Source organism: Pelobates fuscus, chromosome 3, assembly GCF_036172605.1.
Source record: "Pelobates fuscus isolate aPelFus1 chromosome 3, aPelFus1.pri, whole genome shotgun sequence".
Classification (NCBI taxonomy): Eukaryota; Metazoa; Chordata; class Amphibia; order Anura; family Pelobatidae; genus Pelobates; species Pelobates fuscus.
Genome location: NC_086319.1, coordinates 301,542,050 through 301,686,228, shown reverse-complemented (window position 1 = coordinate 301,686,228; position 144,179 = coordinate 301,542,050). Strand labels below are relative to the sequence as shown.

At 40.3% G+C, this 144,179-nt stretch overlaps 1 protein-coding gene across 2 annotated transcripts; it reads right to left on the bottom strand.

Moving 5' to 3' along the window:
- Positions 1-51,956: 51,956 nt before the first annotated feature.
- CHSY1 (chondroitin sulfate synthase 1) lies at positions 51,957-122,322 on the bottom strand. Of its 2 annotated transcripts, XM_063448829.1 has the most exons (4): positions 122,309-122,322; positions 121,787-122,274; positions 112,978-113,473; positions 51,957-55,688 (listed from the first exon to the last, which is right to left on the bottom strand). In XM_063448829.1, exons 2-4 carry the CDS (start codon positions 122,125-122,127, stop codon positions 54,096-54,098), a joined length of 2,430 nt encoding a protein of 809 aa, XP_063304899.1. In that variant the 5' UTR covers positions 122,128-122,274; positions 122,309-122,322; the 3' UTR covers positions 51,957-54,095. The 2 variants fall into 2 exon arrangements, with proteins under 2 accessions (XP_063304899.1, XP_063304900.1); XM_063448830.1 differs by lacking the exon at positions 122,309-122,322 and having other exon boundaries at positions 121,787-122,290.
- Positions 122,323-144,179: the final 21,857 nt, after the last annotated feature.

The following is a 144,179-nucleotide window of genomic DNA, read 5'->3' as shown; positions in this document are numbered from 1 at the left end:
ACTCATAGTTTTACAAGAACATAATGAACCAAAGTAATAATAATTACTGCAATTAATACAATTACATTTCATAACATTATTAAGGCAAAACATGTCAGTTGTAGGTATTGCCACATAAATATATATATAAAAAAAAATATATATGTGTGCCATTAACATTGCAATCACATTAAACATCTTTTAATAATGAAATTGTATTTACTTCTTTATTATGTGCACAATATAAACACATTCAAAAATGTATACAGAATATAAATATGTTACTGAAAAAAATGAAGGTAAAAATAAATTGTTTCTACAATGTTGTCTATTTATATATATATATATCTATTCAAGTACAGTGTGATATTCCTTTACGTGATTTCACTGGCTAGGTATTAGTCACCTCCTCTTTCTTTTTCATTAAATAGTGTGTCAGACAGCATTGTGTGAAGTTGTGATTTTTCTGTCTTGCCTTGAATTGTGATCTCACTGTCTAGTTAGTACAAACATTGAGATGTTTCTTGGTTTCAAGTGTTCTACATACACTGACTTTACTATATAGCTACAAGGTTGCACATTTAAAACATTGAAAATAAACAATAACCATGGTGACAGGCAGATATTTTCCCAGATTTAGACTGTTGGTATTGATATCGTATGTAAGGTCACTCCACAGTACTATGAGCAACTTACAGGCTATAACTTGCAATAAAGAGTAAAGTGCAAGAACTGGGCCTGATGCCACATGAGTCCATGCCAGGTTCATATACTTCACCTACAACAACTATCATTTTATCATGCCTTAATTCATATGCATGCATGATGCAGTGGTAATAAGGGGGAAGTGTGAGCTGGCAGCGAGATCAAAAGATTTCCCTACTCAGCTCTGTGTCCCCTCTGTGGTGAGCAATCCAGAATTATATCCTGGGAGCAAACGCGCTTTTTTAGAACTTTATGAATCATGGAATTTTGTTCTAGCCATCAGGAGATGACCTGGCAATGTTTTTTGACTGACAGCTTGGTCTTTGTCAAGGTGTTATATCCCACTAAACTGTAATGGTCATGTCCTGCAGAAGTATTTAAGAATACACAAACTGTTCTCATCCTCCGCAAACCAGGAGTCTTGTTATCAACCCTGGAATATCTAGTGAATCCAGTGATGAAAGGGGTCCATAGTAGACGTGTGCAATTTGTTTTGGTCCGAATTTAAATTCAGACGAATTTCAGCAATTCGGACATTCGGATGCTTCAGAATGTCCGAATTGTTACATTTCGGAAGTGCCGAACCGAAGTGCTGAAGTCCCAAATTGCCAAAGTGCTGAATTTCGGAATTGCCAAACCAAACCAAATTGCCAAAGTGCCAAATTTCGGAAGTGCCGAAGTGCTTTAGATTTCTGAAAAGTTGCATAACAGGAGAGGGAGGGAAAATTAAGGGAATGAAGACAGGAACCTAACCCTGACCCTAACCCTACCCCTAATCTAACCCCAACCCTAACCCTACCCCTTAACATAACCTGACCCCTAACTGTAGCCCTACGGGTAGGGTTAGGGTTAGGGAATTGCCAAAGTGTGAACTCCCGAAATCCTGAATTTCGGAAGTCCCGAACCGAACAAAAGTGCCGAATAACTGAAATCACGCATTTCAGATAATTTTTTGCCCATGCACATCCTTAGTCCATAGTTGAAGCAGTAGTGCCTGGCTGGGAGTAGTGGGAGTACTGAAAGACTGCACCATCCAGATATAACCTGCTCACAAGCTGGATATTGCAATTGGAAGTGAAAAATGAGCTTGTAGCAGGGGGAGGGAGGGGGTGATTAGGAAACACCTAGTTGCACTATGATTTTTTTTCCCCAGCACTATGTACTAAAATATGGAAATAATTATGCAGAGTTGAGTAGCCTTAAACTAGTGAACAAGAAGATTGACCATCTAATTTTAGTAAACTGAACATAGTGACGGCAATAAAAATAGTTACCTATTATTAACGTTATAAACATAGTTGCCTATTATGTTACCAGGTGAAAGGATATTCATAAAATGCAGGGCTGAGTGTATACGTGTACACCTGGTATGTTTGTTTTCCTTGTACACAAGGTACAGAATAGCATGAAAAACATGTCCTGATATCCAAAGTTTAAGCAGTACTCATGGGATCTGTCAGTGAGCAATCCTGATCGTCTGCAAAGCCTGATTCCACCAACTTTGCAAGCCCATTCCTTCAGTGAGCAAGCCTGATGCCCACCCTCCCCACACCATCCCTCCCCCCCCATGCTCATTATTAAATTTATAGATTGTCTGTCACACCTACATTTTAGTTAGGTTAAAAAAACAAAAACAAAAAAAAACCTGCCTCTTATTAGTACACTCCTGTACTTTTTCCTACCTTCACCTACATTCCAATTATCTCCAATTTTCATTTTTCACAGTTTAGCAATGATCTGTTTTCTCCTCCTCTTTATTTCCTCAGTCTCCCTCAGTATAAAAATCTCTCCTTACACCCACTTCACTCATCCCCCATCCACATTTACATATGCCCTTCTCTGCTACACTCCCCCCTTCTCTCATCTCATGCCTTACACTCATTTTTCTACTCTCTCACTCCAACCCACAATCGATCTCATCCTAGACCCCATGCATACAAAACCCATTCACACCTCCTGTCACTTTCTCTCCTCCTACTTCTAGCAGCTGGTGATGTCTCTCCCAATCCAGGGCCCTTCACCTTATCTACACACACTAAGACAACCTCCTTCTACAATTCCACCCTCTCCTCTCAACTAGACATCATGGCACCTTGTACATTTAAACGTCGTAGGCCCCCCAACAACAACCCTGGCACACCAAGCTCACTCGATACCTCCAAAAATGCTCCAGAACTGCTGAACGCTGTTGGAGAAAGTCTCACTGTGCATTTGACTTTCTCCACTATAAATTTATGCTGAGCTCATACAGCTTGGCTCTTTCCTCTGCAAAAGTTAATTACTTCAATACCCTCATAACCAGACTCTCCCGCGAACCCAAACGACTATTTCACACAGGTTTCTGCTCTGCTTCAGTCCTCCCGGCCCACCACCTGCTCCCTAGATCCAATTTCCTCGCATCTCATCCGTACTCTGTCTTCTTCTCTTTCTCCACCTCTCACTAGAATTCTCAATCTCTCTCTCTCCTCTGGTATATTTCCACCGCCCTTCAAACATGCCACTGTAACCCCAATTCTAAAGAAACCCAATCTTGACCCTAACTCCCCATCCAACTATCGTCTTATCTCGCTACTGCCTTTTGCATCCAAGATCCTTGAAAGAATTGTGTATGCGAGATTGACAGACTTCCTCGAGTCCAACTCTCTGCTAGACCCGCTTCAGTCTGGTTTCCGCGCTAAGCACTCTGTGGAAACGGCACTGACCAAAGTATCCAATGAACTACTAGCTGCAAAATCTCGTGGTCACTACTCTATCCTAATTCTCCTTGACCTGTCTGCGGCTTTTGACACTGTTGATCATCAACAGCTTCTTCTCATCCTCTGCAATATCGGTCTACAAGATATTGCTCTCTCCTGGTGCTCCTCCTACCTCTCCCAGCGCTCTTTCAGTGTTTCTATCTCTGGCTCTGCTTCTTCTCCCCAACTCCTCTCTGTTGGTGTCCCCCAAGGTTCAGTCCTTGGTCCCCTACTGTTCTCCATCTATACTGCCTCCCTTGGTAAACTCATTAGCTCCTTTGGCTTCCAATATCATTTCTATGCAGATGACACGCAAATCTACCTGTCCTCTCCTGATCTCTCCCCGTCCCTCTTGACTAGTGTCTCTGACTGCCTCTCTGCTGTTTCTAACTGGATGGCTGCCCACTTCCTTAAACTAAACGAAATTCTGGTCTTTCCTCCCTCAAGTGTTGTTACTCCTGTGTCTGTCTCCCTCCAAGTCACCATCCGCTCCACCACGCAGGCTCGCTGCCTAGGTGTTCTCTTTGACTCCGACCTCTCCTTCAAGCCTCATGTTCAATCTATCACCAAATCCTGTCACTTCCATCTCAAAAACATTGCGCACATCCGCCCCTACTTAACACCAGATGCGACTAAGGTGTTGGTCCATTCCACTGTCCTTTCTCGCCTTGACTACTGTAATCCGCTTCTCAGTGGTCTTACATGCTCCCAACTTGCGCAGTTACAGTCCATAATGAATGCGGCGGCGAGGCTCATCTTCCTGTCCGCCCGCACCTCCCATGCCTCACCCTTCTGTCAGTCCCTACATGGGCTTCCTATAAAATATAGAGCTCAATTTAAAATTCTGGTTCTTGCTTTCAAATCTCTACATAATGCTGCTCCCACCTATCTATCCTCCCTTATACACAAGTATGTCCCGTCTAGGCCCTTACGATCTGCTGAAGACTTACGTCTATCTTCTGTCCGTACTCCCACCTCTGATGCTCGCCTTCAAGATTTCTCGAGGGCTGCACCATTCCTGTGGAACTCGCTTCTCTCCTCCGTTAGATGCTCACCCAGTCTCCACTCCTTCAAAAAATCATTAAAAACCCACTTCTTCATAAAAGCGTATCGATTAAACTGTTAATAGCTCCCAACTGATTCCTCTTCTGCAACTGTCACTAGTCTAATACTATCCTTACCTTTTTGTGTCATTTTACCCCACTCGCTCTAGCATGTACGCTCATTAAGCAGGGCCCTCAACCCCTCTGTTCCTGTGTGTCCAACTTGTCTGGTTACAACTACATATACAAAGAAGTGGAAATCACCCAGAATACGTATAAATGTAATATGTAATAGAATGACCTGTATTTAAGTAGACTCTCCAGGCATATGCTCTGTGTAAATAAATCAAATAGCTAACATAGCGTAAAATAGTATATTGTAAGGATGTGAATAAATGTGATATGAATGCACTATTCTGGAACGGCTGCAAAGGCTATGAATGTGGTTTTCAGGAGCACATGGCGCTCATTGCCCTGATGAAATTATCCATACCAAATCACCTTCCCAGATAGTTTACTCAGTCACAACTCACATGTAAGAAGATCTGGCGCTGTTTATTCGTCGTATGATCTGTAGAATGTGAAGTTACAACAGGTAAAAGAACGATTCTTCCATACAGGTAGGAGATATATCACAAGTCACATATAGATGTACAGCATAGAATACACTGGAACAGGAAAGGGGGAGGGGAGAATCTGAAGCATCATGCAAACTATGGAGTGGCCCAAGAGACAAACTTAAGATGAACATTAAAGAAACAGTACATTATAATAAAACAATATCATGTAACATGACATGCACTCACAAACGGATGAGATAATCAGGCCTTTCACCCACTCAGGGGTACTGTGATGAATATGAGATGTAATATCTTCCAACCAGATATGTAAGATAAGAAAATCGAATATAGTGAAGTACGTTTAAAATAATATATAACAAATGTATTGGTCGCACTTACACTTAAGTAGTATAAAAACAGCGTGTCTACAAGTAATTATGGACTCCTGGATAGATGTTTCTTCCAAGGTGACCACAGTGGGAGTCTGGGAGCAGCGATTAAAGAACAGCAGAACATAAAATAAACACACATAAAAAAAGATTCACAAGGAATAAATCCAACGCGTTTCGTCCGGTGAGATGCTGGACTTCTTCAGGGATGTCTTGGAGTTCGTCCTTGTGAGTTTTTATAGCTGGTGTAATCTTTCAAATCATCCGGACAGCTGATAACTCCGCGTGCGTTCCATTCGTGGAACGCAAAAGAAGCGCCGAATGTCCGGTATTCTTAGTTAGTAGTTCCGGGTTTAACCCCTTAAGGACCAAACTTCTGGAATAAAAGGGAATCATGACATGTCACACATGTCATGTGTCCTTAAGGGGTTAAGGGCGCATGCGCGTATCACGCGCATGCGTAAACAAAGAGTACCGCAACCTGCGAGGGACACAAAACATATGGCGAAAGCGCCTGAATGTCTGTTCAATCGAAAAAATCAAATTGGTGTGATAACACTAGAACCACCAATGTATACTAAAGGATCGAGATGTAAATATATATAAAGAAAATGTGTATATATATATCCATTTTGAATGTTATAGTTGCAGAGCTACTAAATGGCTAAATGAAAAAATGAAAAGAATGTAAAAAATCTATTAAAATGTGATTAATTAAATAAAATAAAAATGTAATAAAGTAGACTCATTGATTTATTATACATATAGTGGTTTGATGTATCACACCAAAAAACTGTATATTATGTAGCTATATATATCCATTGATTTTATAGAATATGATTACCCAACCACACACTAAAAAAGTGATAACCATTAGAGCCCAACATATTCATATGAACATGATCTATTTGTTATACATACGTAAATATACATACATAACTCATTATGAGAAACACAAAGAAACCAGAGTTATTTAAATGAGACCTAATAAGTCAATTTCTTGATTTAATCCCAAATCCAAAGTTTTGAGATTGAAAATCCATGAGGCTTCCTTTCTAGCTAACTCCTGCATTTTGTCTCCTCCCCTCCATCTCAGTTGTACAGAGTCGATTCCAAAAGCCTGGAAAGTATTCCAACAAAACAAAGGGCATGAATTGCAGTGTTGTGGTACACTGTGATCAAGCCTATTTTTCTTTATATTGTTGAAATGTTCCAGGATTCTGGTATGCAGTTTTCTGGATGTTCGGCCCACATATTGGGCCCCACATCCACATTGCAACAAATAAATAACAAAGGAAGAAGAGCAATGAACATGTTTTTTGATAGTATAAGTTTTTTTAGTATAAGTACCCACAAAATCCTTAATTTTCCTTTTTTGGTGTCTGCAAGTTGAACAATGGCCACAGCTGTAGAAGCCCTGTATCGGGATTTTTAGAAAATGATTACAGGGAGGTGTAATAGGTAATAAACTGGGTGCCAGTTTGTTTTTTAGATTAGTAGATTTTTTATAGATGACCATTGGAAAATCAGGTAGCATGTGTTTTAAGATATCATCTCTTTTCAAGATGTACCAATGACTTTTTAGTGCTTTTTCTATTTGTTTTACTTGAGAGTTGAATTGGGTTATGAAGGCAAATTCAAATCTATTATTCATATCTTTATTTTTATTTTTATTTTTGTTATTATGCGTAAATCTATTTTTAATTTTTTGTTGTTGAACTGTTGTATGGTCGTCTTCCTTTTTATTTTTATCCTTCAGAAACACTGCTCTATCAGTGTTTAGTATCTCAATTTCTGTCTTATCCATATTTTTAATGTCATAGCCCTTATCTGCATATCTTTGTTTTATAATTGAGGATTGTTCCAGGAAAACCTGGTTGTCTGTGCAATTTCTTCTAAGCCTAGTTAACTGGCTTTTGGGAATGTTTGAGAGCCAAGGACGGTGGTGACTGCTTGAATATTCTATAGCTGTATTGCAGTCGGTGGGTTTAAAATAAGTTTTTTTGTTTTTAACTGATTTTGTTCTACGTATTTGGTTAAATCCAGAAAGTTTTTGGTGGAAATGTTATGACAACTACATGTCTGTTCGTCCACCCATTGTAAAGCGCTGCGGAATTTGACAGCGCTCTATAAATATCATAATAATAATAATAATAATAATAATATAGATAATGGCTTTTTCAACAAAAGACATAGCGTCAATAATTTATTGAGTTGGTTCCATACATACAATATAACTTGAGAAAAATAGAATGAAATATAACAAAAAAATTTCATGTACTGTACTTAATGCCATATTAAAAGGCCAAATTACGGGGCGGGGCCGGACCGCCGAGCTGGACGGTCGCAAGGATGAACAGCTCCTGCAATTTTCTAAGCTTTAAACCTTAAAACAACGAATTTCAACTTACAAGCCGACCGACAGAAATGAACAGCAGCCCAAAGGAGGCACTGGATCCGGGGAGAGGCTGGCTCCTGAGCTACAGTCCCCTGGAGGAGGAATCTTTGAAGCCCCAGATGGGGCCTACTCCGGCGGTGAGTGGGGCGGACGGCCGCTGCCCCACTATCCCGCCTAACAATGCCTGACCTGCAGGCCCAGAGCAGAGTGGTACCGACCCTGTTCCCCCCCTCCCCCCACTGGACCGGGGGGGTTATCCCGGTCCTTGCACTGGGACACCGACCGCTGCAACACAGTTGGGGCCCAGTAACGAGACCACCCTGATCGGCGACCTCTGCACCTCATCCAAAATGGTGGACGCCACGTGCGCTAATGGCAGAGGGAAGGGATATTCCTCACCCACACACAAGCTTGACAACATTGCAGCATCTCAGCAGGCCAGAAGCCGGCGAAGCGAAGAGGGCACAACGAGCCAGCAAAACCCTACCTATCAGCCGAGAATAGAACTGGTCTCCAACGCAAAGCGCCGCACACCCCTGCTGAAAAAGCCGTGATGCACACCTGACAGCCGGCATGCAGCAGCAGATCGAGAGGCACACAGAGGACACTGGCGGAGCAGAGCCTCACATGGCTGTTTTGCCTATATGCCCCGCTGAACTAAACCTGCACACTTTGGAGACTACACAGGCGAGATCCAGCACCACTGACAAACTGACCTCACCAACCGGACTAGAACTCGGCCGCAAGGGCCCCTGAGGTGACCATCTTATTTCCCACTGCAAAGCTGCAGTTCTGTCCTTGAAGCTTATACTCCTGCCAGCCACCTGTCAGCATAGAACTGTGGCCTGATGTCTTTACTATAATAGAATGATACAGATGTAAAATGTTAGACACCTACCAAATGTTGTGCCCTCAGTTTAACTCAGCTCTGCTAGGCTGCTAGGCCTCTGCCAGCCACATAATTTTACATAATTTTCAATTTAAATTGTTTCACCTCATTTTATTTAGCGAAAGTGCCCCAATCGTTTCTGCAGCAGGGCCTGGGCTCCCAGTGGCAACAACAGCTTGTACTTAACTATGCCTTAATTAACCAATTATTATAGCCTGTAATAACGCAAATCCTTAGCAAGCCATGTCTCAGACATTACCAGAGTGATGTACAACGCTTGGCCATCTCGACATGGTAAAATAGCATGTATGTAAATGCTGGAGCAGCAACTAATTCATGTTTTACATTTTCAACCAAAAAATATGTGCAGTTTCTTTTGACATACTGTGTTTATACCTGAAGCCTGTAATCACTTATACTGTAACTTACCTATATGTCATGATCAAGCAATGTTTGTTTCTGCTGCACTCCAAAAATAAAGAATATAAAAAAAAAAGGCCAAATTACAAGTTGTGTAAATTATTATTTTTTCCGCATTTAATGGTTGAACACATTCCTATGCATCTTTGTTTTGAGTCCTTGAGAACAAAAGAGCTATTCAAAAATGTGTTCAGAATTACACGACAAACACAAGCGTCTGATGATTATGAGACAGAAACTACTATCTTTATAAAAGAGAAGAAATCTATTAAAACTATGACATTGATTGAATTTTTTTGGATAAGTTTTTAAATGATAAACATTTTATATTTATAAAATAGTTTCCCAGAAAGCATACATTGAGATTTCTCTTGTTTTGAAGTACTGTATGTCCTTGGCCCACAAACCCTGCATAGTTACAAAAGGGTACAATGTATTATGTGATGGGTGGCCTGATTTGTTTGGCGCGGGCAACAAGCTTGCGGCGCCATTTTTGTGATGGTTTTCCATGTATCTTGATATCACTGTGTTGTATACCTGTATTCTGCATAGAGCAGTGTGTGTGCCTGTATTCTACATAGAGCCGAGTGTGTGTGTGTCTAAATTCTACATAGAGCAGTGTGTGTGCCTGTATTCTACATAGAGCAGTGTGTGTGTCTAAATTCTACATAGAGCAGTGTGTGTGCCTGTATTCTACATAGAGCCGTGTGTGTGCCTGTATTCTACATAGAGCAGTGTGTGCCTGTATTCTACATAGAGCCGTGTGTGTGCCTGTATTCTACATAGAGCAGTGTGTGTGTCTAAATTCTACATAGAGCAGTGTGTGTGCCTGTATTCTACATAGAGCAGTGTGTGTGCCTGTATTCTACATAGAGCAGTGTGTGTGCCTGTATTCTACATAGAGCAGTGTGTGTGTCTGTATTCTACATAGAGCAGTGTGTGTGTCTAAATTCTACATAGAGCAGTGTGTGTGCCTGTATTCTACATAGAGCAGTGTGTGTGTGTGCCTGTATTCTACATAGAGCCGTGTGTGCCTGTATTCTACATAGAGCAGTGTGTGTGTGCCTGTATTCTACATAGAGCCGTGTGTGTGCCTGTATTCTACATAGAGCCGTGTGTGTGCCTGTATTCTACATAGAGCAGTGTGTGTGCCTGTTTTCTACATAGAGCAGTGTGTGTGCCTGTATTCTACATAGAGCAGTGTGTGTGTGCCTGTATTCTACATAGAGCAGTGTGTGTGTGCCTGTATTCTACATAGAGCAGTGTGTGTGCCTGTATTCTACATAGAGCAGTGTGTGTGTGCCTGTATTCTACATAGAGCAGTGTGTGTGTGCCTGTATTCTACATAGAGCAGTGTGTGTGTGCCTGTATTCTACATAGAGCAGTGTGTGTGTCTGTATTCTACATAGAGCAGTGTGTGTGTGCCTGTATTCTACATAGAGCAGTGTGTGTGTCTAAATTCTACATAGAGCAGTGTGTGTGCCTGTATTCTACATAGAGCCGTGTGTGTGCCTGTATTCTACATAGAGCCGTGTGTGTGCCTGTATTCTACATAGAGCAGTGTGTGTGTCTAAATTCTACATAGAGCAGTGTGAGTGCCTGTATTCTACATAGAGCAGTGTGTGTGCCTATATTCTACATAGAGCAGTGTGTGTGTGTGCCTGTATTCTACATAGAGCCGTGTGTGCCTGTATTCTACATAGAGCAGTGTGTGTGTGCCTGTATTCTACATAGAGCAGTGTGTGTGTCTGTATTCTACATAGAGCAGTGTGTGTGCCTGTATTCTACATAGAACAGTGTGTGTGCCTGTATTCTACATAGAGCAGTGTGTGTGCCTGTATTCTACATAGAGCAGTGTGTGTGCCTGTATTCTACATAGAGCAGTGTGTGTGTGTGCCTGTATTCTACATAGAGCAGTGTGTGTGCCTGTATTCTACATAGAGCAGTGTGTGCCTGTATTCTACATAGAGCAGTGTGTGTGCCTGTATTCTACATAGAGCAGTGTGTGTGTGCCTGTATTCTACATAGAGCAGTGTGTGTGTGCCTGTATTCTACATAGAGCAGTGTGTGTGTGCCTGTATTCTACATAGAGCAGTGTGTGTGTCTGTATTCTACATAGAGCAGTGTGTGTGCCTGTATTTTACATAGAGCAGTGTGTGTGTCTAAATTCTACATAGAGCAGTGTGTGTGCCTGTATTCTACATAGAGCCGTGTGTGTGCATGTATTCTACATAGAGCCGTGTGTGTGCCTGTATTCTACATAGAGCAGTGTGTGTGCCTGTATTCTACATAGAGCAGTGTGTGTGTGCGCCTGTATTCTACATAGAGCAGTGTGTGTGTGCCTGTATTCTACATAGAGCAGTGTGTGTGTGCCTGTATTCTACATAGAGCAGTGTGTGTGTCTGTACTCTACATAGAGCAGTGTGTGTGCCTGTATTCTACATAGAGCCGTGTGTGTGCCTGTATTCTACATAGAGCAGTGTGTGTGTGTCTGTATTCTACATAGAGCAGTGTGTGTGTGTGCCTGTATTCTACATAGAGCAGTGTGTGTGTGCGCCTGTATTCTACATAGAGCAGTGTGTGTGTGTGCCTGTATTCTACATAGAGCAGTGTGTGTGCCTGTATTCTACATAGAGCAGTGTGTGTGTGCCTGTATTCTACATAGAGCAGTGTGTGTGTGTGTGCCTGTATTCTACATAGAGCAGTGTGTGTGCCTGTATTCTACATAGAGCAGTGTGTGTGTCTAAATTCTACATAGAGCAGTGTGTGTGCCTGTATTCTACATAGAGCAGTGTGTGTGTCTAAATTCTACATAGAGCAGTGTGTGTGCCTGTATTCTACATAGAGCAGTGTGTGTGCCTGTATTCTACATAGAGCAGTGTGTGTGTCTGTATTCTACATAGAGCAGTGTGTGTGTCTAAATTCTACATAGAGCAGTGTGTGTGCCTGTATTCTACATAGAGCAGTGTGTGTGTCTGTATTCTACATAGAGCAGTGTGTGTGTCTAAATTCTACATAGAGCAGTGTGTGTGCCTGTATTCTACATAGAGCAGTGTGTGTGTCTGTATTCTACATAGAGCAGTGTGTGTGCCTGTATTCTACATAGAGCAGTGTGTGTGCCTGTATTCTACATAGAGCAGTGTGTGTGTCTAAATTCTACATAGAGCAGTGTGTGTACCTGTATTCTACATAGAGCCGTGTGTGTGCATGTATTCTACATAGAGCCGTGTGTGTGCCTGTATTCTACATAGAGCAGTGTGTGTGCCTGTATTCTACATAGAGCAGTGTGTGTGTGCGCCTGTATTCTACATAGAGCAGTGTGTGTGTGCCTGTATTCTACATAGAGCAGTGTGTGTGTGCCTGTATTCTACATAGAGCAGTGTGTGTGTCTGTATTCTACATAGAGCAGTGTGTGTGCCTGTATTCTACATAGAGCCGTGTGTGTGCCTGTATTCTACATAGAGCAGTGTGTGTGTGTCTGTATTCTACATAGAGCAGTGTGTGTGTGTGCCTGTATTCTACATAGAGCAGTGTGTGTGTGCGCCTGTATTCTACATAGAGCAGTGTGTGTGTGTGCCTGTATTCTACATAGAGCAGTGTGTGTGTGCCTGTATTCTACATAGAGCAGTGTGTGTGTGCCTGTATTCTACATAGAGCAGTGTGTGTGTGCCTGTATTCTACATAGAGCAGTGTGTGTGCCTGTATTCTACATAGAGCAGTGTGTGTGTCTAAATTCTACATAGAGCAGTGTGTGTGCCTGTATTCTACATAGAGCAGTGTGTGTGTCTAAATTCTACATAGAGCAGTGTGTGTGCCTGTATTCTACATAGAGCAGTGTGTGTGCCTGTATTCTACATAGAGCAGTGTGTGTGCCTGTATTCTACATAGAGCAGTGTGTGTGTCTGTATTCTACATAGAGCAGTGTGTGTGCCTGTATTCTACATAGAGCAGTGTGTGTGCCTGTATTCTACATAGAGCAGTGTGTGTGTCTGTATTCTACATAGAGCCGTGTGTGTGCCTGTATTCTACATAGAGCAGTGTGTGTGTCTGTATTCTACATAGAGCAGTGTGTGTGTCTGTATTCTACATAGAGCCGTGTGTGTGCCTGTATTCCACATAGAGCAGTGTGTGTGTCTGTATTCTACATAGAGCAGTGTGTGTGCCTGTATTCTACATAGAGCAGTGTGTGTGTCTGTATTCTACATAGAGCCGTGTGTGTGCCTGTATTCTACATAGAGCAGTGTGTGTGTCTGTATTCTACATAGAGCAGTGTGTGTGTCTAAATTCTACATAGAGCAGTGTGTGTGCCTGTATTCTACATAGAGCAGTGTGTGTGTCTAAATTCTACATAGAGCAGTGTGTGTGTCTGTATTCTACATAGAGCAGTGTGTGTGTCTAAATTCTACATAGAACAGTGTGTGTGCCTGTATTCTACATAGAGCAGTGTGTGTGTCTGTATTCTACATAGAGCAGTGTGTGTGCCTGTATTCTACATAGAGCAGTGTGTGTGCCTGTATTCTACATAGAGCCGTGTGTGTGCCTGTATTCTACATAGAGCCGTGTGTGTGCCTGTATTCTACATAGAGCCGTGTGTGTGCCTGTATTCTACATAGAGCCGTGTGTGTGTGTGCCTGTATTCTACATAGAGCAGTGTGTGTGCCTGTATTCTACATAGAGCAGTGTGTGTGCCTGTATTCTACATAGAGCAGTGTGTGTGTCTGTATTCTACATAGAGCTGTGTGTGCCTATATTCTACATAGAGCCGTGTGTGTGCCTGTATTCTACATAGAGCAGTGTGTGTGCCTGTATTCTACATAGAGCCGTGTGTGTGCCTGTATTCTACATAGAGCAGTGTGTGTGTGTGTGTCTGTATATGCAGCTGTGGGTCAACAAAGGTGGGGGGCAGCAGCTCTATAAACAATAAATTATAGTTGGGTGTGAAATGTATTCTGTGTGTTTCATCAAGTTAAATGCTGCACTGTGCTGGGGGAGACAGCAAGTCTATCTACTACAGTAAAGGGCTGTGTTGATGTAACCAGTGATAACTCTGAAGGGACAGTGGGTCCAACCAAGATAACCTTTTGTTGTCATGGTGTGTTGGCACAGGGGGTGGTGGTAACCAGTGTAAGGAATCACTTTGTTGCTTTGTATTTCTTTTCCTGTGATCTGTTCTATATTCCCATTGGTGAAAGTTTTGTGTAATGTTTATTATACTGTATGCTGTGATCTTTGTAAGCTGGAACTGGACACAATAAACAGTCAGAGTCTGAGTTCTGGGAGTCGCCAAGAAAGAAGCTGGTGTTGTCTCTTCCTTGAGGTCTCACAAGATATGGCTATTCATTGTTCTCTATAGAGTAATTACTAATAAGAGTATTGCCAGAAGAAGGATGGATAGAATATCATATAGTAACCAGATATCAGCTCAGTATATCCAGCATACGCTACCAAAGAGGAGTCCTAGCATTTAGTGGAGCAGTTTAGTGCTGCAAGTTATGTAAAAAGAATACCCACGGATGATATGTAAGCAGTATCGTCACAGCATACGTTGAGATTTCTCTCCTTTTCAAGTATGTCCTTGGCCCACAAACACTGCATAGTTAGAATAGGGTACAATATAATATAACCAAAAAAGAATTCAATATACCAGAGATTCCCAAACTGTGGCCCGCTAGCCGTGTAATGCTGACAGCTGGCAGGGGAGGGAGAGAGGACCCAGGGGAGCTCTAGTGTTGCTGAGGAGCTGCAGGCTAGCGTTTACTCTCACCACTGTGACCACCAGAGTTTCGCCACAGGACCACCATGGATTAGTACTGTCCCCCTTCCCAGGCAAAGGTAAGAAGGGAGAGGGGATATGAAAATTGTTTTTTTTAAAATAAATTTTAAAAAAAACTTAAATATTTATTAATCTCCGCTCCTACTCCCACAGACCCACAATAACTCTCCCCATACACACACACAAACACTGCCCCCCACACACACACACTGTGCCCATGAACACACTGTACCCCTCACGCACAAACTGCACCCCTCACACACACACTGCACCCCTCACACACATTGCATCCCTCACACACACGCACAAACAAACACACACTACTGCACTTACCCCCTACTACAGCCCCTATCCTGGCAGACCCCAGGTAAGTTGTCAAACTGTTCTTAAACAGTTTGACTACTTACCCTGGGAGGGCACCACGGCACTCCTGGCACCATAATCACTACAGAGTGCTGTAGTGGTTATTGTGCCTGGATTGTTTCTTTAAATAATCTGCCAGTGCCCCTCCCAAGATTAGGTTCTGGATCTGCGCCGGAACGCCAAGTATTTCTGCCGAACAGGGCCCAGTATATTCTGCATCGCTGTACATCTATACAACCTAGAAAATTGTGGTGACTTGGGGTGCCATGGAAAAATAATGAAATATTAATAGCGCCTAAAAGTTTGGGAACTACTGCAATATACAATATATATATATACACACATACATACATTTAACTCATAATAAGTAATGAATATAGTTAACCATGACAGGTGCATTCTGTATTAAGGTTTGTTGCCATAGAGCTCTTAAAGGATTTTAGATTGAATGAAGGTTTGACTGGGTGTGTGAGATTATTCCATAATTGGGGCGCACTGTAAGAAAATGAGGATTGAATATGATTTTTAAAGAATATTAAAATATCAAAAGCTATACAATATTAAAAATATATTTAAAAATATCAAAATATTAATATTTTTCACAATATTAAATAATTTTTAAAAGTTTATCGGAAAATATTAAATCATTTGAAAAGCATATCCAAAACTATTAAATTGAGGCCTATATTGGCCGAAAACCAGTGTAGTCTTAAAGCGGCACTGTCATGCCGAATCCCGTTTTTTTTTTAACCCTCCTCCCGCCTCCACTACATCCAATTGACCCCTTAGTCACCCCCAAATGCCCGTAAGCCCCCCATATTACCTATTTATTAATCTTTATTTTCTGCCACGATCTTTATTCAGGGCGCCGCCATCTTTGTGTGGGTAGAGGAAGTCCCTGTGGGCATGTGAGATTCCCGCACATGCCCAGTGAAACACTTGGACATGCGAACGGGAATTTCGTCCATTCATTCAGCAGACAGACGAATGAATAGAAAAATCAGACGAACAAAGTAACACTGTGTATCACAGCGTGGGAAAGTTCTTTGGAATTTTCCCACGCAGTGTAAAATGACACAGAGCACTGTGATTGGATGGATTTCAAGCCATCCAATCACAGTGCTCTGTGTCATTTTACACAGCGTGGGAAAGTTCTTTGGAATTTTCCCACGCTGTGTAAAATGACAAAGAGCACTCTGATTGGCTTAAACCCACCAATCAGAGTGTTCTTAGCCGAATTGCAGGGCGGGGCAAGTCCTCAGTCTGCGCGGAGCCCTCCATGGGTGAAGATGGATTTTTTTTTTTGTGCTCGGGTTTTTTATTTTATTTTAAGTTCGATGGGTATAATGGATTTTTATTTGGCCTTTTTTCGCACCATTTAGCTCACATATCAGGTGTGAAAAAGTAACCAATAGATGGCAAAAGAGGAGAAGCAGTAAAACATCTGCATTTTAATATTATATATTTATTTAATGTATTAAAAAATAAATATAGATATTCTTTTCCTCTCTTGGTCATTTCTCTCTTGTTCTGTGAATAAAATCAAATAATTGAAATGGTGGAAATGTTGTAGTTGCATAATTTGGAAGAATCGCAATTAACTGAAATCCGAATGCACAAGTCCAATACTTATTGATGTATTTTTCTCTCCTTAGAGGTGGCCCATTTCCCATTACTTCCTCTCTCTCATACTTTTCTATTTTTTAACATTTTCTTAATTTGATATTATATTGCTAGCAATACAAATCTGTATTCCTAGAACTATACCTCCCCTGTAATGCCCCCTTTCCTCGCACCTCCCTTCCCACCCCAAAACTGTATGGATTATTAAAACCCTTACTGTACAAGGTTGGCTCTCTGTCTCCTCCTTCACCCAACGGGGGGGGGGAGGGGGGGAGGCGCACTAATGCGCATGCAAGAGAATTAGGCCCACCCCATAGGAAAGCATTGCTACAATGCTTTCATATGGGGTTTTAACTGATGCTGGTTTTCCTCATGCAGAGCGTGAGGACGTCCAGCGTCAGTCAGGCAACCTAACCACAGGGAAGTGTCTCTAGTGGCTGTCTGATTGACAGCCACTAGAGGCAGTCTTAGTCCTGCAAGGTAATCATTGCAGTTTCTCTAAAACTGCAATGACTGCAATGATTTCCATTTATTGTGACAGAGACACTGCACCCAGACCACTAATGAGCTGAAGTGGTCTGGGTCCCTTTAACTATGATTTAAAAAAACAGATACAAAAAGATGCTAATTTTGGAACATGAATACATGAACCTCCTAAATGCAGACTTATTTATTCACTAAATGTTGATATGTAATGAATTAAAAACCAAATTGTAAAATAAAGGCAAAAATACATGATTTGGAAACTTTTTTTTTTTTTACTATGTTTGCCCTTTTTCAAATAGTTTTATATATTTTTTTTAATTCTAAGCAATTTGCTTTTAGTAAATAAATCAGCTCGACACATATCAAGCACATGTTATAATAAGTATATAATCATGTAACTTGAATTGGCAGAATTTATTTTATATATAAAAGGGCTACTATCACCATCATGACTAACAGATAATGTAAACTGATTTACAAAGCTGATTCACTGTATATTGCACACTTTTCACATCTGCTTCTTTCGCCACAAAATTGGGACAAAATCCAGCTAAGATCTACTGCCTGGCTTTAATTTGTTAGAAAAACAGCAGAATTAGACGATCAGCTCCTTGCTTTGTATAATAATATAAATAGCACAATAGCAGCCAGAGTTTTTATGAAGAACAAATTTGTAACTGGGCTACAGGAGATCTCAAGGACCCCAAGCGAGGTTATTACTCTTGTAAAGAGATCACTATTAGTGTTTATGAAAATATCCGTCCATTTTTCAGCTTCAGTTCTCTATGCGAGAGGGCAGATTTCTATCAGTCAACTATTTGTACAATTCCTTAACCAAATCAAACAATCAGGATCTAGCTTGCCAGTAGCAGGATAGGCACATGCCTAGGGAGCTCGTACCTGTCTTTAATTTTTTTTATTTTTTTACTGAAATAATATTTGAAATATTTGAGTAGTTCAGCAAATATACAGTAAACAAATGCCAACATTTTGCAATACATGTATAACAGATCAGATTACATTCCTATATGTTCCATCATCTATTGCATAATCACTACAATACTCTAAGCTCCATTTTATATTCAAATATATTATCTTTGTTTCATGTCCTCCATATCTTGGCCTTCCCTATTAACAATATTGTGGTCTAGGGCAATGGTTCACAAAGGTTTTTGTTTTTTTTCCTGCAGGCTAATCTCTGTGAATGCATTGGTGGTTTTATGGTGTCAACTGGTCTAGAATGAAGCAAGTATTCTAAGATTCTAGAGGATGCTTAACTTGTATGTAGAACCAACAGTGGAATGTAAGGGCATTATTTCAGAGGTGCCACAGAAGGCAAGTGGTGGATACAGCGGTTAGTCATTATTTATATTCATAGCATGCACGAACTTTGCTTATTAAATACAAGTAAAATACCTATAGGAACCCAGGTGAAAATAAATCATATAGACTTTTTTCAGTTTGTGGTTAATCTGTGAAAGTGTATTTTGATGGAGTAAGATATAAAAATTAATAGATATATTTTATGTTTTAATAATTAAATTTTTTAACAGATGGCATATTTTTGCTGAAGGGAAATGAAAGGTTTTTTTTGGGGCACGTTATCAAACATAGCGGTCATCAGTGGTGGAACTACCGCGGTCGCAACTGCAACTGGGCCCGTCACTCCAGCAGACCCGCCCGCCCTGCGGACCCCTGCAACTGGGTGCCCGCCACCATGTGTTCCGGTCCTGGCCATGCGGTAGATACGCCTGGGTCGCACATTAAGGGCCCATCGGGTGGCCCATGCTGTTAGGGCCACCCGATGGCAATGAATATCCAGGGGGCCCCAGTCAGCATTGTGGCGCTTTAACAGCACGACCAGGCCCCCTGTGAGGATATCAGAGCACAGGGAGGAAGTGACTGCCCCGGTCACCTCCTCCCAGCAACCACCGGGAGCTATGTCACCACCAGGGGTCCAGTGTAGAGGGACTACACTGATGATTTTATATCTTGATGTAAGTTATTAAATACTTTTTTTGTACTTTACTCTGAATGTGCATCTCATTCTTTATATATATATATTTTTTTCTTGAGCACATATATGCTAATACATCTATGGAGAGTCTAACCCAGACAGAAGATTTGGAATTTCCATTTTAAAAAAGAAAAATATTCAAGGCTTGCAAACTTCAGTAAAAGTGTGAGTGGCCACTTGTGAATGCCACTTTTACAATGTGCTTTTATACACAGTTATACGCTATGTTGTTTTATTTGTGATTGGTTTAGCAGATCATCCCCCTTTTTTGCTTATACTGTGTTGAAGACAAGAGGAAGTCTTTTGGGATACTATTGGAAACCGTATCCTATACAAGAAAGTTTATTTCTGCTGATATAAATTAAGCACTTATTACACTGTGGTGGGTGTACACACACATTGTTTCTTTTTGTGCATGTGTCTGTGTGTGTATGTATGCATGTGTGTGTGTCTACATGTCTGTGTGTATGTATATGTGTCTGTATGTATGGGTCTCTGTGTGTATGTGTGCGTATGTGCGCCTGTATGTATTTGTATTTATGTATATGTATGTGTGTGTGTGTTTGTATGTATGTGTCTACATGACAGTGTGTGTATGTGTGTGTCTGCATGTGTGGGAGAGCGGGCACATGTGTGGGATCGGGGACATATGGGGTGGCGGGTAGACATATTGGGGGACCCCAGGGCAATTTCCGCACCGGGGCCCCGTGGTTTCTAGTTACGCCTCAGGCTGTTATGTTCACTGTTATAGTAATTCAGGAATTTTCTGGATTCCTATTTTTTCCATTATGTTGTGGAATTAATTAAACAAAATCAGCCATGCGAGCATACAAGCAAGCATTGTTCACAGTATGTGCAAAATTCAATGCGAAGGTTGCACATTTTAATGGGATCCTTGTCATGGGTAATTAATTTCTCATCCCAAGTATATGGGAAAAGAATGTGGTGATAACTAGAAGAATTCCAGTCATTTATAAGGCTAGGGCAACAGTAGTTTTCCGAATGCTTTTTTTTTTTCCTTTTGCACCTTCCTTCTACATCCTCGGCAATTGAGTGTTCACACTACTTCTGTTTGACAACTGCTGCAATAACAATGGATTATAGAAAGACACTATGCAGGGGTCAGGAAGCCTCATGCAAATTTCTGTTTAAGTCAACAGACTTGAATTTAAACATTTCCTTTAGTTTAAATTAAAACAAAGTTTTACGGTAAACTGTAGCTAGTGTTTAGTCAATACGATAGGAACATTGGTTTTCAGATTTTTTTTTTCTCCTCTAAAGCAGTTTTAGAACATTAGAACATGCTGTGCAACATTGCGGTGGTGTGACTGGTGGTCATGTGAAAGCTTTGTAGTCTTACTTAAACCATATAGACACATGGGGGTTATTTATTGAATATTTTGAAAAGCAAATTGTAAATCCTAGACTAAAATATAAGAAGCAAACAAAATTCCAATTCAGTTTCTGCAGTGTGGCTACTTACTAGTGGAGCTGATACGCAAATAACAGTAAAATGTGTGGAGACATCTGCTACCACATAACCCTTTGCTGTTTGCAGGCAGGGCAAAATTATTCAGGATAATCTCGTCTATTAAGGACTATTTGTAGATCTAAAACTTCTGGACTAATGGACATCTTTACCCAATACTCGAACTAGCCAAACATAACCACAATACAATGTGTTAGATTTCTTAATCTACCACCCATCCACTCGTAATGCTCCTCTCATTTATTTTGAGCAACTGTATTTGGACTCTACCGATAAACCAGATCTCCTTCTTGTACTGTAAACTTTAAAAATAGAATTCTACACCAAAATCTTCCTTTATGGTTAATTGGGAGGCTGATCTTATAATAATATTGAATAATAATTGCACCATTCATAATCATTACTAAGAAATTAACTACAAGTTACCACGGTGGTATTTTACTCTTGCTAAGTGACATGCTATATATCCAACCATACTTAAAGGACCACTCTAGGCACCCAGACCACTTCAGCTTAATGAGGTGGTCTGGGTGCCAGGTCCTTCTAGGGTTAACCCATTTTTTCATAAACATAGCAGTTTCAGAGAAACTGCTATGTTTATGAATGGGTTAAGCCTTCCCCCTATGTCCTCTAGTGGCTGTCTCACTGACAGCCGCTAGAGGCGCTTGCGTGATTCTCACTGTGAAAATCACAGTGAGAGCACGCAAGCGTCCATAGGAAAGCATTGTAAATGCTTTCCTATGTGACCGGCTGAATGCGCGCGCAGCTCTTGCCGCGCGTGCGCATTCAGCCGACGGGGAGGAGAAGAGGCGGATCGGAGGAGGAGAGCAGGAGGAGAGCTCTCCGCCCAGCGCTGGAAAAAGGTAAGATTTAACCCCTTTCCCCTTTCCAGAGCCGGGCGGGAGGGGGTCCCTGAGGGTGGGGGCACCCTCAGGGCACTCTAGTGCCAGGAAAACGAGTATGCTTTCCTGGCACTAGAGTGGTCCTTTAATGCTTATTGTAAGATGAACCAAAGTTCTCTATTACATAGCTGATGGTCCTGTCCACTCATCAAACTATATTGGGATATTGTTTTATGCAAAAATACAAGCCATTACACACTAGCCCCCTAATCAGCTCACTAGCAGAAGCAACATGATTATCATTTCTCCAGTTCTAAGAAACCTTTATTCCCTTTCTCATACTGGTTGGGAAGTACTTTATTCCTTCAGAAATTAAACTTTAGGAATTATCTTCTAAATTATACTGTATAAACAATCCACCCAATGGTTGCTCTATAATGCATTGACCATTGTTCTTAGGAAATATACCCCATGATTCAGAGGTAGAACCCCTTGACTTGACCCATTAATATTTTTCTAATAGACCTACTCAATGACTCCTATTTTACCAGCCTAGTAGTCGAATAAGCTATAAAGTTTGTTTTACAGTTTCCTTGATAGTTATTGTAATGATTTCATTTCTTTATCATGTACCGACCACACCAATGTACTTTATATAGTGTTTATTGCTATACAGCTTCTTAACGATCTGATTCACTGCTATTAACATTGTAATATCTAACACATGCAATGCACTGTACTGTTTTTATAATGAATTCTTGTGTATCTCCTCTATAAAAGTATGATTTGCTATTTGTGTGTATTGCTGTTCTATGCAGAAACAAATAAATGTGTAAAGACAGCGGATGAGCCACTCGGGAGCCATTTCTTCGGACATAGATCACTGTGTGTGAAGTAGGACAATTACAAGCTTATTCACTAAACAATGGCTTATCTCCAGCTGGACAAAGCATGGTAAAAACTACTGAATTCCGACGTATTGGTGCTTCTCATATTTACTAAAGATAAATATGGTTGGAATTCAGTCTCCCATAGCAAATCTGCAGCAGTCACCCGGATGCATTCGGTGTCCAAAATAAAATTGGTACATAATTTGAAGCGCTAGCAGCCAGTGGGCAAATTCTTACAGAACCTTTGGCAATGCAAAGGTTAATTATGTGTCGGCTAGCCAGTCGCCACATTGCAAAATTAAAAATAAATACATTGAAATACTATGGGGGTCAATAAGGCTTACAGTAATACGGGGGTCCTATTGATCCCTATAGGCTTTTAACCCCTTAAGGACCAAACTTCTGGAATAAAGTGGAATCATGACGTGTCACACACGTCATGTGTCCTTAAGGGGTTAAGCTACAGGGAGTGCAGAATTATTAGGCAAGTTGTATTTTTGAGGATTCATTTTATTATTGAACAACAACCATGTTCTCAATGAACCCAAAAAACTCATTAATATCAAAGCTGAATATTTTTGGAAGTAGTTTTTAGTTTGTTTTTAGTTTTAGCTATTTTAGGGGGATATCTGTGTGTGCAGGTGACTATTACTGTGCATAATTATTAGGCAACTTAACAAAAACAAATATATACCCATTTCAATTATTTATTTTTACCAGTGAAACCAATATAACATCTCAACATTCACAAATATACATTTCTGACATTCAAAAACAAAACAAAAACAAATCAGTGACCAATATAGCCACCTTTCTTTGCAAGGACACTCAAAAGCCTGCCATCCATGGATTCTGTCAGTGTTTTGATCTGTTCACATTGCGTGCAGAAGCAACCACAGCCTCCCAGACACTGTTCAGAGAGGTGTACTGTTCAGAGAGGTGTACAATGGGGTTCAGATCAGGTGAACAAGGAGGCCATGTCATTAGATTTTCTTCTTTTATACCCTTTCTTGCCAGCCACGCTGTGGAGTACTTGGACGCGTGTGATGGAGCATTGTCCTGCATGAAAATCATGTTTTTTCTTGAAGGATGCAGACTTCTTCCTGTACCACTGCTTGAAGAAGGTGTCTTCCAGAAACTGGCAGTAGGACTGGGAGTTGAGCTTGACTCCATCCTCAACCCGAAAAGGCCCCACAAGCTCATCTTTGATGATACCAGCCCAAACCAGTACTCCACCTCCACCTTGCTGGCGTCTGAGTCGGACTGGAGCTCTCTGCCCTTTACCAATCCAGCCACGGGCCCATCCATCTGGCCCATCAAGACTCACTCTCATTTCATCAGTCCATAAAACCTTAGAAAAATCAGTCTTGAGATATTTCTTGGCCCAGTCTTGACGTTTCAGCTTGTGTGTCTTGTTCAGTGGTGGTCGTCTTTCAGCCTTTCTTACCTTGGCCATGTCTCTGAGTATTGCACACCTTGTGCTTTTGGGCACTCCAGTGATGTTGCAGCTCTGAAATATGGCCAAACTGGTGGCAAGTGGCATCTTGGCAGCTGCACGCTTGACTTTTCTCAGTTCATGGGCAGTTATTTTGCGCCTTGGTTTCTCCACACGCTTCTTGCGACCCTGTTGACTATTTTGAATGAAACGCTTGATTGTTCGATGATCACGCTTCAGAAGCTTTGCAATTTTAAGAGTGCTGCATCCCTCTGCAAGATATCTCACTATTTTTGACTTTTCTGAGCCTGTCAAGTCCTTCTTTTGACCCATTTTGCCAAAGGAAAGGAAGTTGCCTAATAATTATGCACACCTGATATAGGGTGTTGATGTCATTAGACCACACCCCTTCTCATTACAGAGATGCACATCACCTAATATGCTTAATTGGTAGTAGGCTTTCGAGCCTATACAGCTTGGAGTAAGACAACATGCATAAAGAGGATGATGTGGTCAAAATACTCATTTGCCTAATAATTCTGCACTCCCTGTATTTATTTTGTTCATGTGGCGGCAGGCAGGGTCTGGCAGCTGTCACATAATTAACCATCCCATGGCCAAGGGTTTTTAACTATTAGCCTGCTGGCTGATAGTTCAGATTTTTTTCTTTAACCCATGCCTGGATTTGAAGCCTCCCGGATTTATATAATTCATACATTTTGTATTTCAGATGTCCAGCAGTGCTCTCTCCGGCTTAAATCCACAGCAAATTCAGGCCCGTTTGGGGTCTGAATTACAAAATCCAAACATCGTTAAAGTGCATGAACAATATCTGTAATGGCTCTGCACACAGCCAGGTAGTTTTGCCCCATTCAGTAGGGGGCTAGTCGGCCTTTAGTGAATTTCCCCATAAGTGGACTAACACAGCTAAGAGGGGTGGGGGCGGGGGGACTTTACTGCATAGATTAAAATGTAAACCTCTCGCATACTAATTATAGAAAGTATGGTCTGACTCTTACTATCTAAAATTCTTTAGACCTAAAAATCTTGTGTAGTTTTTCCCAAGTCTTATTGGAAATAAACTGGTCTTCCTCCTACTGGCCTTCTGTCAGAACTTTTTTCTTCAGAGAATTTTCTTTTCTTATCTTTTTTTTAACAAAAACAGGAATAAACTCCTATGAAGAGCCCTGTCCAGACTGGTTTTCTATTTGAGAAGATTTTTTTCCACTCTTGTTTTTGAGAGGGCCTTCTTGCCATCAAATTTCAGACTGTAACCTGTGCATGCTATCACGGGATGTTAATGCCATTGCAAGCAACCATGTGGAGTTGGCAGCATAAAGAGTGTGGAATGTAGACACACAGCATGCATTCTTAAAGAGGGCATATAAAACCATGAACCCATCGGCCAGGTTTTCTGAAGTGGCAAAAATTACTGTAGTGCCCTGCGAGGCAGCCTCTTCAACCAAATCAACTACAGATAAAGAAGAACTAGAACATTTGAGAGGTAACCTATTCTATCGTCAAGTTGGACTAGACATCCTAAATTTCAGCAAAACTACAGATCTCAATGAGAAGCTTTGGACTGAAGATTTGAGAAAGGCTTTTTTTTTTAGCTAAAACATGGCTTTTTACTGTTCAATAAATGTATCTTGGACTTTTTATGTGCTCATTCCTATACTTTGGTTTATTGGACTAGAGATTTGTCCTCATTGCTTTTGTGAGAAACATTTTATTGGCCAATGCCTAGCATGAACAATGATATAGGTGCAGGGCAAATGAAAGGTCCATTTTAGAATGGGAGGGGTGTGTGTGTGTGTGTGTATATATATGTATGTATATATATATGTATGTATATATATATATATATATATATATATATATATATATTTGAAACATTTAATTAAATGCATTAAATATTAGATAGATTTGATATAAACATATATGTATACATATACAATAGAAAACATTTTTAGACCGTTTCCCTTTTTGGGGTGAATGCCTGTGGTGGCCACTAGAGGACTGTTCTTGTGAACATTGTGGTTTCTCAAAAACAGCATAGCTTAACATTGTCCAAATAAAACACAAGATCTGTGTACCAAACCCAACAGACTAAGGTGGAGTGGTTTTGGAGCTTAGATTGTCCCTTTAATGTACATTTAAAAGAAAATGGAGCATATCACAGGAAAAACACAAGCTGTAGGCAATTGTCTCTGTGTTATGCTATTGTATAACTTTGAGAGACGTGACTGTAACAGTCATATGACATATAGATACCATGCTACTAAATATAATAGTAGGAACCCACATGGCAGCAATTCGGGGTGGAAGAATTGACTTGCTCCATTACGGTTTCTGTCAGATCCATACCATTCATGTTTTTTTAGTAAGGTGTAAATTGATGTGAGTTGATTGCAAAGATGCAAAACCTTGTCCACTCCAAACAAACTTCTATTTTTATAGATCAAGAAGTTTAGTAAAGCTTGTCAAAATCAACATTGCGTGAATAAACAGCCATGCTTCATGGAAACATCAGATAGTGGATTGATGACATTACAGTAGAACTCACAATTATGAGTGATTTTTAGATCCTGCTTTGTAATGTTGAAGTGAATTACGGAAAGTATCTGAAGATGAACTTGATGATACAAAAACAGGGAAATAGCTTGGGAGATACCAGAGTTATCAGATAATCTGGTTTACTGCAAACCCCTGCTTTATGCTTAATTGTACATGTTGCCCAAGTATCATTCTCACTTGTCTTAATCTTGCCTCCTTTCTCTAACGTCTGAAGAATCCAGGACTCGGCTTGAATGAATGATAGACAGTAATACATTAACGGGAAGGAACGATCATACTAATCAGGATGACATAGATACTCCAATTGAAAAAGAATTGAGAGGCATGACAACCCCACTTTAATCTTAGTAAATCCTAATCTTTAAGTAGCTGTCTAAGGTTAAACCAGTCTCTCCCAAATCGGTTCCCCTCGTTCCCCTCCTTATTCTCAAGTCTGACCTTAATACTTGTGATTCATTAGTAGAAAAATTGCTGAAATGTGCTTTCTTTTGCAATGTAAAAAAAATCACATTCTTCCAGAATGACTTCAAACAACTTGGACATCTGAAAGGCATTCTGTAATTAGACTAATCGCTACCTGTTAAGAAGGAAACTAGTTCTGCTGAGATTAGCTCCTGTGTTTCTTCAGAATGTTTTGTTGGCACATTGAGATTAATATGGATAGAATGCTTGTGTTCAATGTTTTATTCTTCGTGGAATTGTAGTAATGATAAATAATGTATGGGAAACTGGAAGCAATATATTTGTATTTGCTATAATCATAAGCAAAGCATGGATTTGTGACCCCCAGCTGTTCTTATTATTGGCATTTATATAGCGTCTATATATTCCACAGCGCTCTACAGTGTTATAAAGAGGACAATGAGGCAAAGTATTACAAATTTTGATAGGAAAAATAGGCTGATTGAGTACAATGCACGGAATTATCTGCTAGTTATAATAAAATAATAATAATAATTATTATTATTATTATTATTGCCATTTATATAGCGCCAACAGATTCCGTAGCGCTTTACAATATTATGAGAGGGGATTTAACTATAAATAGGACAATTACAAATAAACTTACAGGAACAATAGGTTGAAGAGGACCCTGCTCAATCGAGCTTACATTCTATAGGAGGTGGGGTGTAAAACACATTAGGACAGGAATTTGCAATCAAATAAGGTGGGCTGCCCTTTAGGAGAGGGCAAGAGACAGGTATGTGAGGTAGGGGTTAGTCTTGGAGGCCATAAGCTTTCCTAAAGAGATGGGTTTTAAGGCACTTCTTAAAAGATGCAAGACTAGGGGAGAGTCTGATGGCGGTAGGCAGGCTAATTATGGATAACATTGTACTCCAACATTCCTGGGGTCACAGATCAACAAATTTCAAAAGCAGGCATACTTATACGAAAAACAAATGTCTATCAGCAAAAAAAATAAATCTATAATATGTAGCCAATGTAAAAAAAAAAAATATTATATAAACAAGAAAACAACTCTGATCAGTTATATAATCAGTTAGCTGTATAAATGAGGCATGGTCGTCATCCACATAAGGGCAATTCTCTTCCCTGCCAAACATCAGTATTTTTCATGTGCTAAACATATGTCGATAAGAAAAACAAATGCACTTCTTTGGAGAATTGAATAGACTTTCGTCATCATGAACTCCATATTGCAGTGTTTTGTATATTTATTTGCTCAATTATGTGACCACTGAGCACGTACATAAGTAATTTCTATCTGACAGGCCTTTTTCTTGGGGAATAAATTGCCAGCACATCAAGTTTAGAATTAAATTATAAAAGCTTGCTTTAGCATTGCTACGTTATTAAATACGTACCGTATATGCCCGTGTATAAGTTGAGAAATTATAGTCTTAAACTTCATTTTAAAACGCAGGGTCTACTTATCCACGGGTCAGTGCTAGTTTTGATAGAATTTTGTAAGGCGTTCGGGGGTCGAATGCGGGGTAATGTAGACTCCCAAACGCCGTTCTAGCTGGTCGGGAAGTCGAACGGGCAGGAGTATAAGTTTCTTGCATCGTGGGCTTGCGTAGCTAACTCAGAGATCCATGCCGTCGACGACCATGTTCCGCTGCCTGTGTTTGGAAGACAACATGTGCGTTCGTATATCCGAACGCCGGCCACCCAAGGACTGCTTGTTTGTGGTTAACAGCTAGGGGTGGTCGGTGATTACAAGGTGTTAACAAGGGGGACCACACAGAGTCTGTAAAGCCAAACAATTCCATGGGAATAACGTACCCTCGACTTATCCACGAGTCATAGCATATTTCACAATTGTTGGTCAAAAAACTGCGCTCGACTTATACACGAGATTGACTTATACACGAGTATATACGGTAGCTGTAAAAAGGAAGCAAGTTACAATATTGGCACTTTGGAACATTTAGTGCTTTACAAAACTATGAGAACAGCAAGACCAGTTTCAATGTATTGATTCTGTAGTAGTACAGCACAACACCGGAGACTAGTCCACGTGGGTACTTGGGGTAGATGGTCAAATAATCTTTTGGCAGTAGACTACTTTTTCCCTGGAATGGAGGACGTTCATCAAAAAAGTTTATTTGAAAAAAAATAAGACTACACCTGTGTTTGCAATAAATGAGTTAAAAAAAAAAAATTAAAAAAAAAAAACCCACACCTGTTTCATCAGTCATGATCACAGATGGTTGATGGCTGTCCAGAAAAGCGATTGAGAGAGCAAACACTAAGCATGTCAAAATAATAGGGTGTTTGTAAAATCTGTCCTGTTTCACAAGAATTTAGACATGCTCAATTCCTTGAAGCAGGAATTTCAGAGGTCACCCATTCAGTTGCCATTTGACTATCTGAGTCAGACACTGGAGAATAGAGACATGTGTATTGCCTTCTATTAAGGATCCACCATTGGCTCAAAGTATGAGTTAGTGGCATAGCAGAAGACCAGACCAGCCAACAGCATCCTGTTAGCGAGGAGCTCCACAAGATAAAGTTCCTCTATTTAGTGACTTCCTTATGTCTTGTTATATTATGTGCAGTGTAAGCAAGCAATAACACTTAATTTCAAAAGATTTAATTCCCAGGCTGAGTAACTCTTGGATGAGCGAAACTGCCATGGATGTGTTCATTTCCATGTTCTAATGGATTTCAATGTTACTGTTCTATAATATACAAAACACCAGTGTTGGTGTATGGATTCTCAGAGAGATTTGCATACAGTATGATATCTGACCATGTATAAGATATTTAAACATCACTTATACACAATCAGATTATGTCCTTCATGCAAGTCTCCTCCCACCCACATCGGTCCACAGTAGTAGCAACAGTTTTTTCCAGTCACCTTGTCACAGAGCACAAAGTGTGAGGCACACTCTCTAATGGGGTAGAATGAGTAGCAGCATGGGCAGTGCTAGACTTCATAATTAAAGGTAGCCATTTATGTTTCTATGTTTATATCTATTTGTCTCTATGAAGCTGCTACTTACAGGGATACAGACACCTTCATTTTTTTCACTTTTTTTATGTTGCAACCTTTTTATATGTTTCTGTGATTTTTATTTTCTTCAATCTGATTTTTTAAAACGATGCAAATTTATTAAAAAGGAAAACTTGTCACATTGGCAAAAGTATTCATAACCTTCGCTAGGACACCTGACATTTAGCTAATTTGCATCCTATGTTTCTACACAGGGCCGGTGCAAGGATTCCCCCCCCCCCCCCCATGTGACATCACAATGCCCCACCCATATGATCTACCATATGAACTAACGCCAGTGCTGCACACAGTGTGTGTTTACATTAAAAAGCCTGCAGAGACAGGCTATATACACCAGAAATGTCCCTTTAATGTGAGGTAAATTAGAGATTAGTGTCATGAATAATATACTAGATTGCCTACTTACAACCAGATGAGGATGATGATGATGGGCTCTGGCTGCAGTTTGGCTCCACTGGTCTGGTGTAGAATAGGCTCTCAGAAGGCTGTTTGTAACACAGTATAAGGAGGGTGGAGACGGGGAAGGGGCAAGCTCAGAACAGAGAAGCTATGTAATGTTGATAATTCACAAAATATACAAGTAACGCATGATATTAAATGTATGCTTACTAATGCAAGGAGCCTAAATAACCAAATAGGGGAACTAGAGGCATTAGCATACACTAAACAATATGATATAATAGGCATAACTGAAACATGGTGGGATGAGACACATGACTGGGCAGTTAACTTAAATGGGTACATGTTATTTAGGAAGGATAGTGTAGCGAAAGCCACTTCGCCACTGTGTTTTGGAGGGGGCTGCTTGCCCGCCTCTTACCCTGTGACTATGGTCCCTGGGCGATTTGGCCCTTTATGCCCGGTATTTGGGCATACTGTGTGTTATTGGGCTGCCCCAGGATTATGGGCCCTCTCATCAGCCCATACGAAACTTAAACCCCACGGCGTTTGAACTGTGTTTGTGGCATCTGAGCGCTGTTTGGATATGTTGAGCTCTCAGATCCAAGCCATCTGGGGATGGGTTGAATGTGGGGGTTCTGTTTAGTATAACAGGCAGGGCCGTCTTTAACGCGGGGCAAACGGGGCAGCTGCCCCGGGCCCAGTTGCTCCTGGGGGTCCCAGAGCAGCTGCCCCGTGGGCCCCGCGATTTGCGCAGCCCCCCTTGGACCCGGCGGTGCGGCTGCACAGAGCCGCACCGGCCCGCACGCTGAGGAGGCTCCCCGGGTGACTCATGCACTAAGGGCCACCCGGGGAGCATGTGTGAGCAGGGGCCCGGTCTGGCGCTGTGACGCTTAAACAGCGCGACCAGGCCCCTTCCTGTACCGGCTGGGAGGAAGTGACGTCACTTCCTCCCGACGGAGAGCACAGCCGCGCGGGAGGAGAATAGCAGGGAGGGGAGTTCCAGAGGAGAACTCCCATCTGCCTCAGCCTGCCACTGTACCCCAGGGAAACCACCCTCCAGAAAAAGGTAAGAACCTGGAGGGTGGCTAAATGTATGCTTGTGTGTCAGTATGTCTGTCTGTGTATGTATGTATTTGTGTGTGTATGTCAGTAGGCCTGTGTGTGTCAGTATGTCTGTCTATTTGTATGTATGTAGACCTGTGTGTGTCAATACTTCTGTCAGTGTATGTGTCTGTGTGTCAGTATATCTGTCAGTGTATGTGTCTGTGTGTGTATGTATGTCTGTGTGTGTGTGTCAATACTTCTGTCAGTGTATGTGTCTGTGTGTCAGTATATCTGTCAGTGTATGTGTCTGTGTGTATGTATGTCTGTGTGTGTCAATACGTCTGTCAGCGTATGTCTGTGTGTCAGTATATCTGTCAGTGTATGTGTCTGTGTGTGTATGTCTGTGTGTGTGTGTCAATACGTCTGTCAGTGTATGTGTCTGTGTGTGTCAGTATATCTGTCAGTGTATGTGTCTGTGTGTGTATGTATGTCTGTGTGTGTGTGTGTGTCAATACGTCTGTTGGTGTATGTGTCTGTGTGTGTCAGTATATCTGTCAGTATATATTTGTGTGTCAGTGTATGTGTGTGTCAGTATGTATCTTGGAATGTTTTAATGTCTGTCTGTGTGTATGTGCCAGTACGTCTTTCTATGTGTATGTCAGTATGCCTGTGTGTGTGTCAATACGTCTGTCAGTGTATGTGCCTGTGTGTGTCAGTATATCTGTCAGTATGTCTGCCAGTGTATGTGTCTGTCTGTGTGTGTATGTATGTCTGCCAGTATATATTTGTGTGTCAGTGTGTATCTGTGAATGTTTTAATGTCTGTCTGTGTCTGTATGTGCCAGTACGTCTGTCAGTGTGATTGCGCATTGGGCGTAATTGGGGGGAGGGATAGGAGGGGCAGGGCCCAGGGGGCCCAAGAAAATGCATTGCCCAGGGTCCTAATCATATTATAGACGGCCCTGATAACAGGAGTTATGTATTTTTATGTCTTTTGGTGGTTGCTGGTAACATGTGCTTAATGGAGGCTGTGTTTGTCCCTGGATATAATTAAATCAGCTTCTCCATTGTCTCCAGGATAGAGGATTCTGTGGAACTAGTTTGAGCTGGAAAAACCATGCTTCCAGAAGGTCAAATGCACATTTGTACTAACTTTTGAACCCCTGGTCCCTGAATGGATTGATTGTGAATATGTATTTTTATGCGAATGTGATGTATATTTTGGGAGTTATGAATGTTGTGTAAAAACTGTATTTTCCCTACCTATGATAATTGTATTTTCCTGTGTGTACAGATAATTAGTTTACAGGTAGAGGGGAGGGCTATGTGTGGGATGTAACTATTGTGTGATTGGTTAATGTACGTTACTGTGTGTGTCCCTCCCCTTCATGGGAGCACCTAATAAAAAGGGCTGCAAGCTAGCAGCCAGAGAGTTCTATTTTTACCCTCAACTTGAGTCCTGTCTCTTATTGGGGGAATCTGCTACAAGGGATTGCTATGCTAGGCATATTCCCTTGCTATAATCACTGAGCTCTTGTAAGAGCTTGTTCCTGCTTCGTTCTGAAGGGAGATAGCTGCAGCCTGCGGTGCTTATGGTGTCTGGTGGAGTGCTTGGAGTCCTCTGGAAGCGCTAGGAGCATCCATCAACGGAGGGTACTCGGTCGGAGTACACGGAGCTCCGTTACATTGGTGGCAGCGGTGGGATGGCGTCCTAGTGCGAGGAGAAGCAGCTCAGAGACACCGGTAACGTGTGGAGTTGTGCAGCGTCCCTATCTTCAGCAACATAATGGAACCAGCAGTGGCTACAGCAAGCATGGCGTATAGCTACTCCGTACTAGAGTTTGGCACGATGGTAGGGTTGCACCTGAAGTGTTACGGACCCAATCCAGAGGAGAAATACGTGCGGTTCATGTGGGACATGGTGACCTGGAACCTACAACACAGGGCGTTGAGGGAAGGCCAGTGGGCACGTTGGGAGAAACTCCAGCCACAGGTAGAGTGGGACGAGGAAGAAACCGAGGTGGCCGGTGGAGATGGGACCGAGGTCTCTCTACCGGCCCTACGTGGATGCCCAGCGGCCCAGCGGCAGAATGTGTTATTGGAGGAAGAGACAACCAGTCTCCCTCCCCAACAGCAACCAGAGGTACCCGAGGTAGAGGACCTCATAGACTGGTCCTGGGAGGACCCCCTGCAGGCAGGTGGAGATGGAACCAAGATCTCTCCACCGGCCCTACAGGGATGCTGGGCAACCGGCCCAGATCCCCAACTAGAGCTGGAGTTACAGAAAGTGGAGAGCATCAACCTCCCCCCCCCAGCAGCAGCCGGAGTACCAGGGGGAGGTAAGTGATATTTCTCCTCCCCAGTCAACTCCTTTGTTTCCTGACCCCCCAGCAGAAGAGCTGGCAACTGGGCAGAGCGCCGCTGGCCTCTGTCCTCCCTTGTTTCCTTCCCCTGAGCCTGACTTTCTACAGGCTGCCCCAGCGGAAGAGCTGGCAACTGGGCAGTGCGCTGCTGGCCTCTGTCCTTCTTTTTTTCCTTACCTTGAGACTACCCCAGCTCTGGCCCCGGAGCAGAGCACATCGGGCATCTGGCCCCCAAGTACTCACAGCCATTTGCCCAGCAAGGCCGAGGGTGCCACAGTTTCACCCCACAACTTGGGACCTACAGGCCAGTATGACTTATTGTGGGGGGGGCTATTCTGTGAATTCTTTATTGTGGGGGGCTACACTGCTAAATTTGTTTTGTGGGTTAGACCCTCTGTGAACTATGTACCGTGGGTGGGCCATTCTGTGAATTCTTTATTGTGGACGGGCTACACTGCTAAATTTGTTTTATGGGTGGGCTGCCCGACTAATCTAGGTACTGACCGGCAGAAGGTCAGGTACCTGGTTAGTCTACCCCCGAATGGGAAGATATGTAGTGAAAGCCACTTCGCCACTGTGTTTTGGAGGGGGCTGCTTGCCCGCCTCTTACCCTGTGACTACGGTCCCTGGGCGATTTGGCCCTTTATGCCCGGTATTTGGGCATACTGTGTGTTATTGGGCTGCCCCAGGATTATGGGCCCTCTCATCAGCCCATACGAAACTTAAACCCCATGGCATTTGAACTGTGTTTGTGGCATCTGAGCACTGTTTGGATATGTTGAGCGCTCAGATCCAAGCCATCTGGGGATGGGTTGAATGTGGGGGTTCTGTTTAGTATAACAGGAGTTATGTATTTTTATGTCTTTTGGTGGTTGCTGGTAACATGTGCTTAATGGAGGCTGTGTTTGTCCCTGGATATAATTAAATCAGCTTCTCCATTGTCTCCAGGATAGAGGATTCTGTGGAACTAGTTTGAGCTGGAAAAACCATGCTTCCAGAAGGTCAAATGCACACTGTTTGGATCCCCTGAATGGATTGATTGTGAATATGTATTTTTATGCGAATGTGATGTATATTTTGGGAGTTATGAATGTTGTGTAAAAACTGTATTTTCCCTACCCATGATAATTGTATTTTCCTGTGTGTACAGATAATTAGTTTACAGGTAGAGGGGAGGGCTATGTGTGGGATGTAACTATTGTGTGATTGGTTAATGTACGTTACTGTGTGTGTCCCTCCCCTTCATGGGAGCACCTAATAAAAAGGGCTGCAAGCTAGCAGCCAGAGAGTTCTATTTTTACCCTCAACTTGAGTCCTGTCTCTTATTGGGGGAATCTGCTACAAGGGATTGCTATGCTAGGCATATTCCCTTGCTATAATCACTGAGCTCTTGTAAGAGCTTGTTCCTGCTTCGTTCTGAAGGGAGATAGCTGCAGCCTGCGGTGCTTATGGTGTCTGGTGGAGTGCTTGGAGTCCTCTGGAAGCGCTAGGAGCATCCATCAACGGAGGGTACTCGGTCGGAGTACACGGAGCTCCGTTACAGATAGGAAAAACAAGAAGGGTGGTGGGGTATGTTTGGATGTCAACCATGATTTAAAGCCAAATCTTAAGCAAATGGAATGCGATGAGGAAAATGTGGAAGCTTTATGGGTAAATATCTGCTTGGGGGAAAAGAAGGGAAACCAACTATTGGTTGGGATATGTTATAAACCACCTAATGTTAATATTGACGAGGAACAACAGTTGTTTGAGCAAATTGAGAAAGCTGCAAATCTGGGTAACACTTTAATTATTGGAGATTTTAATTACCCGGACATAAATTGGGACAGAGGGACTAGTAGCTCAGCAAAGGGAATTAGGTTTTTAAACGTGTTAAATGACACCTTCATGTCACAACTAGTCCAAGCACCAACTAGAATGGACGCTTGTCTGGACCTGGTTTTAACAAACAACGTTGATCTTTTGACCAACATTCAAGTAGGTGAGCACTTGGGAAATAGTGATCACAATATAGTGTCCTTTGAAATAAACTCAAAAAAACAAAAGCACATGGGGTATACAAAAACATATAATTTTAAAAAGGCCAATTTCAATAAGTTAAGGGAAGCTTTACAATATATTGACTGGCATAAACTCTTAGTGAAAAGAACACTGAGGATAAATGGATCATCTTCCAACAAATATTAGAAAGGTACATTTCTCAGTATGTACCATTGGGAAATAAATATAAAAGAAACAAATTAAAACCAATGTGGCTTAGTAGAAAAGTAAAACAAGAGATTAAAAATAAGAAAAGGGCATTTAAAGCATTTCAATCGGACAAATCAGATGCATCTTATAAAAGATATAAGGAAGCAAATAATGCGTGCAAAAAGGCAATTAGACTTGTTAAACTTCAAAATGAAAAAATGATAGCTAAAGAGAGCAAAACCAACCCCAAAGCATTCTTTAAGTACATAAATTCTAAAAAACCCAAAAATGAAAGTGTAGGTACACTAAAAACTGAAACGGGGGTGTTAGTCAATGAAGACCAGGAAAAGGCAGGAATTTTAAATAACTATTTCTCCTCTGTATATATTAAGGAAGAACCCATGGCAATAGATGTGCAAATTATTGCTACTAAAACCTTGCAGAATAATTGTAATTGGTTAACTCAAGACAAGGCGCTGCAGCAACTAAAGAAAGTTAATATAAACAAAGATCCAGGGCCTGACGGTATCCATCCATGTGTACTTAAGGAACTATGGGTAGAAATAAGTGAACCTCTGTTTTTAATCTTTCAAGATTCTTTTCTTTCAGGAAGTGTTCCGGAGGGTTGGACGAAGGCAGATGTGGTTCCTATATTCAAAAAGGGTTCAAAATCCTTGCCTGGAAATTATAGACCTGTGAGCTTAACTTCTGTGGCTGGTAAAATATTTGAAAGGCTATTAAGGGATAATATTCAAAAATTCCTTGAGAAGAACATGGTTATCAGCAAAAATCAGCACGGTTTTATGAAGCACAGGTCGTGTCAAACTAACTTGATTGCATTCTACGAAGAAGTAAGTAGAAGTATAGATCAGGGTGTTGCAGTGGATGTGATCTATTTGGATTTTGCCAAGGCATTTGATACAGTTCCACACAGAAGATTAGTGTTCAAACTCAAGGAAATCGGTCTATATGAAAATGCTTGTTCTTGGGTAGAACATTGGCTTAAAAACAGAGTACAAAGAGTTGTCGTTAATGGTAAATTTTCAAGCTGGACAGAGGTGGCAAGTGGTGTCCCTCAGGGGTCTGTTCTGGGACCCCTTCTATTTAACATGTTTATAAATGATCTTGAAGACAGCATTGAAAGTCATGTTTCAGTGTTTGCAGATGACACAAAGCTTTGTAAACTAATACAATGTGAGCAAGATATTACTTTGCTGTAGAGGGATTTAGATAGACTGGAGGACTGGGCACTCAAATGGCAGATGAAATTTAATGTTGAAAACTGCAAAGTTATGCACTTCGGCGTAAAGAATACACAAGCAACGTATACCCTTAATGGAAGCGAATTAGGGATAACAACACACGAAAAGGACTTGGGAATTGTTATAGACAACAAACTATGCAACAATGTGCAATGTCAATTAGCAGTGGCCAAGGCCAGTAGGGTATTGTCATGCATGAAAAAGGGCATGCATTCTCGGGACGAGAATATCATTTTGCCTCTTTATAAATCACTGGTAAGACCACACATTGAATATCCTGTGCAATTTTGGGCACCTGTTCTAAAGAAGGATATTATGGCACTAGAAAAAGTGCAGAGGCGGGCTACAAAATTAATAAAAGGAATGGAACATATCAGCGATGAAGAAAAGTTAACAAATTTAAACCGATTTAGTTTAGAAAAACATCGCCTGAGAGGGGATATGATAACATTATACAAATATATTCGGGGCCAATACAAACCATTGTGTGGAAATCTATTCACAAACCGGACTTTACATAGGACACGAGGTCATGCGTTTAGACTAGAAGAAAGAAGATTTCGTCTAAGGCAAAGGAAAGGTTTTTTTTACTGTTAAAACAATCAGGATGTGGAATTCTCTGCCTGAAGAAGTGGTTTTATCAGAGTCCATACAGATGTTCAAACAGCTACTAGATGCATACTTGCAAAAACAGAATATTCAAGGATATAATCTTTCAATGTAGGGTAATAACTGCTTGATCCAAGGATAAATCTGACTGCCATTCTGGGGTCAAGAAGGATTTTTTTCCCTAGCTTGTTGCAAAATTGGAAGTGCTTCAAACTGGGTTTTTTTGCCTTCTTTTGGATCAACAGTAAAAAACATATGTGATGAAGGCTGAACTTGATGGACGCAAGTCTCTTTTCAGCTATGTAACTATGTAACTATGTAACTGTGGTCACAAAATTCAAGCAGCTCCATTTTTTGGGGGGCCCCTTACACAGTTCAAGGTCTGGGCCTCAGGGCCTGATAGTGAGTATGCCCATAAGTCCACCTATATGTTCCACCCATGAGTTCGCTCACAGGGAGTGGAGTGTGTAGGGGATGTGTTATATGTTATTGTAGAGGATCTAATGTGTGTGCTTATGGAATATAGTGTATGGGGATACCAGTTTGTGTAGGTGATGCAGTGTGTTTGTGTGTAGTGGAAACAGTGTGTTTTTGTGTAAGGGATAGAAAGCAGTGTGTGTTTGTGTATAAGGGATGGGATGTATTGTGTGTTTCTGGTTATGTGTAAGGGATGCATTGTGTGAATCTGTGTTTGTATGCATAAAGGATGCAGGGTGTATTTCTGTGTATGTAAGGGATGCCGTGTGTCTGTTAGGGCTGCAATGAGTGTGTGTAAGAGATGCATTGTGTTTCTGTGTGTCTGTAAGAGAAGCAGTGTGTGTTTGCATGTGTGTAAGGGATGCACTGTGTGTTTCTATGTATGTGTGCAAAGGATGCATTGTCTTTATGTGTAAGGGTTGCATTGTGTGTTTCTCTATGTGTAAGGGAAGTATGTTGTACTTCTGTGTGCCGCCTGTCCTATAGAGCTCTCCTTTCCATCCCTTAGAGCTCTCCCCCCCACCCTCCCCTAGCGGTCTCTTCTCAGTCCCCACCCTCCCTGTGTTCTCCTCACTCCCCCTTCTGCTCACCCACCCACCCTCCCTGTGTTCTTCTTACTTCCCCCCTCCATCCCTATGTTCTTACTCCCCCTCCCTCCCTATGTTCTTCTCTCCCCCCCTCCCAATGTTCTTCTCTCCTCCTCCCTCCCTATGTTCTTCTTACTGTCCCCCTCCCTCCGTTCTTCCCTCCTTCCCTCCGTTCTCCCCCCTCTCTATGTTCTTCCCTCCCTCCCTATGTTCTTCTCTCCCTCCCTCCCTATGATCTTCTTACTCCCCCTTCCTCCCTATGTTCTTCTCTCCCTTCCTCCCTATGTTCTTCTCTGCCTTCCTCCCTCCCTATGTTCTTCTCTCACTCCCTCCTTCCCTATGTTCTTCTCTCTCTCCCTCCCTCCCTCCCTATGTTCTTCTCTCTCCCTCCCTCCCTATGTTCTTCTCTCTCCCTCCCTATGTTCTTCTCTCCATCCCTCCCTATGTTCTTCTCCCTCTCTCTCCTTCCATCCCTATGTTCTTCTCTCCCTCCCTATGTTCTTCTCGCCCCCTTCTCTCCCCTGCATGTTCTTCTCACCCCCTCCCTCCCTATATTCTTCTCGCCCCCTCCCTTCATCCCTCCCTATGTTCTTCTCTCTCCCCCTCCCTATGTTCTTCTCTCCCTCCCTATGTTCTTCTCTCTCTCCCTCCCTCCATCCCTATGTTCTTCTCTCCCTCCCTCCCTATGTTCTTCTCATCCCCCCTCCCTGCCCCACATGTTCTTCTCACCCCCTCCCTTCCCCCATGTTCTTCTCGCCTCTCCCCCTATGTTCTTGTCGGCCCCTCCGTCCCCCCATGTTCTTCTTGCCCCTCCCCCTATGTTCTTGTCGGCCCCTCTGTCCCCCTATGTTCTTCTCCCCCCTATATTCTTCTTACCCCCTCTCTCCCCCATATTCTTCTCATCCCCCATGTTCTTCTCATCCCCCAGTGTTCTTCTCATCTGCCCGTGTGCTTCTCATCCCCCCGTTATGCTCATCCCCCGTGTTCTTCTCATCCCCCGTGTTCTTCTCATCCCCCCGTTCTTCTCATCCCCCCGTGTTCTTCTCATCCCCGTGTTCTTCTCATCCCCCTGTTCTTCCCATCCCCCCGTGTTCTTCTCACCCCCCGTGTTCTTATCATCCCCCCATGTTATTCTCATCCCCCCGTTCTTCTCATCCCCCCATTCGTCTCATCCCCCTTGTTCTTCTCATCCCCCCTTGTTCTTCTCATCCCCCCATTCGTCTCATCCCCCTTGTTCTTCTCATCCCCCCTTGTTCTTCTCATCCCCCCTTGTTCTTCTCATCCCCCCGTGTTCTTCTCATCCCCCCGTGTTCTTCTCATCCCCCCGTGTTCTTCTCATCCCCCCGTGTTCTTCTCATCCCCCCGTGTTCTTCTCATCCCCCCGTGTTCTTCTCACCCCCCATGTTCTTCTCATCCCCCCCGTGTTCTTCCCCACTGCTTTGGGGTGAAAAGTATGATTGAGGGTTGGGTGTAATTGGGGGGTGGGAGGGCCAGGGTCCAGGGGGCCCAAGAAAATGTTTTACCCAGGGTCCTATTCATATTATAGATGGCCCTGGGGTGGGGGATTCAGCACCAAGTACTAAGACACTGTTAAAGGTTGGGGAAAGGTCAACACAGCAAAACGCATTGATATTCTTAATGAACACCTTGTCCAGAGTGCTCAGGACTTCAGACTAGGCCCAAAGGTTCACCTTTCAACTGAAAAGTGACCCTAAACCCCGCAGCCAAAACACAAAACTGGGTTAGAGACAAGTCTGTGAATGTCCTGAAGTGGACCCAATCTTTGCACATCTCTGGGGAGATGTGCCTATGGCTTTTCCCAGACTGTCCCCATCCAGCCTGACAGAGCCCAAGAGGGTTTCTGCACAGATGAATGGCAGAATCTACCCAAAACCAGGAGTGCAAAACTTGGCGCATCAGACCTAAAAAGACTTGAGGCTCTAATTGGGGACAAGGGTGCTGAGTTAATGATCTAAATATTTATGTTAATGTGAGATTTCCATTTATGAATTTGCATAGTTTTCAAGAATCTTATTTTTGGTCATTGAGGATAGATTGGTGTTGGAAAAAAAAAAGCCCTAAAAATAATTGTAGCAGAAGACTGAAACGTTTAAAAAAATAGAAATGAGGGATATAAACACCTTCTAAATGCACTATATATCCTAGAAAATGGATTGTTTTAAAGAACCTTATGCTGAGCAGCTGAGATTATATTAATGTAGATCTATAAACACATTACACTATATCCTACTCTTGCTTCTCATATCAATTAATGACTGATTCCCCAAGGTCCGCTGTTGCATGTCCTCATCCAATGGTGGGTATTTAGCTGCCCACAATGATCAAAGAAGAGATCTGGACATTACCACTGATTGCTCTGGAAGTTAGATTAACAGGTTATTGCAAGGTGATCCATATATTTCCTCACGGACCTCTCTATGCTTTAGTGCTTGTTGTTGATACAGCTACTCAATTGGTTACAAAACAATGTAAATTACTAAAACGTAATTAGAATTTTGTAAAGTTTGTTTCATTTAGATTCTACACTGTTCAAAAAAATAAAGGGAACACAAAAATAACACATCCTAGATCTGAATGAATTAAATATTCTTCTGAAATACTTTGTTCTTTACATAGTTGAATGTGCTGACAACAAAATCACACAACAATTAAAAATGATCACATTTTTCAACCCATGGAGGTCTGGATTTGGAGTCACACTCAAAATTTAAGTGGAAAAACACACTACAGGCTGATCCAACTTTAATGTAATGTCCTTAAAACAAGTCAAAATGAGGCTCAGTAGTGTGTGTGGCCTCCACGTGCCTGTATGACCTCCCTACAACGCCTGTGCATGCTCCTGATGAGGTGGCGGATGGTCTCCTGAGGGATCTCCTCCCAGACCTGGATTAAAGCATCTGCCAACTCCTGGACAGTCTGTGGTGCAACGTGACGGTGGATGGAGCGAGACATGATGTCCCAGATGTGCTCAATTGGATTCAGGTCTGGGGAACGGTTGGGCCAGTCCATAGCATCAATGCCTTCGTCTTGCAGGAACTGCTGACACACTCCAGCCACATGAGGTCTAGCATTGTCTTGCATTAGGAGGAACCCAGGGCCAACCGCACCAGCATATGGTCTCACGAGGGGTCTGAGGATCTCATCTCGGTATCTAATGGCAGTCAGGCTACCTCTGGCGAGCACATGGAGGGCTGTGCGGCCCCCCAAAGAAATGCCACCCCACACCATTACTGACCCACTGCCAAACCGGTCATGCTGGAGGATGTTGCAGGCAGCAGAACGTTCTCCTCGGCGTCTCAAGACTCTGTCTGTCACATGTGCTCAGTGTGAACCTGCTTTCATCTGTGAAGAGCACAGGGCACCAGTGGCGAATTTGCCAATCTTGGTGTTCTCTGGCAAATGCCAAACATCCTGCATGGTGTTGGGCTCTAAGCACAACCCCCATCTGTGGACGTTGGGCCCTCATACCACCCTCATGGAGTCTGTTTCTGAACGTTTAAGCAGACACATGCATGGGTTGTTGCCCTCCTACGGCCTCCTCCACGTCTCCTGATGTACTGGCCTGTCTCCTGGTAGCGCCTCCATGCTCTGGACACTATGCTGACAGACACAGCAAACCTTCTTGCCACAGCTCGCATTGATGTGCCATCCTGGATGAGCTGCACTACCTGAGCCACTTGTGTGGGTTGTAGACTCCATCTCATGCTACCACTAGAGTGAAAGCACCGCCAGCATTCAAAAGTGACCAAAACATCAGCCAGGAAGCATAGGAACTGAGAAGTGGTCTGTGGTCACCACCTGCATAACCACTCCTTTCTTGGGGGTGTCTTGCTAATTGCCTATAATTTCCACCTGTTGTCTATCCTATTTGCACAACAGCATGTGAAATTGATTGTCACTCAGTGTTGCTTCCTTAGTGGTCAGTTTGATTTCACAAAAGTGTGATTGACTTGGAGTTACATTGTGTTGTTTAAGTGTTCCCTTTATTTTTTTGAGCAGTGTAAATTGGAATGGAATGAAATATGCTCCTGAATAACAAATCAGTGTTCTTTATCTGATTGACAACCCTCTGTTTGGCAAACTGCACAAGAATGGGGACTTGGTGGCTATAGTTGCCATCTCTAAAGTGTGGGGGAATAAATGGTACAGAATATTCATTTTGCATGTGAGACAGATTCCTTAGTTCCCCTGTGACACCATGTTAACAAGTTTGTGGCACAAGTTTGAAGAAGGCACTTCTCTGTTTCAGCATGACAATACTTCCATACTCAAATGAACATCTGTGCAAAAATGATTTAAAATAGTTGGGAAGACTTGAGTGGACCTCTCCTACCCATAATCTGAAACCTGCTGAATAAATAGGAAAGCAAAACAAAAAAAGTGAAAATTTGCTTGACCAACTTTTTCTGCAAGCAGGTATTGCTGGTTTAACAATGTAAAAACAGAAACAGTACTAAGAATGTAGACATATTATGGTCATGAACAGGGTCAGATTAAGAGCCCAATGGGCCTGGTGCTGACAATTATGATGGGCCTAATTACAGAATCATATCGACCAAAAACAGTAAAATACTCCCACGCGTCAGGTATCTGATAGAGATGATGCTGGAGGGAAAAAACAAAACAGCAGCTATAAGAAAACACATACCCTTTGCTAGTCTCTGTCTAATTTATGTTTTCATCTTTCAAGTAAATCCATATCCCCTAACAGCAGTGTCCAGTGAAGCAGGAAGTCAATGGGTGCGGTAAAAGTGTGTGCCACTAACCTGCCAAAAGGGGCAATCATGCCCAAAAAGGGGGCATGTCTGTCCATAGAATTGGAAGGCCAGCCTGGCATGAATGCATGTCAGGCTGCCTGCCAATCATGCAAGCTGGCCAACTAAGGGCATACTATGCAGAAAGCACCCTGAGTTTGGCATAAATGAATCTAATAAAGAGCTCACTCAGCACTTTCTAAGGACTGTCCCCTAGCACTCGCTGGTCCACTTGTCTCCTTACCTTCTTACTAGCAGGCAGAAACTCCTGGTATATAGTCTGGGAAAGAGAAAAGCTGTATGTATTGAGTGTAGGGAAAGGGAACATGCCACAGTGTTAGAGAGACCAAAGTCAGCATTGCCTTAACTAATTTTATTGTCAGCCAGTCCACACAAGTTTTGTTCCCATATATCCCTCTTAAGTTTCCATACTTAAGCAAGAGTAAGTGAAAAGTGGTTAGGGTTACCACCTTTCTTTGAAAAACATAGCAGCCTTACTATTTTGCATAATTAATTATGTATGGGTGACATCACATGAACAAGGAGTGACATAAGATATAATGCTGTAAAATCACCAAAAAAACTGCTTACAGTTTGAGTCTGCTGTATAGCTGGATTGCTCCCAGTGTCTCCCTGTCCCCCAGTGTCTCAAGTCTCCCACTGACTCAGTGTCCCTGTGTATCAGTATCCCCATGTCTCCCAGTGCCCTCATGATGCAGTGTCCCCATGTGTTGATTACCCCAGGTCTCAGTGCCCCATGTCTCCCAGTTTCCCCTAGTGTCGTGGCCCTATGTATCACAGTGTCCCTATGTATCAGTGTCTCAATGCCCAATGTCCCCCAGTATCCCCCAGTATTCCCATGTCTCCCAGAGCCCCCATGTCACTAGGAACACAGAGACATGGGGACACTGAGACACCTGGGGCACTGGGAGACATGGGGATACTGAGATACCACGGACACAGACGCTAGGGACACAGACACTAAGGCAGGGATAGACAACCTTCGGCACTCCAGATGTTGTGGACTGCATACCCTGTAATGCTCTTACACCCATAATGCTGGCAAAGGATCATGGAAGATGTAGTCCAAAACATCTGGAGTGCCGAAGGTTGCCTACGCCTGCACTAGGGACACTGGGAGACATGGGGACACAGAGAAACTAGGGACACTGGTAGGGAGACATGGAGACACTGAGATTCTAGGGGACACTTGAAGACATGGGGACACAGACACCAGGGACACAGACAGGGAGACACTCTGTCCCCATGTCTCCCATTTTCCCCAAGTGTCCGTGTTCTAATACGGATTTTGTTGGCGCTATATAAATATAATAATAATGTTTCCCAATGTCCCTTAGAGTCTCAGTGTCCCCATATCGCCCAGTGCCCCCATGTCTCCTTGCAGCCTTTCCCCCCCATTTCTCACTTCCCTGAGCTGTAGACTGTCTCTGCAGGCTGGGCATTGCTGTCTGGACTCTCTGTAGCTGCTCCCCTGCGAATCAGTGAGTAGAGATAGGCAGGGAGGGATATGCTGGAACTTCCTATCCCTGCATCTCTCTGCACACAGGGACCCCTACTGGACAGTGCTGGTATTGCATCATAATCTCTGTTTATACTGAGAAAAATACCAGCATTCGTATTGCCAGTCGGACTGCAATATCGGCACCGGCCAGGCAACCTCAAATACCAGCCAGATGGAAACCCTAAGAGTAGTGTGTAAAACAATATATTATATAGGCCTATTTCATGGGCATGGGCCTGGAGCTGCAGCTCCATCAGCCCCTATGTTAATCCGGCCCTGGTCATGAACTTAGACACATTGGTACAGGTGGATTTTTTTAGAATAAGATGTGACAGAAGGTCATGTTAAAAGCAGGTCACACATGAGGAATAAGAAAAATAAACTATTGCCTACCTTCCTTTTCCATTCCTGCCTAATCGATGGCTGGATCTCCCTTAGAGCTAGCCCCCATGCTTGCTTGTTTAAAACAACAGAAAATAAATAAATAATAAACCACCATCATGCCATGTCTAAATAGTTTCCATCTTCATTCAACAGTATTTTCGCTTTTAATTATCTAGCAAAAATTATACATTCATTTCGGGTGTGAAATAACTCTATATACACCAGTCTCTAAAAGGATATATAACTTACCATTAGCATAAAGAAAAGAAACTTTTTTTGCAAGGGAGGGGGGGGGGGGGGGGGGTTACATTTTCAGTCTTCTCTTATAATATGTAGAAGTATGTGGAAAAATAGATTAATCCAGAAATTCTGATTTTGGAATTCTCTCTCCTACACATTTGAAACAGGAATGCACTCCTTTTCCTATGACCTGTAACTTGCAAAAAAGGTTAATGACCATCTAGGAAACGAAGCTTAAAATAAACACAAAGCTAACATTCAAACTACATCCATTAAGCATCCAAATGAAATCATGGAACTACCCAATAAAAAGACTTAGTTAACACAAAATCTTACACATGGGATTGTTTGTCCACATAAGTTTTTTTCTTGAACTTCTACAGATTTTTCCAATTTAGCCATTTGAGGTTGTAGGAGAGTCCGCAGCAGCCCATTGATCGAATGGAGGGACAGTGCCAGTGGACTCCATGCACTATAACCACTTCATTGAGATGGACTGGTTTGACTCTGCACCGAAAAATAACGGTAGGAGATTTCAGGTATCATAACCACTTCAATTCATTTTGATGAAGAATCTGTAAGGGCAATATTTGTAATGGTGCCCCATCCCACCACCCACACACTTCTGGACGATGGCGATTAAGACTTCTTTATTCGATCTCCACTCTAGGTGTTCCAGTTAACGTCTAATAAAGAAACCTGCTTGATCCTGCAATCTATGCCGTAAGGAGTCCTAGGACATATTTCTGAATCCATCCCACTTTTTTTTTTTATTCTTTATTTTTGCAGTGCGGGTAGTTACAACCAAGTTTGCGATGCCACAACAGCGTCAGCAGACAAAGCATTATCATATACATTGGTACATAGGCATGGCATGGAAATACTGTGCACTATATTGTTTTTAAAGAAAATTAAGTATTGTAAAACCAGATAAAGTAGATTAGGCATAAGCTTTCACTGAGTAATGTAAACTGATAACACAGGTAGTTATGTCAATAAGAAGATTCACTGAGTAGACATGTCTCACTGCACAAATTCAGTCTAGCATATACATCGCTATGTCCTACATTTTGGCATTAATACTTAAGGCTTAACCGGCACTAGCTAACATTTTGCTCAGATGCAGTGTATATTCTATAGATAAATAAAATAAATAACCTTAGTGAGGCATAAAAGTAATAGAAGTAAAATGAGTAGACTAATAGGTTATTAAGCAGACTGAGGTCTCGTTATGCTGTTAGTTGTAAGTCTGTTGTCTGCGTGCATGCCTAATGAGTAGAATACAAGATGTTAACGATTTGCTGTATTAATAAGCCCTATATGCTTGATAAATTAACATAGTAGTTCGCTAACATATAGAGTATTGTAGAAAGAGAGGTATGTCAGGTTGCTTAGCTGGCAGGATTAACAGGAGCCTTCCTCACCACGTGCAGCCCAGGCCCCAAGAGAGTCCCTGTACAGTCCAGGCTTATCCAATCCCGGATTTGTATTGCCTTTGGCATGATAGGAGTGAGTCCAGCGTGGTGTTTGGTAAGAGGGGTGAGTGCACTCCCCATGTGTGATCTCTTGCTTCTGCTCGATCTTCCTTGGAAGGCTGCAGGAGCGCAGGGGTGTCTCGCAGGTCAGCGAGATTGAACTGCACTTTGCCGCAGGGGCCGGGAGTTCCGATCCGAAGTGCCTTGGTGGTCTCTGGCTGTGTCGCCATTTCGGGTTCGCCCGTCATGTCCGCCATTTTGGTAGCAGGGGCTTCCCCAGACCCGGGTACTGTGGGTCGTGGAGACAGTCTCCTGGGACTGGGATAACCCCCACTGGTCCAAAGACAGGGGGGGTGGGGGGGCCCTTACCGCTTGGCGTTGGAGTTCTGAAGGGAAACCACAGGGCAGGATAGTGAGGCGGCGGCCGTCCACCTCACTTACCGCCTGGGTAGGCCTCAGTTGCAGCTTTGCCGACATGCCCTCTCAGGAGTCTTAACAATTGTTTTCAGAGGGTCCTCAGCACTAGCGCCTCTTTGCCCGCAGGACTGTTGCTTCTGAACTGCAGATGGGTAAATTGTTCGCTTTTTGTAGGCTTTAATAACGCTTATCTGCAGGAGCTCTTCTTGTATGCGACCTCTCAGCATGGCGGTCCGGCCCCGCCCCCATCCATCCCACTTTTAACCTTGCTTGATTGCGTACGCTACTACAATATGATTGTTCATCTGCAGTGGCCCTACAAAGTGTTACAGAAAATGGAGGGCAAAAGAGATGGCTCTACATTCTAGACGACCAAACTGTTAAAGATCTCCTTGATGCCTCCATCTCTGATTCGGACAATGATAAGGAGAGAAGTATCTTTACTCCAGAGGTACAGAAGAAGCTGGAAGCTAGCCAAGCCAATAGTTAAGGCCATAGAACCAAACTTTTGAAAATTTGGCAGAGACCAGCTGACAAAAATAAATAAAACATTTTTTAAAAACAAACAAACTTATGAACACATGTTTGTTCTGGCCCTCGAGAAGACCCAGCATGAAAGCACTGGAACACGTTAACTCGTTAAAATGTTTGCATATCTCCATTATTCATAATTGTACATAAGCAATTAATTTAACTCCGTGAATAGTTATGCCACCTCACCCCATTTATTTATTTTTAAACTCCACTTTTTATACCAGTATTTACTTCCACATGACTTATGTAAAATGAGTTTACAAAAATACAACTAAACACTTAAATTGAAGATTAGCTGTATGATCTCAACAGATTTTGGACTTTAGCTATTAGGGAGCAGCTACAGGTGATCTCTACAATAAGGATTATGCGGTTTATTTCAAAGCCCTTTGAAACATTTCATGATACAGTGTATGACATGAACGTCCTTTTAAAACACAATGATGGGATGTAAAGTTCAGTTAAAACCACAGTCCATATAAACAGCAAGACTTTCAACATTCTGTTTCAGCAACAAGTGCACAATGGTCTGTTAAGACATTGTGTAATCATTATCCTAATCTATGGCGTGTACGATAAAGCATATCAGAAGTGTTTCTCTGCTCAGTTACATACAAGCAGGAAGAACTGCTGGTATGTGCGGTTTCCGTGAAGCCCTTTTAGAACCACACTGTCTGGTTTATTATTAAATGTGCATTATAGGTACGAGTTAGAAGTGTGTAAATAAAACATTTTTAAAGTAGGTTAACCTGACAACTTCCAAATGTTCACTTCATTTATCAAGAATGGAAGTCAGACAACATTTTTGGATGTTATAGGACCAAAATTGCAATGAGTGAATTAAAGTTTTAAAGCTAGGCCTTTGCAAAATGATGAGACCGTCATAGCCTGAGATTCCAAAACAGTGGTGCACTTTAGCTTAATGAAGCAGTTTTGGTGTATAGATCATGTCCCTGCAGCCTCACTTCTCCGCTATTTAGGATTAAAATCACCTTTTTTTAGTTTATGAAACCCTAGCCACACCTCCCCTGACTGTAACAGACACAGCTTACATCTACATGAAAACAAATGAATTTTTAATCAGATACTCACTTACTTTATAGGTTTTTTATCTCCTGCTCTGTGAATTTACCTTAAATCCCAAAACAAGAGGCTCCTGCAAAGTCCATAAGGCTATTAACAGAGCAGGAGATAATAAGTTCTAACTTAATCAGCAATAAAGAAAGTATAAACATTAGATCTGACTTTACAGGAAGTGTTTAGAAAGGCTGTGTAAGTCACTTGCAGAGAGGTGTGACTAGGGTTAAATATAGTGATTTTACTCCTAAATGGGAGATAACTGAGCAGCTACAGACTAAAGGGGCATGATCAATACACCAAAATTGCTTCATTAAGCCAAAGTTGTTTTGGTGGCTGTAATGTCCCTTTAACTGATAGTATCACATTTTTCATTTCACAATTTTATCACCAATCTCCGCTAACCCAGCAGGTTATATAAAACAGTACATTTCATGTATATTTAATTGTAATGGTGAATTTCACAGACCATGTGTGTCCTACTACTAGACTCTGAATTTGTATTCTGCTACAGCAATAACTCTCCCTGTAGACCATATACAAGATTTTTGCGATATTAAGGGTCAGATGGCAAATGTGACCATTTTATTTTTAAAACTTCCAACTGACTTACTGGGACCATGTCACTATTGTGACAAGAATAGCAACCCCTAACTGCCCTTTATTACCATGATCCCATCTCAAAATAAAATACATTTGGCTATTTACTATGGAGCATTTTGAGTTTTTCACTTTGCCAGTTCATCATCAATTCATGTCAAACTTGGGTGACTGTCTTCCTGTAAGTAAGTAAAAGTGTGTGTGTGTGTGTGTGTGTGTGTGTGTATCTGGCTATATTTGAGGTGTATGTGTATAACGGTGTGCATCTGACTGGGGGAGTGTGTGTGTGTGTATGGGACACCGCAAATATGTACACCTGCAATCACACATGGGCCTACATGCATATTGTGATAGACCACCCGGTCACTTAGTACTTGTACAGAGCACCCTACCACCACCTTCCACTAAAAGAACTATAAATCAACATATTTCCCCCTCTAGATAGTGCCTCTTAGCTCAGCGCCCTCTTCAGCGGTCCCGAAGGGGACCCGCAGAGACACGGCACACCTGACTGGGAGCAAACTACAAATCACTTGGAACTCCAGATTGAATTGCAGAGTTGCTATGATCCAGAAAAACTTTGAGAGCGCTCTCGATCAGGGCAAGATTTGGAGGGGTGACAGGGGAGGTGGTGTGGCATCGAACAGTACCAGGGACTTGAGGGAGCTCGATGTAAGAAAAGAGCCATCACTGAAAGGGATTGGGACTTCGCATCCAGCATTATGGAACACTGTACCGGATTGGAGGATATTCGTGGCCCGGTCAAAATGTAACATCCAGACCATTGGGGCTAGACACCTGCGATCCAATCGCTATTTGGACAGAATGGACTCCACAGTAAAAGATACCCAGGGATGGCACAAGTTTGGGGATGCAGGTAAAGGAAACTCATTTATGTGCAAATGTTATTAGGTGCCATGATGTCTCATTGTTTGTCTTGAGACCCAGGTATGTGTGTGTGTAATTTGTCCAAATAAAAAACAAACAGTTATTCTACCTTCACTTCACGTTTTGGCCAGTGTTTGGATGCAACAGCTATATTATACTGGGTATAATCTCTTGGGCTTTATATGATTTTTTTTTTGATTTTTTTAAAATTAAATAATCAAACTCAGCACACACACACACAAAGACCTTGCATCATATTATGGGGAGATTTCTTTTAGAGGAAAATCCAGAGCTACAAAGCAAAACAACTCCCATTATGTGACAGCAGCAAATAATACTTTGTCTGCCTCTCTGTAACGCCAGGGAGGGAGTCTGGCACCTCTGTTGACTGAAGACCATTAGTAGCGGTCTCCTGAGCTCCGCCCAATTAGAGTGCTGCCGCCGATTACCACATCAAAGCTCTGACACCAAGTACCTGAACTCCCAAAACCGTTTTAACATGGTTTGCACCCATGGAAGTTGTAGACGAGATTTTCAGCACACTTGTCCATCTTTCCTGCAAAGTAACATGGATGGTGGAAATGAATAAATGGGTGTTTTTTTTGTTTGTTTTTATTATGAATGTAATAAATCCTCCATATAAAACATTACACATTATACATGGATGAGGGGGTATGACCAGGGAGGGGCGCTTGAAGATTTTTGCACAGGACACCGAAGGTCGGCCCAAGTTGTTGATACCACAGTAGTAATGGTGCCACAGAGCTTACATACCATGGGCAAACTCAGGGAGCTCTTCTTGACACTTTTACCATTGACGAGTTCAGCATCAGACAAGTCTTACCATATCCAAAGTAATAAACTTGCTAATTCTACATTTCAAGATAGCAATATCTCTACATACCCATATCACTTTCTGGTTCAATATGAATGAGAAAAAAGTCATAAAATGAGGATAAAACAAGTAAACACCAGCATTTTCATGACACTAATTCAACAGAATTCAAGCTGCAGTTTTACATTTTTATTAAACATTTTAAATGATCAAAAACATGGTGCCTCAGAGGGATTTAATGGCAAAATACCAATAATTTAAAATATTTTCCATATCATACAAGTCTCTCCCCTCTCTCACTAAGCTACGCATCACTAACTAAACAGCAGAGTGATAAAACCTGAACATCCACAGCGCTGATTTGTGAGCTTAGGTAATGTATTTGGTAAACGACAGCGCCCGAGTTGCAATTTTGCAATGCCCCAGGTATGATAATAGGACATTTAAGGCACAGAGACATTTTAAATAAAATGGGTAAGATCAAAATAAATGTACACAATCCTTAAATAAAACCAGATCTAAAAAAAAAAAAAAAACACAGGTCAATTATTTGCATTTATTTTAAATTGTTAAAAAAAAACAAAAAACAGTTCAAGGAACAGTTGTGGTGTGTAAAGCCTGCTCTTGGTGGCTGAACACAGTAAACACTGTCTTTTTAGAGAACAAACAGTGTTTACATTGCTGCCTAGTAACACTACTGGCAGTCACTCAAACAGTCACTAGAGGTGCTTCCTAGTCCGGTGCTGCACAGTGTGCAGCACCTACGTTCAGTATCTCCATGCTCTGCATGGAGGTGCTGAACGTTCCCCACAGACATGCATTGATTCAATGTATCTCTATGAGGAGATGCTGACTGACGCAGTGCAGTTTTTTGCTGCGCATGCGTAATAGCCCCCCAATCCTTTTTCTACGGGAAAGCACCAGATTGGCTGAGATTATCAGGATTGATGATCTTAGCCATGGCGGCAGGGCCAGCAGCGGCAAGACCGGTGGCTGCGATGGAGAAAAGTTAAATAAATCTTTTCCAAGCGATCTAAGGGGGGGCCCGGAGACCTAAATAGTTAAACACTACAGTGTCAAAAATACATGTTTTCTTTCCCGACACTATAGTGTTCCTTTAATTCTGTGCTAGTAGCCACTCCATGGGAGGCATGTTGAAAAGGGGTGGGGGGGGAGGGGGGGGACAGCACCTGCTAAAAACAGCAGAAAATCCAATGGTGCAAGCATAAGCACAGTAAAATATGGAGTATTTCTATGTATTTTTTTTTATTGTAAGTAAGGCACATTGTAAATGAATTTTAAAAAGCGGACTGACAAAGACCACATCTGCTGGTAATATGGGAATGTGGAAGTTTTTGGTCTTTTGTTGAAAATAAAAATGCAATTTAACATTTAAACTGCTTTGGTGGCAGGATTCCAGTATAAAACAAATGATAAGGACACATATTGTAATGACATGGAGACGACTCCTAGTACAGACTGTTCCTTTAAGGAGTCTCTTCTCAAGGGATTCCTGTAGTGTACCATAACTTTGTAACACAGGCAGTCACACAAACAGTCAGCAATATTTGTACAATGAAAGACATTTGAGACAAAATAACAAGACAAAAAAAGTCCATGGCTCTACAATAAATTACAACTGATAACATTACAGCAAAATGAAATTCGGCATCCATACACAATAACAGTTCTTAACGGATTTGATTTTTTTTTTTTTTTATATGGGTTTTAAAAAAAAAATTATTATTAAAGTAAAATTTGTTTGACCACAGCCATTGTGTCATTCATCCACTAGGACACACAGAACATAAAAAAAAGAAAAGGTTTTAAGTCTTAATTAAATGTGCAGACAATATTTCTTCTGTCCATTCGTACAAAATAATTCTACAGGTTTCAAAGAGGATCTGAAATCAAGGGTTTTCCATACTAGGTTTGTGGTTTTGCCAAACAAAAACTGAACGATTGTGACCACTGAATATGCAGATTTTGTGCAATAATGGTAAAAAGGATCGGTGCAGTCTTCGCAGAAGGTGTATGGACAAGCAAGAAACAAGCTGGTACAATAAAAAAAAAAAAAAATGGAATGCAGTTAAAATGGATTTTGTTCATTATGAACCTTCAAATTGCCATATTTCAAAAAAGGTTGAAAGGCAAAATACTGATCACATTTTACTTTGTTCTCAAGAGGCTCAATAAAATCAGAGCAAGACATCATTTCTAAAATAAAACTATATAGTTGTCTTAATTCATAAAAAACTGAGAAAAAATAAATTAGATTGGTATGAAAATGTTTATTGTGCACCAGCAATGCTGGGTAATCAGGCTGTCCTCACGGAGTCATTTGTATGAGTGGTTTTTCCAAAAGCTGGGTCGTTTTTCTCTAGCCAAATTTCAGCCAGCCTTTGGGTGGAGCCATAAGTGGATGCTTTGGATCCCAAGCACATTTTGTACTGTTTAGGATCAAGATTGGGGTCACAAAAGACAGGATGATGTATGTGCACCACTCCTACTTCCTGACTCCTGAATATTTTTACACCAGCTTGAACAACTTTATTGAAAAAGTCTACATCCTCTAGTCCCCATCCTTGAATAGAAACATCAAAGCCTCCAGCATGATTAAGATCTCCCTTATGGATACAGGTGATTCCAAAACCATAGTTTCTCCAAAAGCCAGTCTTGGTTGTAAAGGCATAATTATTGTCACTTGGAACTTTTCCAGCATACACAATTTTTGGATCGTATTGGCTAAATATAATTGGAAAATAAATTTGCTTGCCCAAATCGGTGTTTGCTCTACACCTCTGAAGAAATTCTGTAGTGAATACCAAATCCACATCGCAGAAGAAGAGCAAAGAGTCATTACTAAACTGAGCAGATCCGACTTGCAGAGCCAATGCCCTGGAAAACTCTCCAGACACAGACATTACCTGCATATCAGCTTTGGGGTATTTGACACGGAAATCTCTCATGAGTTCAACTTGTCTGACCTTATCTGGATTAGAGTCCGAATTAAAAAGAAGAATAACCAGTTTCACGTTTTGATTTGGAATGAGGCAGACCTTCTCAAAGTTGGACATGAACCTAGCAAACATTTCAAACCGTCCAGAAAGAGGAACCAAGATGTTTATCTTCTTTTCTTTAGGTTCTTTGTGTTCGAAGTTAGAGGCACTAAGCTGGAATGGGACAAACATCTTGAGGGAATTGGAGAGGAATGATAAGGAACCAGAATCTTTGTTTATTTTGTATGCCAGCTCTTTTGCATCTATTTCATCATGCTCCATAAATTGGATTTTACTGAATGTCTGCTGGAGGTAGGCATGTCTCCTTACAGGAACGGTCATTTTCTTACCCTTGTGCTTTTTGTACAGCAGTAACAGATCAAGAACATATTCCGCACCATACATGGGGTTAACTCTGCGATATCCATACTGGATTTCCTTAAAGTCAATAATACGACCTCTTGTTTTGGCATTTGCATTAATCATCTCCATAACCTGCATCACTATGTCATCAAGAGCCTCTCGCTGGGAGGCATCCATGCTACGTCTAGGTGGCTGCCCGTCGGCTGCTGAAAACAGATATTTTCCAGTAAGGAACTCCCACTCAAGTATTTCTTCTCTTTCCTTTGGCAGGTACCGCATGAATGATGGAGCAATCCCTAGCTGCAGATCATCTTTGTGAACTTCAGTATTACTGTATTTGCTCATGAGAACAATTTCTCGATGGAGTTGGATTGTTCTGTAGCGGAGCTCTGCTATTTTCCGACTCAACATATAACTGTGCAACCGATACTGATAAGGAGGATTTTTGTTTGGATGTAATGTTATGGCTCTATGAATTTTGCTGTTATGAAGATCCCGGATGTAACCCTTTTTGTTCTGCTCATAGTTCTCATAAAACAGCTGCTGCATCTGAAAAATAAACCAGAAGTTAGTTAAGACATTAAAAAGGTATGGTAACATTACAACTTCATTTAACACCGCAAATGATTGAATAACATATTTTGTCTCCCTACAATTTGAGTCAACTTTTTTTTTGTAACAACCAAGCATTTAAAAAAATAAATAAAAATAAAATAAAAAAAATAGTCACCACGTCTACAAATCTCCTGAACATGGATGTATGACCCTAATCAAAAAAAGCTTTTTGAATGCTCAACTTTCTGCAAGAATGCATGGAATCTGTACAGGTTTCTCAAGAAACAGTCAGCTTACGAAAAGAGAGACTTAAGATTTGCTCTAGTCAAAACAAAAGAAGAGTTTCAAACTTCTTAGAGTGAAACTGAATACAATTCTAATATAAAATAAAGGTCAATACATGCTTTGCTCTACATGGAAAGGGTAGGGAGAGAGAAGGTGGTGTATGAGGAGAGATAAGGCACATGTTGAGGGGTGGGGATAGCAGTATTGTTAGTGCACCGTTGCCATGGGTGCACACGAGTATGTCCATCATTAAAACCTCTTATTTTTTTCCATCTAAGAGCAGTTATATGGTTACTCTAAGGACCTAATGAAGTGGTGATGGTGCTTGGAGTTTTTATGTGCAACATTTTAGTACGAAACGCTCCACACACAAAAGGATATTTAACAATGTTGCCAGAGGTGTAACCGCACTAACGGCAGTATCAGTTGTACGTTATTAGCAAGCCCAGAACACAAATGGGGCCATTCAATCAATCATTCAGTTAAAGTGGTATGATCACACTAAATTATGTGATGTGTAGACACCAAGGATTTATAAAATTATTTTTGCCCTTCCTGGCCTGGTCGAAATCACGGTATTGGGGTCAGGAGGCAAAGCTTGTGAACAAACATCAACTGTACATACAGGACTCAAAATAAGCTACAATAAACTATAAAGGCTTTTTTCGAAGGAGCAGAAAGCAACAATGCAAGGGGTAATTTACTTCGATGCACGACTAGATCCTGAAAAGACATTAAACTGTATCCAGCTTATATTTGGCCAAAACCAGTAAATGCTTTAAGTAAAAGCTCCAAAATAATCTCAATCCGTTAGAGGCTGGATGTTTGTGGCACAGTAGTTGTGGATAGCACTGGCAGTCTTCCAAAAGTTCAAATGAAAGAGCATGTGTTGTGTTGTTGAGTTTTAATGAAGACAAACGTATGCCAGGGGGAGTAGAGCACGCTAGGCAATACAAGTTTTAAAAGAAGGCCCAGTTTATAGTGATTTTGGCTTGATGCCTACAAAGCATCCCATAGGAATTCACCACAGTCCGAGATTGTGCTGCAGAAAGTCAGACTCCAGCACAACATTTTTTCGTGAACAAGGCTTAATGTTCAGTGCTCGATCAATGGATAAGTACGAGCAATGTGTGCTGCCTTATTAAGAGCCACTATTTTATGCTCATCTCTGCCATAAGAATTACCTTGTCAAATACCAACATTTCCATATATTTCTTTCATGGAGAAATCTTTGCATCACCACAAAATTTTACCTTCTTTAAAAACTGGTCTTAAGCTGAAATGCCTAGAGTTGGTCTTTGTTCAGCAACAGTTTCTTCTGCAAAAAGATAACTAGCACAACATTTTCTGTTTAATATATATATATATATATATATATATATATATATATATATATATATATATATATATATATATATATATATATTTTGTTTTCAATTTAAAATCAGATTTTTAAAAAAAAATTAAATTTAAAAAAAAGTTGTCTTAAAATGTTTTGAGGAAGAATCTAAAGATAATTTTCTATTTAAAATGTATTATAGTCCAAAGGTTACTTATGATGAAATAGGGATTAGTTGTTCATTCTATAGCCTAAGGCTGTAAATGTAAGTTAGATCAGCAGTTGAAATACAAGTTTGGCAACGCATGGCGCTTAAGCAAAGAACACAGTACCCATAAGAAAAAGTAGTTCCTACTCGTATTAAGCATAACAAAAAAAATAAGGTGAATAAAAAAAAAATAAAAAAAAATTAAGTAAATGAAAATAAAATAAAAAATATTCAATAAAAGAGTCCCTGCAGTTTGAAAATTCTGCACAGTATGTTAGCTGTTCCTAAAACTGGACAGTGATCTCTGATGTCCCATGTGGAATCTACTGAAGTCACTACAACAACTAGGGAGTCACAGTCCCGAGTGCTCCTACCACAACTAGGACTACTACTACCACCTTCACTTTTCACATCCTTTCTAGCTCTTCTTTCAGTCCTTTGTATTTATCCACCTTCTTCCTGATGTTATGGTTATTGGGTATTGGCACAACCACTGCAGTCTTCCTTTCCTTGTCTACCACAACAATGTCAGGTTGGTCAGCCACTACTTGCTTTACTGTCTGTATTTGAAAGTTCTATAGGATCCCTGGCATTATCAACTACCCTTTGTTATATCTCACATCTGGACTAAGGCAGGTCTAGCGCATATTCTGTGCAGATATTTCACTACACAATCCCAACAACTTGGCTATGCCTCTCAGTGTATGCAGTCCTTGCCAACATCTGTACACAAGGGTGGGTACAACTGGAAGTCTGAAGTCTTTGTTTTAGCATTTTAGAAAAAGGGGCAGACGGTGACCAAAGCAGAACTTGCATAACAAAGGACACAGATCTGGCGGGACAGTCCTGATGAAAGTCCTGCCATTGCTTCACTGTTATAAGTAAAAAAATAAAAAAAATAAAAAAAAAATGATTTATTTACATACTACACATGGGCAACATATGTGAGAGCTCATGTGGATTTTGCAGAAATACCCATCTTATCCACAACCCTAGACTATGGTAGAGAATGTATTGGTTTAGAAACCACATAGGAAGTTGAAGGAAAATACTGTGCTGTGTTGTGTTACACATTAATTTTACTATAGACATTGAAAACCTGCATGCATCAAGGCATGCAGGTAATATCAGATACACACAGGAAGAAGTCAGGCAACTATCCGAGCAGACAAAAATTGAGATTGTAAGAGTGATCATACAATAGAAACTAAAAACAAGCCTCTCTTTATAAGGTTTACTCAGCGGTTTATATAACTATTTACAAGAAATGCTATCATAACATGCTTACATTTTATGACTTAACAAGTGCAATGTTAGGAAAGGTTCCTTAAAAAGTATCACTTCCCAACTCTTGCTCTGTTTTACCATTTATGCTAGGATATATTGTCTAAGCCCCTGGTTAGACTTTACTCAATTTGGTGGTTGGATTATGTTGAGGTGCCAGCAAAGACACATCCAGAAAGTTTTTATATTAAACTTCTGGAGATTTTAAAGTCTAGGACCAACCACTTAATTAAAGAAGAATAAATAAAAATAATGAAGTCCAACCAGCTTTTAAGCAGAAGTTGAAAAAGCAAAGCAGCAGGGTTTGATTACTGTAAATATAAGGCTTGTTAGTCAGACTTTATATCAGAAACAAGCTACTGTAAAACCACTTTTTGGCATAAAAACCCAAGACAACAAAGCACTGCAGCAAACTAAAGGGATCTGACCCTTTATATGTGTGAAGAGTGAGTCCTCTTGTTTTTCATTTTACCGGCTGCCAATGAGACAACCAGTCCTGTTAGTTCTGCAGTGGAGCTAAACTCCAGAGACAGGCAATTGCTCAAAGCACCTACGAAGTCTGTGATTGGACAGTCATGGAAAGTCTGCAGTTATGGCTATTTAAAAAAAAAAACAAAAAAAAAACATAATTAAATCTATTCATGTTTTTATGATTAAAAGGGTGGGGGGGAGGAGGGGGGAATACACAGGCACATAAATATACACAAATACACACTAAATAGCGATTTAATTTTTTTAATGTTTATTTTTTTTAATTATTTGAGCAGTAAAGGGTCTCTTTAATACTTCTGCAGTGGTTCTAAAAAGAGTGCAAACTGACTGCCAAAGAGGACTTATGTTGCTTCTCATTACAGTTAAAGTCAAAGCACCTGCAGATTTTTGCCAAAGCCAACAGTAGAAACGAAATCTGTTAAAATCCGCAAACTATATTACCATTTGTCAGACACGCAAAGGCTATTCTATAAGTACAAATAAGAAAGAAATCTGTTAGTGGGCACATTTTTAATCCAAAAATCAGTTTAGGAAATAAGCTCCATATATACACCAACAACACTTTCCCACTGAGTCAGTGTTCAAATCGCGCAGAGAAAGGCATCATTTAGTTGGTTTACCCCAAATTATTTAATGCAGAAACATATTCAGAACAATTACAAATCCCATTTGGTAGGAGACTCTAAATCCAACTGTCCAGGATTTAACCCCTTAAGGACACGACATTTGTGACATGTCATGATTCCCTTTTATTCTAGAAGTTTGGTCCTTAAGGGGTTAAACATCTTATGCACTATAATTTCAAAACAAGACAGTAAAAAAAATCAAAGGATTACGTAAAAAAAAAAAAAAAAAGTTAATTTTCAAGTTAAAATATACAAAAATAGGTTTTCCACACAAGTTTCAAACAGAAGAGCAGTGAATCTACCAAATAAAAGTGCTAAAACAATACGAGCTGCTACAAAATAGATAGGTTATTCTGGGTCCGCACAATTACTACATTACAGAGTACGTACAATGATCTTTATACCCCAAAACCCTGCCACCTATGTACGAGCCTTTTTCGATCACGAAGGTTTTCATTAACCGGCAAGTATGACTTACAGGTGAGGACAGAGCTGATTCACAGTACAATCTACGTGCATTAAGATCAATAAGCTGCACTGACAGACATGCCATCAGGACGTAGTTTATTTTAGTACCAGACACCAACCAGCTATGGCAGCGAATTTCAATGTATGATGTGGCACAGTTGTAAGTAAGCAGACACTAGATGTCACCTTCCTACTGCAGCTGGGCATAAAATTAGACAGAGCGTTCCAAAGCCTCTAATAAAGTATATACATAATTAAGGGGGGGAGGGGGAAGAGGGAGAAAAGAAAAAAGGAAAAAGCCACTGACATTCTCTTTTTTTAGTACGCAGAACTGCCCATTTTATTGCTATACCAACCACATGAATTTTTGCCCACAAGCTTAAATGCAGTCAGATAACTAGGAAGCCTGGTCTGCTGGAGATAAATGAAAGTGTACTGTCTTGGTTCCAAGAGGTGTACGTGGCACTTAAAATATCTTGTAACATTATATTAAAATTAACTACACGTCTCTACGTCTACCACAGTTCTTAGCCTCAATTTACCTGATGATCCAATGTTTTGGAGAAAACTTTCTTAACTTTTGCTTAACCAGCTGGCTAACATTTTAAACAATAAAGTGCTGATCATCAAGACACATTCAAAAATACAGGATTTGGTAACTGTAAACGAGCATTCTAAGTAACCTACCTACTACAGCTTATTACCGAAGGTCCCCACAGCTTAAGGATGGTTTGATGTAAAACCCAGGAACTGCCCTCATCTTGACTGCCAAGATAATGCAAAATTAACACGTCTACATTATTGATGTCAATTTCATCTAACCTGTCTCAGCACTCTTTCTGCTAGACAATCACCTCCGTCCACGTTGGACAAAACGAACATATATTATGCAGAAATGTTAAGGGTGCATTTTCAATGAGGCCAAGGCAGGAACAGTCATATGGCACCAGGAAGACCACTGCTCAATATCAAACTATACTTAAATGGTTTATTATTAAACCCTGGGATAGAGCCACGTGTCTCTAGGCAACCCATCCACTTGTTATGGTGTGGTTAACAAGTTTCTTTAGGTGCTCCTTAAAACAAACAAAAAATATTGTAGGTAAGCATTCAGAATGTTTCCCTTTTTGTTCACTACTCAACCTCACCAGTCTATATAACCATGATATGATGCAATGTTCCCCACTGCAGGAAGCGGGAAGAAGGGGGGCACCTCAAACCCTCCACCTCCCCCCCCCAAAAAAAATATGCAAATATAGTGGTGTCTAAAGTAGAGGGATAGAAGCAGGACATGTTATACCTATGCCATTACCCACAAAAAGATGCAAACATTACCAAGGTTTCCATATAATTTCCTAATGCAGCCACTCAGAACTAGTTTAAATCTCAAAGTACCAGGAGATAGTGCAATGCACTTACCCACTCCCTGCCTCTGTTAGCATTCTACGAGTTAAAACCTTAGAGAATATTTGTAGACCTGCAGAACATGCTAATATTAACACGTTTCTATTTACCACATTCTGGTATTGGTGATCCAAGACTTTATCGGAATGGTGCAAGGATGTCCCCTGGTGATGGCTTAACTCAAGGGGTTTCATGGTTAACCAATTGTTTAACCCTAAAGCGTTGAATCCACTGATAGGCTGAGAGTGTCAGATGATGTTCTCCGCCTATCAGTAGCTCACGATTCACACAAAAAAACACTTGAGAAACGTACATATTTTTCTCAAGCCATTTGTGAATGGGGAGCTTCTAATAGGTTGAGAATGTCAGCTCATGCTCTCAGCAGCACCCAGTCCGAGGCTTACAGATTCAAGGCTCAGACTGCAGTGGATGTTCGTAGACAGAGTGATTGTTAGCAGTTTAACCTCTTGAGGAAAACTGGCTCCTGGGGACCTCCTCACGCATGGACATCTTAATTCCAATTTTTATTGTGTCCAGATTGTCCCTTTAACCCCTTAAGGACCAAACTTCTGGAATAAAAGGGAATCATGACATGTCACATGTCATGTGTCCTTAAGGGGAGATATATATATATATTCCCGTGAGTGGCACTGATGGAGATCTCATCAATTCTTTCATTCCTGAAGATCTAAAAAATATTAATAAATATATCAGATGTTCCTCTTTTGACTGAAAGAAAATATGCAGACTTAACCTTGCACTGCTGCAATAGACAAAAATAAATAATAATAATAATAATGCACATTAAACGATGACCGCACACATTATACAAAATTAGGTACAGAAGGATGCCATTTATAGACAGACAGTGGCAGATTTTCAAAGTGGAATACTGCCGTTTATTGAGGAAAAGTACAGCTATGCACCTGCTTACAATATGGAAGCTTTTTTTATTCAAATAATGCCCTGTAGCAGCTTGTGACTCTTAGATGGGAAAGGGGGTATTTTTTATTTTTTTCCTCCTCCTGAAAATGCTAAACTAAAAATATGCAGGATATTAAAAAGAAAAAGAAATGCAGGATATTAAAGATAAATTTTTTTTGTAAAAATGATAGATTTATGGGGGGAATAAAAAGTAAACTACCTCTGGACAGTACGTGTATTTAGGAAGGCAAAACACACAGACTTGACGTAACAGATATATTCGACTCTCCGGAAATAACAAATAACACCGCTACATATATTTAGTGAACCATTTTAACAATAATAATAATAATAATAATAATAATAATTTTAAGCAAAAAGAGTGAAAGGGAATTCTTTCCTCTACTTTGGGTGCCACTGGTGTTATTTCAATAACATGTCCATGGACTACAGGCCTAGAAAAATATGGCTTCTAACATTTGGTGACTGCTTCTGCTATGGTCACAGGAAGGAGCAGCCTTTTCAAGACACAGCAGATGGAAAAGTCATCACTACTATAACTATAACACATTTTATTATATTATACACACACGTTATGTTACAGTCAAAGAATTAAGTATTGGCAACAAGGTAGTCTCCATTTCATATACCTTGTAACCTTGAACACAATTCAGATGCACATTAGATCCCCTATTTAAGCACAAACCCACAATTTCAATGTTTTACAATGTGAAATCTTTTACCCACCAACAAACTCAAAATTATTGCGAAACACTATTTTGACGCCCTTACATTCTCCAATTACCTCTACCACCTGTCACAGAGTCAGTTGTTGAGCGAATGTGACCCTCTTCATTCCTCATACATTGCTATTTTTAACACATAACTACACTTCAACAGTTACATTTATTTCTACAAAACTAGCTGAAGGGCAGTATGGCAAAAGGAGATAAAAAGCATGTAGATTTAGAAAACACTTAAAAAAATGTAACTCCATAAATAAACAAATACATGTAAAGGCTCATCCCCTGGGCGGTGTGGTACATTCCCTTCAACACAATTCAAAGCCTCAGCGAGGGTCAAGGTTCAGAGAGGTAGGGTCCTTTCCAAGACTGTTCAGTATGATTAGCAATTAAATCAGAAGTCAAACTGGGTTTGCCATTAACAACAAGTACAGAATCATCTTCATGTTTAGCCATGCAAGGCAGAGCTAGAAATCAAAAAATGCTTAAGTGTGTTATTGTTATTTATATTCACACTTAAAACAATGGAAAAGATTATAAATTTAACAACAAATTCCCCAGGAAAACCACAACTGGAAAAGGTTTTTTAAAAAAGTTATCCCCAGATTTTCCATGGTATCAGTCTGCAAAGGAGACAGGTTTCAGACACCGTCTACTTCTTCGGAATGAGCAATCTGTTCCATGACTGATCCAAACTAGAGAGATATTCAAAGATATTCTCAAGCAATTCTTTTCCGTGCATGCAAAAGGTGACTTGGAAGAAAGAAATTACAATAATTGCATTCACACAGTCTTGCATATATAGAAAAGACAAAGCACTAGTCAACATACAGATGTCAAAAACATTATGGCCACACAGGGTGGCATGTGCTAGAGACAACACAATCACAACTTGAGACATCTACCTAAAGGCGTATAAAAGGGAGCATGTATTCAACAAGAAAGGGTTCTACAATTTCAAGTAAACAAGAAAGAGGACAAACACAGGCAAAGTGAAAAACTGAAAGTTCAATACAACAAGACCCTAGGAGTTTAATAGAACCGTAAAAAAAAAAAAAAAACAACTGTTAGTCTACAGCAGGTTTGTAAAACTACAAAAACTTTAGGAATCTCCCCAGACTGATTTAAGGGCCGGTCTATTCACCAAAACCACTTAATCTTAATGAAAATATTTTAACACATAGCTAGATCATGCACTTGAAGCCTCAACGCTCGTTTCTCTACTGTTTAGGAATTAAATCACTATGTTATGGTCCCTGTCATTGTTGTGCAGTTTAGGCAGTAGGGAATATTGATAAGAAAATTGCATTTTGCAATCTAGAGATAACCTAGAAGAACATTGAAAATATTTAGTATGTGGAATATCATGCAGCATCAGCAGCAAGTTCGCTTATTTTTGCTAAACAAGTTAAATTATGGATTCAAAATTATGTCATACAATGTTTGAACATTTTTACAAATGTTAAAAAAGAAAGAAGGAAATAAAAAAGAAAATCCTTAAAAGAACACTTTAGGGTCAGGAATAGAAACATGTATTCCTTACCGTATAGTGTAAAAAACACCATCCAGCAGTCCCGTCCCCCAGCCACCCAAAATATAGTAAAATCTTATTTGTATTCAAGTCTGCAGCTGCTGCCTCTGCCCCTGATCTGCCTGCAAGTCGGACATCATCAGAAGTGATTATGTGAGCCAATCACAATGCTTTCCCATAGGATTGCCAGAGACTCAAGGAGGCAGATCAGGGGCAGAGCCAGCACAACCCAAACAGAGCCCTGGCCAATCAGCATCTCCTCACAGAGATCCATTGAATCAATGCATCTCTACGAGGAAAGGTAAGTGTCTGCATGCAGAGGGTGGAAACACTGAATGGCAGTACTGCACAGTGTGCAGCACTGCCCCAGGAAGCACCTATGGCAGCCATCTGAGGAGTGGTCAGTGGAGGTATTCCTAGGCTGTAAGGTAAACACAGTCTTTTCTCTGTAAAGCCAGTGTTTTCTGCAAAAAGCCTGAAGGAAATGATTCTACTTACCAGAGCAAATACAATAAGCTGTAGTTATTCTGGTGACTATAGTGTCCCTTTAACAGTATTCTTGGCCTTGTGTATTTTTATTAATGATTTGATACTTAAGTGTTAGTTGAAGTAGATGGCTTAAGGGAGCAATGTTTGGCAGCAAGACATTTTACGCAAGACAAACAATTAGTCCAAATTCCAACATTACTTTCGCATTTATTAGGACAATTAAAATGGAACTTTTATATTACACAAATAGGACGCAAAAGGATTATTGGGTAGTAAATAATATAACTCACGCTGCACTAATATGTCATAAAGGTCAGAAACTACAGATACACACTTTTATAAGGACTTCAAGCAATTAAACCGCCACCCCCCCCCCCAACCATGAGCATGTAATTATCGCAGTTTTTATAAACTACAATAATTACCTGCTAGGGTTAACTCCTACACTAGTGTTTGACAACCAGACAGCCACTAGATGGACTTCCTGAATTGAAACGGACCTTTGGTCCAGTATCTGACGCTGAAGGTCCTCACGCTCTGCATGAGGACCTCCAGCGTCAAATTTTTCCCCGTAGGAAAGCCGGCGTCGGCAGAGCCGAGCCAGCGCAGAGGGACATCGGCGCTATCCCCGAATAAGTGACTGAAGGGGCTTTAACCCCTTCAGCTCTGTGGGAAGAGGCCTTGAAAGAGGGGGAAGCTATAGTGCCAGGACAAATAGTTTGTTTTCCTGGCACTAGTTTTCCCTTTAAGCACTCCTTTCTTTCTAGAGCAGGGGTTCGCAACCCTATCCCTTAAATATCCTGCAAAAGCCTGAAGGGAATGATTCTACTCACCAGAACAAATACAATAAGCTGTAGTTGTTCTGGTGACTATATAGTGTCACTTTATATACAGAGTAAGGACGCACAGCAAGGTGAAGAATGAATGGGCTAAAATGAGAAAAAAAAAAAAAAAGTGTGGGAATGGTCAGATTTTTCAGACCATAAAATGGCCATAAACATAAAACATTGAAGTTTACTGGCAAAAACATCCCCCCACCACTTCAATAGAGACAAAACTCTTGTCACGTCTAACTCATCTGTTGCTGGTAAGAGACAATTAAAGTCCAAGCTCATGACTGTTTAAAGGATTTCAGTGAAAATAGTAACAGAACAGATGATTTGGGGTTTTTCTGGACAGAAATCCAGACACTATGCTGCTTAGGTTTTCTGTGTTGTGGGAGAACAAATCAAACTACTACTCTTACTGTCCCTGCTCTGTTCTACAATTAACATACCAAGACTAAATAGACGGCGATATTCTAAGATGGAAATAGGCTACATGCAGAAACTATGGGTAAAAAATGATTAAAAAAAGTTACCATCCACCAAGGCAAGTAGATGTCAGACAAAAATAAATAAGTGAAAGTCTTGATTAGAAGAGCTTTCTATTTGTCACTTACTTGTGGATATACATTTAAACTGTATAACTGGGCAGCTCTATGGTATATATTGGCAGTAAATACAATATATTAAGAATGTAGAAATTAAGGGCCATGGGTTATTGTATCATAAGCAAAATGGTTAGTTTTTCCATACTTTGATTAGTGATGGTAAACACTTTATTACGGCTAATTAGGCATCACAGTTATAAAGCACTGCAGAACACGTTGCATTATAATTATTAAAAGTAAAATGCTATTGTTTCTCTAGTCCAGGGGTTCCCAACCCAGTCCTCAAGTGCCTCATACCAGTCCAGGATTTAGGGATTACCCTGTTGTGTCTAAGGAGTTTTTAGAAAGAATAAATAAAAAAATAAAAAAAACACCCCACTTTAGACACAATTGGGTAATCCCTGAATCCTGGACTGGTAGGGGGACTTGAGGACTGGGTTGGAAACAAAAGCCAGGTCAGTTATATTAACACCAATAGCTATATTTATGGAAGCAGATCTGTGCATTTGGGACTTGGGGAAAAATTGATTTGTTTTATCTACATTAAAGGGACACTCCAGGCACCCAGACCACTTCTGCCCATTGGAGTGGTCTGGGTGCCAACTCCCAGTACTCCTAACCCTGCAACTGTAATTATTGCAGTTTTATATAAACTGCAATAATTACATTGCAGGGTTAACTCCACCTCTAGTGGCTGTCTACTAGACAGCCACAAGAGGGAACTTCCTGATTTCTAGCAAAGATTTTCTTTGCTATAGCGTCGCTGGACATCCTCACGCTGTGTGAGGACCTCCAGCGTCGCTCATTTCCCCATAGGAAAGCATTGAAAATCTTTTTCAATGCTTTACTATGAGGAGCACTAATACGCATGCGCGGCATTGCCGCGCATGCGCATTAGGTCTCCTCGGCCGGTGGGCGGGATCAGTCTCGCCCACCGGCCGACGGAATCAGAAGGAGGAGCGGCACGGAGGAGACAGCGACGATGGACATCACCGCTGCCTCAGGTAAGTGACTGAAAGGGTTTTCACCCCTTCAGTAACCGGGGTTGGTGGGTGGGAGGGAGAGTGGGACGGATTGTTTTCCTGGCACTGGAGTTTGCCTTTAAAGACTGAAAGCAGTATTAAAGCAAAATATATTTAAAAAAATAAAATAAACAAGCAAAAATACAGAAATATCAGTAACATGATTATGGACTCGTTCAGTGGAGTAATACTAAGTAAACAGTGTATACAACAAGACTGTGTGATCACAGTTTGGAGTGCACGATGATTGCAAGTAAAATATACAAATCTCGTAAGAAACATGTGAGGATGGACGTTGAATCAAGGTACTTTTAGTTAAAACCGTAGCTTGCCTATACGAAGTAGGTTGTGTTGGACATCTTGTGATATTTATTTCACATCACGTTGGTATGTTGTGTATAAGACGTGTTATGGAGACAGTAAAAAAAAAAAATAATAATGATAAAATAGAAACAATAAGACATCTGATGATATAAACAAAATAAAGTGTATGTACCATGCAGTCATATCCATATCAGTGAGCAGGCACATGCCTACAAGTACTCAGATAGGTGCTGTAGTGCAAAATTAGGTAAGTCTCATGCCATACGTTTAGTTTAACCTATCCTCTATGTATGACAGAGAATCCAGATGTGGATGTGTGCCCTCCTAAATCTGATCGTGAATACTTTCTTTTTTGCTTCAATGCATTAATTTGGCTCTCCTCAAGTTAAAGTGGCAATCCAGATGTGGACCCTGTGCCTAGAGGCTACACCTCACTGACGGGGCTCAAAAGAAGGCCGAAACTATTGTCTGGGGTTGCTGTATCTTTCGTGCAAAGGGAACTTGCTGGCATTTTGGATCTGGACTGCCCGTACGGGGGGGGACCAGTCTGATATGCTTCAGATATGTTCTCTCTGTAATGGCACAAGTGAGAACAAACAATTTTGAGACCTGAGTGGGGAAGTACCGAAGGGCAAGCTATCGGGTCTCCCTTATCTTTTGCCCATTCTCATTCTCTCTTTCTTTCTCTTAATTTCCTACCTAGACCGGATATATTCAACTTTCAACCCTAGAAAACCATTCATGAATGGAGGAGGTACCGCTTTGTTTCCAATATTTAGGTATGAGTGCGTTGGCAGGATTAAGAAGGTGAAATTCTATGTAGTGGGCATACACACTCTTTACTGGAAACGATTTGGTCTAGAGATGTTCACTAGTAATGTAAGTTAAGATAGTGTCCCAGAAATAGGTAAAAAGAGCATTCCCATCAAATATGAGTTTATGCCCCTCTCTACACCTGGGACCTACAACACAGATCAGAGATTTGTGACAGAAATCTATTCAATACTATTGGAGTTTTGTAACCCGTAGCAATATATTCCATACTTTTCATAGAGAAGCACACAGTGCGCTCTATGAAAGGTATTGGACTAGGCCAGAGATCATCAAACCAGATCAGGAGATTGGGCTGGAACCAGAGATCATCCCAGAACTGGGTTATGGCTATTTAAATTTTTAGCCCTTTTTTTGGGCTAAGCGGTACCCGGTAATGTTTTACTAATATTAGAGAGTTTTTAGTGGCCAGAATGTTAAGTATTATACCTGGACATTAAAGAAGAAGAAGAAAAAAATGTTTTTGGAACTAGAGGAAACAAACAAAGGTGCAAACCATCTAATTTTTAGGAGCAAATTTAAATGACATTAAAACAGCCCCCCTTCTCCCTCAGGATAGTTTCCCAGCATTATCTAGGAATACAACATTCACACCTGTGTGCCATCAGAAACCGAGTACTTTCCTCTGTTAAACTACAAGCATTTCCCATTCACAATGCAAGAACATACAAAAAGGTTGTGTATATACAATACACTTAACATGCAATCATTTCATCAAAGGATTTGTGTAATGATATCCATTACATACTGAAAGTGTGTGAGGTTTGCGAATGTTGCCTGCAGGGGCTGTTTTAATGTGGAGAGAATAACAAAGGAAAATAATTGACATTTGTATGCAACTTCACAAAAGAATATAATCAAAATGTCAAAGCTAGATCTTCGAGCCTGGCAGAAAAATTAGGTTTGATAATGACTGAGGTTTGCAGATGGCCACATAGCCATCTGTTAATGGAGATTGGTTATTAAAAAAAAATAAAAAACAAAAAATGTGATTATAATAAACGTGATGAACTAAATCTCCAGTACATCAACATACATGTGTAAAATAATATTACACGATCTGCCTGTTATTTTAAGTGGCAAATCAGATTTTCTAATCCTATTTTGAATATACTAGGTCAACACTGTGAGACAAGACAGCAGAAGGAAAACATGGACTGCGACTCACTGAATACTCTTATTCTATTTTCATATTTTACAGTCAAGGCCATTACCTAAAGTGTAATTGTCCGCAATTCAAAGAGAATTTAAAATTTTAGGACAATATAGCCATGTTGAAATCATAGCTAACACAGCTGGCATAGCAGTTCTTGTTCAAAATGTGAAATTTATTGGAATACATTTTTTTTAACTCTGGACAATTCCCAGTTTAGTGATTAACTTAGTAAGTGTAATTTCTTTCTGGTTACAGATAACTAGTTCTTAAAATCAATGAAAGCTCATAAGGAAATATGAACACATAAATAAAAAGCTTATGCAACACTTTACTGAAAAATCCATAGTGCAGGTATTTCAATAGATAGACATTTACTTTTGGTGTTTAATTCTTACAGAGTGTTGTTAGATACGAAATGCTCAGCAGGAGACCAGGTCAGACAATTTGCTCACCCAGTATAAGTTCACATGCATCAGTTTACTTCTGCTTCATGTTTATTTAGCCACAAGGAGGGAAATGTCTAATTTCCTGCCTTTTCACTAAAAGGAGTCATGAATAACGGCATTACATTACCAACAAGCCCAGGTTTACAGCTTAAAACGCAGTACAAAGCACAATGAGGCAATTCTTTGGAGGAGACTTATCAAAGTGCCATGTTCTGAAAAATGGTGCAAAGTTCTAAAAGTGGAGTAGTCACCATAGCAACCAGTAAAACAGCAATTTGCTAGCTTAAACTGATCAGTCAACCAATAAAACAAAGTTAACCTAATAAATGATTTCTATTCCAGGAATTATAAACAAATTTCCAAAAGGTAAACACTATACATGCGTGTCCAGATAGTAACATTCTGACTTGAAACACATGCTCAAAGATTGGTCATTTAAATCATGCTCCTCCAAATTGGATGAAATAGAAGAGAATAGAACCACTCCTACAGAGGCCTGGCCCCCTTGAGACATGCGAGGTGATTTCATGTGACCTGTAAGTTTTTCCTGGCTGTGGCATTTTGGTTTAATGTATGCTTAATGCCAGAGAGGAAAGAAATGGGTGGATAAGGCAGACAGTCTGCAGGCAGAATAGAATGAGAAAAAAAATAAAAAGCAATCAGCCTCGCTGACTAAGCAAAACAAACGGCAATAAATCACAATGAGAACGGTTAAAAATGAAAAAAATCTTTGGGATTTTACATAACGAGAATACAATAAACTTAGTTAGCTTACATATTATACACACAAGCATTATATGCATACATAAATTTCACACAAATGGAAAAACAAAAAGTACTAGGACCTCCATGTGTTCAGCCTTAAAAGCAGCTTTCACTGTTTGGGGTCATAACATAACTTGCAATGGGGGGCAGGTGAAGGTAGGCTATACTTACTTCAGTTGTCAGGAGCTGATGTTGGCGCTGTACTCTTGCGCATGTAAAACAAGCTTGATCACACCCCCTTTTGTCAAGCATAGGAAGGTATATCTTTTGACTGTGTTGGAATTTTAGTTAAATTCCAACATAGTCAATGTGAGTATTTAATAAAGATTTTGTATTTATGGAATACTCATTTTGGATAGGAGGGTGAGATATTGAAAATTACAAAACAGATTAGAATATCACCTATAACTTGTGCGAACCTTTTTTTTTTTCATGTGAAGCTCTATTTTCTTTTCATACAGTAAAAGTTTAGCAAGTTCCATTCTGGCAAAGCAGACGAGGATAAAACCCGGGGAATTGAACGTTAATCTATAAGCCATAAAAAAAAAAAAAAAAAAAAAAAGGAAGCAGGTAACCAATATAAATGGGCTATGCACCAGAATACTAATTATGGTACATACTTTGGGAGGCCTGTCCGGTTACCCCAAAACTAGGACTCTTACCAACCAAAACATCTGAGACATACAGCCACCTAGGGAATGAATATGCATGGTTCAGTTTTGCCTTTCACAGTTAAAGCTGTACAACCTTGGATGCTACGTAAATGTTTGACAAAAATCGAGGGGAGAGGGGGGGAGCAGAGGGGGAGATGAGGTAGTACCAGATACACTACAACAAGCTTTACTGGATAAAGCTCCTCTTTACTGCTCCATATATATTTAAACTGAGCAGAATCTGCAGATGCAATAATTTCATTAAAGTATACAGTATAGGTTTACGTATGACATATAGCAGAGGTGGCTCCCCAGTATTTTTATGTTAAAACTATAACTCCAAGGATACTCAGATAGCATCCTGATATAGAGACCAACGTCTGCAGAGCTACCTACTGGCTGCATAAACATACGGCCATTAGGATATAGTCTATTGCAAATGAAGGCAACCTTTGGCACTACAGATGTTGTGGATTAGATCTCCCCAGTAGATTTGCCAACATTATGGCTGTAAAAAAAAAAAACTTAATGGGAGATGTAGTCCACAGCATGTGGAGTGCTGAAGGTTTCCTGTCATGTATTGCATTAATGGCACATGTAGGTATATCGTGTTCCCTTGCTGAATAATGTTTCTATACCGGCAAAATATTGTACATGAAAGAGGGAGCCAGGGAATGAAGACACAAGTAAATCATTGCTCATCATATACAGATGAAAAGGCATGAATAAAATACGTAAGTGGAAACAATGTTTTTAGATCTCATGTTGACTCCCAAAAGGATGTCTACACAATAAAACCAGACAAAAATGCAGATCTGTCACCAGGAGGCGTTAATTTGCAGTTACATGCTACCAGATGTGCATGTAATAAATACAAAAATAAATAAAAATGATTATATACATTCACATACATACACATATACACACACACACACCCACCCACCCACCCAATAAACAAAATCAACAGAAAGCATCCAGGTGATATAGCGCTATAAAAATGATTACCTTCACAATGAAGGAATGGAGCAGCTAATTACACATCAATGTAGCATGTCTTGGCCTGCTGACAAGCCTGTGGTTGTTGCCATTATTTGCTTTCTTGAACACAGAGCAGATCAGCCAAGAGAAACTGCTCAGACAAAAACACAAGAGACACGGCATACGAGTGCATTCACTCAGCAAGAAGATCCATGAAAAGTAATGGATCGCATCTGCTTCCTTACACATTGGTGGTGTTACTACAATAAATGTCACTAAAATTGTAATGAATTAAATTCGATTCACAAAATTCATGCTACAATAAGCAAGCTGCAAGTATAAGAGAGTTGGAGAATTTTGCTGGATAAGCTATTTTTTTTTTCTTCCAAATCATTTGCAGCAGATCAAAGTTTAGGGCAGGGGTAGGCAACCTTTGGCACTCGAGATGCAGTGGTCTACATCTGAGAGAAAAATAAATAAATAAAAAAGCAGTGTAGCTGGAGGAAGTTCAACAGATGCCACAAGCTGAAGAAAAAAATAAAAATAAAAAGGTCCCATTTGGTTTTAATTTCCTAGAAAAGCATTGATGTAAAACTTGCAGTTATTGCAAGGTCTGAAGGAAAGGTGATCACTCAATACAACCTATTTGATGGCATTTTCCTAAAACGACAGCTTTGCACCAATAAAATAATGCTTGTAGCAATCTGGCATTCTTTAAAAGCCAAGATATGTAAAAGGAGAAGTTTAGAAGACAGAAGTAGGCTTGAATACTCCAATACACATCCACTTAACATTTATTTCAGAATACAAATACAAAAATGAAAAAATAATATTAAACTCATGATAGTCTTCTAGTTGCCCCTTTAGATCAGAAGTTGGCAACCTATTGCACACAGGGTGCCTTTGCATGGCAGACGAGGCAGCCAGATCCAAATAGTCCAGTTGGGGACATAAAAGGATCTCCCCAGACAGGCTCCCTTATGCTCCAGGCACTGGGGTACTCAAGTTTATAGACACTCTCTGAAAGTCAGAGCATTGCTTCTGGTTACCAAAATAAGCCAGAGTGGAGACAGAGGGACAAGATGTCTGTAACCATCAGGGAACTACAAGGATTATTAATGCTCCCTTCTAAAAAGGTAGGAAAATTTGAGGGTGTCATAATTAACCTTTTTAAAAATATATATATATATATTTATTACAACATTATTTCCTTCATAAAGATCCCTGCAAATACCTCCCTCACACAACACTATAGAGAGCAACACAAGAATCCCCTGCCTGCAAGCAGCACCCTCACAGACACAAACACCACACACAGTCCACATCACACATACAAGTACTACAAGCAACCAACATACATAACAAAACATGCAGCCCACATAAGCGCGCACGTACACACACACACTATATACTACAAACAGTTCACCTAAAATCAAATCCTGTACAAACATCAAATTCTGTGTCCACCGCACACACCACCACTGATCGCAACATCACACAAATACTACAAATCAACACACCCACTTAACGTCACAGATAACAACCCCACAATACTAAAAACAAATCCATACATACGCAACTCCACACGATACCATGATATGCACTTACATAAACCAACAGACATCTCACACACGTATAGAACACACTGCATAAAGCCCACACATAGTGTCATCCAAAAATACTGGCACCCTTGATAAAAATGAGTAAGGAAGGCTGTGAGAAATGGTCTTTATTATTTAACCTTTTGATCTTTTGTAAATATACACAAAATACTCTGCTCTCATGGATACCAAAACAAATGCAAACAACAAAACACAGGTTTATAAATAATAATAAAAAAAAATTATATACTGTATATACTCTAGTATAAGCAGAGTTTTTCGCCACAATTTTTGTGCTGAAAAACCCCCACTCGTCTTCTACTCGAGTGAGTGTCTGTATTATGGCAACTTACATTGCCATAATATAGACAAGGACCGCCGGCCGGGCTCATTACAAGCTGGCATTGTTGGGGGCTGGCAGGAAGCATTTACTTACCTTTCCTGCAGCTCCTGTCAGCTCCCTTCTCTCTCCTCCGGTCCGGTCAGCTCCCTTCTCCTCCACTGCAAGTCTCGCGAGAGCCGCGGGGTCAGAGCGTTGCCACGGGTTACTGTGGCAACGCTCCGCGCGGAAGCCACATCGCGAGACTTGCAGGGTAGCTGAACGGACCGGAGGAGAGAGAAGGGAGCTGACAGGAGCTGCAGGAAAGGTAAGTAACAGCTCTCTGCCAGCCCCCTCCTACACAGCCCATCCACTGGACCACCAGGGAATAAGAGCCCCCTCCCTGGCCAGCTAACAAGCAGGGAGGGGGGAGGGGGGGGGAGAAAGAAAAAAAATAACATAATATGAATATAAAAAAAATAAAAATGCCCACCCCCATAGTTTGCTGCACAACTGTCAGGTCAGCAGTCTTCCCCATGATTGTAATTCCTACTGAACCAGACTGAGAGACCCTTTAAAGGCTCGGGAACCCTTTGCAGGTGTTATGGCTTACTTAGGTGATTAGAGTGGGACACGGAGTCAAGAATATTGCACCTTTTTCACAATATTCTAATTTACTGAGATTGTAGATTTGGGGTTTTCATGAGCTACAAGCCATAATCATCGCACTTATGACAAATCACGACTTGAACTATCTTGCTTTGCATGTAATGCGTCTATCTCATATTTATGTGTTTCCCCTTTTACGTTGCATTACTGAAATAAATTAACGTTTGCACGATATTCTAATTTTTTGAGTATCACCTGTATCTATCTTTGTGAAATGTGTGTGACACAATTATTGGCACCCATTTAGTCAATACTTTGTGCTCTAAATCAGCTCATAATGCTTGATGAGGTTAGAGGATACATGGCAAATAATTTGAGAACCATTCCTCCATCTCACTAGATCCTTTCAATTTCAAAGTTGATGCTGGTGGACTCTCCTCTTCTGTTTACCCCACAGGTTTTCTATGACGTTTAAGTCAGGGGATTGGGATGGCCGTGGTAAGACCTTGATTTTGTGGTTAGTAAATAATTTGTATGTTTATTGTGATGTATGTTTTGGATCAATGTCCTGCTGCAAGATCCAACCACAGCCCACTTTAAGCTTTCTGGCAGAGGCAGTCAGGTAATTTAAGATTAGTCCATAATGCCATGCATCGTAACAAAAAGTCCAGGTCATCTGGCAGAAACAAAAGCCCAAAACATTAAAGAACCTCCACTTATTTATCCATGGGCATGAGGTACTTTTCCATATCACTACCTCTTTGTGTACTCCAAACCCACCTCTGGTGTTTACTGCCAAAAAGCTATATTTTTGTTTCACCTGACTATAGAAACCTGACCCTATTTGAAGTTCCACTAGTGTTTGGCAAAACATAAATTTTACTTACCGAAAATTTATTTTTCCTTAAGATTAGAGGCAGTGCTTATACCACAGGGATATCCAATCTGGAGGGAAAAAACAGGCAGGCAAATCTCCAAACATTTTAATCCCTCCCCTAATTACCTCCTTTCCCATAAGTAGCAGCTCCTCCTGATCATCCCCAGACAATACATAAGCCAAATAGCTGCAAAATTACTTAGTTTATTAGAAAAAAAAGGGGCGGGAATTGTAGCACTGCCTCTAATCTTAAGGAAAAAGAAATTTTCGGTAAGTAAAATTTATGTTTTTCCTTTCAGATTAGAGGCAGTGCTTATACCACAGGGATATAAGAAAGCAGATCCAGAGGGCGGGTTCATTTCACTACTGCTTGAAGCACCTTGCGCCCAAAAGCTGCATCCTCCGAGGCCAGTATGTCCAACTTGTAGTGCTTTGCGAAAGTATGGAGCGAGGACCACGTAGCCGCTGAACAAATCTGAGAAGGAGAAGCAGCTGCTCGCAGAGCCCAGGACGTCGAAACAGATCTAGTAGAATGGGCCTTTAACGGGCCTGCATGATCCATGCCATTCTTGGAATACGCCAACTGAATACAATCCTTCAGCCATCTAGCCAGAGAAGTTTTCGAAACCTTCATGCCTTTTCTTGGGCCCTTGAATAATACAAAAAGACTGTTATCCTTCCTGAAGGATTCTGTTGCTTTTAGATATTGCAAAAGACATCTCTTTACATCTAGGCAGTGAAATTTGCGTTCCAAGGCATTAGATGGATTCTGACAAAAAGTTGGTAAGACCACTTCCTGGTTAACATTTGAAACAGAAAAAACTTTCGGGCTGAACGAAGGATCGAGCTTTAGAACCACCTTGTCCTGATGAAAAACTAAAAAAGGAAAATTTGCCCGAAGAGCTTGGATCTCACATACTCTTTTAGCAGATGTAATAGCCACCAAAAAAACAGTTTTCAATGAAATGAGCTTTAGGGAAGCTTCCTCCAATGGTTCAAAGGGCGGCTCACAAAGCGCGGAAAGGACTAAATTTAGATCCCAGGGAGGACAGGTTTCCCTAACATAGGGCACCAAACGAGTCAGAGCTCTGAAGAACCTAGAAATCAGAACATTTGAGGCCAGGCATCTGAGGGAGAAGAAACTGATAGCAGAAACTTGTAATTTCAACGATGCAGGTTTAAGGCCTTTTGCAAATCCCATCTGAAGGAAGCTTAGGATCTTCTGAATGGACGCGGAAACCGGGTTGACTTTAAACCTACAACACCACTGACAAAATATCTTCCAAATTCTAGTGTAGATCTTAGACGTCGATTCCTTGTTAGTTGCCAACAGGATCTTAATCACTTCAGGATCCAGACCTTTGCTCTCTAAAATCTGGAATTCAGAAACCAAGCCGTCAACTGGAATTTCCGAAGGGTCGGAAGAGGCACCATGGCGTCCTCTAGAATTTCTCCTGAAAGCGGCAACTTCCAAAAGGTGGCCCCCGGAAAGTTCAGGAGAACTGAGAACCAACTTCTCCTCGGCCACCATGGAAGGATTAGGATAATCCTTACATTTTCCAGCCTTACTTTTTGAAGTATTCTGGGAATAAACACTACTGGCGGAAAGATATAAGCCAGGTTGAACTTCCATGGAACTGACAGGGCATCTATGAATTCCGGCCTGTCCGCTGGATTTAGGGACGCAAACCGTCTTGTCTTCCTGTTCATTCTGGATGCCATCAGGTCTATCTCTGGAACACCGAAGCGGTCTGTGATGAAATTGAAAGTTCTGCATGACAGGGACCAATCTGCTTGTTTCAAATGATGCCTGCTCAGGGCATCTGCCACCACATTGAATTTTCCTAAAATGTGAACTGCAGAGATGGACATAAGGTGCACTTCTGCCCACAGCATGATCATCGAACACAGGCTTTCTAATCTTGTTGATCTCGTACCTCCCTGTTTGTTCAAATATGCCACTGTCGTACGATTGTCTGAACGAATTTGAATATGTCGCTTTATGATGAGAAACTGAAACGCCAAGAGTGCCATCCATACGGCCTTTAATTCCCTGAAGTTCGAGGAACTTCTCATATCCTTCACTTGCCAGGACCCCTGCTTCTTTATGTCTCCCAGATGGGCCCCCCAGCCCAGCGCAGAGGCATCTGTTGTTATGATAGTGAAGGACTTCATCCGGAATGACAGACCCTCGTGGAGGAAACGAGAAGATGTCCACCACTGCAGACTTTTTACAGTTAGATTGTTGAACCTCATCAGCCCATCTAGGCCGAATTCCTGTCGATTCCAGACTAGCAGAATGTTTCTTTGTAGAGGTCTCATTCTGGCTTTTGCCCAACCGACGGCCGGAATTGAGGCTGTAAACAGACCCAGCAAGCACATGGCTTCTCTGATTGAAAACACTCTTTTTACTCTGAGATTCCGGATTAACCGCTTGATCTTTAGTTTCTTTTCTTCTGGCAGAAATAACTTCATTGCGATAGAATCCAAAATTAGACCCAAGAACTGGATCCTTTGAACTGGCACTAGTTCCGATTTGTTGAAATTTATTAGCCAGCCATGCTTTTCCAGCGATTTGATGGCTGTCCCCAGATCTAACTGTAGTTGAACCTGGGACTCTGCAATCAACAGCCAGTCGTCCAAATATGGAATGACAGCGATGCCCAAACCTCTTAGAAAGGCTGAAACGACTACTAGAAGCTTTGTGAAAACTCTGGGCGCTGATGATAGGCCGAAAGGCAGTGCTCTGAATTGGTAATGTTTAGTTACCGATTGGCAGCACACCGCAAACCGTAGAAAACTTTTGCTGGATTCCGCTATGGGTACATGAAGATAGGCATCTTTCAAATCCAGGGACGCAAACCAACTCTTTGGGTGAATAAGCAGAGCCGATGATTTTACTGATTCCATGAGGAATTTCTTTTTTATAATCCGCTTGTTTACGGCTTTTAGATCTAGAATAGGTCTGAACGAACCATCTGGTTTTGGCACCAAGAAAAGTCTTGAAAAGGTGCCTTGATGTCTTTCCTTCATAGGAACTTCTTCCACCACTCTTTTTAGTAACAGAGTTGACACTTCTCGCATCAGAGAGAGTTCCATATCTAGAGACTGAACCCTGGAACATAGAAACATGTTTATAGGGGCTTGTGATAATTCTAGAGCGTATCCGTGCTCTATCACTGTAAGGACCCAGCGATCTGATGTTGTCTCTTTCCAGTGCTCTAGGAAGTGACTCAACCTTCCACCCACTGGCCTGGCGTCATAATTTTTTATTTCTCTTGGCAGTAAACCTTTCCTTCTTCCTATAATCAAAGGCTCTTTGCTGTTGACCCCTGAAATAGTTTCTACGAAAGGAACTTCTGAATGAAGGACGTGTCTCTGCGTGACGGCTTCTAGACTGCTTCCAATATGATACTGGTAAAGCTTTCCTTCCTTCCTTCATCTGTTTCAACAGCTCATCCAGCTTAGAACCGAAAAGTCTTCCTGGTTCAAAAGGTAGTTCACACAGAGAATTTTTAGAAGCCGCATCTGCAGACCAATTTCTAAGCCAAAGCGCTCTCCTGGCGACTGTTGAGATGCCAATATTCTTGGCCGACAATTTCAGGCTTTCTGTAGAAGCATCCACTAAAAAAATCAGACGCCATCTTGATATTTTTTAATAGCTTTAACGGGTCTTCCTTAGCTTCTCCCGTATAAACCTTTTCTAGTTCTTCCAACCAAAGTTTTTGGGCCTTGGCAACGGATGACCCCGTAATCAAGGCTTTAGCTTGGGCTGCAGAAGAGATGAACAACTTCTTTAAAGAGGAGTCCATGCGTTTATCCATGACATCCTTGAGCCCGCTTGAATCTCCAATTGGTAAAGTAGTCTTTTTACCTATTTGAGCAATAGGGACGTCCACTACAGGGACCGTATCCAGCTTGCAGTCTTGCTCTGAATCTATGGAAAAAAGAGTTTTAAAATGCTTAGACATAAACGGCTTGTGACTAGGGAACTTCCATTCTTTCAAAATCAATTCCTTAGTCTGTGGGTGAAAAGGAAACACTTTGGACTTTTTCCCCGTTACCCCAACATCAAAGATGCACTGCACTTCTTTAATCAATTTCCCAATGGCTTCATCTGGGAAAGCAAATTCCTCATCTGAGGAATCACTGCCTGAATTATCTTCATACTCAGAACCACTAGTTCCCGAACTAGTATCAGATGTTTCCCAAGATCTCAGTCTTTTCTTAGCATGCTTTACCATCTGAGAATCCTGGGCAACAGAAGCCTGGACTGACTGTGATGCAGCTGACTGCATATCCACAAATGTTTGCTGCATACTTTGCTGCAACCAGCTGAGAAAAGTGGACATTTCTGTTCTCTTTGCTTCCTCTGAAGCTTCTTTTGAACACACTGAGCAAAGTTTCTTTTTACAACCATCAGGCATAGGTTGGCCACACACAGAACACATTAAATGCTTGGTTTTAGATGCACATTTCCCCTTCTCAGCAACTTTATCCATACTTTCCGGATTAGACATACTGGAAAACAAGAAAACAAGAAAGGGGAAAATAATCAAAATTTTCTCCTTACGGATTCAGGCTAAGAACCATTTAAAATGAAAACTTAACAGTCTTACCTTAAATGGCCTGAGAGTGTGTTGGAGGGCAGGTGAGAAACACACTTCACAACCGATCTGAGAGCTCCTGGCAAACAGAGGTTGCTGCTGGTACATGCTCATATAAGTCCTGTAACCAAACGGAAACGTCCAGTTCGAATTTGGCGCCTGAATCCAGGTTCGCATTGCGCATGTGCATAGCGCTCTGCGACTCCCTGGTGGAACGCAACGCAACCTGTGTGTGCGTTCCACCGACAGGACCTCCCAGCCGACGCACGCCTGCGTCCTTCGTCATACCGGCACCTGGCACGGCAAAAGACGGCAACATAAATTTCGAGTGACCACGCCGGCCGGCGTGTTGCACGCTACTTACCGGATATCAAGGAAGCAGAGCCTCCAGAGCCTCAGCCCTTCTCACCTACTTCCTGGAGAACCTTCCTGTCTAACCTCCCCTGCCGAAGGCAGGCAAAGAACTGGGGATGATCAGGAGGAGCTGCTACTTATGGGAAAGGAGGTAATTAGGGGAGGGATTAAAATGTTTGGAGATTTGCCTGCCTGTTTTTTCCCTCCAGATTGGATATCCCTGTGGTATAAGCACTGCCTCTAATCTGAAAGGAAAAATAAAGATGCTTGAGTTTGTTTTTGGATGAGAGTGGATTTTTTTTTTTTTTTTTTAAATCCTTTTAAACAACTTGTGGTGATGTGTAGAAGACATCGGATTGTAGTTTTGGAGACATTCTGACCCCAATACACTGCTAACTTCTGCAATTCTCCAGCTGTGATCCTTGGAGATTTTTTGGCTACTTGAACCATCCTCTTCACAGAGTGTTCAATCAATATAGACACACGTCCACTTCCAAGTTCATTCATAACTGATAAATGATGATTGAAACGGGCACCACTGCCAATTTTGTGAAGCTCAACATTTTGCCACACATCACCGCTATATTCTTTGGTCTTACTCATTGTGGTGAATGAATAAGGGAATTTGGACTATGAGTTACCGCATATGTATACTTCAGTGAAGCAGGAAGTCATGGTTGAACAATTTCCTGTTACTTTAAATATATTTCTTATATGAATTCATAGGGGTACCAATAATTGTGCCACCAAAGATTTTTCTTCTTTTTGATGAACCTATGTTGTGTTTGCATTAGCTTAAGATCTATAAGAGCCGAGCATTTTTGTGGATTTGAACAACCATAAAGACAAATTGACACACAGTCTTCTTTGCTCACACTAACCAAGAGTGCAAATATGCAGAATTCCACATTTAATAATAGGACCGGCACCCTAAGGGACTAAAAAAAACAACAACAAAAAAACCAACAACTTAACAGTGGCAAAATGCTAGAAAAGGTTTGCCTGCCCCTGCTTTATAAACTGCTGTTCCTCTCTTCTCAATTCCAGATTTTCCATCTCATCAACTTGTGACTGTTACAATGCTATATCAATCATAGCACCTAGAATGAAGGGGAGTACATATGCCAATAGCAGTACAGAGCAATGTGTTAATGCTGTAATACAATAAGCTGTAAATAATAGAGAGTTGGAATTATTTATCCTCTGTCACACAAGCTTTGTAGAAGAGAGATTATAACTAAACACGCAGATCTACAAGTTTGGGTTATTTGCGATCCTGTATCCATGCACATTGTTGTAGAATACTTTATCGTGTGAAGATTTGTGATTCATAACCATTTTCAATTAAATATGCAACACGCAAGTGATGCAAATTCTATTACGTACACTGATAGAAAGGCAACTTTATTTAGATAACAGCAGCTGTCTATGCATCAGCAGTGACGTCACAAGCTGTTAGTCTCATTGCAGTATGCCATAAAATCCAAGGACAGCAGCAATTTCTTGGTTTTGATGAGAAAGGGATCTAGAAAATATTAACAAGCTAGGAAGTTATTTCAAGTAATGAAAACGAATGCAAGAACAATAAACAGTGACATTATGTGGGCCGCACTATAGAAATTACAAAATGTAATTGCCAGTCATAATTAATTCACTATCAGAAGATTGGTATTTTACACAAATCAAAAGGGGTCAAGGCAGGATAATTATTACAGCTCCTATAAAAAGGAATACTTCACTGAACTATGATCCTTGCTTAGGAACTTCCTGTTCCCAGTGCTGTGCGATTAGCAACTGTACAAAAGAACACAATCGATGTCACTGAGACAGTGCAAGAAGTTACGCTCATGCCTTGGACTTGAGATTTTACCTGTCCACTTTGTTTGACATTTTAATTTTCCTGCTCCCAGCTTGTTTCTCTTTACATAAACAGGGCTATTCACTAAATTGTGAATTCAAATAGAATTTCGGATTTAAAACCAAAGTAGCCAAACTGGAAGCACTGCTAAATTAGAGAAGGTTTCCGGTTGAGCTATTTTGGCCTTAAAATTTAAAGTTTCACTTTGAATTCTCATTTTAGTGGAATAACCCTGAAAGGGTTTCACAACGTATAGATAATAAAAAAAATAAAAAAAATGATGTGTGTCTTGGCAAGAGAATTTTTTTTTTTAAATGCACTGCAATATTTTGAGTAATAGGTAGCCCAGGATTCCTAGACTGAGCAGAATTTAGTAAATCTGAATTTCATAATGACTTAAGACTCCAAAAACAAGACAAAGAAGAGATAAAATTAAATAAAACTGGCACGACATTTAAAATGGGTAAGAAGCCGGGTTTAGTTCAATATTGGGTGCCACAATACTTCTCCAGCTTTTAATTCTCCTCTTCTTTGACCCCGCCAACAGCCAATTTGATTTAAACATCTAGCAAAGGTTCTTTCAGCCAGGATGTTGGTTCAGGTAACAGAGCTGCTTAGTAAACACAAGCCTGTATGTTTCAGTGCAGCTATTCAAATGGCTAACCGTCAGCCTCTATTTCCAGGAACACACACAGACCAGCTTTGGGAAATGAGGGGGGAGGGAAAGAGTTGATTGTCCATTGCTCTGTGCACACTGCCTTTGGATGAGCAGTTAGAACACGCTCCAGCTTGTTCATACCTGGTGGTACCCTGCTCTCTGGGAATTGTTTGATTCTTTCATCCTCCCCCATACATAGACATTGAATGGCTATGAATTTGCACAAACTTTCAAGTCGGTTGGCATTTTTTTTTAGCAGTTTAAAAAAAAAAAAAATAGTATAAAAATAAGTAAAGTTTCAAGCACTATCAAACTTCATTTACTAAAGCTAAAAAGCCAATTAGGAATATTATTTTAAGAATTAGTATGAGATATTCAGTAAGATCTGTCGGCCATATAGAAAATATTGGCATTAGTAGCATGGAACAATAACAAAACCAAAGGAAGAGAAGTATTTCCTAGTGAAAGGAAAGGGAAAAGAAAAACAAACAAAACAAATACAAACCACTACTCCTGCAAGTTCTATGGCACTTTTTTAATCTTTAATACATAGATCAAAAACTCACAGGATGTACAAAAACTCATGAGTACGAGCAGATTTGATGGTGGCGTGTAAGGACCTGTTTCTAGGCTGGCTACACTTATTTACTTTGTTTGAGCACTTTGAAGAAGATTTCTCCAGAGTTATTTACCCAAGCAGAGAATTTTCAAGAATCTAAAGTGAATTTTGAATGCAAGTCCAAAACAGATGAACTGGAAACATAGCTGACAAAATACACAGTTCAGTCGTTGTGCCTTTTATTTTGGAATTCTTTCATTTCAAATGATACAATTTTAAAAAAGTGGCTTCTTTACAAAACAGGACCAAAAAGTTTTTCATTGGTGGATTTTGGATCAAAGCTTGAAATCCAGCTGAATGCAACCAATCAGGATCAGATAAAATGTTTCCACCTGGTGATTTCTTCTCCCCCTTCTCCTTCTGCCTCTTGTCCCCAGCACTCCTCCATTCACCCGCCTCAGACTTTCCCCATCCTCCCCCTCCCAGATATTGGGCATACAATACACAAGTGTAGTTCCTTTAAGGTCCACACACCTGGATGGGCAATGTTATCTACCGTTTGCTCTCCAATGTCCTTTTGCTCTGGACTTTGCAGATATTTTAATGTGCCATAGTAATTAAAGTGCACTGATTGCTGTATCTATTTACCTGGTCTCTTATCTCAAATCTCAAAAGAGGGGAAAAAAACAAAAATTCTTAGTTACGTGTTTTTTTTGTTTTTTTTTTAAACCTGTTCTAAGAAGAGTTATTTGAAATTGTATTTACAGGCTATCTTGCATGTGCCAAGCAGTGCCCTAATAGCTTTCAAAACACTTGTGGAACATCAAACAAAAAACTGGCAACATTATTAAAAAAAAAAAAAATTTTTAAATGGAGCAAATGAAAGGCGAGAAATATATCTTCAAAATTGTTTTTCATTTTAGCTCATTTCATTCAAAGAATCGTACAAAGATAACATGGCGTTATCAATGGGGACATTAATACACCATACTTGGCAAATGACAAGGGTCAAGCATTTACAAGGCTAATCAAAAATTTCCTAAAAAAGAGCATGAAAGGTTGAAAAGCATCATACCTTCAACCACTTTACTCTTGTATGGAAGCCAAAATCATGTAGATATGTCCCGCTCTATTATCCAAGTCAACATTTCACGGTTGCTGTAACACCATTAAAGAGATTTAGTAGGTCACATTACTCAAAAGAAAAGAAAAAGGAAAAACAAACCAAGAAATGCACTATAATATCTGTTAGCAGGTCACAGCGGCGTACATACCGCTGTCGCAGGGGTCGCAGCTGCGACCGGGTGCCCGCTGCCATATGTTGCGGCCCCGGCCGCGCAGTAGAATTGCCGGGGCCGCAGGTGAAGTGGCCCATCGGGTGGCCCATGCTGTTAGGGCCACCCAATGGAAAAGAAGATCATCATCAGAGTGGGCCCGGTAACAGCGCAACCGGGCCCACTTTGATGATGTCAGACGCTGGGAGGAAGTGACTGCCGTGGTCACTCCTCCCAGCAACCACCAGGAGCCGCGCGGGAGGAATCAACCTGAGCCTGACCCCAGCGAAGTCAATATTTTGCTTGCTTGTACCTTTAGAAATAATATGTAGTGGATCCCCTCTCCCATTACACTCAGTCATCTAGCAGCAGGTTTTATACTCTAGTTCAAGGTAATGAAACTATTTTTGGGGTGTTATTTCATTGGCGTTTACAGACAACAGCCACACTATGTTACATTGAACAGGTTCTACAGGATCTGTTTACATACCCAGCATTTCTTTGGAGGATTTTAGAAACATAGAATGTGTGTGTGTGTCTATATGTCTATCTATGTGTGTGCGTGTGTATCTCTGTATGGGGTGGAGGGGGCCCCCATGGCTCAATTTTGTACCGGAGCCCCATGGATTGTGTGTACGCCACTGGCAGGTGAAACAGTGCAAGGTTAAAAAAAAAAAAATTATATATATATATATATATATATATATATATATATATATATATATATATATATATATATATATATATATATATATTAAAATTGAAAAAAATACATTAAAAACATTAAAAAAAAACAAAACAAAAAAAACACAGTCATGGCTTTATTGGTTTGAATAGCAGTTTTCACGTGTTAGTTCCAGCTTGGAGCGAATACTAATAAATACAGATATTTCGCAATAATGTGGTGATGGTTAGTTATGCTCAATGTAATGTCACGTAACCATAAATAAAACTGACATTCCCTTAAGCACATCTACGGGATGTAAAGATTTAGGCTGCAGAGACCCAATGAAACTGTGCCACACAAACGGACACAAGCCTAATGAGCAATCCCTTGATAGCATTAATGTGTACTAAGTCAGGCAGGCCACCAGCTATCTACAGGTACACTGCATGAATTGGCTCTTTGTTAAACAACTCAGTAGCACTCAGTAGCATTTGCACAGCCAAGCAGTTTACAATGTAATCTCTATTAATTGGAATTAATGCTTTTATTACGCAGTTAGATTAAACTTCCTAGGAACAATGATAAAAGAAACTAACATTCCTTATCAGTGTGCAAGCTGCCCATGAGATTGGAGTACAGAATAAACACTCTTAAAATCCAAAAAGGAAATTGGCATTGTTGGCTTTTTAGCAACACAAAAACCAACCATTGACAAATACAAAGACCACAGTATATGAAGAGACATAAAATCAAACAAGGGATCAAATACAGAAAGGTATTTTTGCATCCAGATGATCGATCGATCTCTCTCGAAGGGTGCCAGAGTACCCATTTCTACAAAAAGAGCCAAAATGGTTCTAGCATCGAAATACGGCTTAAATAATGAATATTGGAGACAAGAAGAACATTCAACAGTGACTGCTATCCTGTACTTACTCTATGACAGATGTACAAGGAGTAAACAAAGAGAAAAAAAACTTTAGTGAATATGTATAAAGAGAAATTGTGGGGCGATTGGTAGCATCATTCCATTACGTAACATGGGGACTGTTCTATTACGTAAGCAAGGCTTCATAGAGCAGATAACTTGATAAAGTAACCAACAGTAGAGGAACTAACAAATCAAGAAACCAAAAATGGAAGCAAGAGAAAAATAAAATGTATATTAGCAGAAACCACTTTATAGTATATAGTACTGGTTGGGGAAAAAGAATAAAAAAAAAAAAAGCACACACAAAACCACCCCCTAACCCCACCAAAAAATAAAATAAAAAATAACCACCAAAAAAAACAGGAAGAGTAGATTTTGAAAAGACCACATGCTAAAACCTCAGAATAATAGAAGTCTCCGCTATTTCAGATGTGATAGGAGGACGCCATCATAGCTTATAAACAAGGACTAAATAAACAATTACTCTGTAATTAAAGCAATTCACTTTTACAGAATCTGGAAACAAGCCAACTACCTGTTTATAATTTAAAAGTAACTGGAAAAAGCTAGATACAGTCTTTAAAACTAGCTATTTTTATGGAATCGCTACAAAACCAGCCATGCAGCAAATATGGGGTAGTTAGAGGGGCTCACATTTAGATTAGACAAAAACTTTCCCTAGGTTGCTTACATATTATACACGATGACTGGGTTACAATTAAAATATTGATGAGATTAGAACCAAAGATTATTCTTCAAACACTTAGAATTAAGCTTGATAAAGCGGAATAGCTTGGGTTGCAGGATGAACATTTATAGATATGGGTCACGATTTCAGAAAGCAAATGAAATGGGGAAACTTGTAGATAAAGCAGATTGGGGGGAAGGGGATATTGCAGCAAGAGACACGTTTGAGGAATTGGCAGAATGTGATTAAAGGCTGCAACGCAGTTGTAAAAAACAGAATATACCTGTCTAAGTTTTACCCAATACACATGCTATAAAAAACTTTCTACTGTTTACATTAACTCCATCTGTGCAGCACAATTTATCTGAAGCAGATTTCGTTGTGGCATATACTAGTTTGTAAAACACTACAATGCATGCTATGGACTTTATTCATTTCTCCATTAGAGATTCATATTGTGTTCATACAGTGCAGCCCCTGCACTCGCCAAACAGTCATACTTTTCCTCTCATTAGTTCATGCTCCCGCCACACCAGGCGTCTGACACCTTTAACTCTCTTCTTCGCTCTGCTGTGGCCACCCCCCAAACTAACTATACAGCCAATAGCTTTGCATGCTACTTTACAGACAGGATTGAACAGCTAAGGAAATAATTCTCCCCACATTGCTGTTCGCTCTCTCAACCACACATAGATCATGCCGTTCCTACTCTTCACACTTTCTCCACGGCTACTGAACAAGAAGTGGCTGCGCTTCGCTTTTCCTCTCTAACCCCACCACTTTCCTCTCTAAAAAAAAAAAAAAAAAAAAGCTCCTTGTCTTTCCTTCTCCTAATACTGTTCCTCCTCTTTCGCTCTCCCTTCAAGTTAGTGGTATCCACAGAAGTCAATTCTTGCAAGCGCGCTGTCTTGGCGTCATACTGGATTCTGCCCTCACCTTTGAGCCTCACATCCAGTATGTTGCCAAATCCTGTAGATTCCGTCTTAAAAACATAGCCCGCATCCGCCGCTTTCTTACGCAAGATGCTACCAAGGAGCTTGTCCATGCTCTAGTAATTTCCCGCAGGGATTATTGTAACCCTCTCCTGATTGGTCTTCCCAAAAGCCATATTGCCCATCTACAGTCTGTAATGAATGCTGCCGCCAGACTGATTTTCCTCTCTAGTCGGTCCTCTCACACCTCACCCCTCTGTCAGGCCTTGCATTGGCTTCCTGTATGCTATAGGAGTCAATTCAAAGTACTAACCCACTCCTATAAAGCATTGACCAATTCTAGCCACTCTTATACCTCTTCACCTTCTCCTGTCCGTTGCTCGCACAAGTACGGCCAAACTCACGCTTGCAGGACTTCTCGCAGACGGCTCCCTTCCTATCGAATAGCCTGCCTACCGCCATCCGACTCTCCCCTAGTCTTCAATCGTTTAAGAAGTGCCTTAAAACCCATCTCTTTAGGAAAGCTTATGGCCTCCCAGAGTAACCTCTACCTCACATACCGGTCACTTGCCTTCTCCTAAAGGTCAGCACTCTACTCTCCCACCTTATTTGATTACTATTTCCTGTCCTAATATGTTTTATAACCCACCTCCTATAGACTGTAAGATCGTTTAAGCAGGGTCCTCTTCAACCTATGGTTTCTGTAAGTTTTCTTGCAATTGTCCTATTTATAGTTAAATCCCTCCTCTCATAATATTGTAAAGAGCTATGGAATCTGTTGGCGCTATACAAAAATGGCAATAATAATAAGTATCTATAAAAAAAAAAAAATTAGTATGTTTAAGGGGAAAGAACTAGGCATTTTTTCTCTTTTTAATTTCAACCACCACCTTTCTGCACACACATTGGGGACACTGCAAAAAAAAAAAAAAAAAAAAACACATGTGAGAGCTCTGATGGTGAAAATCTAGGAGCAACTTGAAATCCAGCTGTGGTTCCATTTCTATATGGAGTTTAATGTACAAACCAGAGCAATGCATTTTACAGAGAACTCAATGAGATCAGTGTGTGCCAGGGGTTGTCAGTTCTTTCTATACTGATATGTTTTACACGAATAGGAAAGGTATGAGGCTTCCTGACAAGACAAAGTGAATTTGAGAGAAATTAGGAGAGTAGTTTGGGAGGAAGTTGGGGGCCTTGAAAACAGTTTTCTTAGGAAAACTCTTGTTTACATTTTTACTACATCTACCCTTCCAAAAGAAATGAAAAACCTGCAAGATTACATTGCTTAAAACAAAACAAAAAAAAAAGGCTAATCCGCAACCTCAAGATCAACAGTGCGTAGTTCAACCCCCACCCCACCTCATTTTATTACAGTATAAAAACACTCCTTAGACGAAAGCAATCAAATACTTAAAGCAGAACCGTCATTGTTTTTGCATAAGCCAATATCAAACTAAACATAAGATTATGGTAGTTTTAAATTAAAACAAAGCATGTACGGTCCTAGAAAGCTATGAACTATGCACATCATTCAGAGACCGGGAACCTTGAATGTGGATGAAGTAGCCACGGTGGGAGCCGGTCACTGACACTCAGTCTCATTGATAGCCAAAATCACAGTGTTGTTTTGGCTTGTAGGGGGAGGGTCATGACTTTACACGTTTCATAAAATGGTATTGCCTTACTGTATCTAGGCTGTTGAGTTCAAGTGACCTGGTTCAGTGGGTGTTACGATAGTGTAACACCCACCCATTGGTTAAGTTGGTGCACCTCCTTTGATTTACCCTGCTAGGGGACACTTCCTCCCCAATCTATAATAGGTACTTCATTGTCACTGTATGAATGGAGTGATGATAGTCACGGCATTATTTTCTATACTCACTATAGCCAGAGCTTTTAGTACATGAACTGTGGTCGTTATGTTTCCAGAGCACAAGAATTTGGCGTTTTGTAGAGTACCCTGTAAGATTACAGATGCCGGAATGGGAGTTTTATATACGGATTAAAAATCAAAATCTTGGCAATATAAGAACCCACTAACAGACTCAATCTTTGTCATTTTTAAAACATAAGTATCGGTCCTGGAAAGATCATTAAATGTCAGCATAATTAGTTATCAGATAAGAACCGATCTGTAGAACATGCTGGCTCTTACGCATCACATTCAGTGCCAAAAAAATAAAACACCACATCATTTACAAAAACACACCATTTACAAGAAGAAAATACACTAAATTAAACAAGCTTGAAAATTAAAAGAATGAATGTGAAATATGCAACACGAACACCAAAACACCCCCTAAAATTAATCTAGAAAGCAGAACGAGTAGAATCTAGAGTCTAGAATCTAGTGGTCATGGTGCCAGTAATGACCTAGAAGATATCAAATGTCTCTATAGAATAAAGCAAAACCATTTAAACTCAACTGACCTTCTCAGCCAATGAGTGCTTTCTTGTCTAGTGTTAACTGGAAGCAGGAGGCTGCATCCGTGGTGCCAAGTGGTACCCACCCAGGTAAATTGTCAACTGTATTAAAACACACATGACTACATACCATTTGGCACCATAACCACTGCAGCAGGCTGTACTTTGAGTGTTCCTGTAAGGACCAATGACATTTTAAGATATTACAATCTGACCCCTAAAGACCAATATCCTGGCATGGAAAACCCTAATTATTTTGCACTTGCGGCTCTGTGCAGCATTCCATTTTAATATGGAAAAGTATTGATCGGTTAAAACAAAATAATTCTGTCATTGGTCCTTAAGAGATTAAGCACCATTTCTTTCAGGGCCAGAAGAAGTCAGAACACAGTACACAGTAGCAGAGCAGTTTGACTGGAGAACTCTGCATGCTTTTTTGCATTGAGACACAAGAGGAAGCCACGCTTCAGCAGGAGATAAGGTTTTACAAAATATATGAGCAATGTGGTTACAATTACATTCTGGTGCTTAAAAAGTTCCTTCAGAGTTAGCCTATTAAAATGGATTGAACCGGATTGTGCAATGCTCAGAAGCTGTATGTAAAGCCACGGGGGCGCCAAAAAAAAAAAAAAAACACAAGTCAAACTCCACTGCAGATGTTAAAGGGTTAAAATAATAATAAATAATAATAATAATAAATTGTAAATATAATGGCCACGGAGGTGAGCTCTTACTGAACTTTTCAACCAAATTTCAATATTTATTGTGAATACAGTCACATTACATCAACGTTTCAGTCTATAGAAGACTTTGATCAGGATTGATATACAGCATTGATCATGGAGCTTGGCCTTTAAGGAGAAGTTATATTGTAGAATTCCTCTTTAGCCATTTAAGATGCTGGGAAGCAAGCAGCCACATTGCTGCCCTCTTCATGTGAGGTTATCAGACACTGAACAGATAAGCAAAAGTCAGTGTGACCCAGGAACAAGCTCACACAGGACAAATACATCAACATTTTAGGGATCAGAGTGTATATGTCACCATTCGTTGTCATTTGAGACCCATATAATGTCCTATGACACAGAGCCAACCTTATATTAAACAACATCTTTAAATACCAGATTACGTATGCACAGATTATTATTTGTTGCTAACAGGTTAAAAAACAAACAAAAAGAAAAAAAGAAAATGAAAGCAGAGACACCCAATGAAAAGAAATGGTTTTATTATTAAATGTTACAACGTGTACCATATTCATTCAAGAGAATGGTTTGTGTGAGGGAAAGATAAAAATAAATCAAATTTACCCATAAGCATTTAAAACGTGGAGAGGGGGGGGGGGGGGGGAGGGGGAAGAGCCTGCCATTTGAGAGTGCCACTCACCCGCAAAAGCACCTATAATAAATCTGATTATCACAAATTACCATGAACCAATTTCACTAAAAGTACTCTGTCCCTTTAAGCAATATTTTAAATATGATTTGATCACACCATAACAAAAAGTCAGAATAGTTGTGTTCATGATGCATTTGTGCATAGTTGAGCTTACAAGCTTGCCATGTCTATCTATATCCATTCAGACGGTAACAGATGGATGGTGGCAAAAAGACTGATAATCCAATTGAAAACCTGTTGATGCCTTAAAAACAGCTTTGCAGCTTTAAAAGCCATGTTACTATACAGGCTATTAATGCTTTGTTGGTTAAATATAAGCTTGTTTTGGTAAAAGACGGGTCCACAAACAGTTTTTAGATCGTTTTCAAGAAAGAAAGAATTAAAGTGAATTTAAAAAAAAAAAAAAAACAACAACTATATAAATAAGCAATGTCAAGTTCCACTTAAAATTACTAGAAACGTGGGCAAGAGAAAAGCCTGTCAAGGAGATAAATTTCTGACTTGAAAATACAATGAATGACTGGCCATAAAACCAAGTGTTTCCTGTTCTACCATGAGAATAGAGACAAGTTCACACAAAAATAAACTCCCACTCTCATATTGCCAAGTGCAGTTAATTGAGAATAAGCAGAGACAGAGGAGAAAAAAAAAAAAAGGATTAAATAACTAGCGTATCTTCAGCACACACAGTGCCAGTTATCGCCAGATTAGTGGGAAATAGATCATTCACAGGACACAGAGCTGGAAAATGTCAGTTCCCCTGATTAGCACTGAGTGTTTATATTTTAACCAGGCCGGCCATCAGGGCATGACAACCATCAGCGATGCAGCCCTGAGGAGCTCAGACTGTTTGTGGCGACAGTTTCCCTTTGATCTTGTAATTAGCCCAAGGCCACCATCGTGGGGCTGGGGGCAGCTGTATGGGGCCCGAGCAATATTATATTATAGTTGTGGACCCTGCTTGCTTCTATAATGAAGAGGGACTCTTGGATTATTATTACTTATTTAAATGTTACAGAGGAAAGTTGGCAATTGTAACAAACAAAAACAAATAGTATGACTGCTTCACCCGTGTAAAATTCCAGAGTACCAGGTCACCCATGTTCATTGGCAGTAAGCTCATACAGCAGGACAAGTAAGGTGCGTTGCATAAAACACCAGAATGCCAACATCTCACAATATTCCATCTGAATATAGACTTCTATTCTGCAGGGACAGTGCTTTTCCTATAGGAAGTCAACAGAAAGTAGCCAGTGGGGAGATTAGCAATTAGCTGGGAGGCCCTAGCAGTTTCCTGGTTGCTGTTAGTTGCTCGAGCCCTAGAATCTCATACAAGAAATTCACACTGCAGTGTTCCATTAAACTGATATAGAGGGGCAGGGGGGGGGGGGGGACAGGAGATTTAGTTAACCACCATAATCAATGACACATCTGTTAGAAATGCTTATGGACTCCCAGAGTAAGTTCTATATACTTATCCATATTGGTCTCTTGCTCTCCAATAGGGCCACAATCCACTCTCTCCAGCTCTGCTAATTTTCCACCTAGTTTGGTGGCTGTCACCTTTGCTGCCCTATTGGATCTTTGTACCCCACCTCCTCAAGACTGTAAGCTCGTTTGAGCAGGACCCTAATCTACCTATTGTTCCTGTGTCACCATGTAATTGTCTCATACATTGTACATTTCCCCCCTTTCATAATATTGTAAATCACTGCAGAATTAGTTGGCGCTATATAAATATTAATAATTAGGTCTGAAGAATAGACAGACACAGAAATATTCAGATGTTTATCCCAAGTGGCAAGATGCTTTGTTGAATTATACTTGTGAAAAAAAAAAAAAATAGTAGATGCCAGCTGTGTTATGTAAACTATAGAATACATGTTATAGTTATATGAAGCTTTATGAAAAGGAATGGCTACACATTTCACTGAAGATGACAATGTGTCTTTTAACATTGGATAAATTGGAGCGGAAGATGTTCCTAGTTTTCTGACTGAGCCATTGTGCAGAAAAGGCTTCTGTAACTTATCACTTATCACAAGATAACTTGAATTCAATATCCATTCCTATGGAGAGGGGGAGAGGCTAAGCGTTGGGCAGGGGGCTGGCAATTGGTCTGAACAATGTGAGCTTTGTAAACTCTTGTGGAAGGTTCTTTTTTTAATCCCCCCTTCTCAAACCATATCCTGACTGATATCATTTTACAGTTGAAGTAGAGGAAGGCACTGAATGCCTATTAATGAAAACCTATTTAACTGTTTCAGCTAAGCATTGTCCGAGTAACCAACACACACACAAATAAAAAAAAAATAAAGCAGTTCTTTGACTTCCACTCTCCAAATTAGGTTTGTGTAGTTTTATATCTTGCTTAGCATTTGGAAGGGATTTTTGTACCTGCTAACCAATTTTGAGAAGTGTAGTCAGGTTTAAAGGGACACTATAGTCACCTGAAGAACTTTAGCTTAATGAAGCAGTTTTGGTGTATAGAACATACCCCTGCAGCCTCACTGCTCAATCCTCTGCCATTTAGGAGTTAAATCCCTTTGTTTAAGAACCCTAGTCACACCTCCCTGCATGTGACTTGCCCAGCCTTCCATAAACACTTCCTGTAAAGAGAGCCCTATTTAGGCTTTCTTTATTGCAAGTTCTGTTTAATTAAGATTGTCTTATCCTATGCTATGTTAATAGCTTGCTAGACCCTGCAAGAGCCTCCTGTATGTGATTAAAGTTCAATTTAGAGATTGAGATACAATTATTTAAGGTAAATTACATCTGTTTGAAAGTGAAACCAGTTTTTTTTTTCATGCAGGCTCTGTCAATCATAGCCAGAGGAGGTGTGGCTAAGGCTGCATAAACAGAAACAAAGTGATTTAACTCCTAAATGGCAGTGAATTGAGCAGTGAAATTGCAGGGGAATGATCTATACACTAAAACTGCTTTATTTAGCTAAAGTAATTTAGGTGACTATAGTGTTCCTTTAATTTATCATCAGTGGCACAGACTGATTTTTCAGTCAGACATGAAAGAGGAAAGAGTCAGGTCGGTGACCACATTTAAAATACCTAGCCATGTCAGACCAAGGTTAGTAGAGTAAAAGTTCCACAACCTCTTCTCTTGGGCCTCAGTAACAATACACAAACCAAGGGATACTTGGCTCAAGTAGACAACCTTAGAACAGACGTGCCACACAGGATTCAAGACTGGCATTTAAAACAGATTTGGCACCTAGGGAAATTAGAGAGTAACATTAATTTTACTCACAGTCTACATAGAAGCCTAGAATTAAGGCTGATGGCTCAGACTGAGCTAAATTTGCCGAATAGAATTGTAACATCAATGAAAGGCTTTAACTCCAAGGCATGGTTTAAAATTAAGAAACACAATAAATGTTTCATGTAGGGTTCTCATTTTCGTTTTAATATTTAATACAGGACCCTATGGGTGCACACATTTCTGCATTCTTACAAATTAGGTCAGTAACGTCATAATATAAAAGGACGTTATTAAAAACACAAATTCAATATACATGCAAATGCTTCAATAAGCACTGAATTTTAAAGAGGTTGCAGATATAGAATCAATGGAGCAATAAAGTGACTCATGTGACGTGTGTATTCAGATTGGCTGAAATGCATATCATAGTCCAGGATTCAAAATCAACAAGATAACGCATCGATTATAGGCTTCATCAAGGTAGACGTGACAACTTGCAGGGGTAAAAGTTCATAGTTAATCGTAAAATTAATTCGGCTTCAAATATTGAAGGGGGAAAAAAAAGTTCCCATCATAATGCACGCCTTTGGGACAGAGAGGAATTAGTCTATTTTTTCCCTCATAGCTCATCTTGTACTTCACTTGTGTGTGAGACTAGAGTCAGCTAATGGTAAATCAAACGTAGACATTCCAGCATCATGCTTCCAGTCATCGCCGTTTAACCTTTTGGTTTGTTCATTTATATTTAGTTATATATTTTTTTATTTTTAAATATCAGGTGTTGAATGCATAGTTAACAAAAGGAAACAGAAAGCAGGTTGGGAATAGATGTATGTAGTATGCATTATAGGTTACTGGTGGTCATTTCAGCAGCACACAATTAATATAGGTATGTTGTGAGGAGTGTGAGCAGGGTTCTAATTAAGCATTCGCCTATTAACCATACTAATATACTGGTCACTCTGTATAAAATTCAACACTCTTCCAGTGGAGATTAAGTCGGATAAGACTCTGTAGGACTTGACAAAAAACGGAGATACCTGCTGTAGATGCAGTCATTTAAAAACTTATTCACACTGATCAACTGAGCTAGATGCTATATTGTGATTGTGCTTACAAATATTGTTTTGTTTCCTTTTACACAGTGTGTGCATAATTATAAATATTTAATACAATGTTAAACAAAAATCTGCACACCAGTCAAGCCATAAGAGATAGATACAATTTTTTTTTTTTTTTTTTTTTTTAAAAGACTAAAGTTCTTTACTGAATTCCGTAAATGGTTTACTCAACTGATTTGCAATAATATAATAAACAAGTCTAAATTTATTGTATTATAGAGCATTTTGACAAAGAGGAAACTTGCCACAAATGTCACTATGGTTAACGTTATATTATACTCTTTACAACTTTGTAATACAATGGAATCCTTGGTCATGCTTTTTTTAAGCAACACGTTAAAGATAGTCTGTCGAGAAGATACTAAGCATACGAAAGTGTATAATAACTCAGTAAGTATGTATAGCTGATATTGTAGCAAATCCTAACCTCCCATTCGATCTTGACCTTATTTGATTTTTAGAATTCTTTCCCACCTCACATTACCAACTGCCACAAGTATCCCTATGGTCCAAAGGGCGTTTAATGGGAGAGAGAAACGATTCAGCTCCTGGACCGCAGAGATATTAATAGCAGGTATCGCCAATTAGCTAAAAATAACACCCAGGGATAAAACACCCTTGGCGTGTTGACAAGACTAAGAATAAAAAAGGGGGATGCAGGAGTGTAAATCTAAATTCAAATAATAAAGAGATTGATGCATTTAAGAGAGTATACGAGTAGCAATCTTGAAAACAGGATTTCCAAATTACCCTTTATAAATAATGTGTCTTTTCTAACAGGGCTTGTTGTAATGAGAAATAAGCCAAATTTGACACTGGCTCAGGAGGTCAGTCGGCTTCTCCACACAGGCTGTGTCCCCTTCAGAAGATTAGTCATGGCACAAGAAAGGGAACATAAAATTGAAGACAGTTCTATCTGCATACATCCAGATGAAACATCTTCCTGGCTTAAATTGAAGTCCCGCTGGCATGAAGCTTGCGTATTAAAGTCCACTAAAATATGTGGACCAGCTGCTTAGGTTAAGGAGACCTCAAAAGGGTAAAAAGGTCAAGTAATTCTGTAATAAACACAAGAACTAGAGATAAAGGGTTACTTATCTAGACAGTTTCCACTGTAAAGCAAGAGGAACAAAAAAATAAATAACTAACTGAGGAAACAAGCATTCAATCATTGTGTCATTGTGACAAGTTGTGGCCCTTGGGCTAAAGCAGCTCAGGTCCTTAGGGTTTTGTATAACCTGCATCCTGCTGGGAGGGGTGGGCACACACCTTAGGTTATGTTTCAGAGTCCGCATACTACTTGTAAATCTTAGTAGCTTCTTGAGTGTTCACCAAAAAAAACTCTGTACATTTGAGTAAAAGGCCATTTGAAGAAAAAAAAAAAAAAAAACTATGGTTACTTTTTTTACTTTCTGTGCTTGGGTAGATACAAACATCCTTGTTTTTTCACAGTGGCATTAAAATGAGTTGTAATATATCTATATCTATATATATCTATATATATCTATATATCTATATCTATATATATCTATATATCTATATATCTATATATATATATATATACACACATACACACACATACATACATACATACATACATACATACATACATACATACACACACACACACACACACACACACTACCAGTAGAGAGCACTCAGGAGTCTTTCAAGGAAAATTTCATCTGTTGCTTTATTGAGCAATTACAAATTCACACAACGTTCCAGTCGACGTTTCAGTCTGGTATCAAAGAGGCAGGTCAGGGACAGAGCCAGCATGATTCAAACATAGCCCTGGCCACTCAGCATCTCCTCATAGAGATTAATTGAATCAATGAATCTCTATGAGGAAAGTTCAGTGTCTGCATGCAGAGGGAGGAGACACTGAATGTTTGGATGCATTTTAGGCAGCCATGACCCAGGAAGGATCTCTAACAGCCATCTAAGGAGTGGCCAATTAAGTTATCACTAGGCTGTAATGTAAACACTGCATTTTCTCTGAAAAGACAGTGTTTACAGCAAAAAGCCTGAAGGTAATGATTCTACTCACCAGAACAAATCCAATAAGCTGTAGTTCTTCTGGTGACTATAGTGTCGCTTTAATATAGTTCTTATTAAACATGAGAATTCTAAAATTTCAAGTGCTTTTCCTGGTTGATCAAGCCATTTTGTTTCAGGTTTCTTAGCTTTCAGCTGGGGCAGAGACTACTAGTCATTCTGCCTTTTTAAAGCGCTCTATGCTGGCATGGCTTTAAAGGAAACCTCCAAAAACCCCACCCCTTCCATACATTTTAAAGTTGTAAATGAACACTAGTGTCAGGAATACAAATGTGTCACAGAGATGCATCTCTATGGGGCGCGTTCAGCTTCTCCGTGCGAAGTGTGCAGCACTGACTCAGGAAGCACCTGTAGTGGCTGTCTGGGTGACTGCCACTAAAGGAGTTTTACTAGGCAGTAATGTAAACACCGCCTTTTCTCTAAAAGGGCAGCGTTTACATTTAAAAGCCTATAGCCACCACTACATTAAGCTGTAGTTTCTCTGCTAATTATATAGTGTCCCTTTAAATAAAATTTCTACATGCATAAACCCCATGACGTTGTGCCGGACTTAAAATAAAATGTCACGGATGGCATTGCTTGACCTGTATTTAAATTATATAATTTTGTTTTTGCCTTGTGCCAGTACATGAATAGTTCAGAGTCAGAGGTGAACAACCATCTTTATTTCGTATGTGGATTCTGAAAGCGATTTACAACTGACAAAATAAGTTTACTTTCGGTTAAAATGCATCACAGCTATTTGTTTCCTTTATCAAACGTGTACATGTGCGTGTTCCACAGAAGTTTCCATCACAACGAATGAAGTGGCAACTGCCTCTTCTAAAACTTGCAAACAAGTCATCACAAATACTGAAACCAGCAGGGTTTTAAAGGAACAGATCAACATGTACCAATAGTTTTTTTTTTTCCTTTTAGTAGATCTGTTGATTTCACAAAGATAGGCATTATACAATGCTTACTCTCATACAGTCTTGACTATAACATAGTGCTGTCATATAAGAAAATATATGTACAAAGCATAGATCAAGTTATCTACTTCCTGCTAGCAATGAAGGCAAACGATGTGTCAATAACCCAAAACAGCTAAAGTGACAAAAATCTTATATATCTTATAAGTACTTTGCTACTAGCCAGGTCAATACAGCAAGGCAAGTTTGGCAAGGATAAAGTTGCCTGAGAATTTTGCCAATGCCATTTAAACATCCGCAGTGTCATATTTGTACAGTTTATTGACAGCTGAGATCAGACTAAATTGTCTAGGGTGTTCAGTCCTTGAAGGAGGTAAAAGTCCGCAAATAACTTTTACTGATATGACAGCAGCTTTAAAAACTGGTATATTACTGTAACTGTGCATTAGTGCAGGGTTGGCTGCAGAGAAGCAGTCAATGGAATTAGCAGAGGATTAGTTCTATAATTCTTACCAGTTTAAATTAACTAAGGATTAAATTTAGGGGTATGGCAGCCAGGGGGATACATGCTTCATTATAATGTATTTTGCTCTAGCAAAATAGGCAAAAATAAAATGGCAACCACTTTAAATATACAGCAGACAGATGCTTTTAAACCATAGACTTTTCTTAAAAGTAGATCTATATTAAAAAAAATAAATAAAAAAGGTACTCTACAGTAACATCTAGACACACCATGCCTGCAAAAAGAACATTAAAAGGGACACTGTAGGCAACCGATTTATCTCATTGAAGTGGTTAATGCTGAATGGAAGGACAGCACCAGGAGACTCCAAATACTATAAACAGTTTTTAATGCTAAACAGGAGTCCCCCAGCAACCCAACCTCTGTGTGCTGCTTGGAATAATGAGAAAGCATTAGCCTGATCAGCAATGGGTGGCTGTGATTTTAATTGTTCAGCCTATCACTGTGCCATTGCAAGTATGAATCAGTATGCCTACAAGCAAGCGTGGAATCTCTGCCTTAGCCATACCTCCAGGGGAACCTCATTCAGTGCAAGACAGCTTGAAAAATCACTAAACGGAGGGACAGTGCAAGGGGGACTCCAGGCACTATAACCAACTCCACGAGATGAAATGGTTAGAGTCCATTTAATATTTGAATAGATTTGTTAATGACAAATACATGTAACTAACAATATAAAATTCCCACAATTATTATGGACCTACTTAAAAGCAGGCTGGTGTATAATCATAACAACAAAATCGATTGTTAACAAAGTGTTCCTTTAAAGTGTACACACACAGACATATCAGTCTTTTCAGTTTCCCTCCCTATCCTCCTGCCACGGTGTACCCTTCATTCTTGTGCATGCTCCTCCATATTCTTGTTTGTATGCAGAGGAGAGAGGCCAAATCTAATTATAGCTCGGTGTACTGGAGCCTAGGTGAAGAGCTGTTACAGACCAGCCTTGTGCCCATCCAGAATTGTAACAAGGCACAGTCTGTAATAGATATACCCTCTGTAGGCCAGTAATGTAAACATGCTTTCTTCATAAGCTTGGAATTTGTCTTTTGCTTCCCACCCCATCAAATCCCCTGGACACTGTCACATGAAACTTCACTTGCTTGTGCTCCTTGTTTCAATGACTCCTTCAAGTCAGCAAAATCTAAATATTTTCTTAAGAGTACCAAAATAAACAAACAATATATCAGTACACATCCTTCCCAAACAGCTAGGCGAACACAAAAGACGTTTTCAGAAATGCGGTCTTGCGCCTGAATGCTGAGAGTAGCAGAATGCACTGCCATGAAGGGCTTCTCCTTAATTTGATGTATATAATGTTCTGTGTGTTTTCCTGCCCAGGCTTGATTGCAAGTCAAATCAGGACATAAAGGTACAGCACAAAAGACACACATCAGTTTCTCTGGGGCTGGCAGAGAGTGCTAGCATAAAAATGGAATAGGAAATTGCTGTTTGTCTCCCATATGCTTCTGTACTGAAAAGCAGAGTCCATATTGCTATAACATTCAACTAAAAACCTCTAAATCTTGGCATCACAATTCACCAGCTACAGTAAGCTCAATAGAGGGCAGAATGTTACACAGTCAATATTACAGGCCATGTCCCTTTACCTCTCTCTCTCTCTCTCTCTCTCTCTACCCTGCTCTCTCTCTCTCTACCCTGCTCTCTTTTCCACGAGCTGACAGTTTGCGGTGTTTTAGTGGATTATAGTTCCACAGCAATACAAAATTCACAAATGGGCCTTTAAAATTATAACAAATATAGATGTTTAGATATTTCCTTAGAATAAAACATTAAACATGATCAAAATGTTTATTCCATTGCATAAATTACCATAAAAAGACGACACCATTTTTTTAAATAAATTCTGAAGTTACAAAGAAGTGTACACATCTTGAAAGAGAAAGGAAAACTAAACGATTGTACAGAGTTGTTTGTAGTTGTTCAATTTTGCTAGCTGTAAAAATAATATGTTTAAAAACTCTTTGGGGATTTTCCTCCGAGACCACTTCTTGCTCAGCAGACACTTGTTCACTTTATTATATGAAAATAAAGAAAATTTTAAAAATGTAAATAAAAAACAAAAAAAAAACCACACACACACTTAAGTGTTGTCCCCAAGAGAGCGGAGAGTGATAATCTCCATTGCCTGTCTGTCAGTTTCTGGAAAGAGGTATTCCAGTCTCATGAAGATGAACACAGAGTTCTCTGCCCAACTAGTAGGTCTTGATAAGCCTTGGTTTACAGGAAGTGAGCACAGACAAGCAGCTTTCCAGGATAATGTCCAACAGAAGCTAAATCTCCCCTAATTAGTTTAGAAAAACAGTAACCTTCAAGGTCATGTGGAGCCAACAGCAACGAAGTGTGGGAAGGCTAGGGTGACATATAGGAAAATAAATACATAAACAAACATCTTGCTAGGTACTAGATGAAAAAGCAGCACAATCCAAGTGCCAAGGAGACAGACAACCATTTCCAATTCAATGGGTTTGCATTAAATGGTTTCCGTGTCTCTATAGCAGTGTTTTTTGTTGTTTTTTTATTATTTAACAAGAAGCTTTACTATACAGATTATTGTGGACAGGAAACTTTCTATACATGATGATTACACCAATGCATGTAATCTTCAGAGGTGATCATTCTATTGATTGCTGTAGAAGAATACAATGCTGTTCAAAGCAACCACACATTTGTTTGCAGAACTTTATTTGCAACCTTTGTACAATACACATTCAATACCATATATGTGTCGGCATGGAGAGTGCTGCAAGTTCTCAAAAATGTCTAGGGTTTAAAACAAAAAGGGGAAAAAAAAAATGTAAATAATAATTTAGCTGGAAAAGTTTTCTGGTTCTGCTATTTTGGCCTAAAATGCCATTGGGCAGCACTTGTTGGTAAAAAAAATGTTTTTCCCCTTATTCATTCTCACATCAAAGGTACTTCACCAAAGTCTTGCCATGCAAGAGTTAATAGAGGTTTGCACCCCTGGAAGCAATCCACATACTCAACTCGAAATCTTAATTAAGAAGGAAACCATTGTGCATTTTTTTTCCTAGTTATTAATGAGGATTAGACTTTGCTGACCCAATGCTAAGTGACGTTTAATCGGGTTTGCTCCTTATCCCCTTTGATGCTCAGCAAATATTCAGTGTGTTTAATGCTACGTAAAATTGTTCAGTTAATTTACAGTTTGTGATGTAGAAGCTCACTAATGGGCAACGACAAAAAGGTCCAGACTTTGGATTAAAAGCAGCTGGTTATAAAGTAATTGAAATTGGGGGGTGGGGAGGCGTTAAGTTCAACCTGTATGTCTAAAGTTGGACAGTTGACTAAAATATTTGAGGGGGACTTCAAATGCAGTTAGCATATTTTGCTTAAGATACCAGAGAATAGGCTGGGAACATCTAGCAGATTCACAAATACATAAGGCAGTGTTATATGTACACACAGGATCAACAGTGTTTTTAATTTTGGCTAACCTGCCTCCAGCAATTACATACAGCCTATCATTGCTGTCCAAGGTTTGATAGCTTTCAATGATTAAACCTGGAAATGACCATATAACCATGTACGCAGTGTGGTTGAAAATGGAGCGAGGTAAGTGAGCCAGTAGAGCACAGTTTGTCATACTACTTCAAAATGGTTAAGAAGTATAAATAACAGCACCAAAAGCACAACAAACTTATTTTCTATACTGATGGGCTTTAGACAGTTATTTGTCTGTCCTCAACATACCCTGAATTCTTATTGTTTGACTGATATATCAGAATGGCGCAACACTTTTATCCAGTACTCTAACAGACCATACTCGTGTTACACAGAGCAATGAGTATAACCTACCCCATAGAACAATAACATGCGTGTTTTGTTGTACTGCAAAACAATAAGTGAGGTAAAACAAAAATGTGTTGGACGTCACAATGACATTCCTCATGTCTTGACAATAACTTGTGAATAAGTATTTGGTTCTCTTTAAAACCTGAGAGGGGAGTGTTGAGACTAAACTAATCTACAAGCAAGATTTCAGATAAGGAGAGGGGGGGGGGGGGCACTGGTTTGACAGATGGTCTCCAGCTTTAACAACTGTTAAGTACCCACCCGCATTAAAATGAAAAAAAAATGTAAAAAAAAAAAATAAGAGACACCATGCTCATAAAAGGAGGAACGAAAAACAAAAAGATCAGACGATATCAAGTTGGAGCAGTAAACAGTGAACATTGTAGGCAGTTTATGCCGACCTAGTCTGTGTTGACACAGGTGATCAGTCTTGCCAAAGGAACACCATCTCATAAGGGGTCCAAAGCAACGTAGATTTGTTGGTCAGCTCTGATCCTATACTAAGGGCACACTAGCCCATTTTATCAAACCGATACCCTTCTTATAAAATAATATATCAAAGCAAAGGGAAAGTAAATGTTCCCATGTATAACCATTAACTCATATTTATTAACAAAAATAAAGCCACCACGGAAATAATTCTCTTGCAACATTAGCCACGGGAATGCACAAGAGAAAGCAAAAGGCAGCAGGAAATGCATTAATATTACAGCTCTACATACACACACACACACACACACACACACACACACTCTAAAATATCATGCATGTGTTCGTATATAACAGTGACAAACGCTGCCACATGACACTAGATTGTAGAAAGAAGATGGTAAGGAAAGATAAATACTTTATATGCAGATCTCTACAGGTTAGTCTTCTAGGCTTTGCCATCCTCCATACATTTAGAGAGAGCCAAGCTGCAAGGCCATTTAAGAAAGTAAAACAAATGATTAAAGCTGGCATAAAAACACTTAAATAAAAGCTTTTTTGAATAGACACTGATGCAATAACTATTTGCAAAGGAGAGGCATACAATCACTGGATGATTGAACTGTAAGTATAGTGAAATTTCATGGCTGAAAAATCAGTGACTGCAGCCTGTGCTAAAGAAAACATCTTATTGAACATAAAATGTACCCTTTTTATGCGGTTATATTTTTGCAGGGACATCTTAATCATTTTTTTTTTTTTTTAAACTATAACAGGAAGGAAATTGAGATTGAGCAGAATAGCTCCTTAAAATGATATGTAGAAGAAATAATATTTATAATGGAATGAGGATACCGGACATTCCCTTTGGTTCACAACTAGGGCACAGCTTTCCAATTAGGTGTCTACAAAAGTAAGTCTCTTTATCCTCATGAGAGGATTTGTTCACTCTCTGTGGAAGGATGATCCATCTTCATATCTTATTCATTTGGCTCAGACTGAACTAGAAACAGTCTGTCACTAGATATCTGACTTTAAGTGGAGATAGGTGAGCCCCCAACGTCAGCCTCTTGTAATTTGGTCCAGAAGTCAATATTCATGTTGAGCTTCTCAGGTTAAACTACAGAGGAAAATTTAGTAATTCAAAAAAAAAAAAAAAAAAACAACAACATATATGCTTCACTGTTCTGTATCCTACATAAAGATTTTTAGAATTAGAACTTAAACGGTTACTTCAAGCTGCCGCCGGCGGGGGTTAAACTCAGTATGTTCATCACTTCACAACAAAACGCTACACAGACTGCGGGCTTCCAATCACTGAAGTGGTAATGGTGCTAGGAGTAAACCATGTAATATCAGGGCAGCACCAGGAAATATAGTGTCAGATGTAAATAGCAGCTACTGTTCAGGAACACAACTCCTACCGGTAGTGAATCAAGAAGTCAAATTAGGGGGGCGGAGCCTGGCATCCAAACGGAGCGGTTGTGCTGCACCTTAGCTCCTGCTCAAAACGGCACCAATATGGGAATTTACCCCCAAAAAACGACACAAGAACATGCTGGAGAGGTGCCACTAAGTAGGGAACACCCGGGTGACACTGGGGTGCAAAAACGAATCGTGTAACCCATCGAGACCCTGCGTTGCCACCTGAGGCCTACCAGAGATCGGGCAGTGGAGAGACGGCCGCTCACCACGCTGCAGACCTGAGTATGGCCTCCCAGGGGTTCCCAACGCCTACCCCCACCCCCCCCCCCTTTGGACCGATGGGGGTTCTCTCAGTCCGGCATGGACAACCGGAGAGACAAACGGAGCCTGAAATCACAGCTCACGGGAGAGAAACTAAAGAGCTTCCAAACACATGGCCCACTTAAAATGGCGCCGACAAGCGAGACAAACCACACACAAGGGACAGTCATAGCTTTACTCCCGCAGCCTTGGGAGAACACAGCGAGAGCCACTGACTACCTTGCCGAGCGAACAGATTACTCTGCAAGGCTGGATGAGATATTTGACAACTTCTGGAGAAACCTGGCCCTGCGTCAGCAACAACAAGCAAAGCCTCGGCAGGCTGACAGCCCTCCTCACGGCACACGCAAAATGGCCGCCGCGCCTAATGGCCGTCCCAAACGCCTTCCTGGGCCGAAGACCACCCGGAGCACACCTCCGAGGCACCGACCACAACGCCGCAGGTTTGGCCGCTGCAGGCAGCGGCAGAACACCCAAGCTGATAGCGGCGCCCAAAGACAGGAAGACCCGGCCTCACTGAGACACCGAGTCAGTGGAGAGCAGGTGCAGGCCTTCACAACGACCTGGGGCTGGCTGATGGCCACCGGGCAATGGCGCCCCGCCGCCTCCCCTGGATGAGGGTGTTACCTTGCCAAGCAAGGGCATCGGCTAATAATGGACTCCCGACCCCAAGGACACTACACGGCTAAATCAGCAGTGATCAAACCGTGCAACCGACCTTGTAACGTACTGCAAGAACTTACCTGTACTAGCATAGCTAATTTATCTTTACTGAACCTACTCGTCTAGGTTTGTTCCCATCTACTAGTAATCTGATGCATCATATAGCTAAGACACTATAGTTCAGATATGTCTTCGTGTTTCTTTCGGCATACTGTCTACCCTGTCTACTGCCTTACCTACTACCTAAACGTTTAACAATTTTAGGCCTGAGCTTAGGATGTAAGTGTCTGCTTAAATCCCCTTGCACACACTTCTTGATAGGGAACTTAAGCCTGCGTATAAAATGCTCACATATACACATGTATGTCGAGAATTAACCTGTTCGCAGTTCACTTTATTTGTTTTTGTTGCTGGATAGAAACAGCTGAACTGTCCCTGTATAAATGCATAATATAGAACCTACCTAACATGTGCTTCACACAGCTCTGTTAAATTAACATGTTACATACTAGACTAAACATCCCTGAGAAATTCCTGATCTTAAGTTTGGCGTTAATTCATAGCTCGTTTTAACCCATGCCTTACCATAATAATCACTCACCTGTTACTGCTAAGAACCAACGTTACTGAGTCATGTATATCATACTGAATGCCTATCATCTTGATCATTCAACTCTATTTTATACTCTATCAGTTAAGCTTGTTTATATACTATAAAATGAGGCCGTTAATACCAGGAGATATTGCAATTTACCATGATGTGTACAACTTGTATAACCTCTGCATGTCTCCCTCTCTTTATTCTGTACCACCTTAACCATATGCCTCAATAAAATAAAGATTGACAAAAAAAAAAAAAAAAAGAAGTCACATTAAAAAAACAATATATATTTTTTCCCCATTACAATGTCACACATCATTCGGTACAAGATTTGGCACCGCACCATAATATACACATTGACATAAAAGAACACAGACACTGGGGAAAGGGGGGTATTTTTTCCCCTATATAAAAATTGTCATAAATGACCACCACTTTGCTTTGTTAAACACTGCCCACTGTGTTCAGGATAGAACAAAATACAGTGGTTGGCATAAAACAAAGCATAATTCTATATAAAAGCATGATTTGCCCCAAAACATTACTGCAAATGTGATTTCCTAGGTTTGAAAATATGATCTATTCTGAGGAGGACACCGACAATAAATAAATAAATAAAACCACCAGGCAAGGATAACAATATCTACCAATCTACAATTTGAGAGACTCATAAAAGCATGGTAGATGTACCATTGAAATACATTTTTTTTTTATGCAGTGGAACTTGTTGCCACTTCATGAATGAGTTGTCACATATTTTTAGGTCAATTTAACAAACAATCTACAGTGTGACAGATCCAGTTTAGTCACACATTAAGACGTTTCCATTAAGGCAATACAGATTAGTCATTGCAGTCCAAGCATGGGTCTAAGTGACTATCAGGCAAAATACACAAGGTTTCCATTTGAAAGGCCTAAATAGTTTATCTATACATTACACAAGACAAACTAATCAAGGGTTTAAAAAGTTGGTTAGACTGCAATTACTTACAGTGCTTATCTAGTCATTGGTACCGTGTTTTAATTGGGAACAGTCACATCTGCACCAATCAAATTTCTCCAGCCATCTTGGAAACACGTACCAATTTTAGGTAAGCTTACCTTAATTTATACATTTACTGGAGCATTTGCAAGCACAATGCATAGTTATACATACTAACCCGAGGCAAACCTTGTTACCCAAATGTTTTAAGTATGACATTCTATAATGAACACACCTGATCCAAAACAAGAGGAAAAATGAATTCCTAAAGTATATTTAAATAGTTCAACATGACAAACCACATACGTGAGGTTCTTGACCCAAGGCTGATGGCTACTTGTGCAAAAACTATATAAACTGATTTTGACGTCTTAACATAACAGCACAGCATCACTCTGAAAATACTTCCTCTTACACCACATGTAAACACTTGCTTAAGTCAACATTTCCTTCGTGGATTCCCCTCATCCACTAGATCACAAGCTTGCGGACTCTACATCACATAAAACGGCCAACAATATGCTTCAGAAACAGAGTATACAAGGAGCACTAGCGGTTTTCAATTGCAATCATTCTTCAGGTGCTACTCATCTCTTTGAAATAAGACCACCATGAAACAATGTATCCAGCTGTTGCATATCTATCAGGAAGTAGTGTTTTAGAAGATTTGTCATGCTAAACAAATGTGCCCATAGCCAAAACAAGACACACTTTTACATGCCAATACTCTGAATTACTGAGACAGAATTTGGATGCACAGTTCCCTCAAATAGGGTACATTCATCAAGGGGGAAGTAGTGCCTGAGTGCTGGCTTGTAATGTGCGCCAGAAGAAAGTATAAAACATTTACCCCAGCAGCATGTACAATTAGTGTGTGCACACATGCTCCATAGATGATCTGAATAAGAATGTATTTCCGCAATAATATCAGGCTCTGCGTCGTTATAGGTGGTGCTCAATAAATCATGGGATGTTTGGAATTAATAATAATAAATAATAAATATTTTTCCACAGATGAGGCCGGTAATAGTATTAAACGAAACTTGGCACCATAACCTCTATCTCATTAAAGTGGTTGTGGTGCCAGGAGTCCACTTTAATGAGGTGTCTATAGCAAGGGTAGGCAGCCTTGGTACTCCAGTAGTTGTGGACTACATCTCCCAGACTCTTACAGCCCTAATATTGGCAAAGCATCAGGGAAAATGCGCTCTACAACATCAGGAGTGCCAAAAGTTGCCCACCCTTGGTCTAGACTAGAGTGCCCTTTAAAGACACATTTAAGTTGCTGTATTGATCAGGTAGAGTGAACATAACTAGCATATCTGGTTTATAGTACCAAGTACATGGCTAATGTTCTACGGTTATTCAATCATACAAGGATTTTATTTAATTTTCTAGTTTATACATAACTTTTGTAAGCAATGTTATCTGAATATCTCCACCATATCATATCTATTTGAAAATATAACTTCCTGTATTTTGGCTGCTGATACACATCAGTAATATGCAATATTGTACACATCTATGAAACGTTTTAAGCAGAATGAGGCAAATATTCTGGTGTAGATATGTTATAATCCTGTGGAGGTATATGAAAAGTGCCAAGGGTAAAAAATAAAAACCATCAGCCTTCTTTGAAGTAAGCATCCCTGGTTTCCAAGGTGACCCTAATAAAAAGCAACATTGTCATGTTTTTGGTTTAAACATTCTGTTACGGGGTTTATTTTAGACAACAATCCATATCTCTTGCTTTAAAATGATTGATGTAGATAAGTGCCTTGCTACATCAAGTGCAAACCACAACTTTTCTTCATTAATATAGTACATGGTTCGTCAACCTGGTCCCTACCGCCCACTAGTGGGCGTTTCAGGATTCCAGGTGGGCGGTAGGGATTTCCAGGTTGATCGGGCGGGCAGGTGTGAGCCGGCGGTACCCGTGCGACTGGGTACCGCCGTGACCATTTGCGGCTCCGGCCCGCCGGTAAACCGCCGGGGCCGCCTTCCAAAGTGTCCATCGGGTGGCCCATGCTGTCAGGGCCACCCGATGGATGCGGATTGTAAGGGGGCCCGGTCAGCGCTGGGCGCTTTAACAGCGCGACCGGGCCCCCTGTGATGACATCAGAGCTGGGAGGAAGTGATTCCCCGGTCACTCCTCCCAGCTAAAACTGAGAGCCGCGCGGGAGGAACACCAGGGAGTCAGAGTGGGAACTCTGACTCCCATTTAACCTGAGCCACCACTGGACCCCAGGGAAAGTCACCCTACTGCACCTTAAAGGTAGGAAACAGGAGGGTGACTTAAATATAATGTGTGTGTTTGTTTGTTTGTGTGTGTGTGTCTTTGTAGGTATGTCGTGTGTGTGTGTGTGTGTGTCTGTCTGTCTGTGTGTCTTGTCTTTGTATGTATGTGTCATTGTATGTGTGTCTATGTATGTCTGCATCTGTGTGTGTCTGTTTGTATGTGTGTCTGTCTGTGTCTGTATGTATGTCTTGTGTGTATGTGTCTGTCTGTATATATATGTGTGTGTGTGTCTTGTCTTTGTATGTATGTGTCATTGTATGTGTGTGTGTCTATGTATGTCTTATGTGTGTGTCTGCATGTCTGTATGTATGTGTCTTGTGTGTGTGTGCCTGTCTGTGTCTTTGTGTGTATGTATGTGTGTCTGTCTGTGTCTTTGTGTGTGCTTGTGTGTGCCTGTCTGTGTCTTTGTGTGTGTATGTATGTGTGTCTGTGTATGTATGTGTGTCTGTCTGTGTCTTTGTGTGTGTATGTCTGTCTGTATGTCTGTGTATGTATGTGTGTCTGTCTGTGTCTTTGTGTGTGTATGTCTGTCTGTGTCTGTATATATATATATATATATATATATATATATATATATATGTGTGTGTGTCTTGTCTTTGTATGTATGTGTCATTGTATGTGTGTGTGTCTATGAATGTCTTATGTGTGTGTCTGCATGTGTGTGTGCATGTCTGTTTGCCTGTGTGTGTGTGTGTGTGTATGTATGTGTGTCTGTCTGTGTATGTATGTCTTGTGTGTGTGTGTCTGTCTGTATATATATATATATGTGTGTGTGTGTCTTGTCTTTGTATGTATGTGTCATTGTATGTGTGTGTGTCTATGTATGTCTTATGTGTGTGTCTGCATGTGTGTGTGCGCATGTCTGTTTGTATGTATGTATGTGTCTGTGCCTGTCTGTGTCTGTGTGTGTGTATGTATGTGTGTCTGTCTGTATGTCGTGTGTGTGTGTGTGTCGTATGTGTGTTGTCTTTGTATGCATGTGTCATTGTATGTGTCTATGTATGTCTTGTATGTGTGCCTGTCTGTTTGTATGTATATGTCTTGTGTGTGTGTCTGTATGTGTGTCTGTGTCTTTGTGTGTGTGTCTTGTATGTGTGCCTGTCTGTTATAGTGGACTATAGTAAGTGGGCTACCTAGCTCAGCCTTCCTACTGGGCATTGCTATAAGGACGGTTAAAAAATAGAAAAAAGGGGAAAAAAAAGGTGGGGAGGGGAATTGAGGAGGGAGAGGAGATGAGCTGACGCACAAATGAGAAATCATATTATGCGCAAACAGAGAAGTTGTCTGAATATCACTGAAAGAGACCTTCGTTTGTTCCTTACGAAAATCGAACCAGATATCAAATATTTAGTCTCGCAGCATCAACCTCAAGGATCTCAATCACTAGTAAAGGTAATTTCAATTTACTTTATTGTTTTCTCATTAAACGTTATAAAGTTAAAAACCTTATAAACCTGCATTAAGTAGAAATAAAAAGATAAATGTACGTACATTTATTTTTTTTAAAAACACCCTCCTTTCTTAAAAATATTCCGCATTTGCGCGAAAACTGGTGGGCGGTAAGAAAATTTTTTCAACCAAAAAGATGCATTAGTGGGCGGTAGGTAGAAAAAGGTTGACTACCACTGATATAGTATAATTTAATCTATATTACAGATGGGGAAAAGGGCAAGGGGTGATGAAAGGCATATTTTTATCAGCATTAGCAGGATACCAACAAGGAACCAAGCCTTACCTCATAAGACCAGACACACTGAACTCCTGCAAACCGCCTCACACATCTTCCAATTTCTACATCTTCATGGGTAGTGAACATCTCCCTCAGGCACTCTCCAATGTGGGGGACCATTCTGCGCAGGACTTCTCTGCTCATTATTACACCTGGACCACCCATGCAGAAATTCTCCCCTGGTTCCAATGCCAGTTTTCCCATCTCATCTGTTGAGCCAAGGCCCGTCTGCCCCAGAAACAGTGGTTCACTGCTGTTCAGGCTTCGTAGAAAGCTCTCCAACCGATCCCCTTTGATGTAAACATCATCATCTGCTCTCATGAACCACTCATACTGGTCCAAGTAATGATCGTGCATATACTTAAGCATCATGAAAGATTTCTTTTGTGGTGGATAGGAGTCATCCACTCCCTGGAGTGGTACAACTGGAATTGGTATAGAGGTGTCCGAGCCCTCACTGGAGAAGAATTCAACTTTTCCAGGAATGGAAGTTGACCAGGTTCTAAAAAAAATACAAAATAAATTGATTTGATGAATAATAAGTCTTTTGATCATTACACATACACAAATAAGCTCTATAACATTAAACAAAAAAGATACCACGTCACAATTATCCAGAAGATATAAAACAACAGCAATTTGATAGCAATGAACTAGCCTTCCACACAAACAATTTTCACGATATGAGAGTGCTGAAGTATTGTAGCTTTGTATAAACGCAAGAAGAAACAACTGACCCATACATTATGTAGGCTAAGGCAACAACTAAATGTTTAATAATCTTAAGGTAAGAAAATACAGACAGAAGACAGAAAATAAGTTTGGCACAAGCTAGACAGATTTGTAGTTACGCAATGATGATGCCAAGAAATTGGGGGCACTAGGGAGCACTATTTCAAGCCATCATCAGCAGAAGTTTCCTTAGGTAGCTATAAGAAGCCTAAAAGAGAAATTTTAGCAGTACTTCTCTAAAAACAATAGAAGCATAATGGCAAATTGATTTTATCTAAAATCAGCAACTGCTGCCCACAGAAGGTTTTATTCTCTAGTCGATTGTAATGAACTGAAAAAATAAAAGTTACAAAAAATATAGATAAAAAAAGAAGGTACATTTCCAATATTGTTGAAGTGTTGCATTAGGTATTCAATAACATTTTAATTGTGGGTATTTGACCAAATAATTGCAAATTTAGGTTAAACTAGCTTAAAGGAACACTCCACACCCACAACAAAACCATGCATGAATTTAATTATGCATGGTTTTCATTAGGGGATATATTTAAAGACATCTTGCTCTGTGAAATTGCCGCCTCTTGTGTTTTGCACCATTGAACTAAACACCAAGGAAGTAACAGAACTGGTTGTCTGGTTGACAGTCTGTGAGTAACAAGGTTTATTTATAAAAGTAACAATTTATAGTGAAACCTGTACTTTTTGTAAGAAAATAAATAATAAAACAATGAAAAATAAATAAAAAGACACACTCTCCATACAAAAGCTTTTCAGCAAGCTACAATGTTTTAGGGGTGTAGAGCGTACCTTTAAAGGACCACTATAGTGCCAGGAAAACACTCGTTTTCCTGGCACTATAGTGCCCTGAGGGTGCCCCCACCCTCAGGGTCCTCTCCCGCCATGAGCCTCTCCTCCTCCTCTCCTCGGCTGAATGCGCATGTGCGTCAAGAACCGTGCGCGCATTCAGCCAGCCAGTCTCATAGGAAAGCATGTACAATGCTTTCCTATGGACGCTGGCGTCTTCTCACTGTGATTTTCACAGTGAGAAGCACGCAAGCGCCTCTAGCGGCTGTCAATGAGACAGCCACTAGAGGCTGGATTAACCATATTATAAACATAGCAGTTTCTCTGAAACTGCTATGTTTATAGAAAAAAGGGTTAATCCTAGCTGGACCAGGCACCCAGACCACTTCAATAAGCTGAAGTGGTCTGGGTGCCTATAGTGGTCCTTTAACTAAAAACAGACCAACGTATGACTATAGCTGTGGCGGAACCAACCTCGCCACTGGCCACTGGAGGAGCCTGGTCGCCCGCCTACTGCAACTGGACTATGGCCCTCTGTTCTTTTTCCCTGCAGAAAGGCTGGTTCGTGCCTTTCTGTGGACTGTTAAAGCCATGCTACCCCACATAGCTATGCCACGGAGCCCAGCCATATACTGAAAGATACTTATGAAGGTGGAGCGCAAAGTCAGATCTATATTCCCATATGATCCTTTAAATCGTTTCAGCTCAGATGAATATATGGAAAAAATAAATAAAGTGCATATAATAGTGAAGCACAGTTTCAAATAATTACACAATTTATTTACTAGATATAAAACACTCCTAGCACTGAAGAGGATTGATATAATTCAATCTCAAATCTCAATCTCAAATAAAATACTTAAAACACACTATACAAAATAGAAATAGACAAAATAAACAATGGATAAATGAATTGTAAGCCTCTTACACGATGAAAGTAAGTGAGTTTTATGCAGTCCCAGCTGCTACTCACACACGCTTTGCAATTGTCTGTGCCCAGGTATGGTGCTAACTGGCAGCCGGCTTCTCCTCTTTCCTCCACGGATATCGCGGTGAAAGCAGACTTTGTATATATTTTCCTCATTCGGTGGTCAGAGAGCCATATATTTTAGCGCTTTTATATTTGAATCATATACTGAAAGACTTTGGCTCCATGGCGATTGAACTGTATGTATGTGATCTGAGCGCCATCCGGTAATAATGTGCACTCAGTTCTAAGCTATCTGGGGATAGGTAGAATGTGTATGTTCTATGTGATAAATGTAACCGTATGTAATTTTATGTATTTTATTGTCCTTTGTCTGCCATGTGGCTAATGGAGTTTTGCCTCTGTCCTTGGAGATAATTGGATTACTTCCCAATTATCTCCAGGACAGAGAGGAGGGATTGTGATGCATTGTGGGGATTGTAAGCTTGTGATTGGTCAATGTCCAATATGTTTCCCAGTTACCCCATCTATTCCCCTAGGGGAGTGTCCACCAGGTGGGTGACCTGCATAAAAGCCGGGCAGTTAGCCCCAGTAAACCAGATTCTGCTTGACCCTCAAAACGAAGTGTCGTCTGGGGGGGGGGGGAATTGGATTGTATGCTTTTCCTGTTCGGCTGTTTCCAGTATTCGTGTGTTTCCTGTTCGGGAGTTGGTGAATTCATGCGTTTGAAGTTCGGGAGATTGGTGCTTACAGTAGCTGTCGGTGCATCTGGAAAGGGGAATATTGCCTAAACGGTTTTTAACCTCTTGTGTGCAAAACGGTCCGTTACAATAGCTGATTTGGATATTTTTCCAAATCAGTTATTTCGGCTTACATTTTGCAATTTGGCTTTCAATTCACTAGAAATAATCGAAGTGAAAAACCCATTGTGTGTGAATTATTTAATAATTATGTACAATTCTTAATGGGGATAGGGGATATAGATATATAGAGATAGAGATATATATATATATATACACACACACACACACACACAGAGTTTGTAATTATTTGGCCAGGTTTGCAAACATTTAATTTAGTTTAAAAAAATAAATAAAATGAAATTAAAATAAATAAATCTGTAAAACATGTCTGGTTTTCTGCTAAACCTTACAAAGATTTAATCTAATGATACACAATTAGTATATTTAACCCTTCAGTATAATTTCCTAGTTTACTGGTCAATTATCACAAATATTAAAGTTCTTTGAAGATCACCAAAGTTTCCGGTTACTTACTACTGAAACTTTAAGGGGGAGGGATGAAATAAAGGGCTGTAGCTTTAGGCTTGCCATGTCAGAGGCTGAATGCAGGCATTTTCTCCCTGTGTCATTAGGTTTTACACTACATTTTTAACCTTGCACATTCCTGTTTGTGAAATCTTTGCTCAAGGCTCTCTGACATTACAGCCAACCCAGCTCCAAGACACAGAACTAGTTCAGGAGTTATGTGGTCCTGTTTTCTGATAGAGGAGGGAGGGGGGCAACACACTTTCATGCTTGGTGTTTCAGTTTCATGCAATTGCGTTGTGATATACTTAGAGCCCCCGTACAATTTGAAACCGTAGCAACTGTCAAAGTGTCAACCAAAACAAATGCAGTATACAGACACTCAAAACAGTACAGAATGTATAAACAGAATGATAACCAAATAAGAGTCATTGAACTGGGTTTTCATTTTCCAAATGGATGCTACTTGTGAGAGGTAGAATTTTGAGGGAGTACAAGGAAACCTACTGACGAGAGGGCAGATTTCCAGTCGCTGAAGAATAAAACTTGCCACACTGTGCATACACACACATATATCTTCCATGTTCAGACAAGACAGAAGCAAGCCATGCATTTTCTTTACACTGCCAATAGCAGGGACACTGTTTCAGGGCTTAGTTTCGGAATAAACATGATAGGGAAGGTGGGAGGAAGAGGGGGGACAGTTGGTTTGTGAGTGGGGTTTTGACAACCAAGATCAAGTTATTAAATAGATATTTTTCAAACAAAATGTATTCTCTACAAAAACAGCAAGTCATTTCTACAAACAGACAAATCAACAGTCTAGCTTTACATTAAAAAGAGAGACTATAGGTAACCAGATCATTTACTCTCAAAGAAGGGGGGGGGGGGGGGGACATTAATACTGTGAACTACAAACTGTAATGCATTCCAAAAGTTAGTGTTCCTGTAAGCAAGGCTTCTAAGCACACTGACAATTCAGTCTATGTCCTATTTCCTGCTTGTGTACAGTTGGCAACACACGGTTTCATTTCGCTACTAGCAAAAGTAACAATGCCTCAGGCTGAAAATTTTATCTGACTCTCATCCAACAAATTAATCTATTGCATTTCAGACAACACATTTGTTGTCACCATCTCAAATACATTTACCTGGGCAAACATGGGTATCATTTACAGAGCAGTTGAGCAGAAATAATTCACTAAACAGAGCCAAAACGAAATAATACTTAAGTCATGCACCACATGCCAGACAGCAGCTTTGCCAGGTACAACATAAAATACACTAATACTGGGTTTATAAAACCACCCCATAAAGGATCATTAAAAAAAAAAAAAAATTATAATAATGAAGGTTTCATGTCTACCCCTGTCTATACGGAGAAAAAAAAAACCCACACACAGAGAACTGCTTTCCCAAATCATGTGTCACCAATGCTCATAACTGGTCAATACGCTCTACATAGCAGACATGTAAAAAGACATGGAATGTCCTACTCCTTATTCAATACTGGCCGTGACAACACATTGATCCATGATGGGTTAAAAATAAACCTAGCATCCCAGTAGTTGAGGAAGAGCAAGATAATTACCAGTTCAACGAATCTTTGTCACCCCCAGAAGGCAAGTTAAAGTACTCTATTCCAAACCAGGACTTACAAGACAGGATTAACCACCTAATGCATTTTGTGCCTACAGGTGCTGAATCATACACTGCCTATGTGAAAATGTGTAACGTTTGTTCTTTAAAAGGACAGAGATTCATTATGAATTAGGTCATAAACCCTACATAATATTCAACTTAGGAAAAAAATAAATAAAAAAAATAAACTATGTTTATTTGCTCAGCGTCAGAATCAATGCTGGCTACTATTAAAACATTTTTAAAAAAAAATAAAAAAATAATTATGTGCATTTAAATCCCTTTACAATGTTCACACTGTAAGAACAGGCCATTAAAAGATTAATTTGAGATATGGCTCTGAAACAAATATCAGCAATGGCAAAACTAAGTTACATTCAGCAATCGATACGTCAGAAAGGACCTGTAAAAAAAACTGCTGTATACTCCAGATCAATACATGGCAACAGCCATCTAAACATGCCCTATCCTAAAACCATTTAAAGCAAGCAAGCGACCACAGATGTGAAGTCAATGAGAATTCATTATGTGACAACAAATCTAAAGCAAGGTATACATAAGACAGAAAGTGTAACATTTCTGATTGCTGCAATTTACATAAACTAATTTCTGTGTGGGATCGGCATAGTGATTAAATAAAAAACTATGAAAGCAATGCCAAATTCAATTTACTACATCTATGACATCACTTATACATTAACTATTAAGCATTTGGTAAGAAACAGTCACTATAAAAATGTATGTGTTAATGCCATTTCAATTTAGCTGTTTAATACACTATGCTGACCAGGTTTCTATAATAATTGACATTCACAGTCGCTATAGAAGGAAATAATGTTCCTAAATTCTTTACTGCTGAAATCAAGCAATCCATATCAATGTATGAGTAACTAACCAATAGACTTTGTTCAAATTTCTTCTAACATATTCAAAGGTTACTTGATCAGCTAAAATGAACAAGCATTACAGAAGACCTGTGAGTGGTAGATCACAATTGTACAGGTTAAAAAAACACAAGTGCCATAACGGAAGTGCTCTGAGTTGTCAGAGCTGCATTTTTCAATACATGTTAGAACCCACCAACTACCCACACTGTTGGCACTACTAATGCAATATTGTAACCTTGGACACACCGCCTCATTGATTTTAGAATATGGAAACCAAAATCAAGGTTCATGATGTACATAAATCACAGTTAGGACACGGTGAGTGTAGGATTAATGAGACAAGAATCCCAGCTTTTAAACTGACTTAAAGGGACACTATAGAAATCTGCATCCAGCTTGCAGAACGTCCATAGGAAAGCATTGAGAAATGCTTTCCTATGGCCGGTTTGAACACGTGCGCGGCTCTTGCCACGCATGCGCGCTCCACTCAGGAGCTGAGGTCAGCAGGGGAGGAGAGGTCACCAGCGCCAATGGAGCCCAGCGCTGGATAAAGATAAGTGGCTGAAGGGGTTTTAACCCCTTCAGTGCCAAGGGAGGGGGGGTTCCAAGGATGATATAGTGTCAGGAAAACGAGTTTGTTTTCCTGACACTATAGTGATCCTCTAACAGGACACTATAGTCACCCAGATCACTTCATCTCAATAAAGTTATCTGGGTGAGGTGGACCTATCCTTTTAATTCTGCAAGGGGACCTCAACACTGGAAAAATGAAAGTAATCGAATTAATTTTCATGCCAAACAGGGGGGATGGGTGTGGGGGGGTGGAAACAACACCAATACAACTAGAGACAGAGTCACTATAGTGTTAGGAATACGGATTTGTATACCCAACACTACAGTGCTCTTTTAAAAGGTTTACTCCAATAACCATGCACAAGCAGTGCAAACCTAAGTGACGTTTGCATGCTGGCGTCTTAACGGAGTGGCATCATGTTACTCTGTTCATATACTCCCTAGCCAGGGCAAGGAGCTTCAGCTTGGGGTGTTTCAATAGCAACCACAGCGCATTTCCTGTGGTTACTATTCTTAGGAGAGCAGAAGGACCTCCTGTGGCATGCCGAGGCATAGACTAACAGTTGGGAGAGAAAAAAAAAATAATTTAAATAGTTTTTCTCCTAATCTATACATTTGCTAGCGAATTTGCAAATCTGTATAGATAGAATTTTATGCGCAATCTAAGGGGCATAAATTATTTCTGGCATGAAAAGAGATAGAGAGATACACACACAAGCCCGTCACAGAAAACCTTCTAATAAAAATAGCGGAACACTTGGCATAATGAAAAGGTGATCTTTGACGCTATTTTTATACATAGGAAGTGATAAGTTTGTGGATAAAATGTTTTAGTTTTTTTAAATGGAACAGGAAAATAAAATGAGGGAAGAAAAACAGTAAGTAATACAAAAAAGCATGAAAGAAAACCCCCCGAAAAAGTTAATGCAACACTTTTAATGCATAACCCCTGGGTAACTAGGTGTTTGTATAATGTAATTCAATTTGATTTACACCAAACAGTAAAGTAATACAATGTGAGTTTAACTAAAGGTACACCATAAGCGCTACGGAATCTGTTGGCGCTATATAAATGGCAATAATAAATAAATAAATAAATAAACACCATAGTGTCAGGAACATAAACATGGATTCCTGACACTATAAACTAGCTATTAGGTTTCCCGGACCCCCATGCATTGCATGGGAAAGGTGTTTAAACTCACCTTTTTCGACCCTCACAGGTCTCACCACTATGGCTGAGATCATCAAACGTTATGATTTCAGCCAATCAAACACATTCTCATAAGAAAGCATTGGGAGGCTATTGTGCAAGTGTGCCAAAATGCCACACTGTGCCAGTCAGCAGGTTCTCAAAGAGATGCATTGAATCAATGTATTTAACTTTCAGCGTCCTTATGCAGAGCATGGAGATGCTGAACATCAGCGTGTGCAGCACTGACACAGGAAGCAACTCCAGTGGTCATTTGAGTAACTAGGTGTTACTAGGCAGCAGTTTTCTCTGAAAAAGCAGTATTTACATTAACCAAAAAAAAACAAAGAAAACCTGTAGAGACCGGCTTAAGACACTAGAATGACTACATTAAGCTGTAGTGGTTCTGGTGACTTTACTGTCCCTTTAATCCGCAACACATGTCAAAATGCCTCTACATGAACCAATGCATAAAATCTGTCAGACACAACATACTTGATCTAACTTTAGGACATACCTAGTGGTTGTAGAATAGACATTCAGCCTGTGGGACAACTTGGCAGTATTAATTATCTGACGGTCATTAAAAAGCCCTGGTGGAAACCCTACCACCTTACTAAAGTAAAACTATAAAACCAATACTAATGGTGGTAGTGTGATCCTTGCACATCTCTCAATGATTCCAGAATAGAATTTAGCTTCTGGTTGCTGTGGACTACCATTCTAACATTACTCAGGCAGTTATAGAAGCAGGCTGACTATGCCACGGTGTATGGTACTCAGTACTCACCTATAAGCTGCCACAGCTCTGGTCTGCAGGTATTTCTGTGCAGTCATTACTCCTACAAACAGAAAGTTCCTTGCCCGGGGGACATCTTCCTCATTGGTGGAGTCCAGTGCTCCCTGGTCGGACTGTAGCTGCTGCTGCCAGCCTAGCACCCCCGTGTACTCAGTCCTTAGGCCGGCCTGCAGGCCACAGCTCCCCACCTGGCCGGACCCAGCACCACCGATCCGCCGGCTGGCTCTCTGCATCTCGGCGGCCCGTGGCAGGATGAGCCTGGAGGCCAGGAGGAAGCCGAGCACCAGCCCCAGCAACACACTGAGCCATGAGCGGCGGCTCCGGCCGGCCATCCCGGGCACACAGCACTGCTCGATACCGGGGACAGAGCTACCAACTGCCCGGAGAAACAGCACCTCTGCGGGATCACGGCCCTGGCATACCCCGGACACGGCCTGGAAAGACGCCACTGTCTACTTATACCCTCTACTACCCCCCAGCTCAGAGTAACATCCCTTCTAATACCCCCCCCACTCAGAGTAACACCCCCTTCTAATACCCCCAGCTCAGAGTAACACCCCCTTCTAATACCCCCAGCTCAGAGTAACACCCCCTTCTAATACCCCCAGCTCAGAGTAACACCCCCTTCTAATACCCCCAGCTCAGAGTAACACCCCCTTCTAATACCCCCCAGCTCAGAGTAACACCCCCTTCTAATACCCCCCAGCTCAGAGTAACACCCCCTTCTAATACCCCCCAGCTCAGAGTAACATCCCCTTCTAATACCCCCCAGCTCAGAGTAACACCGCTTCTAATACCCCCAGCTCAGAGTAACACCCCTTCTAATACCCCCAGCTCAGAGTAACACCCCTTCTAATACCCCCCCAGCTCAGAGTAACACCCCTTCTAATACCCCCCCAGCTCAGAGTAACACCCCTTCTAATACCCCCCCAGCTCAGAGTAACACCCCTTCTAATACCCCCCAGCTCAGAGTAACACCCCTTCTAATACCCCCCAGCTCAGAGTAACACCCCTTCTAATACCCCCCAGCTCAGAGTAACACCCCTTCTAATACCCCCCAGCTCAGAGTAACACCCCTTCTAATACCCCCCAGCTCAGAGTAACACCCCTTCTAATACCCCCCAGCTCAGAGTAACACCCCTTCTAATACCCCCCAGCTCAGAGTAACACCCCTTCTAATACCCCCCAGCTCAGAGTAACACCCCTTCTAATACCCCCCAGCTCAGAGTAACACCCCTTCTAATACCCCCCAGCTCAGAGTAACACCCCTTCTAATACTCCCCAGCTCAGAGTAACACCCCTTCTAATACTCCTATTTCCCCCTGCACAGAATAGCCCCCTAATGCCCGTAGAACAGAGCACCACCCCGTGTAATACCCCCTGCTCTGATTAACTCCTGTTCTTAGTAACTCCCCCTTAGATACCCCTGATCACAGTAATACCCAATGCCCCCTATAATTAGCCCCTGATCTGAGTAATACCCCTCTCCCCGTTCCTAGTTACCGTGTTGCCCTCTCCCCGGTACTCTCCATTCACAGTCCCGGTTGCTCGGTTCTCCTGCTGATCCCTTTGTCCCAGTGTCTCCCTTCCCTCCAGCCTGTGTCCCAGCCCGGCCTTACAGCCCCTGCCTGGCCGCCTCCTGCTGTCTGTGCTCGGCCTGCCTGCTGTCACGGTACCACCTTCCTCATCCTCTCTAGCAGGGTCTGTCTAGTCCGGCCCGCTGCTTGTTTCTCTCCCCCTTCCCCGGCCGGCCCGCTCCCAGCTTCTCTCTCCAGACCTTCTCAGCTACAGCTCCTCGCGTCACCCTCACGGCGGCTCTTAAAGCGCATAGAGAAAGGGGAGCGCAGGATTGAACCCGCCCGGCTCCCGTCCTGTCTGCTGATTGGCCGCGAGTGAGAGAGCTTCTTATCACGTGACAGAAAGGAAAAAAAAACTTTCACTGCCGAGCGCTCAGTGACTGAACGGAGCGTGGACATAGCCTCGAACTGTCACCAACATTCTATTACATAGAGAGCGTGGACATAGCCTCGAACTGTCACCAACATGTGTATCAAGGTGTGTGTATCTGTGTTTGTATGTGTGTGTATCTGACACACAGATGCACACACTGGCACAGATTTGCTCACAGATACACACACCTTGACACACAGCGTGTATATGCATGTATCTGTGTGTCAAGGTGTGTGTATCTGTGTTTGTATATGTCGGTGTGTGTCTGTGTCAAGGTGTGTGTATGTATCTGATACACACTCACTGGCACATAGGGGCACACAGATACACACACCTTGACACACAGATACATGCATACACACGCACCAGCACTGTGTGTCAAGGTGTGTGTATCTGGGTCTGTATATGCCGGTGTGTGTCAAGGTGTGTTTGTTTGTATGTGCCAGTGTGTGTATATGTGTGTGTGTATGTATCCGACACACATATTGCACACACACAGATACACACACCTTGACACACAGTGTGTATCTGTGTGTGTGTTTGTATCTGTGTTTGCATGTGCCAGTGTGTATCTGTGTGTGTGTATGTATCTGACACACATATACACACACACACACACTGGCACATACTTGCACACAGATACACACGTTGACACACAGATACACATACTGACAGATACACCTTGACACACAGATACACACACACAGTGGCGTACATACCGGGGTCGCAGGGGTCGCGGCTGCGACCGGGCCCGGCCCACCAGGGGGCCCGGCCGCCCTGCGACCCAGGTATGTACTCACTGGGCCAGCCTCTTCTCCTGGGGGGCCCAGGAGCCGGCCACCTCCGGGCCCCCCGAGGCTGGCCCTGCTTACACCCGGCGGGCAGTCAGGCTGGAGGTCGCGCGAGGGAGCACTCTCCCCTGGGTGCTCCCTCTTCAACTCCCTCGCGCACCGCACTGAAACCGGAGCCGGAAGATGACGTCATCTTCCGGCTCCGGCATCAGTACGCGGCGCGCGAGGGAGCTGAAGAGGAAGCACTCAGGGGAGAGTGCTCCCTCGCGCGCCCTCCAGCCTGACTGCCCGCCGGGTGACACCACTGGACCCCAGGGAATCCCCTCAGCTCTCCCACAGGTAAGGAGGCTGGGGGGATTAAATAGAAAAAAAACAAAACAAAAAAAACGTGTGTGTGTGAGAGTGTATGTTAGTGAGTGTGTGTTAGTGTGAGTGTGTGTTAGTGTGAGTGTGTGTTAGTGTGAGTGTATGTTAGTGAGTGTATGTTAGTGAGTGTATGTTAGTGAGTGTATGTTAGTGAGTGTATGTTTGTGTGAGTGTATGTTTGTGTGAGTGTATGTTAGTGTATGTTAGTTTGTGTGTGAGTGTATGTTAGTGAGTGTATGTTAGTGAGTGTGTGTTAGTGAGTGTGTGTTAGTGTGTGAGTGTGTTAGTGTATGTTCGTTAGTGTGAGTGTGTGTTAGTGTGAGTGTATGTTAGTGTGAGTGTATGTTAGTGTGAGTGTGTTAGTGTGAGTGTGTTAGTGTGAGTGTGTTAGTGTGAGTGTGTGTTAGTGTGTGAGTGTATGTTAGTGTGTGTGTGTGTATGTTAGTGTGTGTGTGTGTATGTTAGTGTGTGTGTGTGTATGTTAGTGTGTGTGTGTGTGTGAGAGTGTATGTTAGTGAGTGTGTGTGTGAGTGTATGTTAGTGAGTGTGTGTTAGTGTGTGAGTGTATGTTAGTGAGTGTGTGTGTGTGAGTGTGTTAGAGTGTGTGTGTGTAAGTGTTAGAGTGTTTGTCTTAGTGTTAGAGTGTGTGTGTGTGTTAGTATTAGAGTGTGTGTTGGAGTGTGCGTGTTAGTGTTAGAGTGTGTGTCTGTTAGTGAGTGTGTATGTATGTTTGTCACTGAGTGTGTGTCTGTCAGTTAATGTGTGCGTGTGTGTCTTAAGCACTTACCTTTCTAAGGAGGCTGGGGGGATTAAATAGAAAAAAAACAAAACAAAAAAAACGTGTGTGTGTGAGAGTGTATGTTAGTGAGTGTGTGTTAGTGTGAGTGTGTGTTAGTGTGAGTGTGTGTTAGTGTGAGTGTGTGTTAGTGTGAGTGTATGTTAGTGAGTGTATGTTAGTGAGTGTATGTTAGTGAGTGTATGTTAGTGAGTGTATGTTTGTGTGAGTGTATGTTTGTGTGAGTGTATGTTAGTGTATGTTAGTTTGTGTGTGAGTGTATGTTAGTGAGTGTATGTTAGTGAGTGTATGTTAGTGAGTGTGTGTTAGTGAGTGTGTGTTAGTGTGTGAGTGTGTTAGTGTATGTTCGTTAGTGTGAGTGTGTGTTAGTGTGAGTGTATGTTAGTGTGAGTGTATGTTAGTGTGAGTGTATGTTAGTGTGAGTGTGTTAGTGTGAGTGTGTTAGTGTGAGTGTGTTAGTGTGAGTGTGTGTTAGTGTGTGAGTGTATGTTAGTGTGTGTGTGTGTATGTTAGTGTGTGTGTGTGTATGTTAGTGTGTGTGAGAGTGTATGTTAGTGAGTGTGTGTGTGAGTGTATGTTAGTGAGTGTGTGTTAGTGTGTGAGTGTATGTTAGTGAGTGTGTGTGTGTGAGTGTGTTAGAGTGTGTGTGTGTAAGTGTTAGAGTGTTTGTCTTAGTGTTAGAGTGTGTGTGTTAGTATTAGAGTGTGTGTTGGAGTGTGCGTGTTAGTGTTAGAGTGTGTGTCTGTTAGTGAGTGTGTATGTATGTTTGTCACTGAGTGTGTGTCTGTCAGTTAATGTGTGCGTGTGTGTCTTAAGCACTTACCTTTCTCCAGCGCCGGACTCCCTTGGCGCTGGGGATCTCTCCGCCCCGATCCGCCTCTCAGCTCCGAATGCGCATGCGTGGCAAGAGCCACGCGCGCATTCAAACCGCCCATAGGAAAGCATTACTCAATGCTTTCCTATGGACGTTCAGCGTCTTCTCACTGTGATTTTCACAGTGAGAAACGCAGAAAATCCTCTAGCGGCTGTCAATGAGACAGCCTCTAGAGGCTGGATTAACCCTCAGTGAAACATAGCAGTTTCTCTGAAACTGCTATGTTTTCAGCTGCAGGGTTAAAACTAGAGAGACCTGGCACCCAGACCACTTCATTGAGCTGATGTGATCTGGGTGTCTGTAGTGGTCCTTTAAGTGTATGTGTTTATGCATGCACTGGCGTACATAACGTGGTCGCAGGGGTCGCAGCCCTGCGACCAGGTGCCCGCCGCCATGTGTTGCGGCCCCAGCCCGCGCAGAGTAAGCGCGCGCGCGGGGGGGGGGGGGGGGCACGGATCAGTTTTCGCACCGGGGCCCCATGGGTTGTGTGTACGCCACTGCACACACACTGGCACATACACACACTGACAGATACACTGACACACATATATATACACACACCTTGATACACAGACACACAAACTGGCACATACACACACAGATTCACACACATTGGCAGATACACACACACATATACACACACAGGCACATACACATATGTTTAACTTACCTTTTTTCTTGCTTCAGTGCTGCTGGCTGAGGATGGTGTGCCAGGTTGGCAGCTGCTCACTCCCCACTGCACTCCCTCTTCCTCCAGCCAACACGCTATGTCTGGGAGGAAGTGTTGTCACTTCCTCTCAGCATCCCCGCGGCGCCTGACCGGACCCCTGTTTAGCAATACCCATGGGGTAGCCCTAAATGCCACCCGATGGGCTAACAGCCACGGAACCTCAATTTTGTTCTCGCAGAGCCCTAGGGTTCCACAGAACACTAATTGGGAAACGAGTTACAGTAACTCATGTACCACAGGGAAAATGTTGCCTTGTATTATTCATTAAAACACATGGAAGATATCTTTATTTTCCAGTTATAGTGGCCATTAAGATTTTAAAAAACACCACTTTAATTATTATTATACATTCACTAATGGTATATTGTCTTGATTACTCAAAACAGCAGCCTTCAAATTGACAGCTCAGGTCAGAGGGACTACGAAGAAATTTGAAAAGATCTGGGACCCTTGGATCAATAGCACAGCAAGTAACTAAAACAACAGACTGGACCAAACACATAAACCATAAAACCGTATCACTCAGGGCACTGAAAAGACAAGTCACAGACCACTTCACCCAAACCCATTTTTTCTTTGAGGGAAATTTAAGAGATGCCTAGGATAGACAAAGTCAGTAAGGCAATGCAATCCTTGCGAAACTTATCGTTAGGTAGCTCTCCCTGGACTGCTTCCCCCCCTTTTTTTTCATGCTTCCCATACCCACCCCTAACTGCTTATATCTACTTCCTCGGACCCTCGAGGATGCTTTTTCTTTTTCTAGCTCCAATCTTTTGAACTCTCTTTCATTTTCCTTCAAATTGTCAGATCGTGCACAACGGGACTATCGAGGGTATGCAGTGCAGCTAGAGAAGCAAGTGCGATTATACATAGTACCCCTAAATGTTCTTAGTACAAGTTAGAGCACGATAGTTACATGTTTTATTTTAACACGAAAACACCAAGTGGGATGTCTTGAGATACTTAAAGAAATTAACCACACCCAGGAAAATGCAGGCAAAAACGCATTGTATGATTACGAATCCTGTAATATGTAAAAATTAGAATGTGCATTCGTGCGGATACTGTTGTAAGCCGGAAACTGCTGCGTCTATGCCTATATTTAAAATGTATTAATATTGTTATGTGTGCTGTGTATAAGTTGTCCTGCTTTGGAACAAATAAAGAATTAAAAAAAAAAAAAAAAAAAAACAGCAGCCTAAATAAATTCTGAGAATTTGTCTTGGGTTTTTGCACAAGGATATATGTGGAACCTTATAATGATTTTATATTGGGGGTATGGTTTTAAAAAATTCATTTTTTTAACGGTTTAAACATGAAAGTAACATGAAAGTGGTGATGAACATGTTATCAGAAAGGGTGACCACCTGGCATTGATGACACATATAATTGAGGCCATAAGCAGATGTATCAACAATCCACTATACCGCAAAGCTCATGGGACAGAGTAAGGCAGTTCCACCTCTGGAACACGGTGGTACCGGGGCACTACTATTAGTGGAGAGAATTAATGACATTTGATAAAGAGTTTGCCATTATTTTTTATCGCTTGAAAATAATCAGTTACAAGTGATACTTGATTAGAAAAAGTTGAAGATGTTATGTCAAGCAGCTAAACTGACACCATAGGTGATATCACTTTGATTTCCCAGAAATTCACACTTCATTAAATAATTCTATATGTACTATACAACAAATACACAACGACTGGTTTACTTTGGCAATAAAGTATTTGCTTCAATCCTGTATGAGAGGGGCAAAGGGATTTATGGTACTTTCCTATGGAATTTGTGGGGATTTTAAAGAGGCTTTTCCATACTCTTACAAAGAATGAGTTGTAATAACATTCCCCTATAGAGTAAGATTTATCAAGACAAAAACAGGTGCTATTCGGAGGCTAAGTGCCAAATACAGAGCAATTACCATGGAAACCATGATAATGTCTTGATAAATCTGAGCCTCAAAAATTATTATGATCAGATCTACTGTCACAGCATGCTACTAAGACATTTTCAATGTATAAAGTAGAGTAAAAGTTTAAATGATGTTAAACTCCCACTACTTCCCAAAACTAAATTTACACACTCTAATAATGTAAAAAGTGCCTTAGTTGTATCTTGAGTAATCAAAGGGTGAATGCTGGCAATATTTTAGCGTTGTAATTAACGTAAAATGTGTTGTGGGACAAAATAATGAAATATTCTTGTTATGCCTGGTATAGTCAATGGGTCGTTCTGAGCTCAATTTTGCAAGTCAGGTTTTTTTTGCATTTCCTGTTCCAAAGAATACTATTTCAAGTCAAACTGGATTTCTACAGTAAACTGTGCATTTAGTGATGGGGCAATATAATGGATAGTGGGATGAGGTAGAGAATGAAAAGAGAGGGGACAGGATAGAAAATAGTGACCAGTAGGAATATTGTTACGATTGTTTTTATTATATTTTCTTTAAAGTGAACCTGCCCTGAAACTATGAAGTTAACATAAATCAGCCTCAGATGCATTGAATACATCATATATCACATAGATACATAATGTATACAAAGCAAAGTTTTGAGATATACTCAATTTTACCTCAAATCCAGCGCCGTACTGTACTCCGCTTCTTCGGTAACACCCACCTTGGAGCCGCTCACACTCCACACGCAATTTTACAAAAAAATTAGCTCTGCTTGGGGACACCTCCGAAGCAGACAAACTCCTCTGTGACACCGACATGCTGGCTTTATTGCCATCATGCTCATTTCTGAACGGGGTCAAGTCACTCCATTCTTATCCTCACTAGCCAGCGCTAGGAACTATGCTGTGGTTGCTATGCATTGAGGGCAGATGGACTGCCTGTGGGAGGTCTTTTTGCTCTCCCTTGTCAGTCAATTTATCGTCTTTTAGTACTTTAGACCACTTTTTAGAACACAATATTTGTTCTCCCCATTGTTCTCCTTCTCATGAACCCATGATTGATGTACGGTCAGTGAAAGAAAGTTTGTATGAAAAGTTTGTTTTTAAGAGGTTTTTAAAATTTATAAGAGAGTAAAGGTGCCGCTGGCCAAGACTTTAAAAAAAAAAAAAAAAAAACATAAACTGTACAAAACATACTTGAACTAATAATAGTGAATTTTATTAAAGTCATATTTATTCTGACTTAATTAAAGCTGCTAAATTACAAAACGTTATTAAAAGAATAATAAATAAAGATTAGCAAAACCAGTATTACAAGAATAAACAGTAATTAAAGATTAGCAAAATGTGGCTGAATAAACCAAGAGATAGTTACCAAGAGAAAGAAACATTTGTTTGCATTACAGTAGAACAGCAGGGACCCAATAACTGTTTATCAAACGTAGGCCTCGAGCCAATCACAGTTATCACCAAGTTATCAGTTTCTGATAAGTCATTTGAAGAGAACCTATAGATCTGAAAATAAAACATCGCTATTTGAGGACTATAAGTCCCTCCCCTTCCAACTCCTCCCTTTTGTTCACTCTACCTCGACGTTAAAAAATCTAAGTAAAATAAAGATTACTCCTTTACAGTGCTTGGACTCCTCCACAGCAGCCTTCAGCTCCGGTGATGTCAGCATTCAAGCTGACATCTCCCATATTCTCCTCCAATCCATTACTTTTCATGGAGTAGGCATGCGCGGCTATCAGCAGCATTTGATTTTAGGGCCATGTTTCACTCGGTGTGGAGGAGAAGTACTTAACTCTGTAATGTAAATAGTGCAGTTTCTAAAAAGGACAAATGTTTTACATTGCAGGGTAAATATGACAGGACCACTGCACCCAGACCATATTATTGAGATAAAGTGGTCTGGGTGACATCAGTGGTCCTTAATGCTCTAGATGAATTAAGTTAAATTACTGCCATTAAAGGAGGAGGAGAGTTCCCCGCGCCGAGGGAGCCCAGCGGGGGAAAACAGGTAAGATTTAACCCGTTCCTCCCCCTAGATCCCGGCGGGAGGGGGGGCCCAGAGGGTGGGTAACCTAGAGACCCTAAAGTGCCAGGAAAATTAGTATGTTTTCCTGGCACTATAGTGGTCATTTAAGGGCACAAAAAAGAAAAAAGCTGTAGATGAAGTTACTATTGTGTATGATTACTATCTAAAGGACAGATTAGAGGGAGTAACCCTTCACAAAAGTTAAATATAAAGAAAGAGAGAACAGCATCTGTCCTAAATAACTGGGATCTTAAAGGGACACTCCAAGCACCCAGACCACTTCTGCCCATTGGAGTGGTCTGGGTGCCAACTCCCACTACTCCTAACCCTGCAACTGTAATTATTGCAGTTTTTTATAAACTGCAATAATTACCTTGCAGGGTTAACTCCTCCTCTAGTGACTGTCTACTAGACAGCCACTAGAGGTCACTTCCTGATTTCTAGCAAAGATTTTCTTTGCTAGAGCGTCGCTGGACGTCCTCATGCTGTGTGAGGACCTCCAGCATCACTCATTTCCCCATAGGAAAGCATTGAAAATCTTTTTCAATGCTTTCCTATGGGGAGCGCTAATGCGCATGCGCGGCATTGCCACGCATGCGCATTAGGTCTCCTCGGCCGGTGAGCGGGATCAGTCTCGCCCACCGGCCGACGGAATCAGAAGGAGGAGCGGCGCGGAGGAGGAGGCAGCGACGAGGGACATCGCCGCTGCCTCAGGTAAGTGACTGAAGGGGTTTTCACCCCTTCAGTAACCGGGGATTGGTGGGTGGGAGGGAGAGGGTACCTCCAGTGCCAGGAAAACTGATTGTTTTCCTGGCACTGGAGTTTCCCTTTAAATAAACTAAGCACTTAAAATCCAACGTTTAATAGATATAGTTAAAAAAGGCAAAGTAACCTTAAATCTCAGGGATACAAGGGATGGGGAAAATATATACAAGGGATAACAATATATACAAACAAGAGATAATACAAAGTGGTGAATGCCTTTCACAATGCTAGTCAAACAGAAAGATACTTAGTCATAAGGCAATGACTAAAAGAAGTAACTATCCGAAAGTATCTAACGTGATTGTAGTGATAGATGGAAAGGTAAATCCTTTAGTTAGAAGATAGAGGGAGAAAGGGGAGATCACCTAAATGTCTAGTTCAGTGAAACTGAACTTGTATTGAGTTCCTGTCTCAAACCTCTAATTACAGATAAAATAAAGAAAAGCATAGCATATAGTTATAGCATATGATCTGTGGTATACACGTAAAGTGTCCAAGCTTAGAATTATGACGGTTAGCAAGAGACAATCGCTTGTGCTGATCAGTAAGAGTCATGCAATGAAGCCCCAATCTGTATAACGGTTAATTGTAATGTCCGCTTGATACTAGAGGTTTTGCATGAATAAATGCCAACTTCTAACCGTTTAGCTATAACCCTACAACTGTGCCTTCAAGGTCACCTAATACTAAACTAAACTAAGAATTAAAAAAAAGTACCGATAACTAAGATGCACTGACTGAATGTTACTCTGGCATAACCTCTGAAATCAAGACTGCCTAACCCCACAAAAAGAAATATTGTCAGCAAATCTAAGGTAGGTATGTTGACAAGGTAGGAGTCGAAGAGGAGTAGATTTTAGCCTAGGGTGAATAGTTCGGATAAAATCTACTCCTCTTCAACTCCTACCTTGTCCACATACCTACCTTAGATTTGCTGACAATATTTATTTTTGTGGGGTTAGGCAGTCTTGGTGTCAGAGGTTATGCTAGAGTAACGTTCAGTCAGTGCATCGCTAGATTTTAAGTGCTTAGTTTATTTGGGATCCCAGTTATTTAAGACAGATTATGTTCTCTCTTTCTTTACAGATAATTAAGGGTACAGAAATGTAAACCTATACATTTTTTTTTACATTAAAAACATTGGCTTTGGGAACTGGTATGTGTGGGGGTACGTGATGACGTGAGACGCCACACGTGCTAGAGGTGGGCGGGTCCGGAACGGAGATGAGGAGAATGAACGCGGAGACGAGCTAACCACGCCGCTCCGTGATTACTATTTGGCTGGCTGTTGGGGGATAATCCGATGAAGTGGAATGGAGAGTTAGTGTGGCCAGTGTGAGGCAATACAGTGGCGCTTGATGTTCGAAGTGCATACTAATACATACTGACGGGCTTTGACGAAATAGAGAATCGCTGAGGGCTTATTTTTTTTACACAGGGAACAAGAGAGGTTTCCTTTCAAACAAACAAGAAGAAAAGAAAAAAAAAAAAAGAAAAAATCCTCAGTAATCTCCTAAATAGTTATAAATAAAACTGTGAGTACCTCTGAATATACTGCAACATATTAATACACTAATATATTTGTATATAAATATTGGCTTGAGACAAAATTTTCATAAGAGGAGATTAATGTATATGATTAATTCAATTAAGCTAATTACTCAAAATAAAAGTGATATATAAGGTAGGCTATTCAGTTGAAATTTTTATGAAGAAGCTGATAAGAAATAAAAATGACAACTAGAAAAACAACTATAGAAAAGAAGAAAGAAACTAAATCAGTTCAACAAACAGAAAAGAGGCTGTCTGGCTTTTTTTACAACTCCTATTAAAGACGTGCAGGAACAGAAAATTGAATGCATGACACACCCGGCTAATACCTCCAATATTAACTTGGAAGTTCCAATTGCCCAATCTCCTCTACAATCTCAAGTAACTGCTTCAATTAACATACAAGATCAGCTTAAGCAAGTACTGGAGCTACAACTTAATATATTAAAGGACCACTCTAGGCACCCAGACCACTTCAGCTTAATGAAGTGGTCTGGGTGCCAGGTCCTTCTAGGGTTAACTAATTTTTTTATAAACATAGCAGTTTCAGAGAAACTGCTATGTTTATCAATTAGTTAAGCCTTCCCCTATTTCCTCTAGTGGCTGTCTCACTGACAGCCGCTAGAGGCGCTTGCGTGATTCTCACTGTGAAAATCACAGTGAGAGCACGCAAGCGTCCATAGGAAAGCATTATGAATGCTTTCCTATGTGACCGGCTGAATGCGCGCGCAGCTCTTGCTGCGCGTGCGCATTCAGCCGACGGGGAGGAACGGAGGCGGAGAGGAGGAGGAGAGCTCCCCGCCCAGCGCTGGAAAAAGGTAAGTTTTTACCCCTTTCCCCTTTCCAGAGCCGGGCGGGAGGGGGTCCCTGAGGGTGGGGGCACCCTCAGGGCACTCTAGTGCCAGGAAAACGAGTATGCTTTCCTGGCACTAGAGTGGTCCTTTAAAACAAGATATGCTTGTAAGTTTCAACGACATAAAACAAGATATTACAAATGTTGCAGTATCAGTGGTAGAAGTGGGAAAAATGTGCGAAGTGTTTGAAACTCAAATAAAAGCAATTAATATAGAAATGCAGTCTTTAACTAATAAAGCTGATAATCTTGAAAAAAATAGCAGCTTTGGAAGATAGATCAAGTAAAAGGAATATAAGATTAAGAGGGGTTCCTGAAGAAATTACTAATGAAAAATTAAAAGAATATCTAAATAACCTATTCAAAGAAGTCCTACCTGAAATGCCTCCAGATGAACATCAAATAGAAAATTTCCATCGAATCTACAAACCTAACACAATTGCTTCACGCCTCCAAGAGACGTTATAGTGAGTTTTTCTTCATTATCAATGAGAGATAACCTAATGAAAGCCAGTCGTATCAAACCCCGAACGAACTTTATTTACAAAGATGTAATTTTTTTGCAAGTTTTATCCTATTTCACCAGGACTTGGAGAAAATCCTTTTCTACCGTGACAGACTTTCTAAGAAAAGATGAGATCAGATTTCAATGGGCTTTTTTCCTCTCTCTTTTTGGTAAAGAGACTTTTAGACACAATTAAGCAGCAATTTTGCTTTGAAAGCTTCACTTGTAAACTTAATTTGTATAGCTTATAAGCTTTCACTATTATAGATAACTTCACTTGTATAGCTAATAAGCTTTCATTAGTATAGAAATAAGTATGCACAAGAGTAATTTCTTAGGAAAATAATTTATTAAAGTATTAAAGGTATATAAATACACGAAGTAAGATGTTTAAAAGGGAAAATATGCTTAGATATTAATACAAATGTGATTTAAAATTCAGAATGATGGTTTAACGAACACTATTTGCACATAACTAAAAGGATTTTAAATCCACACCTTAGTAATAGACAATAAGATTAAATATACTTGTAATTAAATAATATGGGAAATAATGATTAAATTTGTTTGTAAATTTGTTAAAATAAGTACAGCAATTATTTTAAGAAAAAACACGTTTAATAAGAACAAAAGGAGGAAAGGGAGAAGGGAAAATGGGATTTAAGGTGTTCAATTTTTTTTTTCCCTCTTTCGGGGTAAAATTGTAAACAGTATCACTTCTTTCCGAACATACCTACTTAGTGTCTGATTTAAAGACACAGTAAAGACTGATTTTCTACATGAAAATTTACAGTCTTTGTGCTAAGAAGGGAGGATTTCCTCCAATGATTTTAAATTTATGTTATTGGTGTTGTCATGTATATGTTTTTGCAGCAATAGGGAAAAATAATAGTGATTATGGAGTGGAAAAGGACGCAAAGATGTCTCGAGAAATAACATGATAAAAATGCTTACACTCAATGTTCAGGGAATGAATACTATAACAAAAAGAGCTCTATTATATAAATATCTAAGTGAAAAGCAATTAAATTTAATATTTTTTACAAGAAACCCATTGGAGGCAAATAGATAAACAGAATTGGGGAGGTGAAAGATTTCCGCTTATAATTCAAGCTTCTAATAAGGATTTAAAAAAATGCGGGGTAGCTGTAATATTTGGAGAAAAAAATTAAGGTTGAAATTATTCATCAGATACAAGATATTAAAGGTAGATATTTGATAATAATATGTAAAATTGATTCCATACTTTTTACATTATGTAATATATACCTTCCTAATTATTAACCAGTTTCCTATTTAAAAACAATACTGGAAAAAGTAGACGAAATTAAAGTGGGAAAGTTAATATTAGCAGGGGATTTTAATGCTGTACTGGACCCACAGATAGATAAAAAATTAATGAAAGGAAATCATTTAAATCAAATGGTGATAAAACAAGCTAAAGCTTTAAAAAAGATTAAAGATGAGTACAATTTATTTGATATCTGGAGAATTTATAATCCCAATGAGAGAGGCTACACGCATTTTTCTAAACTTCATTTTTCTTATTCAAGACTAGATATGATTTGGGTAGATCCAAGTATTATTGATATGATTAAAAAAACAAACAAATATTAACGAAATAGTTTGGACAGATCATAATGGGGTGTCTTGTGAAATAGCCTTTTGTACAGTCAAAAGAGAAACATATATTTGGCGCTTGAGTGATAACTTGCTTTGTTCTGAAATAAATAAAACCTATATAGAAAATAATATAATAAACTACTATAAAGAAAATATCTCAGAAAACACTGATCCATCTATTTTGTGGTGTGCCTTTAAGGCTGTCATAAGAGGCCACTTTATCAAATTACAAAGTCAACTTGACTAAAAACATTACTCTATCCTATTTACATACTGAATTAAGAAATATGACTCACATCAATAAACAATCCTGAAATCTATGAGAAAATATTAGTACTAAAAGAAAATATAAAGCAAAAATTAATAGAAAGAACGGTAAAAAAATATGGATAGATTAAAACTTAAATATTATTCTAAAGGCAATTGAGCTGATAAAATGCTATCTCAAAAACTTAGAAAACAAAAAGGACAGAACAAAGTGGAAAAATTAATATATAATGGAAAAACAGCAACAACTCCTAGAGAAATAGGAAAATATTTTAACGAATTCTACAGTAACCTATATAATATATCTCAAATCACCACAGATGATGGTATCAAAAAATACTTAGAAACTATAAATAAGTTTCAACTAACAGCTAGTGACAATGAGTTTTAAATAAATCTATAACTATGGATGAGATCATGAAAGCCATAAATGATTTAGAAAGATCAAAAACACCAGGCCCTGATGGGTTTAATAACTTATTCTATAAAACATTTAAAGATCTACTATATCCATATCTGACTAATGCCTTCAACACAGCGGCAAATAGAGGATTTCTGCCAGCAGAGATGCTGAAGGCTAATATCTTGCCAATATTAAAAAATGATAAAAATCCTACCGATATTAAAAATTATCGTCCAATATATCTGATAGATGTAGACACTAAGTTATATGCTTCAGTTTTGGCTGCTAGAATAAAGAAACTTCTTCCATTAATTATCCATAACGATCAAATAGGATATGTTCCAGGTAGAAATTCTTATACAAGTATGAGGAGAATTGTAAACATCTTAGATGATGCAAACAGAAATGAGATTCCAGTTCTGACTCTGTCGATTGATGCTGAAAAAGCATTCGACAGAGTCAGCTGGAAATACTTAGAAGCCGTTTTGTCACACTATGGACTAGAAGGTTGAATTAAGAAAGCTATTATGGCCCTATATGCAAATCCAGTTGCACGTACCATTGGACCTAATATTGTTGCCCCATGGTTCCAACTTAAAAATGGAACTCGGCAAGGATGTCCCCTTTCACCATTACTTTATTTACTGACTATTGAACCATTGGCTGAAAATATTAGAAATAACGAGAAGATTAATGGTTACAAAGTAATAGATGAAGATCAAAAAATCAGTTTATATGCTGACGATATCTTAATCACTGTTACAAATCCTAAAAGCTCATTGGAACATATTATGCAGGAAATAGACCGATACAGCTTCATATCAAATTACAAATGAAATGTAAATAAATCATTGATCTTAGATATCAATCTCAATAAAAAAATGCAACAAGAGATTAAAAACAGCTACGATTTTATTTGGGTTAAGGACAGTATGGATTATTTAGGAATTAAAATATCTAGAGAGATGAATAGGATTATGGAAATACATTTTTTGGCATTATTATTAGAGCTTAATAAATGGTTAAAAGATCGTAGAAATTTAGAAATTACTTTTTGGGGACGAATAAATGTGATCAATTCATATGTAATACCAAAGTGGGACTATATGTTCCAAATGTTACCTCTTCACATCCCGATTCATTGGCTTGAGTTAATACAAAAAAGTTTCACTCAATATATTTGGAAAGGTAAGAAGCCAAGATTAAAACAATCAATATTAGTACAAAATCTACATAAGGTTGGACTCGCTTATCCATTTATAATGAATAATTTTAAAGCAGCTACTATTTTGCATATTTACAGAATGCAAATAGAAGAAAACAAAAATGAAGGATGGTATAAAATGGAAATGAAGGCAGGAGAAGTCCCTAGTTTAGATTGTTTAATTTGGAACATAGATAAAACGTAAAAAAAAAAAAGAATATTCCAATACTATTTTGACTCAATTATTAAAAAACTGGTCTAAAATAAAAAAAGCATTAAATATAGAAAAAAAAATCAGAGTTATTTGGAATTAAACACTGTAGAAAACCAAGTGGAAGATTTAAATCTTAATAATTGGAAAAAACTAGGGATATCACGACTAGAACACTTATTGATAGAACGAACAATCAAAACTTTTGCTCAAATAACATGTACATATAACCTTCCATCTAGAGAGGTGTTAATTTTTTTAAGACTCAAAAGTTACATGTCTTTTTTTTTTTTTAAATTCTTTATTTAAGTTGTGCATGGATTAACAAACAGATTTGCACTGCCCCAATAGCTGGTGCAATCATATCATAAAACAATGAACAACAGAGCGGCTTCGTATACAGTGCACTTTTTCTTTATATAATGGAAGATTCACTTCTAAGTTTGAGTTACAGGTCTAGACTAAGTATGTCATAAAGATTTACCCAAGGGTATACTATCTAGATTGGCAGTAAATTATATCAAATGCAAAGATAGTTTGTAATACTACGTGCTTGAGTGTGAGTTATACTGCGCTTGCAAAGATGGTTTGAAATAGAACATGCTTGAGTGTGAGTTATACTACGCTTGGGTGCAAATAGTTCTTTGTGACACCATGACAGGATTATACTGCACATTTTTATATGGATACAAGATGGGGTTGTAGTTGCCTGGGGGTGTCAACAGAGGAGATAAAATGATAACAATAAAAGTGCTGAAACTTGCATTGATTTATCTATGGTAACACATCTATTCTTAACACACCAATGACAGTGCAATGCAGCGGTTCATCCATGGTAACACTACTATTCTTAACACACTGATGTGAGTGCTATGCCTTGGTTTGTCTATAGTAACACATCTATACTTAACATGCTGATAATAGTGCTAAGGTTGTTGGTGTGCATGTTTTACTTATATCACTTGTTAATGTGAGTGAGCATTACTACTAAGCTTAATATATAACGTGCTGGGTCTAAGCAGAAGTTTCACCCTGACTTAAAGTTCGTGAGGGCCGGCTCGAGCTTCAGGGACCTCCAGCTTGGCGGGCACGCGGGTTTGCAGGTACTCGGGGTTATCCCATGCCCGATCTGTCATGTCGGTGTGGCAGAGCACGAGTGTCCTCCAGCGTCGGGGTTCGAGGTCTTGAGGCCGCTGCATTGCAGGATACGTGGAAGGTGAGTAGGCGGTCGGGCCCTCTGTGGGGGTACCTCGCTCGGCTGCGTGGTTAGTGGTCGCTGTCAGGGGTAATCGTTGTGCGGTATGCCTCATTTTCTCCTGTGCTGCGGCCATGACTGACCCGTTGCCGCTCGCCATTAACATATGTGTGTGTGCAAGAGATCACCTGCTGGATTTCACGAGGTGGGGGAGCATTTCTTTCCTCCATCCCCGGCGCACATGGCAGCCGCCATCTTGTGTGTTGCGCCTATTCTCTCGAGCGGTGTGGCAGTGTCACCAGGCCCCGTAGCAGTTGCACATGTAGACCGGGATGACCCCCCCGGTCCAGAGGGGGGGGGGAAGCCGGACACCAACCGGAGACCCGGGAGAGCGGCCGTCTCATCCCGGCTCAAGCTCCAGCACGCCTCGGGCCGTTGTCGGGTTACTGCAGGTGCCGGGCAGGGTAGGGTACCCCTTGGGGAGCAGTGTAGACTCCGTTACGGGTTGCTGGAAGAGGGTTCGCCTCTAGTTTGCAACGATTTTCCGGGCCCAAAGCGGGAGCTCAGACAGAGCACGTCTGATCCCGTCGGCGGTCCGGCCCCGCCCCCAAAAGTTACATGTCTACACACCTTATCATACCAAAATCTAATTTGAGCAATTTGATTGACTTATTATTCACTTAAAAAAATCAATAAACCACTTTCTAAGGCTCTAATATTAACCAAATCAAGTGTTAATGATATAAATCCAACAGCTATACCTGTATGGAAAAAAGACTTAAACATTGATATCAACATGAAACAATGGAGTTCTTCAATGATGGATGTTAAGAAGAACATACATTCATTAAACTTGTTAGAAACACACTCCAAAGTCTTAAATAGGTGGTATTTAGTACCGGTGAAATTAAATAAAATATACCCTTTAACTAATCCTATTTGCTGGAGATGTAAAAGTGCTAGAGGTAATTTCAGACATATCTGGTGGGATTGTCATAAATTAAGAAATCTTTGGTCGACAATACAAAAATTTATATCCAAAAATAGAAAACTCGAGTTGAAAATTTCCCCAGAGGTCGTTTTGATACATCTAAATTGGCCACTTATGGCGTATGAATTAAAGGTAATCCTTATACATCTCTTCTTAGCTGTTAAAATAGTAATTGAGAGATGGTGGAAAAAAGATTCAGAAGTCCCCTGGAAGAATGTAAAAAAACAACTCGAGTTTCAGATAAAAATGGAGTTGATGTGAGCAAACAAAAATCAAGTAAAAAAGTATCTGTCTGGCTGAAATGTCTTGAGTTGATTTAAATGGGAAATACATGTGATTAATTGGAAGTTATTTACATACCTTGAACATTGAAAATATATAAGCTATACCTAAAGCTCCTTCCACTCTACTTATGGAATTTTTATTTTTTTTCTTATTTTGCTGCTATACTGTTTTGTGTTATATTGTAAATTTGTATAATATACGTACTATTAGATATTTAATGTTAAATTCTATTTTAACCCCTTAACGCCGTTACGGCGTTCCATGCCGTCGCGCTTTAAATGGGCTTTAAAGCCGTTGCGGCGGCATGGAACGCCGTAATGGTTTAAGCCCCCAGGAGCCAGCAACTACTCACCTCCGCCGCGATCCTCTTCTGGGGGGCTGCCTGAGAGCCCAGGCAGCCCCCCTCCGGCAAATGAGGCCCCCGGGGGCCATGTGATCGCTCTCAAAGAGCGATCACATGGCCCCCTATAGCTGGCTATGGATCTGCCAGCAGGGGGACTGTTTGAAATATCAGACAGTCCCCCTGCTGGTAGGAGGTGTAAAAAAAATAAAATAAACATGTTTAAAAATAAATTAAATATATTTTAATATATATATAATATGTATATATATGATATATATAATATATATACATATTATATATATGTAACGTCATGCAACGTGTATTTTAATATTAATATAAGTATATAAATTAATATTAAAATACACTTAGAATGACGTTACATATATATAATATGTGTATATATTATATATATAATAGATGTACATATATATATTATATATAAATACGTATAATTAAAATAATAAATAAATAAAATAATAAAATAAATAAATAAAATATTGAAACAAAATTTAATATAAATTATATATGCATATGTAATTTCATTCTAACTGTATTTTGTTATTAATATATATATATCGGTAACAAAATACACTTAGAATGACATTCTATATATATCTATCGTTGTATAAAATACAAATAACCGCAAATATATATATATAGATAAATACATATAATTACAGAAAAGATTACATTAGTATACACGTAGAATTTAAATACCTATAAATGCATATATATTAAAATTCTACGTGTATATTTAAATAATCTTTTAACGTAATTATGTGATTTGATTAATTAAAATTTGATTGACATGCCTGACAACACAGGGAGAAAGTGCAGAGAATTTAATTCGCAAGCACTATATTTGACCCTGTAACTCTCCAAGACACCATAAAACCTGTACATAGGGGGTACTGTTTTACTCGGGAGACTTCACTGAACTCAAATATTAGTGTTTCAAACTGGTAAATTGTATTACAACAATGATATTTTAAGTAAAAGTGACGTTTTTCGCATTTTTTACAAGTGAACGGCACTTTTATGGTCTATATTATTGTTGTAATATGTTTTACGGTTTTAAAACACTAATATTTGTGTTTAGTGAAGTCTCCCGAGAATAACAGTACCCCCCATGTACAGGTTTTATGGTGTTTTGGAAAGTTAGAGAGTCACATATAAGGCTTGCATTTCATTTTTTTCACATTGAAATTTGCCAGATTGGTTATGTTGCCTTTGAGAGCGTATGGTAGCCCAGGAATGAGAATTACCCCCATGATGGCATACCATTTGCAAAAGTAGACAACCCGAGGTATTGCAAGTGGGGTATGTCCAGTCTTTCTTAGTAGCCACTTAGTCACAAACACTGGCCAAATATTAGTTTTTTGCTTTTTTCACACAAAAACAAATATGAACGCTAATTTTGGCCAGTGTTTGTGACTAAGTGGCTACTAAAAAAGACTAAACATACCCCACTTTCAATACCTTGGCTTGTCTAATTTTTCAAATGGTATGCCATTATGGGGGTAATTCTCTTTCCTGGGCTACCACACCGTCTCAAAGGTAACATTACTAATCTGGAAAATTTCAATTTGAAAATGGAACGTTCTATATTTGACCCTGTAACTTTCCAAAACACCATAAAACCTGTTAATGGGGGGTACTGTTGTACTCGTGAGACATCGCTGATTACAAATATGCGCATTTTTTTTGCAGTAAAACCTAACAGTATTATGACATTCACAGCTAAAATGGCAGACGGAAATACAAATTTAAAAAAAAATCTTATTTTCTCACCTTTTTTTTTATTTTATTCATAATAAATTATGTTCCATATATGAATAGTTAATGATAGATTAAAGCCCTGTTTCTCCTGAACAAAATGATATATAATAAGTGTGGGTGCATATAATTTGAAAGAGGGGAACTACGGTTGAACAGACATATAGCGCAAATTCCAGTTTTTGTTTACATTTTGTTTTGATCAGAACGTGCACTATTGACTCCGTCCTGAAGGGGTTAAAAGAGGTCTATATTTTCCTCTTTTCCTGTAAGTAAAATTTGAACGAATTGAATATTGACTAAAGAATATACAAATATTACAATTTGTTAAATATTTAAAACATTTGAAAAGAAAGAAAAAAAATAAAGATTCAAAAAAAAAAAACTGGCTTTGGCGATTTACCATTTATTGGGCACATAATCAACAATTGGCAGCCTCATTGAATTTGACAAGTAAAAGTAGTTGGTAAATGCTTTTCTTTACTATTGGTCCTCAGACAGCACTAGCAGCCAGCAGACAAATAGTAGGGGGGGGGGGGGGGGGAAGACTATGGTTGTCAATATGACCCCCACAGTGGTATATGTAAAGTATTAAACCTTCCTTTATCCCCCACTCTTCATGCCATGGATGGGGAGCATGTATACTGAACTGTAAGCAGCTAGCAACTGCCCACTGTAATACAAAACTAGCAACTGAGTAGCTGTTGCTGCCCAGTCGGTAATACAATACAGGGGGACTTGGCACAGGGGCACACCATGAGCATTGGATGGGAGCCGAAAATTTAATAATTGGTGGTTGACAGGAGGGCTTTGTGCAGAGTGTCTTGTAAACCTGACAGGCAAGTCTCATTTCTCTTGAGACTTGTGTAGGAATATTTACTGTATTTTATTCTATCACACATGTCTTTGCATTTTAATAGTTGTTAGCTCTTTTTACAACAGTAAGCATCTGGTGGCTGCCCACAGTTT

Excerpts from the sequence above, each read along its gene's own strand:
- CHSY1 (XM_063448829.1), bottom strand. The coding sequence starts at position 122,127 with ATGGCCGGCCGGAGCCGCCGCTCATGGCTCAGTGTGTTGCTGGGGCTG. Across the intron at positions 113,474-121,786 it reads AGAGCTGTGGCAGCTTATAG|AACCTGGTCAACTTCCATTC; the intron begins GTGAGTACTGAG and ends TATTTTTTTTAG. Across the intron at positions 55,689-112,977 it reads AGTGTGTCTGGTCTTATGAG|ATGCAGCAGCTGTTTTATGA; the intron begins GTAAGGCTTGGT and ends TTTATTTTTCAG.